The sequence below is a fragment of the Lotus japonicus genome, chromosome 6, assembly GCF_012489685.1.
Source record: "Lotus japonicus ecotype B-129 chromosome 6, LjGifu_v1.2".
Taxonomy (NCBI): Eukaryota; Viridiplantae; Streptophyta; class Magnoliopsida; order Fabales; family Fabaceae; genus Lotus; species Lotus japonicus.
This window is the reverse complement of record NC_080046.1, coordinates 52,657,854-52,777,479: the sequence shown is the minus strand read 5'-3', so window position 1 is coordinate 52,777,479 and position 119,626 is coordinate 52,657,854. Positions and strand designations below refer to the sequence as shown.

The window sequence follows — 119,626 nt, the reverse complement described above, 5'->3', positions numbered from 1 at the left end:
TTTAATCCAACCATGCATAGTTGTCCAAATGAAGCAAGCTTAATATTTAGGTTCTATAGGATAGACCTTTTGGAGAACGAGAACAGGTCCAACAGTTATGTCATTCGCAAATTCACTGTGAGTGAAGGCCTTGCGATGGATGCTAGCATCAACGGTATCCGTAGGGTCCTAAATTATTGCAATCGTGAGAGAAATAAATAGAACGATGTACGGTTAGAGAAGGGGGACAAAAGCAAGGGAGACAAAAGCAAGGACATACCTTGAGGGTAACTTTCGCATCTTCGAAACCGTTGGGAGTGCAAGATTTGATAACAGCAACAACATTCTCCACTCTCTCAACGTTCGTTGTCATTGAGCCCAGCGAAGTGGCAAATCCCCACTCTTGCAGGGATGATAGCTAAACATTTGAATTGAAATCAGGATCGGTTTCGGTTGATCAGTGTTCGAGCACACGCCTCACGATTTCCTGGGTTGGAATTAGTGGTGTGTTAGGGGTGGATCTACGGGCATACATGGCAGCCTGGATGGCGCCAGCCGGGCCAGGAATGAGAGGACGAGAGCTGCCAGAAGTGTTGCCTTGACTATTGCAATGGCGGATGAATGCATTTGGGTCTTGTTCCATTGTGTGTTTTTTTTTTGTCTAGGTTACAAGACAGTAAGAAGAGGATGAAGAGTAAGAAGAAGAGGCAATACACAATAGAGATTTATAGCAGAATGGTCAGAAGATTTATGGTGTATTGGTGGCTGGTAGAAGTGTGGTTGGGGTTGGTGGTTGAGAGTAATGTCAGGTTTCTAGTTTGTCGTGTAGTGAATGGAAATGACAAGACTATAAATGAAATGTCAAATGAGCTTTACTATTCAGCAAATGAACATTACACGCAGTAACCTGTCAATCTGTGGTGATGTCTACATAGTGAACTACTTAACAACCTAAGGATAAAGGCCATCAAATTAATATTACAGAGTGTTTACAAATGAATATTACACAATAGGGAACACTCAATCTGTGATTTTTTTAAGTTATAAGGTTAGATTAAGTTTTTTTTTAAGTTATGAGTTGGAATTAAAAAAAAGATTTGGAATTAATTGTATTAAGAAAACGAAAAAAAACGAAAAAAGCCAAGTGGAAATGCTGAATGGGTTAAAAATCGAGCCACATCACCGGCTGGCACACTTTGGCCTTAATTGAATTAAAAAAAAATTATAAAGACCCAATTTGATGCAAAAATTTTACAGGTCCTGGAACTGATTCCCTTTACAATTTCAGGGGTCTTCTGATGTATTAAACCTTTGTTATATTAATGAAATGCATCCCTAAAACATATAATAATATCACCTGGATCTTGTGACACCCCATGAACTTGGAATGTGGGAACCTTTCATCTTCATAAACCTTTTTGAGAAATAAAGAAAGAGATCTAAAAAATTAACCAATCAACTTCTCAGGCAACATATTGGCACCAGTGTTCAGTATTTGGATATGCGACTGTGATGCCCCTCTGACACCTGTTTAAGGTTGCTATCAGAGATTCAATTTTCACTAATTGTGTTTAGTGTCCCATTTAATTGAGGAGACAAGAAACTGAAAAAAGAAAAACTCATGGTTGGGAAGAGGGATGATAAAAAGACAAAACAAAAAAAACCTACATATCATTAGGCATGCCAAATTTAAGAAAGAAAACATTTTTTTTTTCTTTCTGTGTTTCCCTTTTGCTAAGCCTAATATGTGAAGGTGAATAAGATCCAGCAAATTCATGTATGAAATCCACTTTCCAAGTTGAAATGTTTTGGACGTGGTCAGCATATTCTATTGCTCACTAACTACATACTGGTCTTAGCTCATAGAATCATTTTCTCAGTCAAAGTGTCAAGCTTGGACTTAATAGCAACTTTTTTTTTTTAAGGAAAATGAACAGTTGATAACTATGCTTAAACTTTAAATAGAAGACAGCCAAGGTCCTTTGGCCTTGTTCCCACACTCTTTTTATGTCCGTCCCAGCATCAATTTTCAGGTTGTTCGGTCAAAAGAATGTCAATTTCTTGTTCTCAATAAGATTAAATTTCAATAAGCAAGTTTTTTTTTTCCTTTCATTTCTATTCCCCGCAGCTTTACAAGCATGAAACATGTAAACACTGCTATGTGCAGTTTTTCAATCATATCAAGAATTCAATTTCTAAACCTCTGTCAATATGATTTGAAATGGAGATTGCAATATAATCCAATGGAATAGAAAGAGTTAGAGAGTGACCTTAAAATTAAGACAAGGTCATCATGTCTAAGAAAAGAACCGCACATGCATGACCACTTTTCCATGGATTCCAGAAGTCGAAGCAGTCATACAAAAAGCAAAGAAGATGAACAAACAGAATTAAAACACATTGTCGTCTTCTCATTTTTAGTATTTGAATCAGTTTTATGAAAGAAACAAAGAAATACTTATCTTTCAAGACATTTGCTTTCCCACTTCCTAATTTTGTTGAGCAGCACGTCGTCAACACGAATAAGAGTAGTATAATTTTTTGCTTTCAAATTGTAAGAAATATTAGGAAGATAGCTGCGCCGTGGACGAACCACTGCCTTGAAAGCAAAAATTCCGGCAGACCTCCGGTGCAATCTGTTGCTGTGTTTGCTCCCCAAGGTTAACACAGCCACACGTAAGGTACTGTGCACTCAGAACCTAAACGTGTTGGAGTCTCTACAACAATGCTCAGAATTCTCCGAATGAGAGGAAGATCACTCATTTTCTGTATCACAAGTTCTATGTCATTTTTCTCTTATATACTAACCAAAACCCAAGAGCTCCATTTATATACCACATCACAATCACACTAACATGTTGAAGACAAGGGTAATGTACCCGTCCAAAACTTTGATGCCTCAAATCTATTATTCTATTAAAGAATAATAATTCCAATTCTTAAATGGCATAAACATGTAACGGTGGAAATAAAGTTTATATGAAACTGTAAGAAGCCCAATTAAACCTTTTAACTTTTGTTCGGTAACTGAAAAAGGAGAGTTAAAGATTCAAATCAATTTCTTGAATGTCATTATTCCAACAAGTTATACAAATTTATTTATTTTTTATGGTCTTCTAAGCATATACATTAATTAGTTTGACATTATACTTAAGTTCATGTATTCATGTCGGATTTATTCAATTTGCGGCTATGTTTTCGCCTTTTTTTATCAATCTATATATATATATGTAAAGCACACTTGTGTTTTTGCATGTAATTAATGTATTAAACCATAAAAGCTCACATACCTTTATATTAAATAAATTAAAAACTGAAAAAAAAAAATATTATAAAAAACTATTCAACTACTTATATTAAACAACAACATTCATAGACTTAAAATTGACTTGAGCTTTGCATTTGACAAATTTAAAAAATCAAAATTAAAAAACAAAATAATATTTATTAATAAATAATTTAGATAAAATACTTTTAAAATAAAAAGTTTTCTATCAATATATATCTATCCATATTATACTTGGGGCTCTTATTTCCCAAAGTAATTATATATATATATATATATATATTTGGTTTTTCCAAAAAAAAATATCTATCTTCTATATACATATGTAAAGCACACTTGAAACAATAGCATTAAACAAATAAAAAATAGTAAGTTTCTTTTGAATTAATAATATTAAATAAAAATTGAAAACTAAAATAAAAACTACATCCACTTTATTATTCATTATATTAATTATTAATTTTTAAACTTTTCAATTTCACATATCTAAAAGTAAATATTAAAATTTAAAAATTTTCAATCTATCTTATTTAAAATGAAATATTTAAATTATTTAAATTTTAATTATTCATCACAAATTGAGGTGAATTTTTAAAAAATAATAATAATTGAAATTGACTACCTTTACATTAATGACAATAATAGATTGTTCGTAAGTAGTTTATATTCTTTACTAATTGTTGATAATAATTATAAATCATATTACTTATTAATCATAAGTTGATAAATTTAAAACAAAAATAAAAAATAAAATTTATTACTATTTTTTACTTATAAAAAAATATTTATTGTAAATATTGTCGAAGAAATAGTTGAAAATAAAAAAAATGTCTCTATAAGAAATAATTATTACTATATCGAATGTATATATTATTTGAAAAAAAAATCTTTAAATAAAATTGTTGATACATTTAAAGGAATCCTGGGCACAATCAATGCATATGGAATTTGTTTCAGTTCCTGCCACGATCCTTATTTGTGGTGGAGGTGGATTCTGATGAGAGACAGGAGAAATGTTATCCTTGGGAGGTATGCTGCGGCTTAAAGGGATGATCAAAAGGAGCATGAAAGGCTGTTTTTCCAAGATTTTATTTGAGGACTATAGCTTGCACAGGCACTGAAACGTGATGCCGGTGGGATGGGGTGGGTTTCAAGCTTTTTGGCTTTGTACAAGTTACATTTTTGGGATGTTGTAATGTAGTGTTAGGTATATGGCATATTTGAGACATGAGTACTTTTTTTCCTTCTCTAGGTTTTTCTCATTGGGTTTTCCTAAGAAGGTTTTAATGAGGCTCAGTCTCAAGGTTTCTTTTAGCCATAGGGTGGGTTTTGTTCTCTTTTTTGGCACATCCTTGTACTTTCTTCTTTGCTGTGCTTTTTGTAGCACTTTATCAATAATATCTCTTCAGTTTCAAAAAAAAAATTGTTGATATATTATATAGAAGTAAAAATAACTTCAGGAAGCATGACAGAGAAAAATAATGACAACGAAAGTTGAATAAACTTAAATTTACTAAATAATATTTTACGATACTAAAATTGTAATAAGTTATAATTTTTAAGTTAAAATTATTTCATTGTTGATAAAAGTGTATAAAAAAATATGTTATTATAACTTATATTAAAACCATATTACTTGATTTGAAATATTTCAAGTTCACTTAAGGATTTTCAAATTATTAAATTCGTTTTTAAAGATTAGTTATGATTGAAAAATAGAATAAAACCTGGGGACAATATTTCCCCTAATTGAGTATCAATGTTTACAACCAGATATAAATGATAAATCAGCCCCTCTGCAATTGAAACCAAAATAATAAACCTATAAACACAGAACCCAAATCAATAGAATAGGTTAAAACCAAAGTTTTTAAAAATAATTCAATACTAATACAAAAGAAATTTAATTACACTATAATAATTTTTATATTATATAAAAATAATAATGTAAATAAACCCGTGCAACGCACGGCTATTATTTCTAGTTAAGTATGTATTTGGATACCCGTTGATTACAACTATTCTGATAATAAACATGTATTTATCTTGTGGTGGCAGATATCGTTCTGGAGATATAAATGGGGCTGCTTCTCATGTGCTAACTCTGTTCACTGAACCTGGTAGCTTAAACAACATGGAAATTATGGATCTACTCTTTTGAATGTATGAACCACGCCAAAGAAAGGGGACAAGCTGGACGATGAGTCAGGAAAAATGTTTAGATTTCAAGTCTTTTTGTAGGACACAAATGTTTGAAAGAATAATCTAATTTCTTACAGAATATCTCAAATTGTGGTCATGTCATGTGTGTGATTGTTCTATATATGGCTTGCATGCATTAGTGCCTCACTTGAGACCTAAGAGGTACAAAATGAGAGCCAAGTGGCTTAATGATGATATTGGATCTTAGTCCTTGATTCCCAATATTATCATATCTGTAATTTCCCTGCTTGCATAATTCTCTATCTAGGATCATGCCACTTAATGATTATATTGGATCTTAGTGCTTGATTCCCAATTTTATAACATCTTTAATTTCACTGCTTGAATAATTCTTGATCTAGGATCATGCCACTTGGTGGACATTCCTAAATTCCAGGAAGTAGGGAACAAGAACAATATGTAAAAACACATAAGATTTAAAAGTTTCTACAACCTAAACTAAATTTCTACTTTAAATTCCGCAACCTAAATTGTAGCCCCTAGTTCTAGCATTTAGTCGAGAGGTGCAAAGAGTTTGGAAGAGTTCTGCTCAATTGTGATTTGCTCGATCAGGACGACATCGGAAAACCGTTGGTTCTTTGGTGGGTCGTCATCAATTATTTATGCTGGTCGAGATGGAGGCTTTCGTCGGGTACAACAATGATTGAGACTTCTCAAAATCCAAGTCGCGATGAGACTGAATCCAACAACTAAATTGAGTACACAACTTTTTTTCTTTCAAAAGTATTGAGTTAAATTATAATATTAAAGATTTTCATCTAAAAATAATCTAAATTCTGAGTGGAATAAATCTACATCCAAGTGTCCTAAATTAGAATTCAAATAAAGGGAATAAAAGAAAAAACCTAAAAGATAATAATCCTAATAACCAATTAAGAAATTTAATCAACGATAAATAAAATACATCTAAAATTTGTAAACAAATAATCTAAAAATAAATATGTATCCCTAAATAGAATTCTAATTGAACTACAAAATCCTATGAAGATATAAATCATAATAGTTTAATGGTTGTGCACTGTCAGTATAAAATATGTTTGCAATGAGGTACAATAATTGAATGTCACGTATTCAAAAGCATTAATGCTCTTTTTTATTTTAATTAAATTTAAAGATTATTTTCTTATTTGACGACCGATCATTATGTCTGTGTAAAAAATGTTTACACACGGTGCATTATCATTAAATTCAAATCGTAAACAACAAAATACTAAGTAAAATAGAAGATAAAATAATTGCAATTACTTTACTTGCATGCACAAGAGAACCACGCCCACAACACAAATCGTCACAGTGGAACAACTACAAGTATAACATTCACATTTTAGTGAGATTAATTGTCTCAATAGTTTTTTTCACATACTAATCTCGAAACTAAAATATTGCTTAAGATTTTGTTTTAGGAGATGGAAATTTTTAAGGGGAAATGAAAGGCACAGAAAATGGGTAAAAGAGTAAGCCATTCCCTAATTAAGAGTTTCAAATTCCTAAGAATCCTCGAATTTGATGGAACTAAAAGATATAACTAAAATATGAAATATGAATTTAGAGAGTTTTTAGAAATACCTCAATCTCTTCTTCCTTCTTAAAATCTCCAAAATAAGGAGAGTTTTTAGAAATACCCCTCCACTCTTTTTCCTTTCCTCCAAGCTTCAAGTCACAAATAAATTATAAACATCCACAAGATCAACCAACTAAATTTTGGTTGTGGCTCAACTCTTTTTATCCATTGGCTAAATAAAAGAAAAAGCTTGCTCTAACTTTTAAGAGATTGAGCCAAAAAAAAAATCCAAAAACATATTCTTTCTAGACAAATCAAGTTTTATAATCTAGGGATTGAGATCTACTTTCACATATTGACCCAAAAAAAAAATCTACTTTCACATATGTATATATATATTTTTTTAATATAAAACTTTCATATTTATTTACTCTATTTATTTATTTTGGATACATATATTATATCATATATATATATCCTTTTTCTAAAAAACCAAAAATAGGTGGACAGTGCAGAAAAATCAATCAAATACCCTTCTTCAAACCAAACTTGTCAAGCTCAAAGGCTTTCAGGTCAAACTGGGAGTGAGAGTGCAGCAAAGCTTTGTACTTTTTCACACTGCCACTCTCACTCTCACCCTCTTAACCCAAACAGAGAACAAAGAACCAATCTTTCTTTCACCAAACTCGCCGATCGGAAAAAGGTTCAACCTAACTCCATTAAATTGCGCTTTTCAATCAACCCTTTTTCGAAAATTGAGTGTTATCATCAATTTCTCTATAAAGTTCTTTTCTTTTTTCAATTTCAATCATGGGATTTTAAGAATTGGAACTGATAATGCATGTAGAGGTCACCAATTTTGCAAAGAATTGTTTTTTAGATTGTGGGGTTGGTTGGTGTACTATTGAATTTGAAGGTTGCTTTGGATAACAGTTGGCTGCTTTTTCAGGTGCTGCACAAGAATTGGCTCAATGTCTTGGGCTTCCCCTGATGATGTCTTACTCTCCACCTCTCTTGCTACATACCTTGACAGTAATCTCTCTCTCTCTCTCTCTCTTTCTGCTTTTTTTTTTATGTATTTGTTGTTCAATTAATATCATATGTGATGTTTTCTTATGAGAGTAACATGGTCTTGAATTTTAGTGGCTGTAAGTTTTTGTTGGATGAAGAGAAGTTGAGTAAAGGATTGTTTTCAACAAAGAGGAAAATAAAATACTTTATGCATGAGAGCTAATAATAGACATTATATATCAGGAAAGGATGATGAGCTAAGCTAAGTGGCATAGGGGGGGTTGCACAGGTTGTGAGGATTTGGGTCAATAAGGGTAACAGTCCTTGATTCTGTAGGAATTTCCTAGATGTAAACATTTGGCATGCTGAAAGTATTAAGTGTTTTCATCTTTGGGGGAGATGGTATGTCTAGGGAGAATAATATCACTTATGCAAAGCTTAATGGATGTTAGTCTTTGATTGAAGTACTAGATTCTATGAATAGTGCTTTAGATCACTGCATCTGGGGTTTAAGTATTTGGCTTTGACCTTGCTACAGTCGTGCGAGAGTGTTGGAATTCAGTCACTGTCCTTTTCTCTGTTCTATAGTTTTCATGCACCTTATCCGGCATTTTTGCTGTGACATGATTTGTTCTTATATATTTAATTTCAGTTAAAGTAGAGATTCAAATAATTGGACTGAATGATGAGATATGACAACATATAGTAAAGGTTTTATTCTGAATTATATATGTTTTTCACAGAAAAACTTCTTGTCCTGTTGCGAGATGGTCGAAAACTTTTGGGGTTATTACGCTCCTTTGATCAATTTGGTAATTATCTATCTTACATATATTCTACTTTATGAAGTCCCTGTTATTCTTATAATTATCATCCGCTGTATCTAATACTAACTAGTAATATGATTCAATTACCATGTACAGCTAACGTTGTTCTTGAAGGTGCATGTGAAAGAGTAATTGTCGGCGATCTTTACTGTGATGTCCCTTTAGGTCTTTATGTGATTCGTGGGGAAAATGTTGTCTTAATCGGAGAGCTGGTATGATGTGTTGTTGATCATTTCATATAATTTGACTCGAATTAGTTGCTTTCGAGTCTTAATAATTTTGCAATCTTTCTATCAATGAAATAGGACTCGGGAAAGGAGGAGCTTCCGCAGCATATGACTTGTGTGTCAGAGGTGGATATAAGAAAGGTTAGTCCATCAACCAGTTGATGATTAGGCAATTGGAATATTTATTTCTCCTATTTAGTATAATAATTATAAGGGCCCGTGTATCAGTTAATTATTGCATGCAAATGGCTGTTTGGCATATCAAGACGTCTTGATGTGTCATGTAGCAATGTTTCAAATACTCAAACCGGTTATTGAACTAGTGTTTTCACTAGTTCTGGATTCACTAGTGCAATGATAGGTATCGGGTTAATTAGGAAGGTTAGTGGATTGTTAGTGAGTTAGAGGGTTAGTTAGAGGATTAATGAGGCATGTTGCCTATAAATAAGAGGCAGTTAGAGTGCGTTTGGCTATCATTTATTTCATTTGGGAATTGGGATTAGGAAGAGGGTTGGGACTCTCCTGTATTTCTATGTAATTCCCTAATTGGGAAATAGGGATTTGTGTGAATAATATCAGGGTTCTATCATGCAACTGTGGTTGATCCTAGTCAAAATAAGGGTAATTAAATATATATTTAATATTATATAATAAAATATTAACTAATAAAGTAGCATAAAATTATACGAAATAAAGTTAGGTGAAATTAAAATTAGAATAAAATGACAACTATATATGCCTTGCAAATTAAAGATTGATAATGGGAAGCTAAATATAAAATTCCATTTATGGTCCTTAGTAGCTTGATTTTGAGCCTATTTTTGGCTATATAAATAGAAACAACCAATTAAAACCGCTGGTTCTGGACCAGTTCTCCATGGGTTCTATGGTCAACCAGTTTTTTTGGGTAGAATAGAGTAGACCAGATGTCTTATTGGTTCATTGGTTTTTGGATGATCTGGTTGGTTTGGTCTGGCTTTTTAACCAATGCCTTATAGTATGGCTTGCTGATGATGTGTTGGAAGCTTTTTTTTTTTCTCTCCTTGCATTGAGGGACATGGCTAATTGACCCAAGTAATGATCACTTTGGCTTGTCTTGGAGATTATTGGCCACTCTGGGCACCTTCTTTTTCCAGTGGGAAATTGCCAAGTGAACTTGTTTATGTTATGTGCCAGTTGCTGGTAGCTCAGGGTAGATATTCTCCCCAACTTTTATTTCTAGTTTCTAAGTCTTTGGTAAAGTGTATCTAATACATCTTTCAAATCCACGAGTTGCACTTTCACAGGTTCCTCAGTTGTCATAAGAGTACCATAAACATTATTAGCTGAGGCCACCTGGTTTTCCTTCTTCAAACTACAGTCCTGTGTATTCCCAGGATTCTCTGTAGGAAATTAAGTTTCTAAGTTCAAAATGTTGAGGATCAACGTCACCCCTTGAAAATTGAAATTAAATGCATCTGCTAAATCTTTGTCAATCTTATTTATCTTAGCAGAATTATAAATAGCAGTATCTACCGTTGGCTTAAAAGCAAAATTTGCTGCTAACAATTTCCGAATATGACCATCAGCTATGCTATGAGCATATGACCTTTCTCTGTTAGTTGCTTCCAAAAAATCTTCACTCAAGATGGCTCTTATTAATTGTGTAACCATTAATGGCTCTGAATGAGCTTTATATACCACAACCTCCATTCCCAATTTGAAAACATATGCATACTCTTATCATTATATACTAGAAACCATCTAACAATAGAAAGGTGGAAAACAAGTAAACATGACCTCCCTAACATCATTATAAAATGGAAGGTCTATAAGATTTTTGCTTTTACGGTTTACATTGTATTCAACTACCACTCTTACCCAACACAAACCTTGCCAGTGTCTTTAGTTACCAGGTTTGCTCAATCCTACGAACTGCAAAACCAATTCCCGAGTGGAGCTTGTGTAAAGTTTTTCTGATTTAATGAAGTGATGGACCACATCGCTGTACTCCATAGCACATACCAGAGAGTATTATGAACCTGTTAACTATGGTGCAGTTTTAGTGTGTTTCAAAAATTATTATTTTAATTTGATAAACTTTTTCCAAATAAAACATTATTTGGGTCAAAAGAGATGCAATGTGATGTAGGAGTATTCCCTCCTGTTTCCTTAGCTTTCTTTTGGTTTGCTGTCCATGTTTTTTGAGGCTGTTTCATGTCTAAAGATGCACTGTGATGTAGGAGTATTCCCTCCTGTTTCCTATTATTTTCCAAGAGAAGCCTGGAAGCTATTTAATGTTCTATTTAACAATATCACCTATAGGGTAGAAATGTAAGCTGCTATACATGATTGAGAATTCCTGCTAACAATTTGTTTTTACTAGAAACGTGAATCTGATTTTTGCTCTTTTCTTTGATTGACTATCCGCCTTAAATTCTTGCCCCACCCCTTCTCCAACCCAAAATATAGTCACATCACCAATCCCCAACCAAAAGAAATAGGGACCCTGTGCTCCTATTTGGCAAATAATATGATGACAAGTTTGTTCATGATTGTTCTATGTTGCTCACTAATCAATTTTATTTCATTTGCTTCACTCTTCAGGCTCAAAAAGCAGAACGTGATGCTTCTGATCTAAAGGGCACCATGAGGAAAAGGATGGAGTTCCTTGATTTTGATTAAAACCTCCCACCATCTTAATAATCAAGTTGGTCCCATCTGCAAATTTTAATGCAGCTGTGATTCGAGTTGGATAGTGGATGGAAGAATAGTATTGTAGATGCCTTCTGTGGAAACTAGCTAGATATGAAACAGATTACTTGAAAGCTCATATCTTTTTGTAGCAGAGGTCAAAAATGAATTTGGCTTTTTTTGGCTTCTGTATTCTAGAGAGCAAGCAACAGCTGTTATCCTGCCCCATTTGCTTCATGTGGATTTTGTGCTGATGCATTTGGGGCAGGTTATTCAGCTCTTAAATTATAGTTTGGTTTTTGAAAACCAGATGTAGTGAAGATGATTTCGATGTTTGTGCTCATTTTCAATGGCTTTTTCAGAATATTGTTTTTGGTTTTAGTTTGTGCTTTCTGCCATGATCATTGGCTTTTACTTGTATGCAGGGTTTATCTATCATAATACTTGTATAATTTTTCATACACAAGCGCTTGATCCTGGAAATCTAGAGCTTGCATTCACTAGATTGAGTGGCTATTTAATGCCAAAACAAATTATATTAAAAGAACCTTAAATTTTAGTATTTCATAAATCAAACTTGTATTGCCTAATATAATAAGTTTACATAAGAACATATGAATGGATAGTGAGTAGAAACAGAAGCATTATCCTATTTTGATATACAAAGAGGAAAACTAAAAAATAAAATAAAAAGTCTTTACAAATTTAAGGGATGCTGTCCAAAAATGTTATATTTATGAGAATTGCAGATACTTTCCTAGTGTCAATATGTTGAGACTTAGCTTGCACTTTGATATTATGCTATCTTTCAATAGGACAAACATGAGAAACGTTCCAAGCTTCAGACCTCTTGAAAGTAAACATGGTTTGAGTTTAATAATTTTAGGGCTGAGATAAAGATATGTCAACACTTCACCTGTGGTCCTTCCAAGCCATTGTTTCATCAGGTTTATTATCACCTTTCTTATAAACTGAATTGCTTTGTGAAGCTATCCAATCTTTCTTCCTATCCATCTTTCCCCCCCTTCCTACATTCATTTCATCCCTGTGTGTTACTCTTGTACAAATCACTGCTTAATCATTCATGAAATTGGCACTTTGTAATATTTCCAAGGCCTGCAATTCTCACCTACTGAAGAAACTTTTAACTAAGCTATTGACATAACCTTCAAACCTGTACCTCCTCTATCCTTCTAATAGCTTCCTTCATGTGCAGTCTTCGGTCAGGGTTGCCTTCCGTGCAAGCAGCCCCAATTTGGAGAAGCTGCAGCATCTGGTTGAGCGATTTTGTTTCACTTTGTAGCTCAGGATCAATCAATTCTCCTTCTCTTCTCTCAGAGATCGCAGTGAAAACCCACTGCACAACATCAGTCCCACCCATGCCATTGCTGTGATATTGACAAGGGAATTTTCCGGTAACGACTTCAAGAATGATGATTCCGAAGCAGTAAACATCAGTCTTCTGTGAAACTTTCTGGCCGTGCACGTAATCTGGGGTCTTGTAGGCAAACATTGACTGCACTGCAATGTTGGGGTTGATTAGTGGTTGAAAAGCATAGTCACTCAAGAGAGGCTCGTAATCATCAGTTAGCAGAACATTGTTAGATTTAAGGTTCCCATGGGGAAGGTCGTAGGTAGAATACTCAGTGTAAAGGAAGCCCAATCCCCTTGCTATCCCCTTAACAATCTTCAAACGGGTAGGCCAATTCAGACCAGCATGGATTATTCCTCTATCACCTGACAAAAAATAATCACACATTCATTCTCAACACACATTGCACATATATTGCATTGCATTACAAGAAAACAATAATAACAAAGGGAGGAAGAATCTGAAAGGGACCAAAATGGAATTATATTCATGCCGATTTTTATGATTCCAGAACTGCTAAAGGTGTTTATATAATTGGTTCTTGACACACTCCAATGGAAATGGAAAGATGTGTCATGAACCAATTATTGAACGAGGATCAAGCTCAAGCGTAGAGGCACCGATTATATGTCAATGTTTGGAAATTTTTCATTCAAAAATCAAAATCAATTATGAGAAGAAACTTTTGTGAACAACTTTTGTGTTTTAGAATTGATTATAAAGAAAGATAAGTCAATCCAAACATATTATATATCATAAACTAACTATTCCAAAAGCTTAAACCGTTAGATAAAAGCATCCAAAATCACTTCTCCTTCAAACATAAAAAGCTAAGTGGCATCCAAACACATTTTGTTGTTATGAAACCTAGTTTGAGATTAAACTTGCATTGCAAAATAACTATATCATGAAATAATAGTTTTATGTGAAGACAATCAAATCAATCCTTCTTCAAATTTATTTAAACACAGATTTAGAGTCCATTAAAATAACCGTTAAAAAGTATGAAAAACTGAAAAATAGCATATTCTGATGCACTTTACATTTTACATTGAAGTAACAAGTTGTTAACAAAAACTATCTACGTATTATTTTCTTGTTTTCATAGTTTCTAACCGGTATGCAACCTTTTATCATATGAAACCAGGTTTGAGTTTAAGCAAAGTTGATAAGAATCTGTTACCATGCAAGACATATAACAAGCTTCCTTTGGGCATGTACTCAGTGACAAAGAGCTTCTCCTCTTTCCTATAATGGTAAGCCAATGGAGTCAAGATGTTAGGATGTTTGATCCTCCCAAACTGTCTCATCTCAGCATCAAACACATCTCTACCAATCTTATTCATGTCCCTCATCCTCTTCACCACCACACTCAACCCATTCGCCATGGCGGCCTTATACGCCGACCCCAAACCACCGTTCCCCAGAACCTCCGCCGCCGCCTTCATCAAATCCTGCATTCCAAACGCCACCCCTTGTCCCTCATTCACCATCACAAGATCCCCCACAGCTCCCCCTTTCGTCCCTCCTCCTCCCTTCTTACCATGCGAAGAAGATGACGACTCCTTCCTCCCCGCCGGCCCCGACGTCGACGACATGGACCGAGAGGCGGATAAGCTTCTATTAACAACACCGCCGCTGCTGCTACCGCCCCTGAAGCTGCTACTGCTCTTGAAGCTGGGTACATGCACTTGCACCAGCTCGTCCATGCTGCTACTACTGTTCCTGCTCACCACGCTGAAATCATCATCGTGCCGCCGTCTGGACTTCACGAACAGGAATATCACCGCCGCGATAACCGCCAGAAGGAGGATCACAATCACCTTCGCCGCCCAGCTTGACCCGTAACCGCCGTCGCCGCCTCCGACTCCAGAGCCTGTCGGAATGGAGTAATAAGAAGACGAATCGTCACCGCCGCCGGAACATGGCTTATCCAACGGCTTCCCACAGAGACCTTCGTTGCCGGAGAACGACACCACGCCGTATTTCGACAAGCTTTCCGGGATGGGACCTTCGAGCTGGTTGTGCGACACGTCGAATGATCGGAAGTCTTGTTTCAGGTTAGGGAGTCGGCCGGTGAACTGGTTTCCTTCGAGGTGAAGCTCTTTGAGGAGGTCGGGTTCGGTTAAGGAGACGGGGATTTCGCCGGAGAATTTGTTGCCGGAGAGCCAGAGTTTCTTGAGGGAGGATAACGTGGAGAAGAAGTTTTGTGGGATGGGGCCGGAGAAGTGGTTCTGGGTGAGGAGGAGGGATTTGATGGGTCCGAGCTTGTTGAAGCTTGGGATTGTGCCGGAGAAGGAGTTGTTGACGAAGCTGAGAGTTCGGAGGCCGTGAATCTCGGCGAGAGCTTCGACGTCGATTGTGCCGGAGAGGTTGAGGTCGGAGAGGTGGAGGCCGGTGACGATGTTGTTGAAGCAGATTACGCCGGTCCAGGTGCCGGAGCATGGGGACACGTTGGGGATCCATGAGGCTAAGGACTTGTCGGCGTTGGTGAAGGATTGTTTGAGCTTGAGGAGGGATTGAGTCTCTGAGGCTGAGGAGAGGGAGAGGGAGATGAAGAGGAAGAGGAAGAGACAGAGGAGGAGGTGGTGGGTGTGGTGGTTGTTGTGGTGGTGGAAGGTGCGAACAGCGGCCATTGCTTGGTGGCACGACCGGTGAGAATGGTGGACCGCTGCTCGGAGAGGTTAAGGTGGTGGTGTTTTTTTTTGAGGTTGTTTGGTTGTTGATGTTGTTGTTGTTGTTGTTGGTTTTGGGTGGTCAGAGAGAGGTGTGTCATGATGTTCTTTGAGGTTTGTGCTTGAGCTTGTTGGGGAGGAGGGACTTGGAGAGAGAGGGGATTGGTGATGATGGTGTTTTGCCAGAAATACCATGAGCTTCTAAGAATAGAACTTTTCTTCATCTCTGGTTTGTTCCGATAACTTTGGAGCTGATATAGGACAGGGGATCCAGTTGATGCAACCTTGCTTTGCGTTGACCAAATCAACCACCAAATCCAATGGTTGTCTCCTTCCAAACATATATCATCTATGCCTTTTTTTAACAAGTTGAACGAAGAGAAAACACTTCCCTTCCCGACTATTAGTGGTATGCTGAGGAGATTGACAGAAGCTCACCCTTGGATAAAAGTTCTAGAGGATCTCTATAAGGGTTGCTCCCAACTTAGATTCTTCTTTAAATGCAAAAACAGAGCATTGTGTACGTTATAACTACAAAGCTTTTCTTTACATTTTTTGGGATTGGAAAATCTAATGCCAAATGATCCATATAACATGATGAAATTTTCCTGATTACAATTTACAAGAAAAGAAAGTAAGAAACACAATATTGTCTCCATTTTGTTTGAAAGAATCAAAACCTTGGGTGGGTTGTGTCATCTGTAAACCTCAGATTAGGAAACAACATTAGATGTTTAAAGTAAATAGTGGATCTTGCTGCTGGCTCCGCACTATGCATGTTCTTTATGCAGGAGTAGTATCATTTCTCCAAACCAAAGCACTACCTCGAAGTGAAAGCCTGCACATGAGAAAAAAACTTTTGTCACTACCATCCTCATCATCCAAGTAACTTGTCTAATGTCATGTTTCGATACACGGTGGAAAACCACAGTAAACTAAACAACCGCAAAAGCTAAGAAAAGTTGCTTTTGTTCATGATTTTTCACCGTGTACCTAAACGTGCACTAAGTGAACATTGTTGTGTGTTCACTGTGTTGTACCCGTTGCTATATGAAACAGCACAAATAGCTAGTAGGATGAAGCAATGTGGTGTCTTAAATTGAGTGCTAGCTAGTAGAATGAAGTAACAAAACATTACCGAAAAAATGTTGCAGTGACCAGGATCTGCAAGGTGTGCCATCAAGTTTTCAATGGGGCCTTGTCCAGTATAAATAGCTTGGAACCAGAAGCCAACAAAAGCAAGCATTGCAAGTCTACCATTCTTGATCTCCTTGGTCCTCAACACCATCACTGGCTCTGGTGACCCTCTTCCCCACATCATGGGGTCAAACCACAACCCACCTGGGTAACCAACATCAGGCTTTGGGTTGGGCCTATTTGGGAGCTTGGGCTCAATGTCAACACTCCCTGGGTTAACCAAATCAGCCCATCTTCTACCCTCCACCCAGCCCATTAAGGCTAACTGCACAATGAACAAGGTTGTTGGATCTGCAAAGTACTCTTGAGTACCAGCTTCATACCAGGAATAATTCTCAACATATCCCATTTTTTCAAGCAGTTCTGGAATGAGAATCCCAGACACTCCAAGCATTGCCCATCTTGCATGCATTAGCTCTGCCTGAGCAAGCCATTTAAGCAACTCTGGGTCAGACCCTGAGGAAAAACAACAGCTTGTTTGTGAACTACAACACAATGAACTGAACCATTTTGAAGTGCATAGTAAAAGTAACACATACCTAATCCAATAGGGTCAAAACCAAAATCACCAGGAAGACTGCAATAGGAAGAAAACTAAACAATTATGCCAAAGTGTTTGATGATAAGCTCTTGCAATTGGTTGCAACCAAAGGCCAGTGCCTGGGGGTATATTCAATTTCTTGATTCTTAAAACAATAGATTTACCATGAAGGAATGTATAAGCATGATTTTCAGTAAGCAAATAAACAGAACTAGACTTTTATTTAAAAAAACTTCAAACTACATGTATCCTCGGGGCAATCATGTTTGAGTTCGATGGACCATTATGGACAGCAAAACTCTTTCTACCACCCGAGACATTTGTTTAAGTTTGAACGTGCTTGGTGGTAAACATAAAACTAGTTGAAACTTGAACATTATGATTTGACAAATGTCAAGAAAACTTAAAACTGATTACCTGCCATCAAGCCACTCAGGAGGAGAACTACCAGGGAACCACAATGGCCTATCTGGAGGAAGTGGCTCACATACATCTGAGACTCCTTTTTTAGCATTTGTATGGATTCTTCTGGGCAACCATGTAGCTGTTCTTTCAGGGAAAACCTTGTGACGTTTTTCTCTGCATCCAAACACAAAATATTCATTTTAAGATTCACCAGATGAATGAGCATAATTTAATTAGTGTTAATGGTTGAGCCAAAAGAGAACACAACGTGTTTGGAAAAGTTGACAATGCAGTGGAGGAAATGGATAAAGCCATGAATCAGAGAAAGGGCAGAAACTGTTAGTTGGAAAGGAGGAGCATATTCTGAGGCTGTATCACTTTATCTGTTATATCTGGATGATGGATAACTTGTGATATTCATGTTCTGCTAACAAAAATGTAAGGGCCAATAGTATTTGAATTTGACATGTTTGGATATGCCAGCTTCAGAGCATAGGATCAATTTTTATTTGTTTTGAACCAAAAAAACTAGATTTGGGCTGGGATAACACTAACAGAACTAAGCCCAAAAAAATTCATCCAAAAGCCCAGTGTGAAGTTCATTATGTTTGGTTGGGATATGTTCTGTCCTTCTCCAAAATGAAATCAAGCTAAGGATATTTGGTGAACAAACTCAATAGCTGTGATTGTAATTAGAAAACTGATATTTTAGTCAAGATAAAGGGACTAAAAATTGTTGGTACATGCTGCTGAGGTGCAAATGGTTGCCTTAACGAGATTAGGATTAGGGGACCAATGGAAATGTGTTAGTTGAAAATTTTGAGAGGGATTAATTGTACCTGTGTATTGAAAAGAACCACCCACCAAGTCACCCACTTCATAATCCATTTTATGCTGAGAGATGACACTTCATTTGCAGTTGGTAAGTCAACCTCTAATGAATGGATTATGTCATGTGATGAAAATATGGTAGGGGGGGGGGGGGGGATAGAACAGTGGGGTTTTGAGGGGGAAATGAGAGAAAATAGGTACCTGCAGTTCAGTTATAATTGTTTGATTGAAAATTCAAGTATTAAGATTTTAATAACTTTGTTATTTATATATTTTATATGTACTCCTTTTTTTTAAAGCATTTACTCCTTAATTTCAAGGGAGTTTTAATATTTTCTAAGAAACTTTTTAAAATAGTTTAACTCAATAGCAAATTATCCAAGAGAATTAGAGAATTCAATATCAAGGGCAAAAAAGTAGTCAACACTTTTTTCTTGAAGGAGCAAAATTGACACATTCAAAAGAAGTAGTCCACCTATAATATGTTATTAATTAACAAATATCTTATACAACATTTTACCGATGATTATATGTATTCAGTTAAGCAACATTAACCTATCAACAATATTACTCCCTCCGGTCCTATTTATAAGCAACAAAAAAAAATTCACATAGTTTAAGAAATGTAGTAAAACTAGATAAAATGTATTAAATTTGTCTTGAATCAAAATAAACTTCCAAAATTACCCTTTGTTATTCGTGTTGGAAAGTGGGAAAGAGAGAGAATAATTAATGAGACGCATTCTACAAGTTAGAATTAATAAGGGCATCATTGGAAAAAAATAATTAATATAGCTCAAACTTTCATTTGGTTCTTATAAAAAAGACCAAGATTTTTCTTCTCTTTCATGCTTATAAATAGGACCGGAGGGAGTAATATCAAGGGATGGTTCCAATGATTACATCGCACAAAGCTTATATTTGACTTTCAAAATAAATAAAACATATTTCACTTCTATATAAACAAGATATACATGAATTTGGTGAACTAACCTTAAGGACAAGCTTTGTATGTTGTTTAGATAAACTCTCTCCTATCTCAAACTCCACAAAATAAATTTAGAGGTGTTGAATCTGTATTTGATTAAAAGAACAAAAGAAGATTTTATTCATTAAATTAAATAAAAGATAAAAACTATAGTATATAGTTCATAAATATATATCATCATATATTAGATTTGTTATTTATAGCTCGACAAGAACATGATTTGGAATCTGAACAACATGCGACGTGCGCCATTGTTAACTTCCAATTGCTGCAACCAAAACTCTGAACCTCTTTCTCAGTTCCCATCAACTTCACCTTCCTCTGCTTCACTTTCAATTCACTCAATCGCCAACAACACACTCCTAAACCCACGTTATCATTGGCTGAATCAAGCTCCACTCTGTTGTGATTCCGTTTTTGAAGAATAATGGTAGAGAATCCAGGGCCACTGGCTCGGTTTCAAGCACCCTTTACTTCTCACAGGACCCTTTTTGCGTTTCTGTGTGTTGCTACGTTTGCTTCTGTTTTTCTGTGGCAGGGGAATGAGATTAATGGGTTTTTGGTGTTGGGTGGTGTCGTTTCGGGGTGGACGCCGCCGTTGCTGCGGCCGGTGGCGTTCAATTTGACGGATTTTGGTGGGGTTGGTGATGGGGTTACTTTGAATACTGTGGCCTTTGAGAGGGCTGTTTCTGCTATTTCCAAGTTGAGGGAGAAGGGTGGTGGCCAGTTGAATGTGCCACCTGGTCTTTGGCTTACTGCACCATTTAATCTCACCAGTCATATGACTCTTTTTCTAGCTCAAGATGCTGTCATTCTTGGAATTCAGGTTGGTTTTTCCTCATTCTGTTACTTATTTATGTTGTGTTTGTAAACATTTAGGATGAGTTTGGGTGAATAGCTTGTTTAATTGGGCTTATGTCAATAAGGCATAAGTGTTTATTTATAAGCTGATTTGAGAAAACTTATGGAAATAATCTGGAAATAGCTTATATGTAAGCATAAGCTCTTATTCGTAAGCTAAATTGAACAATTTATAAAAATAAGCTGGAAACAACTTATAGATATGTCATAAGCTGAAGATAAGCTCAAAAAGGCTCTTCCCATGGATTACATGATACCATCATTTCTGTCTTATAAGAAGTTCAAAGATAGAAATTTTACTTCCTAGTCTTTTTTCAATGGATTGAACTCGATTCAATAATAATAATGATAACGGTTATGAGGACTCAGGTCTTAGGGTACACTTGTACTCATTAGATTATGCTTTCTGCTGGATTTTATCATTGATCTCTTTGGTCCTGTATTTCTACTCGAAATCTATCTATCTTGATTTAATTGTAACTAATACTCTCATTATTAAAACTTGTATTTTCTATCTTATGTGATGACTGACAGGATGAAAAGTATTGGCCATTGATGCCTGCATTGCCTTCATATGGGTATGGTAGGGAGCACCCTGGGCCTCGATATGGCAGTTTGATTCACGGTCAAAATCTTAGAGATGTTGTGATAACAGGTGAGGATTTTTCTTCCTTTTTCAGGACAAAGGTCTTTACTTAGTAAGTATCAAATTGTGTCAATGTTTGCTTTTGTTAGTCTTTATCTATTGATATAATCTGATTGCTATTTTAAGGAAAATCAACAGATTGTCTCTTTATTCCTTGATTTTAGAGTCTCAAAAACAAAATAGTGTTATCCAATGTTCTCTTTTAGTTGAGATACACAAATATTTTAAAGACTAAAGCTAGTGGAAACTGGAGAACAATATTTTATAACTTCTGCTTTTGGACAATAGATTCTCCCTCATATATGAATCCTCTTACCTACGAGTAGGTGTTCATTCATTAATGCAAACATTAGCCTACTTCAAGGGTGATATGCTTGAAAAGTATATTTTGTTGGTTAAATTTTCAACTTCGTGTATTTGATTGAATCAATAGTGTTTTGATACCAAATGGGAAACTGATAGAATCAGATTCAGGGCACCTATTAAGTAGTTATATCAGAGAAGGAATAAGATAGTTGTTGGTAATGGGCCTCAGCCCATTAACTGAGGGTTTGAGATTTGTATCACAATTGTAAAGGTAGTTAGTAGTTTTAATTCTGTTAGAAGTTAGTTAAATGATATTCCTATTAGAGGAATCAATAATAGAAGTTCTTCTTCTATCTTTCTCTCTGCATCTGAACTAGTTCTATCCGAAACCAGATTCTTTTGTATTTATTAACTGCCTTATGTACTTCCACCTTACACCTCATTATAGCGAAAAACTTGAGATAACATCAATATTTGTTTATTTTCATCAATAATCTTGAATCTAGCTTTGACTTTTTAGCCAATACTCCAAATTTCATATATTTATTTGCCTCGAGTATGTGAGTATTTCACGTTAGATGAACTAAATAGAGTAGCACAGTGAACTTGTAAGCATGGTGAACTAATTAGGAATGATCCATGATCAGGAATTCAGGATATACAAATTAAGCTACCACAGTACTGGTCTCTTTTACTTTTGTTTGTGCAATAATCTCTGAGTGTCTCTGATTCTGTATATTGTCATAATTGACAGGGCATAACGGTACCATAAATGGACAGGGACAATCATGGTGGACAAAATATCGCGAGAAGCTTCTGAACCACACAAGAGGGCCACTTGTTCAAATCATGTGGTCTAGTGACATTGTGATCGCAAATATTACTTTGCGTGACTCTCCTTTTTGGACACTTCATCCATATGACTGCAAGAATGTTACAATAAAAAATGTCACCATATTGGCTCCTGTATATCATGCTCCAAATACTGATGGCATAGATCCTGGCAAGTATCCTCTGCATAGTACTGTGATTTATTTCATATCTTAATATATGTATGATCTGCTGGTTGCTGAAAGTTACTAAATGATCATGATGGCAAAGAGTGTTCTTGATGGCTTCTAAGAGAACAGTGGGTGAATTTTTATTAAGGTAGAAATGGGCTTAGTGATTTATTTTTTTTCCATAAGCTTGGGTGAGGTCTCAGATGATTGGGAAATGTATCCTGAAGTTTTTTGGAATTGAGGTAGCTGGTTTCCTACATGTGACATGTGTTTGCTTGTTTGTGCACGAATGAGATATTCTTACTGTCATCCGTGTCACTCTCTGTTTATTGGTTATATCTTGTCCAACACATGTTCTTTGTTATCATGTTAAAATGTTATCTGGAACACTAGATAAAATCTGAGAGAATCCCTGTTTGATTGTTTTTTAATAAGATGTTCATCAGTGCTAGTTTTTTGTATGGGGAATTTTAACAATTCACAGTTTCTATGATATGAACAGATTCTTGTGAAGATATGTTGATAGAGGACTGTTACATAAGTGTGGGGGATGATGCAATTGCAATAAAAAGTGGGTGGGATCAGTATGGAATTGCTTATGGAAAGCCTTCCAAGAATATAATAATCCGAAACCTTGTGGTTCGCTCTAATGTCAGGTAAAGTGAATTCCTATCTCAAGCCACTCATTCTTATTATCTTCCTTTTTGGCATCTTATTGTTCTTTGATCATGTGTGGGCACCGGCTGAAGCCGTGTATTGCTGCCTCTTCATGTGTTCGTCAGAAAATCTATTTAGTGACTATGAAACATATCATATGTTGGGCATTGGATTTTCTGAATCTGCATACTGTTATGAATCATGGGCATACATGCATTGTTCTGTCCATCACCATAATTTCTCATAGTTCTCTATTCAGTTCCTTTGTAAATAATATAACTTGATATTTCCTTTATGTGAAATGCAACAGTGCTGGCATCTCAATAGGCAGTGAGATGTCTGGTGGGGTATCCAATGTCACAGTGGAGAACGTTCTTGTATGGGAATCTCGGCGTGCCATAAGGATCAAGACTGCACCTGGAAGAGGTGGATATGTGCGACAAATAACTTACCGGAATCTAACGTTCAACAACGTCCGTGTTGGAATTGTTATCAAGACAAATTACAATGAACACCCTGATGCTGGATATGATCCCCTGGCATTTCCAGTACTTAGTGACATAAGTTTCATCAATGTGCGTGGCCAGGGAGTTCGCGTGCCGGTACGTATTGAAGGTAGTAAAGAAATTTCAGTTAGAAATGTGACTTTCCAGGACATGAATGTTGGCATAACCTACAAGAAGAAGCATATCTTCCAGTGTGCCTTTGTCGAAGGTCGGGTAATAGGTACTATCTTTCCTGCTCCCTGTGGGAACTTTGATCAATACAATGAACAAGGGGAGCTGGTTAAGCATGCTGTGTCACAGAATGTAACAGATATAGATTATGAAATTTGAGGTATCAGATTTCCAAAGTCTAGACCCTGTTCCATTTATCAGGCCTCAATTTATGTCTGATTTTATGGATAACTAGTTTTGTGGAGGGGTTGGATCAGTCAAGTCATGCCTTTTTTCTTTTTGGGTAATTTCATTCCCTTGGTCCATTTTTAGCTTTCTTAGGTGATGAGTTTGTATATAGGAAAAATGTTCAGAGATGCTTATATAAATGTTACAAGATTACACGAATGCATTAGCCGCATGCTCATTTATCATTTGATTTGTTGCGACAGTATGTCTATATTTGTATACACAATAGAAAACCACACTGAAGCCAAAATCATGTTGTACAGACACAAAAGTTAATGGAAGTTACTTTTATCCACTATGGTTTTTCACCATGTAACCAAACATGCACTATATTGAGTCGCTGGATTTAGTCATTTTCTGTTATTTTTTCTGCTGAGGAAGAGAACTTTGTCCACTATGGTTTTTCACCGTGTAACCAAACATGCACTATATTGAGTTGCTGGATTTAGTCATTTTCGGTTGAGAACTCTGTATTCTGTAATAATATCAGCTTAAAAGGAAACTGATTTATTTTATAATCTAAAGTTTCTAAGACACCAGTTAATTTATCTAAATATTGCCAGACAAAAATAATCCAATAGCTTAAGCATACAGGTTTAGCGACTGCTCTCAGCCATGCATATTTATGTACAACAACTTGGTTTTATACTTCATTTATACACAGCTGCATTTTTTATTGAGATAGTTTACTTCATATACTAAGTATAATAAAATAGTTAAATGTAGTGTTATTTGAAATGTATAGAAAAATAAATCGCCTCAAAAGCTTAAACTGTATCGTTTCACATAGGGCTGCATATGGGTTGGGTTGGATGGATTTTCAGGCTAATCAAGATCCAAACCGATCATAATTGTTTGGGTTGGGTTAGGTTGGATTTTGTGAATTGTCACCTACGAATCCGAACCAACCCAATCCAACAATCTTCGGGTTGGTTTGGATGGATTGATTGGATCGCTATATTAAAATAAAAATAAATCTGAAATATTAAAAAATATTAAAAAAACAAGTAATTCAAGTCTTTAACATGCGATTACATCATAAGTTAATAACTACCGTCTACACACATCTATACAACAACACAAAACTAAATAAGTACTTCTAGGTTTTAAATATGACAAGTAATTACAAACAAATTAGTCTCCAAGTCTCCATAAATTACGTACCCTATTAGTAGGTTAGGTAAAAATTAAAATTATTAAAAATATATATTAAATAATATATTATTATTACATGGATGGATTTCGGGTTGGGTTAGATGGATTATTATGGAATCCGATATCCGATCTAAAGATGATTGGATCGTAATAAAATCCATTCGGTGGACCCGTTGGCCCAATCCAACCCGCATTTTTACCATTGGATCGGATAAGGTTGGATGGATTTATTGGGTTGACCCCGCCCATGTGCACCCCTAGTTTCACACTTTCACTCAAGAGCATGGGAAGCAAAATTTTGTTATGTAAACTCAAACGTGGATCAATGTTGATTTTAATGGTTCCTTAAAAAAAATTGAGTTTAATGGAATTCTTTTATATTTTTTGTCAAATGGAAATTCATACAATTTTTTTTGGTCAAAAAATGGAAATTCATACATACTTAGAGCTTCTTTTTTATTTTGGTCAACCTGTTCCTCTTTTTGTTGGCTGCAGGGTTATCATTGGGCTAACCAACCATCACCACACACTAGTTTTGGGCCAACCCATTACCGGATGTGCACTGTCACTGCCAGTGTAAAACAATTTTACACTGACAACCAATTATAACATGTCACGTAAGTGGAATAATAACTTTAACCTTAAACTTTAATTAAAACAAGAATATATTTGTTGATGTGGCGAAATTCAATTGGGTGCACACTAACGGTGCACTCATTAAATTCTTATTTTTTTACCTCTAAAAGATAAATTACATCCTCCAATAATTGATTCATATGCATTATCCCTCAACTATAATGTCTTTCAACTCTTACCAATTGAGCTATTTTTTTAGGCTTAATTGCACTTTTGGTCCCTCCACTTTGGCCTTCCGGCGAAAATCGTCCCCAAACTTCAAAATTAGCAAAGAAAACGACCCTGAAGTTTACACCCGGTTGCAAAATTGGTTTTCCGTTAAATTTCGTCTAAAATCTAATTGAAAATGATGACATTGCATTTTTAAATTAATTTTAACTGAAAATTTTTTTTTTAATTAAATAACATTTAGTCAGTTGCATTTTTAGTCTCACACTCTATAACCACCACTCCTCAACCATCAACACAAATTATGGATGTCGAAATTGAACTCGAGCAGGTTGTTGGAGAGAAAAATAGAAGTGGAAGTTTCAATCATCTCCTCCATCACCTTCTTGTTTTAGGTGCCGGAACCTTGCAATTATGGTGGAACCGCTTCAGATCACTCAAACCCTCACCACAAACCTCATTCTCTGCCTTTTGCCACGGAGCCACCATACCTGGCCAGCAACCACCACAAACGATCCAAGCCCAGAAATACCGGCCTCCACGATCCAAGCCCCAAAACACCGTTGTTTCACCGACAACAACCACAGAAACAACACAAACAAAACCCTCAAAACTCAATCCAAACTCAAGATGAAGAAGATGAACATGTGAGAGGGAGGAGAGCTGAAGAAGAAATTATAACTGAATCGATTCTTTAAACTATAAAGGCATTTATTCCCAGTTTATTCCAATGTCTTTTGGTTGAAGGAAGTCAATAAATATACATAAGAGATATATTACATTACACAGGTTGCTCTGTCTTCCCAATCACAATATAAACATGATACACAATGTATTTTGGTCAAGTGAGTTGCACTTTCACCGCTTGACTTGGTTGAGCCGTGGCTAAAAATGTGCGAGAATATAATGACAAATCTGTTCGGTGATACTGGGCTAGGTCCGTGTGGACCAGCTTCTCCTCACTTGGCGTGAAACCTTCAATCGGTATCCACAATTTTTGCCATTATTTTGACTTGGTTGAGCACTTCTCCGGGTTGAGCCTGCGGATTTTGCCGAAGCTGGCCTCTAACAAGTCCTGATGATGATTCACCCCTAACACAGACTTCACAATCATGTCGTCCACATAAACCTACATGTTCTTCCCAATCTGATTGGTGAAGACTCTATCCATTAGTCTCTGATAGGTTGCCCCGCATTCTTCAGCCCGAACGACATTGTGCGGTAGCAGTAGTTCACTCTGGCGGTCATAAACGTTGTCTTGTCCTTATCTGTCGGATGCATGCAAATTTGGTGGTAGCCTGAGTAGGCATCCATTAAACTAAGCAACTCGTTGCATGACGTGCCATCAACTAACTTGTCGATGCTTGGCAGTGGATAAGAATCCTTCGGACATGCCTTGATCAAATCAGTGTAGTTCACACACATTCACCACTTGCTATTTGCCTTCTTCACCATCACCACATTCGCCAGCCACGTGGGATACATTTCCCTAATAAATTGTCGTCAATAGTTGGTCCACCTCATGTTGTGCCACCTTATCTTCTCTTCGCCCATCCGACGACGAAGTTGTGAGACCAGTTTGACCCCTGGGTTCAGCGCCAACTTATGGCAAACCCAGTTGGGGTCTATCCCCGACATGTCCTTACAACTTCAAGTGAAAAGGTCTAGATTCTCGCCTAGCAGCCTTCCCAAACGCGCCTCCTGCTCCTTAGTGAGTCTAGTTCCAATTTTCAAAACTCGCCAAACTTCAACACCTTGGTTTCCTGCAACAACACTTTTGAGTTTATTCCATTTGACTCAACTTAATCCAATTTCGACTCTGCAAGTTTAAGTTTCAAACTCTAAATTAAGAAGTGACAGAACTCACCAAGATATCGCATTATGAATCCAGTCAAATTCACCGCATGAGAGACAAATGAAATATAAGATAAGTAATGTCATAAAAAAAATAAGAAAGAGATAGAAAGATAAATGAATGAAAATGATGTGTGAATAAATCATAACTTTTATATTCCCTTAGTATAATTTTGAAATCCAATTTAAATATATTTTAAGACATATATAATAGCAAAATAAAACCCACACTAAACTATTCAAATATTTTATCAAACTTTTAATTAAGTATATTTACAATTATTGTGTTCATATAAAAAAATATTTAATAATATACAATTGATTTTTATACTACATAAAAAATTATCTTATCTCAAGAATATATATATATATATAGAGGAGATAAATAATATATTAAAGGGTATTTTTTTTTTGTTATTTAAATATTTCCAAAACTGAAACATAAATGATATATGGATGCTTTTACACGAACTAAGAAAATTATTGAGGATAACTGTAAATTTTGCAATATGGCATCTAATTATAATTATATTGAATTTAATTTATATAAATTGACAATGTAAAAAAATTTATATAGACATCTAATCATATTTTGTTAGGTTGGCCGTAATCCCTCCATGTAAAAAAAAATATTGCTTATATTTTTATTTAATTTTCATGATGTGCTAAAATACTAAAATAGTGAATCATCATAGAATATTTGTGTAAATAAACACACAAAATTTTTTAGGTCTAAAGGAGCATGCATCTAGAGTGACAATGAATATTTACACGTATCAGCCCAAAGAAATTAAAACAAAACAAAAAGTCATGAATATAACGTGGATGAGTAAATTAAAGATGAAGCAAACACTATACGCAATTACGCAGTAGTTTACTTTGTCCTAATCAGGGATAAAATAACAATCAAAGATAAAGGTTAGATCAGCTAGTGTGAAAGCATCTAGTGTGTGAAGATAAAAAGATAGTGATGAAAGTGTATCTTATAAATTAGAAAGAAAAACAATTCATTTGTAAAAATTTATCATGTTAAGAAACAAATAATAAGTAAATGAAACATGTACAGAAAAATTGAATGAAATAAATGGACGAGGAATTAGAAATGACAAGGAAAGTGCTCGTTCTCAATACTGACTCAGTCGACCTCTCAGCTCGCCCGTGAACTCCATGAATAAATATTACTCCTCTGTCCTCCATTATATTATTTGCATACAAAATTCAACGCATCACCCCGCATATCACATGCTCCCACTAACCCTACTCCATAAACTACAAATTAAATAATTTCATTTTTGAATAGCTCCAATATTAAAGTGTGAATTAAATTATAGTCTTATACTACTAGAATATAGATGTAGCGTGCCTCTTAAATAAACAATAATACTATTTGGCTATTTGCTAAAAGTCTAAAATAATTAAAATAAAATTGTGCGCGTTGTGAAAAGAAAAGGCATTTGGTCCTGCTACGCGTTTTGGTGTGAATACTGAGGAAGTTTCCTTGTCTCCCCATGTTCCACACGGAGTTTCAACGTCAACTTTTCACTCAGTTTTATATCGACATCTTTCTTATATAGGTCTTAGTCTTAGCCATATCAAGATGATGCATGTTTTGCTTAATCAAACATGTCTAATTGTGCATGTGTATAAAAGACAAATGAAAGGCGATCAAAATCAACCCACTTGTATTAGTGTACGACTCTAGGACTCTTACATAATGTAATACTCACTCCATTGAAAATAAGATCTTTTGATTATACACTTATTTAATAGAATCAATGAAATTCTCCTCTCTCTATTAAATTTGAATTTTTTTTTTGGGTACATCAGATTATATTTGCACCCGCCAGGAATCGATCACTGGACCTCCCCTACCCAACCCATATGTCCCCCAACTCCTACCACATGAGCTATCATGCAGAGACTAATAAATTTGAATTTAAAAATATGTATATAGAATGTAAATTCTAATATGACATGCATATTGGGGAAAATAATTGGTGGAAGATCTTATCTCTTCCCCATTCTTGTTCACTCGAGTTTTTAAGGTTTTTCTCATGATAATCTTATTGGAACTAAGAGAGACTATCGTTTTAGTTATGCTTAGTATAGAATCCTCCATTACCGATATTTTTTTGAGAAACATAGGTTTATGGAAGATTGGTGATGGTTCTAGGGTTCGCTTTTAGACGGATATAATTGGCTTCTTTAAAAGCTTTTAACGTCAACCAGTCAATGACAATTTTAGTTAATAGGGTTCGCCTTGTTTCAGACCTGACCTCTTAAGCTTCTGGTGGCTGGGATGGGGTTCTAATTTTTTCAATACTAGTATGTTTAAACTCATTAGAAATTTAAAATTAAGCTGTCTATAATCTAATTACAAGGCCACTATTCTTGAAATATTTCAATACTGTAGAATAAAAAATTCTAAATTTCCTGTTTTTTCAGAATTAAATTTTAGTTTATTAAATATAATATTTTGTGAATAGGTATATTCTTAAAAGATTGGTTAACAATGTTTTTTCTTGTTATAGCCTGCAATTGCATCACGTATTTCTGGCACGCCGCATTCTTTTTTTATTGCATTGCATTGTCTGTTTCTTAAAAATCAAAAAAACATGTTAAAATAAATACATAAAAAATGAATATTTTTATTTTATTTTTTAAAAAATGGGACGGTTGATCTGCAACGTGTTAGTTTTCTATTGGTTGAGGAACGCATGCTTGTTTCTTGCTTTTTTTTTTTCCTACAATTAAATACTGCAATGCCAAGAGGCTGGTGAACGGTGACGGTGACGCCAAACGCCGTTATAACATGGCACGTCACGGCGTGAAGGACCACCGTCTTTGTGCATTTACCATACTATCCATTCTCAAATCTAAAATTACACTCTAGATTAGTTTTTACCGCCAACATCAACTACCCAAATCAAATGTCACTTATTTCTATCACCAAATTCGATCCATCATTAAAAAAGGTGCCCACTAGGGTGGTCAAGTTTAAAGTAGGTCCACCGGTGGACCAAAGGGTAATATAGACTTTTACTATTTTCTTTACCTTTACCTTTCTCTTCTCCTCTTTTCAATTTCAAAACCTTTACCGTTCCATGCTCCTCTTTTTAAATTGGAATCTTTGAGAATAGAACCCACTCATTTTTTTTCTCCTCCGGATCCGCAGAGGATTTAAGTGGGGGTTAATAGAATACCACTAATGCAGAATGGGCAAGATTTGTTTTTCCACTTTCAGTCCAATTTGAGATCCTACGAAAAAAAAGGGAAGGAAGAAACAATTTTCACATTAAAGATCTGGTTCTTTGTATTTGCTGCAACAACTCTTCCATGGACTATTGAGAAATCAGTTAATCTAGAATGGTATTTGGGGATGACAGATTTAGATTTAAATTTTCAAAAGGAAGTAATTAAAAGGGGTGTTTTATTAATTTATGTGTTCATTGGTGATGAAAGGAAGAAGAAGGTTGTGGTTTTTGTGGGTTTTCCTGGGTTCATGCTTTCATTCCTTGAGAATTCAGACCCTCCTTTCTTTCTTAAATGCTTTGTACCTCACCCATTACACTCTACAGAAAAACCAAACCAGAGAACCTTCTCCAAACCACCATCATCATTTTCTACCATCTGGATCTCATGGAAACTGCTACAAGGTCTCAAACACTTTCCCCCAACCAGTTCACCTGAATTCGAGTTCTGGATGAAACCCCTCTTTCCCCCAACCCAACATCCTCTCCGCCGATGAACTCTTCGTCGATGGCGTCCTTCTTCCCCTCCACCTCCTACCCACCACAACTAAACCCGACCGGACACCCAAGCCTGACCCAGAAACTCCCACCTCAGCGCCACCCAGAACCCTCCCCTGCAATCACCCACTCTGTAACCACCACCCCATCAAAGCGGTGGAAAGACATATTCTGGAAGAGCGACAAGAAAACCGTAGAAGAGAACAACGACAAACCTGCCCTGTACTGTGCTGGATGGAGAGTGAGGAAAGTTGGAGAAGAAGGAAAGAGAGTATGTTACGTTTTTATCCTTTTAACATTAACTTAATCTTAACCAACCATTTTAAGAATATTCCAAGATTCCTTCATCCAACGGTTCTTAGGCCATGGTCCACCATGGACCAATTTTAAAGTTGCTCACCTTAGTGGGCACCATTAAAAAAATAAAATTTTATAAAACATTGATAAACATGTTTTTGTTGGCACCCAAAAATCGTAACGGTTAGAAAGTAGTAGAAATGTATATTTTGTCAACGTGGCAGAGTAGTCGTATAACAATTAGCCGAAGAGGTGCAGTCTGTTGATTTTGCCGATTTGGTAAAATAGAAAATCGATAAGGATTGAATTTTGACAAAGTTTGGATGAAAAGTACAAAGCCTTAGCCCACGATAAAGATATTTCATAAGGTTCTACTAAAAGGCATGCACATGCAGAAGATCACTCAATGGTTCATCCATTAAAAGTATGCAGGTGATTAACACTTGAAGAACCAGCCGAAACAAAGAAGCTCGGTAAACCAAAGCTTCTGGTGACTAGGGGAAGGAACTTCCAACACCTCCACGAATTATAGTTACTAGGAAACGTGGATAGTAACAGAAGTTGATAATTGTCATATGTTAGCCGAATTTGTCTTTATAAATAGAGGAATTGTCATTTGTAAAAAATACACAATTCATCAATCAATCAAACTACAAATTACTCGCATTTACTCTTTGCCCTTACATTTCAATATCTTTACTTTCCAAAGTTTTCTTTGCAGTCTTTCAGCAATTTATCATTGTTGTACTTTATTTATTTAGCTCTATGTCATTTGTTTTCAACCGATTTAAGCATTTCTTTATCCATTTTTGTCTTCGCCTTGGTTTAGTAGTCATTATTCGATGTAAACTTCCCAATAACAATCTCTAAGAGCTTTTTTTTTGGAGGGACATAATCCCTTCCTCGAATAGTCGCTTGACAAAGAAATCTTTACGTTTGTCTCTCAGCCCACCTACACGACTACCCGATCCCCAAATTTATTTTTGTAAACCAACAATTTTTAATATTTGCTATATAGAGGTGAACTACATTTTATTTTTTTTGAATTTGTGAACTATATTTAAATTGACTATCAAATATAATAGAGTTGTCGGGGTTTCTGGTGAATTATTGTGAATTGATAGCGTTATTAAAGACACTATGATTAGCCAATTAATTTGTGGGTGGGGGTGGGGGAGGGCATTAAGTTGGATTGAGGGGTTATATCCGCTCACACTTTACTGGGGTTAGTATGGGTCGACTCGTGACTCTTAGTGTTACAAATTTTTCCTTGTCCCGTGAGGAGAAGTGTAACTCCTCTAGGTCGGGTTTGAAGGCTTCCAATTGATGGGTACGCGCTCCTCCAAGTCCTAAATGTTAAGCTTAGTGGACTTGATAGTGTAACTCCTTCTCTAGGCCAAGTTTTGAGTTTCCAAACTCAAGGATACAAAACCCTCAAAGTCCTAAGTATTGAGATTATTGGCTTGAAGTGTAACCTCTCTTCTAAGTTGACTTTGGGGCTTCTAAACTCGGTAGGTACACAGCTTCCAAGCACTGAACATTAAGCTTTGTGAATTTGAAATGTAACTTGCCATCTAGTTAAGTTAGGTTTAGAACTTAATTCCATTCCTGGATTACGCATTTCTCCGAGTCCTAATTAAGTGAACTTAAGTATAACTTCTCATCTAAGCCGAGTTTGAGGCTTCCACACTCTGGGGTACTATATTTATTTACTTAGATTTGCAAAACATTTTAAATAGCTAAGTCTATATTTTTATAATTAAATAGATTTTCAAAAAATCATGGTCAGCTTGTTTATTTAACCCAATAAAGATGAAACTACAGCTTCCTATGAGCGATCTGATCTATGAGCCTTTTTTCTTTCTTTTTATAAATGAGAAAATAAAACAGACCTAAGACATCCTTGAGCAAAAGAAAGATCCTATCCAAAATCGCACCAAGACAGACAGGTGAAACCATGCATAATATCAATATGGAAGCACCAATTCCTGTACTGGACAGTCATCTCTTTTTTGAACAAAACAATTTATTGGTATTTGCTCAAGATTTCGTCTCCTCTTTATCGTCCGAATATTTGCCTATAAAAAAAAATGTCCGAATATTTGACTGGTGGCTGTCATATGGTCATGGACTTGTTTTAAACATGTGTTGCTGATAGTTGAATAGTCAAACTTGTACTGATTAATTTAGTTATCGTGACTTTACCAGATATTAGTGTTCCTTATTTTATTTAGCACAAAGAATAGATTTGACTTTTACTACCACACAATATATCTCGAAACTAATTTATTGCTTTAACTTTATACTATACACCCTCCGATCACATATATAAGTAAAAAACTTTTTTAGGTTCATTCATTTAATGAATGTATCTAGTTGTTTTAACAACTAGATATATTCATTAAATGAATGAACTTAAAAAATGTTATTTGCTTATATATGTGACCGGAGGGTGTAAACGTCTATAAATTAACTTTGAATAGACTAATTTTAAATGTTTGTTTGAACTTAATTTGGGGTTATGCATAAATAAACACGAAAGCATCGAGGCAGGTCTTGTTTGAATTTGTCAAAACAAAAGAAAAGTAAGTGATTAATATGAAATTTCTGTATAAACTTTAAACAATGCGAGGCTTCATCTACCATTTTAAAGTATATACTCCATACTACTCCCCATCGTATACAAATTAAGCCGCGCGCCCTGACTGTCTCATATTTATTGACATGCATGTGTTATTCAAATATACTTACTACCACACAATTGGTCACTTTCCTTTTTATAGATGCGTGTAATAGAATTCTAATCTAAGTACTCCCTCCGGTCCTATTTATAAGCATGAAAGAGAAAAAAAATCTTGGTCATTTTTATAAGAACCAAATGAAAGTTTGACCTATATTAATTATTTTTTTCCAATGATGCCCTTATTAATTCTAACTTGTAAAATGTGTCTCATTAATTATTCTCTCTCTTTCTCACTTTCCAACATTAATAACAAAGGGTAATTTTGGAAGTTTATTTTGATTCAAGACATATTTAATGCATTTTACCTAGTTTAACTACATTTCTTAAACTATGTGAATTTTTTTTTTGTTGCTTATAAATAGGACCGGAGGGAGTATCTAAGAATTGGGTCTTATTTAAAAATAGTCCATACATACATACGAATTTCTACACCAATCTAGAAATCAAGTCTCAGAGCCCATAAGACGCCCTAGATGACAAGGGCCTCACCTTCAACACGGGATCACCGTTATGGCGTCTCACAATCAAACGTCTTTAACAACCACGACCACACACACTAGAGGAAAAATAGAAGACAACCACTATGAGCCACCAGATCAGCGGTGGTGAAGTAGCCTGCTTCAAGTCGCGATACAATGTTCTCAACTTTCTCTATATCCTAACACGCAATTATTAAAAAAAGGAATATAGCGATCGAGAAGATTGAAGAACATACCAAAGCGGAAGAGAGGCAAAAATCTTTAGGAGTAGCGATTCACGCGTCTCATAATAAAAAATTAGAATGATCTTTAAAGAGAATACTAATTCGTAAAGATGCGTGAATATATATTGACAATGGTATAATATTGGTTTTTTTTTTCTCCCGCTTAATATTCCACAATTGACCGTTATAAGACTAATCATATCACGACTCTTTAATTATATTAAGCGAATTACCCTTTGACCTAAATAAATTTATTTCAATCACATGAATCAAACCTTAAATTAAATTCTTGTGAAGCTCAGATATCCACCACCTTTGTGTTGAACTTGATGAGGTACTAGGTATTGATGTGAATTGTTTTCCTCAACAAGCAAAATTATAGCCTTCGTATTTATTTAAAATAAAATAAAAAGACAAAAAGTAAAATAATAGTATTTATTGCAGACATAACAATTATTGCATCTTGGCCTGAAGTATATCAACTGTTTTAAAACGTGAAGCGGAAAAACCAAAAACGTGACCGCATTTACGGCTCTGACAAACGCACAGTTTCAAAACCCGGGCTAACCACTGCCGTGTCTGTTAAGTCTCCGTTTAATTAATTAATTAATTTAACCAAACGCAAACAACACGTGGTATAAATTAAAATCACCCAAATGAAGAAAAAAAAACAACAAATGATAATCAACACTACTACTAGTAACCAATAATGGGTAGCACAACTTAGAGATAGTTAGACTCTTCAAGCATCTAGTTTAGGGTTAGATTTCTCAGCAACGCGTCTGAAAAATAATTTGTTGATAAAACCGCAGGAGATTAATCTCATGGTTAACGAGAGCACGGAAAAAGTTAGTAGGAGTTGAATTAATATACTACTCCCTCCGTTCCTATATAACTGATACTTTAAGGTTGTGGCACAAATATTAAGAAGTAGCAATTAATATTCTTGTTTTACTAAAATTACTATCTAACTTCCTATTATACCCTTTATCTCTCTTATCAATTCTAACTTTTCAATTTTCCTACCAACAATAAATGAAGGGCACAATTGATAAAGTAACATTAATGCTCTCTTGAAATTGTAAAAGTATCAGTTAAATAGGAACAAAAAAAAGAACCAAATTAATATCAGTTATTTAGGAACGGAGGGAGTAATAATGTGAGTAAAGTTTGGCCAAAACAAACCAAACAGCAAGACATAGCATGAGACAGCAGCAACAAAAGGAAAAGAAAAAGATAAAGAAAAGAACCTCACATCACATGAACAACAAGTACAACACCCACCCATATATTCCTCGTGCTTAATTCAATTTCCCACCACCTAATAAATAAATAAATAAATTTCCAATAAAAAATTAATTACTATTTTGTTATATAAAGATAAAGCCTGGGAAGGATACAAACCTCATCATTCATTACAACACACTTACAACACACTAGCACTTCTCTCTCTCTCTCTCTCTCTCTCTCTTACACACAACAACACAGTATGTCTAGCTCATCGGAATTCTCTGAATTTTCCGGCAACAAGGCGGCGGCGAAGTCGCCGGAGAAGACCACTTTCTCTCAGACTTGTAGTCTCTTGAGTCAATACATCAAGGAGAAAGGTAGCTTCGGAGATCTTACTCTTGGCATGACATGCAACAACACCGAACAAACTGGTAATTAAGAAATCATCCTTAAACTCTCCGAACTTTTTGTCAATTTCGGATTCTTCTATGTTCTTTGTAGGGAATTCAATTTGTTGAATTCTCATGTTAATTTCTTCCTTTTCAATTTCTTCAATTGCTTGCTTGCTTGCTGTGTTGATCTGTTGAGCTGAATGAGAATTTATCAAATTCATAGATCTAACACATGACCCTAGTTTTGTTTTTGCACCTTTGATTTAGAAAGAGATAAAGGAAAATAAATTGTTGAATTTTAAATATTTGTTCCCTTTAGTTTGGTTTATCTTTGTGTTGTTTTGCTTTTGTTTAGAGGTTTGTTTCTGAACATGGAAATATTTTACAGGGGCACCTGAGACTTCTTGTCAGTCTGCAACAACCATGAACTTGTTTCCTGCCAAGGAAAGCAACATGACACCAAAGAATCTGACTCCTATGAATTTGCTCTCTCCACAAGAGATTCCAACCTTGATCAATAATTCTAGGTGAGTTTTTTTGCTTTCTTTAATTTGTTCTGTAGTCATCAATTGATAGCATCTCATACAACCTTAATTAGCTAGCTGTAGAAGAAAATTAATGAGTAATGATCACATAGCAATTGATCCTAAAAGGGGTTTTAGATATCTAAGTTCAAATTTCTTTTATGGATATTTGGTTAATGAAAATTGTGAATTAGACTAATATAGGATCATTTATTCATGATCTGCAGTGCAATTAAGTCTGTGAGCAAAGGGGCTAAAGCTTCACAGTTGACAATCTTTTATGCTGGCCAAGTAATTGTGCTTGATGACTTCCCTGCTGATAAAGCGAGTGAACTCATGTCCTTGGCAACCAAAAGCACCTCCCAAAGCCAGAACAACTCTGTTCAAGAGAACCAGCCTTCATTTGCTCCTAGTCTGATCAGAACATCTGCTGATTCAAGTGCTCCGGTTATTCCTGGTGTGAATATCATCCCTTGTACCGGCACCAACTCTATTCCCGAACACGCTCAGGTGTCATCGAGACCTATTGTTTGCGGTAAGTTCTTAAGATCATTAAGACTAATATTTGAGATACCTGAATGGAGTTTATTTTTATTTTTTTGTATAATGGATGGTGTTTTTTCTGATCATGAATTTCCTTTCTTTACAGATCTGCCAATTGCTAGGAAAGCTTCACTTCATCGGTTCCTGGAGAAGAGAAAGGATAGGTATGCACTCACCCAGATTAATAAAATTTCTCAAGATGAAATATATTGCTTGGTGTGTCTTGTTTGTGTATGAGCTCGTTTGGATCTGGATGCTAATCAAAGAGCACTTATTGAAGCTTATCCAGTGCTTTTTCTAGTAGATAAACTTCAATAAGTGTTCTTTGGTCCGTATCCAAACGGACTCTAAAGCTTAATTAACAATCAAATAAGTTGATTCTCAACTTGCCTAAATGTTAAGTGTTTCTTTTCCTTGTTTCTTTTTTAAATCTTCCAAAACCAAACCCTTTATGGAAACAAACTAGTGAGTTTATTTGACCTTTCCTGAACTATTTGTAGATCTAGTTTCTTGTTTGTGTCATGAGAAATTGATTTAGACATCAGTGAAAAATGATCTTTTTGACAAAGCTAAAATTAGTATTACAACCTTTTCTTCTAACAGATTAATTAAGTTGGTTATGACAATTTGATACTAATGTTATTTCCTTGTTCTGTATTTACAGAATTGCTGCCAAAGCACCATATGAAGTGACAAATCTGATGGGGCATGCTAATAAGCCAGCTGAGTCCATGTCATGGCTTGGGTTTGGTACCAGATGACCTCAAATCTAAGTTCAAACACTGGCCATCAAACCCTTTTATGTCATTTTGAGGAGAATATTTGTCTTGAAAAAAGAATGCTTGCTAGCTAGCTAGCTAGATCTTTTGTTTGCCAGAACTTAAGACTAAGTTTCTGGTTATTTTTTCCTAACTGGATAGCATTATTACTCTTGTTCATTAATGCTGGTGGTTAAAGATATATTATGGGCATCCTGTTAGCCCTATATGTTTGTTAGAACTTACCATAGATCTAACTCTTATATATGATTCTATATATTCATTGTTATCATTAGTCTTGTATTTTCCTTATCTTGCGCTTTGTGATTCAATTTAGCTGTTTTTGTTTTGTGAAAAAAGAATTGAAGTTGTAATGAAACGAAGCCTAAATTATAGTCTTGCTTTTTTATTTTCTAGTAATTATTACTATGAGATTTATATCAAGAGGGGAAACAGTTTGAAGAAACAAATTAAACTGGTAATAATAAGCAATTGGAATCTAATTAGTTTTGATGCTAAAAATTAGACAATCCTAAAGCTAAGATGGGTAAAAAATGAGACTATCCTCTTCCATAGGAGATTTTTAGTACCTCATTAAAATCCTGTCCATAAGGGTAAGATGCTTCTCTGACCCAATTATTTTTCGTTACAAAAAACCGAATAATGATAAGAGTGCAAAGTGTTAAAGATATTTTTACAAGATAACTAAAGTTTTCCCCCCTTTTATTTATTTACTAAAGCAGTAAAGCAAGTTGCTCCTTTTAATAGATCATCAACTTGTCTAATTATCTATTGTAGTTCTCTATCCTATATTTGTTACTCCTTTCTCACTTTTCTTAAAGAAGATTTCCACATCTAGATATGATTTTTTGTTCATATCATGTTGTGCATGTAAGTGGGGAGCGATGAAAATAATTAACACGTATTTCTGGTGTGGGTGGTATATCATGATATCATATCTTACCTAATTTTAAGCATATATCTTGATTATTTGTTTTTGCAATACTTAATTTATTTTTGTAAAACTAAATTCTCTTAATTAAAACATCTTTACAACGTGTGTTCATGATAAAAAAAAAAAAAATCTTTGAGGTGGTAACCTGCTTTTTCTTTCCTTCATCTCTATCATCCTTTTAATCCCTAAAAACATATAAATTCAAATCCTTGACCCGTTCAACACGTTTGGAAGGTTTGGTGGAAAGATATAGAACCAAATATGACGTTGACCTCACAAAACAAACACACATGTTACCAATATTTCTTTTTGGCCTACATCTAATTTGAAAAATGGTATTAGAGTCCATAGTTATATAAAGTTAGAATGGCATTATTATAAAATATAAACACATGTGAAAAAATAAGGTTGTTTAAATGACTCATGAAAAAGTTTGGGTTAAACAACTCATCATTCAATTACATTGGAGATAAGTGAGTTGGAAATAATTAGTTAATAAATAAAATATAGAAATTCCAACTCACTTATCTTCAATATGATTGAATGATGGATTACTTAACTCAAACTTTACCCATGTGAAATACATATTTTTTTATATGTTTGTGTCACAAGAAATACATTTATGCGCTTTACTGTTCTTTCAAGTTGGTTTGGCATTTCACAAAACTGCTATTTATATTTATTTATTCACCAACACAGAACAATTTGAGTTGCCATTCTTTTTTTTTTTTTTGGTCCAAGAGTTGCCATTCTTTTAAAATAATAATCTTATGAAACCATGTCGCACTTGGGCCTCTTTCTTTCTAGATCAGACAAATTTCCGGAGCCCACGATATCAGGCCCAGCAAATTGTATGGTGTAGACCTTGAGAATTTTTTTTTTTTTTTGAAATATGTCTGAATAACATTAAACTTGGACTGGCACGGAGGCCAAAAGGTCCGCAGAAACAAATGAGTTCGCTTCAGAAGGGACTTCCTCAATCCACACTAGACCTTGAGAATTTCAAGGGAAGCTTTAATATAATTTATTGATACCCTCTCTATGCTGTAGTGATTAAAAAATACAAAATGCATACCACAATTTAAAGTGTTACCCAACTAGTCAAGGAAAACTCAGTGTAAGAGAGGATAATTTGTCACAAACTGTGAGGTCAGTGGATGGGATCCCCCCCCCCCAATGAAGCACTCTCAAAATAAACATGGATGCTAGCTGGGTGGCTAACCTGCCACAGGCCTCCATTGGTGTCTTAATCCGGGACAAATTCTCTACGCTCCTAGCTGGCTCAAGTGCAAAGGTTTTCGCCTCTTCCCCCTTAATAGCAGAAGTGTGTGCTATTAGAGAGAGATTAATTATGGGTCACAATCTGGACTGCCCACAAGTAGTGCTGGAATCAGACAACAAACAATTAGCGGATGCATGCAATTCAGGAATCTTGATTGGTGAGACTAGTGCAATTTTGTAGGACATTTCCTACCTAAGAGGACAATTCCACCGCTGTGAGTTTGTTTGGGCTAACAGAGAGAGAAACAAGTCTGCTCACCAAGTTGCCAAGCTCTGCATGGATGACAAGTTGTTGGATAATTAGATGTTTAATCCCCCTCAGGAGCTTCGAAGAACCTTGGTGGCTTTGAAGAATAGCTTTCCAAATCCTCTTTCCTACTAATGGAGCTTAAACATTGACATCCCCTTGACTTCGTGTCCTTTCCTCAGGTTCACACACAACTTGGTAGCAGCTCTCTTGCCCTTGATCTAGTGGACATAACTGAAGATCTTGCTGCTCTCCATCGGTCTGATTTTTCCATTCCTATTTGGCTGTAGCCTTGGTAGTTGGATGCAAAAGTAGCACAACTCCCTGCATTATTGTTGAGTGGAATTTAGTGAAAGTGGTTGGGGCAATTCATTTCACATGTCGATTGCCATGTGAAACTTCTTGGCTTTTAGAAAAGGAGACCACTTTCTTATGTGAATGGATTCTGATGCAGCGGAAGTCGTACTAGGATTGCAAGCGCAAATCCTAAGGAAAAGGTTTCTGGAATCCACCAGAAAGGAAATTAGCAAGCGCTAAAACCCTAGAAAATACACTGGAATCCACCAGAGAAGAAGAGAAAACTCTTAAATTTTATTATCAATCAAAACTCCCATAGGCTATGCCTTACAAGTGCTTAAATAGGAAAAGAAAATATCCTAATAAAAAAATAAATAATATCCTAAAAGATCCTAATTGAAAATAAAAGATCCTAATTGAAAATAAATAAGTTCCTAACAAAAAAATAATTAAGATCCTAAAAGATCCCAATTACAAATAAGTAAAATTACTAAAATACTAAAATTATCTTAAAAAGCTCCTACATCAGTCTCCTCTTCTTGTAAAGAACTCGACCTCGAGTTCACATCACGATAAAGGACTTCAGTTGCCTCAAAATACCAGGATCAAAAGGCTTCCAAATTAAACCAAGGAGAGTGAGTGTTGAATATCTAATAAAAGCACATGGAAAAGAGTGTGGAGACTCCTGTTTTGAAACACTAGCATCCATCTTGTTGATGCCAGGATCAAATTGTTTTCGCCAAACACCATGAAATTGATGGAGTGTGATTTCTGGATGAACTAGCCGTGATTGAAACAACTTCCAGTGGCATGGAATAAATTGTCTGAATTGCGAGTTAGACAAGTTGGATTGCAGTTCCTTTTTCTCAGGCATATTACCAAACAAATGGGGTGCAAACTTGGGAACAAGGACATATCGAACCTGAGGCACAACCATAAGTGTTAGATTGTAAGGTGTGAACACTGCCTCGATGCCCAAATTGACAGAGGTGTCTGGCTCAGATATAACATGGGGTACAACCTCTAAGATGTCATCAGATCTAGATAAAAGAGAACAGTGTGTTGGTGTTGGTGCGCTCTCGCTGCACAAATCATCCATCAACGTTTTTGCCTCATCTTCCAGGCCAACAACAGAGGATGGCGCAAATGAAATTTGAGAATCAGATTCCGAAGAAGTTGCGTACATAGGTCTTGTAGAGGGACATGAATTTGAAGTAGGTTTTGGTAGGGGTTGTGGTAAGGAAATTGGATCTGCAGTCGGTGATACCTAAAAGATCCCAATTACAAATAAGTAAAATTACTAAAATACTAAAATTATCTTAAAAAGCTCCTACATCAGATTCCCGGGCATTGATCAATTCCCCTTGTTTGATTTTTACTTCCAAAGCTCCACTAGTTCCTAATCCTAGGCCACTAAATTGTACAATGATATGTCTGCTTTGTTGCTTTGGACTCATTGAATTGTACTTTGTTTTGTTGGTTGCTTCTTGCCCAGCCTTGTTTTTCCCCTTTGTGGGCTCGGCCTTTGGGCCTTCTCTTCTTTAATCCAACAATGTTTGACCCCAAAAAAGTGTTATATGCATTTTTTCCATATTGCAATAAAAGTGCAGTTTGCACTTTTTCTGTTTTTAAAAACAAAAAACAGTAAGTTTTCAATAACTGTAATCAAATAGGTTTTTTTTAGTTTTGTTTATTGATTTATAATTGACCTGCTCAAATTTACAATGGTGGGAACACCAAGTTTGCAACACTACAACATACCTCAAGATGATGCCACTCAACCCAGCCATGTATCCTGCAATAGGTTATGTATTGCATTGAAAACCTTTGCTCCTTCTGAAAAGGGGATGCATACAATTTTTTTATAAATGAGGTAAATAATTATTAGAAAAACACTAGTTGACAAGTGTCCATGTGATCGCGATGATTCTCCTAGCCACACTTGTTAAGTTTCTACTTCCGCTTATATACCCCTCGTCCCTAATTATATGCTAAAGTTGTAAAATCACGCTTATTAAGAAAGTTTTAATTGATGCATTAATTTTAAAAAAATGGTACAATCTTCTATAGTTACCCCTATTTAAATGGGTAGACTAGGAGGAAAGAGAGTAAAAGTGAGTCAAATTCAAAATTTTAGAATTGAAAAAGCAGTAAATGTAAGGATAAATATGAAAAAAAAATATTAGTTTTTGCATAGTTAGCTTATATTTAGTGACACCACATATGTCTCGATGTTAGCTTATAATTAGGGACGGAAGAAGTATTTTTTTATGTCATAGGTCCAGTTTTTTATCCTACAAGCCCAACTTTCAAGGTTTACGGAGAAGGGTCTAAAGGTAATTAAATCTTATCACATAACTACTATGACTCTCCACTTTACATAGTAATGCCTTTTTTATACATTCGAAAATTTTATTTTTGTGGATGTTATCTATGATTGAAGGGTTTGATGGCCTGTGTTTCGGATTTTCTTTAAATTTCAATCTCACAGATACTAGAACGGGAGTTTCTTTTCCAATTCTCCGCGCTAGAAAGCTATAATGAATTGGTCGTCCTTGGCTTTTGGATGATCCTGAGGTATAACTATAACAACTATCATGCTTCTTTATAAAATTTGTCATCAAAGTTACAGTTACAGTTACAGAATCTTGATCAAATAATGTTAAGATCATATTATATATTCAATACAAGTTTAATCGAACATATATGGTCCGTTTGATTGCAGTTTTTGCAAATTGTATTCAAAAATTGTTTTTTTCAGAAAAAACTGTTTGAGTTAGATGTTTTCCTCCCACCATAGCAAATTTGCCAATAACAGAGTCATCCGTGTGTAATATCACCAAATCACTCACATCCAAAAATGGGTTTCCCAGCGAAGTTTCCCCCTCTATGTCCAATAAACGAGTTACAATTTGCCTAAAGTTAAAAGAAATATTAGCATTGAATGCATGTACATAATAGAAAGCAGAGGATATAGCTACAATGTACAAGAGGAAAGCAGATGATATAGCTACAATGTACAAGAGATAATTTTTCCATGACACTGTAAAGATTTAGTTGTCTGCCTATTCCCATGTGTGTGTAGGGCAAATAGTTTGGCCAAATACTAGTTGAGTTATCAATTATGTTTGTCATTATGTGGTGTTGTTAGATATGGGTTTTAGTCCTCTACTCTTAATGTGGTTTCAGAGAGATTTTCTAAAAAAAATTGTAATATGAAAACTAAGAACTGAAACAGAAAACATATTTTAGTTGTTATGGTATTTAAGTTTTAAAAACTAAAACTGAGAACTATTTTCTAAAACAAGTTTTGAAAACAAACAGGTTTTAAAAGCAGAAAACTGTTTTCAAAAACAGTATTCAAACAGGCCCATAAATTTGTTGAATTAAATAAACAAAGATGCATACAATTATTTTTAAGTTTATCCAAAAGTTTGTTTTTATCAAATACTGTAGCTAAAGTTGGGGGTGAACAAATTGGATAATAATTGTGAAATCTAGTTGAATGTTAGTAAAATTGTACAAGACATTTTACCTGTTACCATGTTTGCTTGTATCTTTGATGTGGTATTGTGACTTGGGGTGGAGTCGTAGACTTTGGCTACTAATAGTTGTTGATGTGCACTTAGCGCGCTGGAAAAACAATGGGGGGATTTTATAGCTAGTTGTTGTAGTTTCATGCTATGTTTTTCGTTTCTTGTTAGTTATCTAATCTTTTAGTATTCTGGAGGATATAACATTACAATTCTAATTTGTATGACCATGTTATTAGGGCCTTTAAAACATGAGTAGTTTGTATCACTATATCTCACTTAGGAGAGACCGTTCGCAAGTCCTGTTATAAAGAAATCGTAAGCATTCTCATCATTGTTGGATCTCTCTAATTATTCTCAAAAGAATATATTGCAGATAACATTTATCTATTTACACGACAACATTAATGAATGCAATGCAGAGTTAGTTTTTTATTTGATTCAAGCTAGATTAAGGGTCACCTCCCCCTAGTGGTTCTTCTTACTTGAAGTTTATTGACAACACTCAACATGAAGCTAAGGTACTGCACTTGTATAAAACTCCAAGTGTTTATAATTTTCATATGCATGATAAAATAGATTTCAACATCCATCAAGTCATTCCAAACCAATTCAAGTTTTGTCAACACTATCAAAAACAATTTTCCAATAATTATCAAAGTACTTCGAAACAAAAAATTTCAAACAATACTTATCAAATTTTGAGGAGTATAGTTTCATATCCAAGTCTCCCTCAGTTTTCATAATGATTTGCAGACTTGGAATAATATTTATCCCCAATTGTATTTCACAGAATTTTCCCACATCTTTTTCTCAATCAATTCATGCAATTCTCGATTACTTGTCCTTTGACCATTCTTTGAAGTAAGGATGTGATCTATTACTGAATTGACAAAATAACCATCAGAAATATTTTCGGTGTCATTCGTTGTTGATTACAACATCACCCCCACTGTGTTGACCTTTAACCTTCTTCTAGCCATTTTCTCTAATTGTTGAGTGATGTTGTGGCTTTCCATGCGTTAAGAAACATTGTCATTTTCACTCATTCATTTACTTTTTTTAATGTGTCTAGCCAATATTCTTATGTAAATTTAAAATGATTATGTTAGCATGTTATTTAGTTAGAATGCATGTCTGTGAGTCTTTTTCTCGTCAAATGTTCCGATTTGTCTTGGGTTTGCTCATCCGCGAAGGTTGATATACAAGCACAAATTGTCCCCGTTTTTCAGCTTGTTCTATTAGATTTGAAATTTCTTTTATCATGTTTTCCTTGTAGGCGGCGGATGCGCTACTGCGTCAATTAGAACAGGTTGATCATCCACATACTAATTGACATGTATGTTTTTTAAAACGGGGACAATTTGTGCTTGTATATCAACCCTCATGGAGGAGTAAACCCATGACAAATCAGGACATTTGACGAAAAATAATCACATGTATGTTTTTTAACTAAATAACATTATACTATTAGTTTTATCACATGTTAAGAAAATGATTTTAAATTTACAGAAGAATATTCGCTAGACACATTAAAAAAGGAAAAGAAATGAGTGTAATTGACAATGTTTCTTAACGCGTGCAAAGCCACAACATCACTCATTAGTTGGAGAAAATAGGCAAAAGAAGGTCAACACAATGGTGGTGATGTTGTAATAATTACAACAATTGATGGCACCAAAATTATCCCTGGTGATTATTTTGTCAATGCAATAATAGATCGCATCATACTTCAAAGAAGGGTCAAAGTATAAGTAACTGAGAATTGCATGAATTGATTAAGGAAAATATTCGAGAAAATTTTGTGAAATACAATAAGGAAGAAAGATTGATTCAGGTCCGCAAATCATTGTGACAATTGAGGGAGTCCTGGATATGAAGCTATTTGGTTGAGGAACACTTCACTCCTCAACATTTGCTAAGTATTGTTTGAACAATGTTATTTTGAAGTGCTTTGACGAGTATTGGAAAGTTACTTTTTATAATGTTGACAAAACTTGAATTGGTTTGAAATGACTTGATGAATGTTGAAATATTGCACTTGAGACTTTAATATCATTTTTATACGGATTTGAAAGACTGTTTGGGGAATCTATGTCAAAACCCCGTAGCCGTTAGGAGGTAACGACCGAGGTACACCTAGTTTTTTATTAGCAATAGTGGATTAATAATAACACAAGGGGTGCTAGAACCCAAAATAAATTCAAAAAGCACTAGTTAGGAATACAGAAAAATAGAGACAAGTAAAAGAAAAAAGGGAACAAGACATCATAGTGCAGGTCCCAATAACACTCCTCAACTTGACCAGAAGTATGTTGAAACTGGGGAGAGTCTCCTTGAAGATGTCTATTTGGAGCTTGTTGTTGCTAGAACTTTCTGTCAGGGCTCTCTAAGTCTTCGACAGGTTAGTTGGAATGTATTGGTTAATTAGACCTCTCTGTATTTTCATTTGAAAGTTGCATGTTACCCTTATTATCTTAAACCGTGTGAAGAAGGGAGTTAAATTGACCATATTTGCAAACATCAACCATTCTGCAGCAGTGTTCAGACAGGGGTAAACAACAACAAACAAGGAAAAAAAGGGTGAAGATGTGATTATTTTCGCTGCAGGGGATGAAGATTAAGGGTACGAGATGGTTATTATATGATGAAAGTTATTGAACCAATTTTAATTTCGATGATAGATCGTATTTTAATCAACAGAAAATTTCATTAGCATATTGAGGAAGCAATGTTGAAGGATTTTTTGACTACATGTACTATGACGAAAAATACATGTCAAGCCCACAAATAATCGCGTCAAGTGAAAGTTGAAGAAACCTCACCAAAGGAAAATTGAACAAAAGAGAAATGAACATGTAACATAATCAATTTAACTTTCTTTTATTACATTTATGTACTTTGGAATTTATGTTATGTAACATAGTTGATATATGTTCCTTTGTCATTAAAGGGGTACGGAAAGAAAAAAGCTTTGCTTATCGCCACAACAAACTCAAATAGAAAAGACCGAAAGTTTAAGATGTATTCTGTAACACCCCGATTTCGGTGGCGTCACTTTAGTAACCAAAGAAATAACTTAAGCGGAAAAACGTGAATTATTTTTTTTGATAATAAAATGAAAGACTGAAAGAAAATAAACTTCTCGACAAAAGGTAAAAGAAAACTAATATACATCTACATAAATATATACATGTCCACACTAGTACCAGCCACATCGCGAGTAACCTCAAGCGACGGGTGACGGAAGAAAGTAACGCCCGAAGGCAATATGTACAAACCAAGGTAACCTGTGTCCGCAACACTAAACCTCAAAACTGAGAAGGAATTGGCCCAGTGGCCTGAGAAAAGACCCCTAAGTCCAACCAGCTCTCTGTGATCTTCATAAGAAAACCACACAAAAAGCTACCGGCAGGAAAACTACCCTGTCCCAAAACTGAAAGCATGACGGTCAGAGCATCGACACTACTCCTACACTAATCCCCACTCGAGGAGCCCACACTAACACTCGATCCTACATGCTAGCGCGGTCGTCGTCCGAATCTGCATCCAGGACGACTAGGTCGACATACACAACACTACCCTCTCTATCCACCCTGATGCGCTCCTGCACTGGCCTATTGGGCTCGGGGCCCGGAACAAGATCCTCGATGACAGCAGCTACAGACGGACTAGACTCCGTCGAGAACCCACCCACTGGCACCTCCTCAGAGGGGTCCTCATCATCCGAAGATGATGGTGGTGGTGGTCCTCCCAGGCCGGGTCCACAATGCACACCAGGCGGCAGGTTGAAGCTCACTATGTGTCTCCTCATCACCCCCTCCGTCAAGCGTCCGAATCGGTCAACACGGTCCTCCATGATCCGACCGGTGTAGGTCGCACGGTGGCCTATGGGGTCGACCACCCATGCACCTGGGTCGTCCTGATCAAGCATCTCGTACCTGGTCCCCCCCGAGGGGCTGACCATCGTAAACCAATCCGCCATACTCATCTGACAAATGGCGTAGTCCGCCCAAACACACACAGCAGACGCGAGGGTCAACTCCAAAGAATTATATAAATAATAAAACCAGATATAATATAGGATAATAAATATTTGCCTCTCAGGCTTATAATTTTAGGGATGACTTCCTAGGGTTGCAAGTATCATAATGAATATAAGAAATCATAATAACAAATAGCATGCCTCAAATATGATAAACAGGTACCAATCACACTCAGCAACTAAGTCAGCATGTATGTTGCATGAAATGCAATGCTGGGTAACAAAATGCATTCCGGAAGAAGGATGGACATCAACGAGGCGGCCCTAACACCAGCCACGGTGGGTACCTTCCTGCTCGCGTGTCTCTTACACCACACAAAAGTAGTCAGATCAGCAGTGAACCCGTAGGTCTGCCATTCCGTCTGCTACTGAGGACCACCGTAGTGTCCTAAATATGGAAATCCGGGTCTTATGACCATTTTGGAATCCACCGAGGTCCGGTATCACGCCGTGTATTAACCTCAAAATGAGTGCATGAATGCAAGTGATTAGCCAAACAACGTCTCCGACCTCACCCGACACGTCGCCACGTGTTCTAAATAACTTAAAGTCTCTAAAAAAAATACCCTAAGGCAAATGTCGATTCTGCGACAAAATGAATTAATCAAAAGAAGAAGAAGATACTTTGGAACTCATGGTTCCCGGCTAAACTTTAGATAGCCAATCAATAAACTGCTCATCGAGTGAAAAGGTACCGAAGTACTTGGAAACTTATAGTCTCCGGCTAAACTTTAGATAGCCAAACATTAAACTGCTCATCGAGCGAAAGAGTACGATTTGTACTTGGGCTAAACTTTAGATAGCCAAATAATAACCTGCTCATCGAGCAAAAGAGTTTCAACATACTCGAAGACTTGTATATTTCCTCAAAACGTGGACTCGACGACACTTCTCATATTTCCCAAACTAATATTCCGGCTTTAAGCTCTTATCTAAGGGTATTATTATTGTTCAAAGGATTTAGAAATTGATTAATGTCTTATGAGTTTTCCGTGATAAAATAGTTTTCATTTTAATCTTATAATACTTCCTAAGAGTTTTCAGAGATCCCATAATCTCAAATAATTCCCTGAGAAGGTCTCGATCCATTAAAACATAACAAGGTCCGAACTCCGTTCGTCCTTTAAAACTCTCTCAAAATCTCATAAAAATTTGGCATGACCTGCCCGTAATCCTCACTCCTCAGAATCTCAGGTACAAGTGGAATAGCATAAATAAAACAGCTCAGTCAAAAGCATAAACAGCATATTCCAACACATCCTAAGTTAACCATGTAGCACGTAGCATGTGAATCATTTAGCACACAATATCATGGCATCAAATACTCAGCAAGGTCGGCCGAAGCCTCAGAGAACAATTCAGACATTTAGCAATTTAGTGCATAACACATAAATCAAGTCGAATTTGTCGACCCCTAAAGCATTATCTAGTAATTCAGAGAGTAGCCCTCACCGGTGGGTCTTCCAGCTTCCTCCTCCAAGTGTCCTTCACGCTCTTCTCCTTGTTCTCCAGGAATCTCCTCAAAAGAACCTTAAGCAAAAATCACAGAAATCAACACCAAGAGTCAGAAACTCAGCAATCAAAGAGTCCTAGGGTCACACGGTACACTACAACCTCCGTGGTACGACAATCTAACGCGTTAAGACAAGTTTTCGAAAAATCGGATTCTTCCCCCCCCCCCCTTGATATAGCTCTCGGCCACTTCCTTTAATTGGGAGGGTCGATTTTTCTTCGATCAAACTTGGTTCCTAGGTTAACATAAGCCGTAACTAAGACGGTTCTAAGCTCGGAAAAATTTTCGGATCGAAAACTGATATAGGGGTAGTTTGGTCATTATTTTTAGCTCAAAATTTCAAAATTGAATTTTTGAAAAACAAATTGGATGAGGACGTCCACAACGACGTTTATGACGACAAATCCTACTAGCACTAAGCCAGGTCGATAGATTTCAGCCCAAAGGTTGCGACTTTGCCGAAAAATGGGTATTTAAGGTAGAAATTGATCCCGGCGGCATTTCGTCGACATTTGACAAAATCTAATCCGCAGAACACGCTCAGGAGCATGCAGGGAAGAAGTTTAGACACTGAAATCAGCGTATTTGAACAGTTTTTCAAAAACCTCAAAATTTTGAACTCAGAAAGACGTAGGAGAAGTGGACAGAAACGACGATTCGAAGGAGAGTTTAGTTTACCTACCTCGAGGTCTTCGATTAGCGACGATCGGTGAAGCAAACGGGCAAGAAACGATGAAGATCCGGATCTCTCTCTCTCTCTTGATGCTCGCGGGTTTGGGGAGGGAAATGGGTAGTTTTTGGCAAAAAATCTAATTTTTGAGCTATTTATAGGTTTTGGAAAATGCGGAAAAATGATTTTTTTGCGATTCCGATTTTTCCTGCGCGTTCCTCTGCGCATTCTAAGATAGGTTCTGGCGACAGAATTCCAGAACTCAAAACAGGATTCTTGGAATTAAACCAAATGATACCAAATCGGTGTGAGTCGGTTCAAGTCGGTTTATCCCGAAAAACTACTTTTTGCAGTGATCGTCGGATGAGAAAACTTCCTTCTGAAGAAAGATTAGGAATGACGAGAGAAATAGGAGAACGCGGGTGGAATCTTCATTTGCAGCTCCGAATAGAAAAAGTCTTCATCGTCTGTCGATCTTAGGTTTCTCGAACTATCAGGGATTCCGTTTCGGCAAACTTCCGAGAATTGGAATTTGACGTTCGTACTTTCCAGGATTTCGCATCGAAATAATTGTTTAAGGACGGAAAAGAGAAGTTCTAACATTTCTCTGAGGATTTTTGGAATTAGTTTCCATCGTGTCCTAAAGCGTAAATTAACTATTCACTAATACCTTTGACCTAGGATTAAGCGTATGTTAGTCGTGCTATAACTCTTATCGGTTTTTCGATAAATTCTTGGACTTTTCCTGAACCTTTTTCCTTCACAAATTTATCTTAATCAAATAAACTCTTTTATTTTATTCACTTATCCAAAGCGTTAAAACTTGGGCCTTACATATTCTAACCGCTCCCTCTTTGCGATGCGAGACATCTAGAAGGCCAAAGGATTCTTGGAAGAAGATATGAGGATACTAGCTGACCATAAAGACTACCCGAAGCCAACTAAAGCCAATATCATATACCAAGTTTCATACCTTATCAGAAATGTAGTAAACGACGATAACATATGTTTGTACATAAATCTGTATGAAGATAACAACCCACCACTTATTACGGCATTTGAGCTGAGTCAAATTCCAGGTCTTTAATAATTTTCTTATACGCTAATAGTATTAAAAAAAAATTACAGCACAATACTGGACAACCACGTTAAACCGTGTGAAGAAGGGAGTTAAATTGACCATATTTGCAAACATCAACCATTCTGCAGCAGTGTTCAGACCTTGGGGTAAACAACAACAAATAAGGAAAAAAAATGGTGGAGATGTGGTTATTTTCGCTGCAGGATTTGAAGATTACATGGTACGAGATGATTATTATATGATGAGAGATATTGAACCAATTTTAATTTTGATGATGGATCGAATTTTAACCAACATAAAATTTCATAAGCATATTGAGGAAGCAATGTTGAAGGATTTTCTTGACTACATGTACTATGACGAAAAATACATCTCAAGCACACAAATAATCGCGTCAAGTGAAAGTTGAAGAAATCTCACCAAAGGAAAATTGAACAAAAGAGAAATGAACAGGTAACATAATCAATTTAACTTTCTTTTATTACATTTATTTACTTTGGAATTTATGTTATGTAACATAGTTGATATATGTTCATTTGTCATTAAAGGGGTATGGAAAGAAAAAAGCTTTGCTTATCGCCACAACAAACTCAAATAGAAAAGACCGGAAGTTTAAGATGTATTCAAACCGCTCCCTCTTTGCGATGTGAGACATCTAGAAGGCTAAAGGATTCTTGGAAGGAGATATGAGGAAACTAGCAGACCATAAAGACTACCCGAAGCCAACTCAAGCTAATATCATATACCAAGTTTCATACCTTATCGAAAATTTAGTAAACGACGATAGCATGTGTTTGTACATAAATCTGTATGGAGATAACAACCCACCACTTATTACGACATTTGAGCATGGTGAAATTCCAGGTCTTTAATAATTTTCTTATATGCTAATAGTATTATAATTTTTTTACAGCACAATACTGGACAACCACGTAAACCGTGTGAAGAAGGGAGTTAAATTTACCATATTTGCAAACATCAACCATTCTGCAGCTTATACAATACATTATGAACTTATCTAGTGTTTGGTGCTCACATTGTATTGTATAAACTTATACATCAATCTCCTCTTATCCATCAAAATGATTTATTATTTAATTCACCATATAGATGATGATAAAACATGATAGGAGTGCAATGTATAAACTACTCGTATATATTCAATCAACCGCAACCACAATCATCCTCCACCACCACCACCACCGCCTCCACTACTACTACCACCACCACCGACGTTGCCACCACAATCACCCTCCACCACCACCTCTAACACCACTGCCGCCTCCACCACCACCATCGCCGCCACCACCCTCCACCCCTACCACCACCTCCGCCGCCACGACCACGCTCTAGTCATCGTTACCGCCACTACTACCACCGCCACCACCACCACCATCTAGCACCACTGTCGCCGCCACCATCCTCCACCATCACCGCTGCCACAATCGTCACTGTTGCCACCTCCACCACCATGCTCCACCACTACCACCATCGTTGATACTTTCATACCACTATTGTCGCCGCCCCACCATCGCCACCAACACCACCCTCCACCACCACTGTCACCACCATCCTCCACCACTGCCACCATCGCCACTACCGCCACTACTACCACTACCTCCTTCGCCACCACCATCGGCCACCACTGCCACCATTATCACCTTCCAATACCACCACTAACACACCATCAATGTCGCCACCAAATTATACAGTGTATGACCAAACACTTTATAATATTAAAATTTTATCAGGTCTTATCTTATCAGGCCTGATACAATCAGGTTTTATACTATCAGACCTTATACTATACAACGTACCAAATAGACCCTTATTCTTTATATATTAACTTTATATTTGCTTTGAACATTTTTTATGATTTTTTAACATAAGTCAAGTATTTGACCCAATGACCCATTAATTCAGTATCCTCATTGAGTCAATGACCGAGCCAAATTTAAAAACTAAATGGGGCTATTAGGATGTTCAAGCCCATTAATTGATAAGGTCTCAAGTATCTCAAAAAAATATGTTCGCTGCAATTAACATGTCCTTCTCTAATATATAATAAAAAAAATCAAGCCTCATCATAACATTTATATATACAAGTACATACTCAATAAAATATGATTAAATTACTAATACCCGTTCTTATTTTTTAATATAATAATGAGTTAGAACTTGTTTGATATGTTATTTAGTATAAGGTCTGGTAGTATAAAGTTTAATTGTATTAGACCTGTTAAAATTTAATAATATATAGCGTTTAGTTATATACTGTATAATTTGATGGTGACAATAATGGTGGTGGTATTGGGAGGTGATGATGGTGGCAGTGGTGGTGGCGACGGTGGTAACAGTAGTAGCGGTAGCGGCAGCGGCGATGGTGGCAGTGGTGGTGACAATGGTGGTGGTGGTGGCGACGGTGGTGGATGGTTGTGGTGGCGGCGACGGTGGTAAAGGGTAGTGGTGGCGGTGGTGGCAGTGGCGATAACAAAGATGGTACCAACGATGGTGACAGTGGTGGAGGTAGTGGTGGTGGCGACGATAAAGATGATGGTACCAACAATGATGGCAGTGGTGAAGCGTTGGCAGTAGTGGTGGTGGAGAGTGGTTGCAGCAGTGGTGGTGGTGGTAGTGACGATAACGATGATGATATCAACGATGGTGACAGTGATGGAGCGTGATGGTGGTGGAGGCGACGATGGCGAAGGAGACGACGGTCGTGGCAGCCACGAAGATGGTGGCGACAGCAGTGGTGGTAGTGGCGGCGGTGGTGGTGGAGTTGATTAAATATATTCATATTGTTTATATATATCACTCTCTTATCATCTTTATTCATCATCTATAAGGTGAATTAAATAATTCATAATATTAATGTATAAGAGAGATTGATGTATAAGTTTATACATTACAATGGATAAGTCCATAATGTATTTGATTATACTATCATACCTTATACCATTTACCAAACTTATACTATAAAGAGGGGCACTTTTGGAATTTCGAAGTGAAATAAAAACCTAGATGTGAAACTGACTCCGCTTGTAAGAACACCTCTTTCCTCTGTGCCAACGCCCTGTGTCCGCCTCTCTCCGGTGACCACCCCCTCTCTTCGGCTAGCTCGTCCTGTTGCGTTCGGCTGTCAGGTGGGCTTCAGCCACCTAGTTTTACGTTCTATGCCTTTCTCTTCCAATTGCAAATTCAATTGTTCACAATTGAGTTGATTATTAGATGTTTCAATTTATGATTTCTTATATCTAACACATATTGTTTCCGGTTAGAATATTACCATTTACCACCACCACGCCGCTTCTTCTTTCGCATCAGGTTCTGTACCTTGATCTTTCGCCAAGGTGTGGTTTCCTTCCTCTTTCTAATTTGTTCATTTCCTCTCCGCCGTTTACTTACTCGCTTTTTTCACTCTGTGATTCTAGGGTTCGAACTTCGACGTGTTGGTTTTGGGACTGTAATCGAAATCGCCTCATCGTACACCATTTTCCAGGTTCGTTTTTTTTGCAGCAAATCTCTGTTTGTTTGTGTATTAATCTGATGCACGTGGCTCTGGGATTGGTTTTCTTATTGTTGATATAGAAATTCATTGTTCCTAAAAATTTAGAAAATTAGGGTTTAAAATGACTAACACTGATATTAACTAACTCTTGCTTGCGTGCATTCTTCTGCTCTTTCTATTTAAGAATCTGAGTATTGAGTAATTGGGGAGAATGAACTATCAAGATTGATTCATACTGATACAATGCATGTACACTGTATTTAAGAATTTAGTTTCAAATGCTGACTTATGCAAGATCTAATCTCGCCTCAGTTTTGACATAAAAGGGGTTCATTTAGAAGTGTATGATGTATACTCAGCATTATTAGAAGTGTGACCTTTCATATGATGTGTACTGCTTATCTGTGTAGTTTTTAAAATATTTATATATTAGATGTTTTACTTGTATTGTAAAGTAGTAATTGTTGAGATTGGTTGGTTGCTTGACCTTTCTGCCTTGGCAGATGGAATGGCTCAAGTATCTTAAGCCCAAGAATAAGCGTTTGACCAAATTGGTCCAAAGGCGGATACGTAAGATAAGGTTTGAAATTGAACTTCCTTTGCATTTTGTTTGAACTGGTTAAGCAGTATCTGATTTATCTATATGGAGAAGCTTGTGTTATAGATGCTCTAAGTTTCAATCTTTTTCCTACATTTTGGTTCTGAATATTTGAATTGCTAATTTGGTTAAGTGCAATCTTGTATGTTTGCGTGTGTGTTGAAATACAAAGGGTTATATAGAGAAAATGCTATCAGTTTCCATTTTCTTTCATACGTGATTACAAAAATGTAAACTTGTTTGCATTTTGTTTCTTACTTTTAAAGCTTTGTGAAGGAAGAGGGCTTGAAAGTGGATTTTTTGATAGCGGCGCTATAGTTTAATGGTCGGGATATGAGGGCTTGAAAGCAGATTTTTGGCTTTCTGCTATTTTCCAATATGAGGGCTTGAAATAGCGGATTTTGGCTTTCCGCTATTCTGCGTGATCCGCAATCAATGTTGTCAAATAGCGGCGCTATAGCGTAGTACTTTTATGGCTTACCGCTACACCGCTATTACCGGCTATTTGCCACTTATTCCACTATTTTCCGCTTTAAGAGGCTGGAAATAGCGGAATTTTTGCTTACCGCTATAGTCCGCGATTAGCAACACCGGATAAAATTAATTTTTGTGGCAGCTGGTTCGAATAAAAATTGCAATGAGGGGTTTAGTTACTGGACACATTAACTAAATAGAAAAGCTACAGGTCTAAACAATCACATGTTAGAGTGAGATTATTATAAATAGATTCATAATCTAAATATACAGTGTAGTTAGCCTCACACAATGCATAGATTCCAGGTCTAAACAATGGCTTGCATATGCTGTAACAAAGTTTTTTTTCTTGTTTCCTATAAGAAGGGTGGGGCATGGCTCCCCCACCCCTGCAACTTGACCTTATTTAGTTTCTGTATATGTTCCCGACTTCCCGTGTCTAGTCCAGAATTTGAATTGGATTTTATTTCAATGTTGTGTCCTTATCGGTATTCTTCAGATCATTGTTATTCTTACGTTTACGAAGTATTTGAATATGTGGTTGTTTTTGCTGTAGAATCTGTTACAATCTCACATTTTGTTTGTTATGTAAGCTTGCATGTTTTTCCCAGTCAATATTGGTTATGATATTTGGAATTCCTTCATCCAATTTCTGCATATTGTCTATGTTTTATTCCTTTTTTGGTACAGCCTTTTGGATACAATTTTAAATTTGCATTATTATACAATTTCGTCTCCTGAATCTATATTTAAAGCTGTCGTATTTTGTGAAAGTTCGTAGCAGTTTCTATAGCAGTAGCCTGATTTATCATGTTGGTTATTGTGGTTGCTGTTTTGCAGGGAGAGAATAACAGCAGCTCCAAGGATGGAAGCTCCAATAGAAGATAGGAGAAAAAGAATAATTTTGAAAGAAATGGTTATATAGTTAAATCCTTATGTTATGGGTGCTAAATTCTATATTGTCTTGGCTTTTCCTGATTTTTGTTTTTCAATATTGTTTAGTTTTGTCAAAGGGAGCTTCATGAATGCCTGAGAACAGGAGCTTCACCTAGAGGTAGATTCAAATTCCCTACGGACGTGTTATTTTATGGTCATATCTCTGATGACGATGACGATGATGATGAAGAGGTTTGTATTTTCTAATCCATTTCTCTCTTCTGCCAATTGTGTTATTTTAATTTGTTAATGTTTTGCGTATCTTTAATTTCTTAATTTGTTTTTGAAATGAACAGGAATCAGAAGTAGAATCTGATGAATGTCATGGTAAACTTTAAGGTAATATATTTATTAAAATTGGCCTGTTCTGTTAAATGCTGTTGGATTTTGTACTGTGAATTTATTTCTATGAACGACAACTTTGCCACTTCTTTAAGTAGCTTTTAGTGTATTGTTACTCGGTTTAGGTTCTTTGTTTGAAAGTTATAACATAATTATGCCAAATATTTAGCTGTTAATTTAGCTGTTTATATTCTTGCTTTTGAAGAATAGCAAACACCAATTAGTTTTGTTGAATTAGGAGAAATTGAGATACAACATCTGATTGAGTCTGTGTGTTTCAACTACACAACAGAGTCGATTACATAGGTGAAATAATTGTAAATCATTATTACCCTATTTATTAGTATTTACGATTAATGATAAAATATCCTACTTATCTATGTTACAATAAGATGTTGTATTCATCTTAAACATTTTTGTTCTCTCTTTCCCATCATATTTCCAAAAGGGGTGTCTATAAAAATCCTTTTTGTAAATATAAATGCGCAGAGAAATTTTCTTGTTTGACATCTTTGGAGTTTAGAAACGCATTAGTCTATGAGAAAGATACCTTGAATTTCGTTTAGGTTCCGTACTTGATAACTACATTAATTTTCATTGTTTTCAGGTGGATGTGAGGATGCTGGTGAAAGACAAAGGGTTGCATAGTAAGAGGATTTATTAGTGTTGTACATATTATTTCTAGAACATGGAATGAAGAGAACATCGAAGACCAAAACGGTTGAATAATAGTAATGTGACATATCTGCTCTAGAGTTATTGACTTGGGTTTTCTTGTCTTAGACATGGTTGGCCTCCTTGTCTTAAATTCATGCACTCTACCGCTTCATTAGTATCAGTAATTCTGATCTTAGCTTTGGATTGCATTTGGGATTTTATTATTTGTGGCGATAGGTTGGTCTTTTAAATCTGAAAGTTCTCTTTTTATGTTTTTGTGCGTCAATTTGGAATAGAAAAAAGAAGCCCTGCGGAAAGAGTCACAATGACCTCCTGCCAAATGTCAAGTTAATTTTACCTTTTAGTTAATCTAGAATTCCATAGATTTATTACTTATGATTTAATTTCATTTAGTTTTCTGAATTTTTTAATGTTTATTTTACATTCTATCTTTGCAAAATTTTGAGGTCCTCTTGGTCAAGAGAGCAAAGGTTTTGCCCTTGCAGAGAAGCACTTAGCTTTGTCAATTTATTGTTATTTATGTTAAGAATCTAATTATGTGAGGTAACAAAATCTGTAAAATTTGTCTGCATTTCTTGGTGCAGATTTATTATATTTTCTGAATATTTTGTTATATTTTAAAATTAGGGAAAACTATGGAAATGGTCCCTGATGTTTGAGCGAGCGCTGGTTTTGGTCCCTCCCCGGAGTAACTTCCGGAAATGGTTCCTCCGGTGGCCAAAACCACCGCGCCTGAGTTTTGCACCGGCCACCATGCACACATGGCCACGCCACGTCAATTAATGAGATGACGTGGCATTTTTTTTGTTTTAAAATAAAAAAACTAAAAACCCTTAAATTAACTAAATTTAAACCTAATCTAATATAAACAAAATCACTAATCCTAATCCTAATAATTCATCCCTTATCTATTCTGACCCACCCATTATCCATCCCTTACCTTCTTCGAACGAACTGCGACTGAGTGCATGGTTGTGACGGTGGCTGCGACTGGTGCAGGTGAGAGAACGACGAGACTGCTGCGCCTAAAAGGTTGGTCCTTTTCTTCCTTTGTTTTCGAAACCACCGCGCCTAATGAGTGGATTCCATTTCGAAAATACTCCCTTTCTATTTTGGGTTTTCATCTCAAAATGTTGATTCACTGTTTAGGGTTCTTCACTTTAGGGTTTTTCAATGATTCAACATCAGTGGTAGTAAAGACATAATTTATTGAAATTTTTGCTTATGTTGTTGTAGGATATGGCATTCACAGTTGTTGTGCACCATTCTGGGTTGTTTTCTTCGGACCCACACCCTCATTACAGAGAGGGACGAGTGACAACCGTTACTGATGTTGATCTGGACAAGTGGGGTTACCTTGAATGTATTGATATTGTTGAGAAAATGGGGTATAGAGAAGGCAAGTTCAAGCTATGGTGGAGGACACAAGATGATGCCATTGCTCGCAAATTTCGCCCTTTGTTGACCGATAATGATGCTATGGTGCTGGGCACATATGCAGTTGACAATAGAGGGTTAGCCCACATGTTCAAGTGTAGGAGAGAAGATTGTGCTTTCGTCATGCTTTGTAGTAAAGTTGGTGGAAAGGCAACTTTTAGTATCAAAACAATGATAGGACCACATACCTGTCCTAGAGTGTTCAATAACAAGTCTGCATCAAGTAAGTGGGTTGCTAAGAAGTTGACTGAGAAGGTAAGGAATTCAAGGAAGCTCAAGCTGACTGATGTGCAAGATGAGGTCAAGGTGGCATTTTGTGCTGGAATCACAAGATGGAGAGCCTGGAAGGGAAGACAGATGGCCATGGAGATTGTAGAGGGAGATGCTAGTTGACAGTATCATCTTCTATATCGGTTTAGTGCAGAGCTCATTAGTAAGTCCAGAGGAAACACATGTAAGATTGGCATTGAAAGGTTTCCTACAGCCTTACATCCTAGGTTTCAGAGATTTTACATGTGTTTGGAGGGTTGCAAGAAGGGGTTTGTTGAAGGGTGCAGGCCATTTATAGGGTTGGATGGTTGCCATTTGAAGACACAGTTTGGGGGAATCTTACTGTGTGCTGTGGCCAGGGACCCCAATGATCAGTATTTCCCCTTGGCTTTTGCAGTTGTTGAATCAGAATGCAAGGAGAGCTGGAGATGGTTCCTTGAAATTTTATTAGATGACATTGGGGCAGATAGGAGGTGGATATTCATTTCTGATCAACAGAAGGTAAAATGTCAATTTCACTAACTGTCCATTTCACTAATTTCCTTGTTGAACCCATTTATGAAGTGTCCTAAATTTTGCAGGGTTTGCTAACTGTTTTTGATGACCTCATGGGAGGAGTAGAACACAGATTCTGTCTTAGGCATCTGTATGCCAACTTTAAAAAGAAGTTTGGAGGAGGGGTAGTCATAAGGAACCTCATGATGGCTGCTGCAAAGACAACCTATCACCAGCTATGGACTGAAAAGATGATGGAGTTGCAGGCATTGCATCCAGAAGCATACACTTGGCTGATGCAGATTCCTACAAGGGCTTGGTGCAAGCATGCATTCACATTTTATCCAAAATGTGATGTGTTGATGAATAATCTGTCGGAGTCATTTAATGCTACCATATTGTTGGCCAGGGATAAACCAGTTCTGACAATGGTGGATTGGATCAGAAGTTACATTATGGGGAGGTTTGCTACAATGAATGAAAAGTTGGAGAAGTATAAGGGGGAAGTCATGCCAAAGCCATTGAAAAGATTGGAGCATGAGATTGAAATGGTGAGATACTGGGTTGCTACACGTTGTGGTGAAGATAAGTATGAGGTCAAGCACATGGTCAGCCAAGACCAGTTTGTTGTTAATCTGGCTGAGCACACTTGCAGTTGTAACTTCTGGGAATTGGTGGGGATCCCCTGTAGGCACGCAGTTGCTGCCATTTCACACAGTTCACAAAGGCCAGAAGACTTTGTCCATCCATACTACAGGAGGGAAGCCTATATGGCAACTTATGGCCATGTCATCACACCCATTAATGGTCAAAAACTTTGGCCAACAACCAATGATCCTTACATCCTGCCTCCTTTGTACAAGAGAGCCCCAGGGAGACTTAAGAAGCTAAGGAGGAGAGATCCACATGAAGACACAACTGACAATCAGACAAGGTTACGCAGAGGTGTGGCCAGGAATAAATGCAGTAGGTGTGGGCAGTTTGGGCATAATTCAAGAAGCTGCAGGAATCCAGTGGTCTCCCCAGATTCCCATGTCCCTGAAAGTAGCAATCAGGCTGCTGCTAGACCTAGAAGACAATCTGCTGACAGGGTAAAATTACCAACTCTCCTTCTATCTTTTTTACATACAATCATGAAAGGATAAACTAATTCAATCATCTTTGTGTTTTACCTGCATACAGGTCAATGCTAACAGTGAAAATACTGTTGTTGAGGGAGATGCAAGTGGTAGTCAAGTGCTTGATCCTACTCAGATAAATTCCAATGTAAGTAACCTGCACAGATCTATCCATTATCATTGAAGTTCCATTTTTTATTATACAATTAATTGAGTTGTAGCCTTGTGTGCAGGTGAGAAAGAATAAAAGGGGAGCTTCTAAGAAAAATACCCCTGCCCCTGCTGAAGAACAATCTCAGATTGTATAAATCTTGCCCAGATCTAAATTTACATAGACATACCTTTGAGCTGTTGTTATGGAGCTTTGATATTCTTATTCTTGAATGCAGGCAAGTATCACACAGGATCAAGGTACTGATGCTGCTAAAGCTTCTAGACAAGTCAAGAGGACTAAAAGAGCTAGATGACCTTCAAAGAACAAAACCTCAACCCCTGCTCAAGACCAAACTCAAAGGGTAATAATTCTACTCAGATCTATAATGTTTGTTGGGATACATACCTCTCTTCTGAGCTTCTGCATCCTTAAATTTTCATTTTCTTTTATGCAGCTTAGTGTCACAGAACAAGCTTCTGAGCCAGCCTGGGTGGAGGGCCTTGCTGCAAACAATCTTGGAAGTCAAGTCCATGTTGAACGTGTCACACAAGCTGCTGCTGAAGGTTCTGGTCAGAGAGGAAAAAAACACCTCAAGAAAGGAAAATGAGTTGTTGATAGTTAGAGAGTAGGAGTAGATCTAGATTCTTTAAATGGTTGTAATAGTTTAATCCTGCACATGGGGTGCATATTTTGATATACTTTATGTATTGTGGACCACTTAGGCCATGACCATTTCCCTTTCTTTAATGCTTGTTGTTGTTGTTTGATAGTGGCTGGACCACAAGGATCATTGAGATTGTCATTTCCATGGATTATTCATGTGCTTTTGTTGACAATATTAACCAAGTGGACCATTTCCCTTCACTTTTGAATTTTGTCAGTACATGAATAGTTGAGATTCTCAATTTTGTTATATGTCTATTCTATTTTGTCAATGCAAGAATCTTTCACTTTTGTGCTGTCTTTTACTAGAACCAAAAGCAAAGCAAGAAAAAAAGGAGATATGTGAGATAATTGTAAACAAAAGTCTCATACATTAATGAAAACAGAGATACATTTAGGTTGTATCCAACAACCAACTTCAATTCCTTTCAATTTTTCATCATCCTTCAATATTACATCCCTGACTTTCAACTACCTACACAACAACATTAAGTTTTCCTGACATAAACACAAACCAAAACCATGACAGAATAACACAAACAATAGCCATATTCTTCTTCATCATTTCATACTCAAGCTTCCTCTGAACCTTATCATTCTTCCTCCTCAAATCCTCTAAGTTCATCTTACACTCCTCCAAGGTCTTCTTGCTCTCTTCCAGTTTATTCTTCATCACATCCAATTCACGCAATGTTCTGGTCAGTTCAACTACAGCTCTGGTATTTGCTCCTTCAAACGCATATTCATCATCCCACAAAAAAAACCCACACTCAGGTGGTGACTGCAAATGAAATCGAGAAAAGTGTCAACAAGGAACAATACTATGCAAGTGTTAAACGATGATTGATTACATACCTTCCAATTTCTGCACTTCCAGAACTTCCTTCCTGGGTTCGCGTCACTGTGGGAGGTCAAGTAAAGAACCCTTTCTCCACAGTCACAGAATCCACGACGCATAACGGCAGCAGCGGAAGAACGACCACCGGAAGCGGAGGTGGAACCAGAACCAGAAGATGTAGCCTTACCCATCATGTCAGATTCGTGGAGGATGAAGATAAAAGGGTCGAATGTGATGATGATGCACGATTAGCACACACAATGATAAATGTGATGATGAAGATGCTGGGATGATGAAGAGAGAAGCTCGAATTTGGGGAAGAAGCTCGGATTTGGGGAAAACTCAAGAACCCTAAGACATGAATTGGGGATTTGGGAATTCAGATGTTAAGTAGCATGAATTTAGGTTTACATTAGGTGTACTTGGATTAGGATATTAGATTAGGTTTAAATTTAGTTAATTTAAGGGTTTTTAGTTTTTTTTTTTATTTTAAAACAAAAAAAATGCCACGTCATCTCATTAATTGACGTGGCGTGGCCATGTGTGCATGGTGGCCGGTGCAAAACTCAGGCGCGGTGGTTTTGGCCACCGGAGGGACCATTTCTGGAAGTTACTCCGGGGAGGGACCAAAACCAGCGCTCGCTCAAACATCAGGGACATTTCCATTGTTTTCCCTTAAAATTATCTTTTAAACGTATTTGATTCAATCAGTTATACTTTTTGAAATTTTATAATATGATTAATATTTTGGGTAAGTGATTGGTAAGTGATTTTGGGTTTCCATGGATTTTAATCTTTTAAAGTTATTATAAAAAGTAAGAGGTCAAATTCAGGCCACATTGAGGCAAATTGAGGCCACTTTGAGCACAAATAAATATTTTAAAAAGTAAATTAGCAAGGCTACACTAGATAAGAGCGCAGTATTCAGGCAAGTGGGAAGGATAGAGATGTGGAGAATTGTCACATGTATTTATTCTATTGGTTGTTAAAATGATTTTCCAAATGTCTTATTCTGATTGGTCCATATTGATGATTTTTTATTGTTCCAAACTGATGACTCAATAAATCAATAAATTTAAATTTTAAATCATTCACTTGATAAATTATGAAATTCAAAATTTAAATCATGTTTAATTAGGAATATACCAAACTGTATTTAATTCAATAAATTATGATTCCTTTCCTTTTTTCTCATTTTTCTTTTCATGAAACTTAACAAAGAAAACACTACTTGCTGGAAGCAACCTTTAGGATGTGTTATTGGAAGCAACTTCCACGACAACAACAATGACAACGGTACCAAAATTCCAAATGGAAAAACTTACAGACATGATGGATTAGATTCAATGGAAAATTCCATCATGTTTCTGCCACAAGGGCCACAAATAATAGGGGATTGGATCCAAAACGGCTTAAGATTTTAAATAGGATTTTTTATGGAGATTTTAATTAGGATTTGAATCATAGCAACGATAACGAAAGAGGTGAGGGTTTTTATATTTTCAGATTGGGGGTTAAAAATAGGTTTATGTTTTTGCAGAAAGGAAGAAAAAGAAGAACGAGAAAACAGGGAGAGGGGTCATGTGAGGGTTTTTTTGAGTTTTAATCACAACCTTTAGTTTTTAATAAATCAAGGGTCAAGATTTGGAGTAGTTTTTTAACTTACTTCTGGAGTCAATGAATCTCTCATCTAGTTCAATTGATATAATCAAAAGATTAAATAAAGCTAGCAATCCGGATTGGAATTTACGTTTGTGAAATTATGTTACCAAATTAAGTAACAAAATGAGATATCACCGGATCAATTGATTAAAAAAATGTTAGAAATCAGGACTACGATGAAGCAAACCTTGAAAAATCATATTATAACCATATATTTTAACATGAGATTTTGCCGATTTGTAGTCTTTCAAAATGAGACTTCTCCTGAAAAATAATAGCCAGTTTTATCTTTTTGAAAACAAATTAAAATTTTCAAAAATTGCGCGCCATTTTCATACACTCAGTATTATAAGACTCAACAACATCATAACAGTTCAAGCACGGAAAAAAACTCTTCCATACTATTGATTTCATCTTTTTCCTGTAATTATATATCTTTTGATTCATGGCTTTGCAAAACTTTGTTGTTCTATACGATATGGGGAATGTTTATGCAATGGTCAAATCTCATTTGTATTGACTCAGATATTGCAGGACTCCATCCTAACTGTCTATGAGCAAGATTTTTTGGTGCTTGCAAGTCTAATCACTTTTGAATTATTCTACTTTTCGTCTACATCTAAGAAGAAGAATATGATTGTAATTTGTACTAAACTAAAGATCATGTGCAGTTGTTAGAGAAACTTTTTCAATCATTAATATGTTCTTTTAGATATGTATACAATGAAATTCCATAAAAGAGGACTTCCTCACGCGCACATACTGATTTGGTTGCAATGAGAGTATGAGTTGAAGACTGGGGATGACATTGACAAAGTCACGCCTGCAGAGCTTCCTGATCCAGTTTTATATCTCAAGTTGCACGTTATAGTTTTTAGCTTCATGATACATGGATCGTGTGGTAGTGCAAACAAAAAATACCATGCATGGACAAGGGTAGGTGCACTAAATACTTTCCAAAGAAATTTTAAAACACCATCACTATTGATGAAGAAGGCTACCCGCAATATAGAACATTGTGAATAATAACATGTATGTTATTTATTACAGTTTTAATATGCATTGCGAATACAGTAAATTGATACCAATTTGAAAAAACATAACTTCGTGAAAAAATGAAAGATAACTCGGATATGTTATTTATTACAATTGGAATCTCCATGCGACATGTACTACATTGCAGGTATGTTGTGTCTTACAATCTCGCTCTCCTTATGAGGTATCAAGCTCACATTAATGTGGAGTATTGTAACAAGTCCAATGCTATAAAATATGTGTTCAAATATATCAACAAAGGCGCAGAACGAACAATGCTTGAAACTTCAAATAAGAACAACGATGCTCAAGCGAAATAGCCAGTGGATAAGGTAAAGCAATACTATGACTGTCGTTATCTTTCTACGTGTGAGACAGCTTGGATAACACATCTGACTTTACCATACAGAAACGATGACCGTCGGTGCAAAAACTAAATTTTCATCTACCAAATGAATATTTGGTATATTATAATGATGATGAAGACGTTAGAGATGTTCTTGAAAAGAGTGGTTAAAAATTCACAGTGTTTATGGCTTGGTTTGCAGCTAATGGAAAATATCGGGAAGGGCGGAATCTAACATATGCTGAATTTTCCAGTAGATTTGTTTATCATAAAAAAATAAAATTTGGAAACCAAGAGAAAGAGATTTTAAAATTGGTAGACTACATTATATATCTCCAGGCATGAGGGAGTTATATTACATGAGAATCCTACTAACTATGCAAAAGAGTTGTACATCATATAGAAGTATCAAAACTGTGAAGGGAATAACATATGATACTTTTAAGGAAGCACGCGATCAATTGAGGTTGTTAACAAATGACAAAGAATATTAAGATGCAATTAAAGAAGTCTCTGATTTAGCTTATGGAGAACAGATGCGGAAAATCTTTGTAAGAATCTTAATGATGAATTCAATCTCAAAACCTAATGATATTTGGGACGCATGCTGGCTGGCTTCTCTTATCAGAAGACATTTTATGCCACAGAAGAAAACAATTTCATAATTTAGGTATGTAAGTTTCAAGTTATATTATTAAGATTTGAAATGTTTATATAATAATATAATTTTGCTTGGATTTAATTTAAATGAAATTCAAAAATTTAGAAAATACGTTGCGCATGATAATTATGCAAAGTGTGTGAACAACATTAGTTATATTCGATGCAGTTAAAAATCATTAGTTAATATTCTTTCTCTATTGCAGGACTACGAATCGAAGATGTTAATTTGAAAAATTTAAGTATCATTAAATTTGAGAATTTGCTTCAAAGAAATGATAGGCCATTAAATAATTACTCATATTTGTCATCTCCATAATATGATGATGTCCTGCAATTTGACAATATATTTACTGTCAATTAACTAAAATATGACAAAGATGCATTAAAGGTATAATATGAAGAGTTGCTTAGTATGCTTACACCTGAGCAAAATGAGAGAGTTGTCACATCTATGTTGTCAAACTCAAGAGGCATCTACTTTTATATGGCTATGGTGGAACCGGAAAAGCTTTTGTTTGAAACACATTATCCGCGTCACTTAGATCTAGAGGACTAATTAATATTTCTTCCAGTGGCATAACATTATTACTCTTTCCGGGAGACAAAACAACTCATTCTAAATTTTGCATTCCATTAGATGCTACAGAGACCTCAAGATGTAATATAAAGTAGGGAAGTTTACGAGCAATGCTTCTACTTGAAACAAACATTATTATATGGGATGAAGCTCCAATGTGGAAAAAGTTTTGTTTCGAAGCTCTAGACGTTACACTCTGAGATTTAATGAGGTTGAAAATGAAGACAACGTACATAAACCTTTTGGATGAAAAGTAGTAATACTTGGAGGTGATTTTAGATAAATATTACATGTAATAACTAGAGGAATCGGACATGAAGTTGTGGAAGCTATTGTAAGCATAATTCGAAGCAAAATGAAAATGACGTTCCTAATTCCTGAGCAAGAGAGTATGATGTTCAAATCCTGACAGATCTTCTCATCTCAATTAGTCCTGATCCATTAATGGAATTGATTAAATACATGTATCCTGGTCTTCTGCACAAAACGAAAGACTCACAATTCTCTCAAGATAGAGCAATATTGACCCCATACACTGGAGGCTCCTGATCATTGTGGAAGCATTGCAAGGTTATGAAATTGTCTAAAAACATGCGGGCTAACTGCAACTGAGACGGTTGATGAAGTAAAAGAAATCAAAGAGTTTCCATATTGAATTCTTAAAATTGGAAATGAAGATCATCCTAATTCCGGAGCAAGAGAGTATGATGTTCAAATCCCGTCAGATCTGCCCATCTCAATTAGTCCTGACCCATTAATGAAATTGATTAAATACACGTATCATGGCCTTCTAAACAAAATAAAAGACTCACAATTCTTTCAAGATAGAGCAATATTGGACCCATACACTGGAGGCTCTTGAAATGATAAACACTTACATGCTTGGCATGATAGCTGCACCAGAACGTGAATATCTGAGCTCCGACTCTGCCTTGCGACCAGATGAGGATTTTGAAATCCGAGGTGAGTCGTTTACTACTTTTTGAACGACACTAAAAGTTCAGGAATCCCTAACCACAAACTATTATTGAAAGTTGGTACTCCAATCATGCTTTTGAGAAATATAGAAGAAACAACAAGTTTATGAAATGGAACCAAGTTAATTGTGGATGAACTTGGTGAACGTTTTATCGGTGCAACTATTATCACGGGAACAAATACTAATGACAAAGTGCACACTTCAATAATGTACTTGGTTCCTTCTGATTCCAAATTTCGAATTTAAATTCAAAAGAAGACAGTTTCCAATTGCAGTATGCTTTGCGATGACCATAAACAAAAGCTAAAGACAAACACTATCTCAGGTTGGGCTCTTCCTTCCGAAGTTCGTCTTCACTCATGACCAACTCTCTCTAGAGTACACTTAGGAAAGGGTCTTAAACTTTGTATACTGGATGAGTCGGGCAAATAACATACCAATACTGTAAATGTAGTGTTTACGGAAGGTTTTGGAAATGTTTGATGTATACGACATAATTTCAATTATTTATTCCATTTTTCTCTTCATATATTATTACACGGTTGACTTATACACAATTGACTTATTTATAATTTAAAAATTACATATAAATAAAAACTAATTTATTTATTAACAAATTCCAACATAAAATTCCGTGCAGCGCACATGTTATTGCACTAGTATGTTAAGGTGTTACATATTCTTTTAATGATTTTCATCAGGTTGTGATGGTTTTTATGTTCGTATTTTATATAAGTATTGGGCAAGAAATATGAGCATTGACAATTAGGAGATTTGATATTATTAATTTATAATATTATGGTTGAAAACGTTTTATTTCTATTTATAAATATAACTGGGGTACCCGTACCCTGACTTTTCAAAAAGTGTCGTACCCAGTATCGATACCGTACCCGTATCCGTGCAGCTCATTACTCCTCCTTCTGTATAGCATTCCATGAAATGCTTAATGGCTCGAAATAGATTTTTACGAATTCTATGAATGACCGGTCACTAAATTAAAATAAACAATAAATAAGGATAGATAAAAACTAAAATAATATCAATCAATTATTTTAGAATATATAAAATTAAAACATATATCAATTGAAAATTATATCTTCTAAAATAATATCAATTAATTAGGTTAGAATATATAAAATTAAAACATATATCAATTGAAAATTATATCCTCTAACAAATTGACACGTGGAATAATTTTTATGAGAATTAATCTGGTGCTGACACGTCACTATGATAGTTCTTCTTTTCTAATATATATATATATATATATATATATATATATATTGATATTGATATTGATATTGATATTGATATTGATATTGATATTGATATTGATATTGATATTGATATTGATATTGATTGATGATTGATTGATATTGATATTGATATTGATATTGATTGATTTGAATAAGTCATAATTCTATTAGGATGATTTGTTAGACTATCTTTAAATTTGTTTAGAGTATCTTCTATTAGTATTTCAAATCTAGCAGATTTATAATTAGTTTATTAGTTACTCTTTGTCTTTAACAGAATGTTTGGTTGGAGGATAATGGAGGGGAGGGGAGGGGAGGGGAGGGATTTTAAAAATCTGATTTTGTTTGGTTCAAATTTTAGGAGGGGAGGGGAGGGAAATGGGGGGGAGCAAATTCCCTCCAACCTCAACTTTTTGTTCCCCCCAAAAGTGGGGGAATTTGGAGGGGAAATAAATTTCAGACAAAAATAACCCTGCACAAATTAAAAAATTCCAATTTATCCTATAGGGTTTCATGTGTATATCCCCTTCTTCATTTCACGTATAGGTCAGCTTCTTCATACCAACCACCTCTGGCCCCTTCTCTGGTCTCTCTCCGCCGGTGCCCCCCACTCCGCCGCCGCCTCTTCTCGGCTGCGCCGGCCCCTGCATTCGCACCCCAACTGCAGCCCTTTCTTTGTCACCAATTGAATCAATCAGGTATGTGTTAGTAGCCCTCTTTCTGTTATGTTTATTCATGCTATCAATGTTATATTGTTTGGTTCAACATGTATATATTGTTTGGTTCATCATGGTGATGTTTATTCATGCTGTCATTGTTTGTACGGCACTGTATCATCTGCAATTCCATTTCCAATTGCCCCAAATGTTCTTGCCCCAAATAATACATACTAATTAGGCACCATAAGATTTGGGAAGTAGAAAGAAAGAAACCGTGTCTTAGTGGAATTGCAGAATGCATCAAAATGTTATGCAGCTAACACAGTAATTGACTTTGGAAAATGAAACAGCTTAGATCAATCAGTGCCAAATCTCTATACTTAATTTAATAAGACAAAACAAAAACTGAATGAACTTGTACTTGACTAATCTTTCTCATGAACTCATACTCCATTTTCTCACTAACTGCAACAAAGCTGGTCTAAACCAAATTTATTCAGCCACTTCCAGAAAAGCTGCCATTAGTGCTACTATATGTTGTGCATATATATTGCAGTACAGGATTGGTTTGCTTTTGCCAGCTAATTCAATCCTTGCTTGTTTCGAGGCTTCTGTTGTGGGTGGGTGGCATGAAGGATTTTGTTTATAGTGCTACTGGAGAAGGGTCTTGAATGTTACTAGTGGTCTTGACTATTTTGCTCTTTCCCTGGAAGTGTTCTCTAGTCTTTATAACTTGTGTATTAATTTTTGAGGCACTGTTTCAGGGATTTTTCCAGTTTTCTTTCTTATTTGGATTTTGCTTTTGCTCCGACTTGAATATTTTGTTGGAAGTGCAGATCCTGAAAAATTATGCAGAATATTTTGTTGTGGTGAAGGTTTAAAATTATGCAGAATAATTGTTGATGAAGAAGGATGTTATATTGTGTTGTTTAATTCAAGTAAATATATAAAAGGGTATAAAAGTAATTTTAATTATAAAATCACTCCATTCCCCTAATGAACCAAATAAAAATAAGTTATTTTCCCTCCCCTCCCCTCCTATGAACCAAACGTAATAAGTATTAAAATCCCTCCCCTCCCTCCCCTCCCCTCCCCTCCCCTCCATTAAAATCCCTCCCCTCCCCTCCTTTGAACCAAACAGTATGTAAAAGAACAAAGTTCTGATTAATAAAAAATAGTCTTCCATCATAAATATTTTCTTCTCTACACGGTAAAAAAACCAACACTAAGGGCTCGTTTGGCACGCCGTATTAGGCATGATAGTATAAGCTTATACAATACATTATGAGTTTATCCATTGTTTGGTGATGACATTGTATTGTATAAGCTTATCCATCAAAGTCCTCTTATACGTTAAAATGACGTATTATTTAATCCATCATGTGAGTGATGGATAAGGCATGATAAGGTTGTGACGTATAAGTCACCATCACCACCACCCTCAATTGCTGCCAAATTACACCACCATTGGCACCACCACCGCCACCGGTGTTGCCGCCACCACCCGATCACCATCGCCGCCACCACCACCACCGCCCTACCGCCACCACCACCATAATCGTCGCCACCACAACCCTATCGCCACCACCATCATAATCGCCGCCACCACTCTATTGCCACCACCGCCACCACCGACACCACAACTACCACCCCACCACCACCACCATTGCCTCCACCCTCCACCGTCGCCGCCACCGCCTTACCACCACCACCACCACCACCCTATCGTCGCCAACACCACAACCACCATCGCTGCCACCACCGCCACCACCACCGCCACTACCGGTGTTGCCGCCACCGCCACCACCACCACCGCCGCCACCACCGACACCACAACCACCACCATATCACCACCACCACCATAATCGTCGTCACCACTCTATTGCCACCACCGACACCACAACCACCACCCTATCTCCACCACTACCACCATTGCCTCCACCCTCCACCGTAGCCACCACCGCCTTACCACCACCACCACCACCCTATCATCGCCACCACCACAACCACCATCGCTGCCACCACCACCACCAACCTATCTCCACTGTCACCACCACCGCCACCAACACCAACCTACCACCATTGCCACCACCACCACTAACCTACCACAACTTCCATCACGACCGCCACCACCGTTATAATCACCTCCATATTTGATTTTTATTATATATCTTTATTCAATACTTCATTAAACATAAAGTTGCATTAATTTAAACGATATGGTAAATTATACAGAATATGGCCAAACGCTGGATAGTATAAGAAAGTTATCAGGGCTTATACTATCAGGCCTAATACTATCAGGTCTTATACTATCAGGCCTTATACTATACGTCGCACCAAACGGGCCCTAACATTGTTTCCAGCCTCAATTCGCTCACCGTCTCAACCCTAGCCGAGCTCTAGCGTCTGTCTTCACGCACGCCGCTTCTTGTTCCGCCGGGTTCCTGCAGCGCCGCCGCCAAGGTGTGGTTTCCTTCCTCTTTTATTTCCTCTCCCTTTCTAATCTCCGTCGTTTATTTACTCGTTTTTTTCACCCTGTGATTCTAGGGTTCGAACTTCGACGTCTTGGTTTTGGGACTGATCGATCGAAATCGCCTCGCACACCATTTTTCAGGTTCGTTCTTTTGCATCAAATTTCTGTTTGTGTATTTATTATTCTGATTCGCGTGGATCTGGGATTGGTTTTCTTATTGTTGATCAAAATTCTATAGAAAATTAGGGTTTCAAATGAATAACACTGATTGATATTAACTATTGCTTGCGTGAATTCAAGAATTTGAGTATTGAGTAATTGGGGAGAATGAACTATCAAGATTGATTGATTGATACTGATACTGATTGACACCATATGTGATCTTCATATCATGTGTACTGCTTATCTGTGTAGTTTTTACAATATTTATATATTACATGTTTTACTTGTATTGTAAAGTAATTGCTGATATCGGTTGGTTGCTTGACCTTTCTGCATTGGCAGATGGAATGGCTCAAGTATCTTAAGCCCAAGAATAAGCGTTTGACCAAATTGGTCCAAAGGCGGATACGTAAGATAAGGTTTGAAATTGAATTTCCTTTGCATTTTGTTTTAACTGGTTAAGCAGTATCTGATTTATCTTATTCCCCCACCCCTGCAACTTGACCTTATTTAGTTTCTGTATATGTTCCCGACTTCCCGTGTCTAGTCCAGAATTTGAATTGGATTTTATTTCAATGTTGTGTCCTTATCGGTATTCTTCAGATCATTGTTATTCTTACGTTTACGAAGTATTTGAATATGTGGTTGTTTTTGCTGTAGGATCTGTTACAATCTCACATTTTGTTTGTTATGTAAGCTTGCATGTTTTTCCCAGTCAATATTGGTTATGATATTTGGAATTCCTTCATCCAATATTGTCTATGTTTTATTCCTTTTTTGGTACAGCCTTTTGGATACAATTTTAAATTTGCATTATTATACAATTTCGTCTCCTGAATCTATATTTAAAGCTGTCGTATTTTGTGAAAGTTCGTAGCAGTTTCTATAGCAGTAGCCTGATTTATCATGTTGGTTATTGTGGTTGCTGTTTTGCAGGGAGAGAATAACAGCAGCTCCAAGGATGGAAGCTCCAATAGAAGAGAGGAGAAAAAGAATAATTTTGAAAGAAATGGTTATATAGTTAAATCCTTATGTTATGGGTGCTAAATTCTATGTTGTCTTGGCTTTTCCTGATTTTTGTTTATCAATATTGTTTAGTTTTGTCAAAGGGAGCTTCATGAATGCCTGAGAACAGGAGCTTCACCTAGAGGTAGATTCAAATTCCCTACGGACGTGTTATTTTATGGTCATATCTCTGATGACGATGACGATGATGATGAAGAGGTTTGTATTTTCTAATCCATTTCTCTCTGCTGCCAATTGTGTTATTTTAATTTGTTAATGTTTTGCGTATCTTTAATTTCTTAATTTGTTTTTGAAATGAACAGGAATCAGAAGTAGAATCTGATGAATGTCATGGTAAACTTGAAGGTAATATATTTATTAAAATTGGCCTGTTCTTTTAAATGCTGTTGGATTTTGTACTGTGAATTTATTTCTATGAACGACAACTTTGCCACTTCTTTAAGTAGCTTTTAGTGTATTGTTACTCGGTTTAGGTTCTTTGTTTGAAAGTTATAACATAATTATGCCAAATATTTAGCTGTTAATTTAGCTGTTTATATTCTTGCTTTTGAAGAATAGCAAACACCAATTAGTTTTGTTGAATTATGAGAAATTGAGATACAACATTAGATTGAGTCTGTGTTTCAACTACACAACAGAGTCAATTACATAGGTGAAATAATTGTACAATATCATTATTACCCTATTTAGTAACAAGTTCCTTCCTTACTTCTAGTAGTAACTTTGAAAAGAGGAAGAATACCTAGGTCTGTGTGATCTGTGGTGTCGATTAAACATTTTTGCTCTCTCTTTCCCATCATATTACCAAAGGTGTGTTGAAAAAAAAACCTTTTTGTAAATCTACATGCATTCTGTAGAGTAATTTTCTTGTTTGACATCTTTGTAGTTTAGAAATGCATGAGTATATGAGAAAGATGCCTTGAATTGTGTTTAGGTTCCGTACTGATATTACTACATTAATTTTCATCCTTTTCAGGTGGAGCGTGAGGATGCTAGTGAAAGATGAAGGGTGGCATAGTAAGAGAGGATTTATTAGTGTTGTACATATTATTTCTAGTTCATGGAATGTAGAGAACATCTAAGACCAAAACGGTTGAATGTGATATAGTCGATTAAACATCTAGAGTTACTGACTTAGGTTTTCTTGTCTTAGACATGGGTTGGTCTCCTTGTACTTTGGGCAAATATTGACCTCACCATAAGGGTTGATTTCCCTATCACAATAACGTTGATTTGGAGATGATTTAATAGAGGATGGATCGCTGAAGACAAAGAGCAACTTCAAAGCCAGGGGAAAATGATCTTTGCACATATGCTCCAAGATTATTCACATAAGTTTTTTTTTTATCTTAAACCTAGGACGTTCTTCTTATAGTTTGTGTAAATACGAAGAAAAAAATGAAAAAAGAAGAAGTTAAATCCCTCTCTCCAATTAGTTTATTGGGTAAAAATTGGGGAAAGAGTAAAGAAGTATTTTTTTTCTGTTCGAACAACAAAATGTCTTCAATAATTAATAATAGGTATTATGAGGCATAGTGGCAAATAATAGGTATGATGAGCAAGCATAGAATAGAATCTGACAAAGTCTATGGAAAAAAAATAAATGTAATGAGAGTTCTTTTTCTCCTTTTTTAAAAAGAGAAGTAAAAGATGTGGGATCCACAAGTTTTTCTTTCTCTTCCACTATTTTATCCTCTCAATCAAACTACCACCAAATCTAAAAAATCTACCCAAACTCTTTTCTTTTTCCACTTCAAATTCTCAAGTAACAAATAATGGAGAAAGGGAAAAGCAGTAGAAGCAACAAACCACATGAACAGAAAAACTGAATTCAGGAACAATCTCTAATTGATTGAACATTTTAACTAGTTCTTGTTTTAAACAGAACTCAGGAACAAAACAAACAAAATCTGTGCAATTGAGATCTCAAGTTCGTAATTCTCTATAACAACAAGGATCAAAAAATGAAGCCATTTTAGTCTTCACTACACCAAAATCTCTATTTTTTGTATCAAAATTTTCCTTTTGGCTACTACAACCAAGATTTGGCACATATACATCAAATTATGAATCTTCCACTGATAGATATAGATACCAAATGCTAAAGGGCCACAATCCCAGTTGAAAACATTTGATCCCTTGAATTTTGAGAGCTTGACAACTCCACAGACCTTGAAGCTTTTGATCTACACCGCTCTTTGCGCTCGTCCATCGTTATCTGACTTGAACGACACTCTGTACTGCAAAATGCTTTCTCTCCTCTGCACATTAAAAATAAATTTGACTCATAAATCCAAGTCCCACAATCCAAATTCAAATGAAGTTATCAAATTTATACTAGTAATAGTAGTAGTAGTACCTGTACATGTATATGTCTTTTCCATGTAGTTTCTTTCTGCATAGATGACATGAACTTAGAAAATCCGAGGTGGGAAATAATGATTCAGCTTTCACTGAAGTTTGCGTTGGTGGGGTTTTTCTGAAAACACCAACCTTGTTCTTGTTTTTAATATCATATTCATAACCATGTCTGAAAATTCTACCTTCACCACCATCATAGTAAACCACCTTTGTGGCGGTTTTGTTGGGTTCATGGTAAGTCACATAGGTGTAATCCTCTGGGCTTCCAACAACAATCTTTGGAAACTGATTATCACGTTTCACGGTTTGAACTGGGATTGGTCCAGAACAAACAGCAGGTTTGGGCAGAAGAACCTCATGGTGCTGCTGGGATTTGTCAAGAGCCGCCACAATTCCCAGTCCAACACCGCCAGAATCGTAGCTTTTTTTCATACCTCTAGGTGAGTTCAGCTCAAACGGGCTTCTTGGGCTTTCCATGGTGTCCAGAAGCGCGGCGGCACCGCCGTCACCGAAAACTAATAATTCTGAAACTTTTCGGATTAGTAGCTGGGATCTCTTGCCCAACATGACAAGAATTTGTGGAGAGAATTGAGGGAGGAGATAGGAGTTTGTGCTAGACTAAGGGTGAGATATGGGAGTGTATTTTATAAGACCAAATAGCTAGGAAGGTTTCTTAGGGGTTCTAATATAATTGATGGAGTTGTTAGCCTAAGCCCACTGTTTCATTTGGAATTATGCTGATGAGTGATTATGATTGCTGGAGATGTGTACAACAAATAATATTTTATTTATTTAGTAAGTCATTTAATATTCTGTTACAGCTTTGAGCTGATGCAAATGTTGAGTTTCTTGAAAATGTCATTTTCAATGATTGAGAGTTTGAGAGTCCAATATAAAATATTGGGTGTAGGGATATTAATAGGTACAGGTGGGCATAGGTAGTATATACCCACCACCCGTTCTGTAGGTAAAAAATTATGCCCGTATTCGCTCCATACCCGCATGAGTATCCATTTAGTGAGTTTTAACCGGATTTTAAAATATCGGTAGGTATTTATGGACCATGGGTACCTTACACCCATGAACATATATGGATTTGCATATATTTGTTCAATTGAAAATAATATTAAAAACAAAATTTAAGATTTGACTTTACATTCAATCAATCAATGTGTAAAAGGAAAATACTTCTTCTCTATCATTTTTTTGTCTAAGAGTTTCTTTTTACCATTATCATTGCATAGGTTTACTTGAAGGCACAAATTCATTAGATATATATTACACTTAATATATATCTCTTCCTAGATTATACATATATATATATATATATATGTGTATAATCTAGGAAGAGATATATATTAAGTATATATATATATATATAATCATAGTATTTTATACATCGGGTGGGTTTTCATGGATATGGATACATCAATATTCATACCCGCTCCATTAATAAATGGATAGTGGAAATATCCATTAAATAAATTTGTGGATACCCGTGGGTGCGGGTAATTACCCATATCGGATTTTTATCCGCGGGTATGGATAATTTTGACATTCCTAATTGGGTGTGTAACGTAGCGGTTAGCTCACTTCATTCTTTAATTATAATTAGCTCACTTCATTCTTTAATTATAAGTTTGGAAATTGAATTCTGAAATGAAATACATTTTGAAATCAATTATGAAGAAATTAGTCACTAATGTACTCTATCTTAAAAAAAATTAGGCATATTCAATTATTCACCCTTACTTTATCTTCAATTCTATTTTAAATGTAATTGAACATAGGATATCAATATATTTTTTTTGGAACGTGATATCAATATAATAAGGGCCAATACAAATTAAAATTTTATAGCTTATGTTTAATAAAGGTAAGTACACAATTGGGTAGTTGGATGTATAAATATATTGCAGGGGCATGCATGCACCGGGAGTAGCTCAATTCTTTATGATCCAAAATAAGATTAAGTAGCTTTCAAAATAAAATAAATTAAGTAATCGTTTAATACTTAATGCTTAAGTAATATCTGCGAACTTGTTTCATAAACTATTGTAAATGGTAATAAAAAACAACTCTTTAGTCAACTCCTACACTAAGCACATCTATCGTGAGTGACAAGTTAGTGTCACAACTACCGACCGTAAACTTTATACAACAACTTTTGATGGTCTCATGTTCTAATTTACCTATTCCTTTTGATGACAGTTTCTTTTATACTCTAGTGTCAAAAAATGTATTACTTAAAACGAATCATCTATGACAACATCATGAACAAACTGATTCTTAACACACATTTACGCAACTCTTTTGCTCGTTGTATATATTTGTGTTGGTAAAAGTAAAAAAATGGTATAATGGTTTATATGTAAATATTGTGGTAATTTTTCATTGATGCATGTGGGTTTTGACTTTTGAGGTAGACAATTTCTCATCCTCTCTAATTAAGATAATTAATTAGGACGCCTTTTAATATTTAAAATAATCAAGTTGAATTAAATAATCAATTTCATAGATTACTCTAGTAGTTTTTAACAAAAAATTATAAATGTAAAACACGTGACTTGAATTGGTGATGGGTAATATAAAATGGACAAAACGTACAAAGTCTAGACAAAATTGTTTTCTATATTTCCAAAATTATTTAACTAGTGCATTTTAATTACTAAAAATGTTCAAGTAAATGTTACGAATGGACATTATAGAGAACAAAGCAACAACCCATAAGGTGCTTCATTTTGAGGATTCCTAATACCTCCCTGAAGCCATAATAACCAGAACCCAAGCTCCAATATCATCCGAACAACGTCTCTGAACCAACCCGTCTCGATTCCTGAAAAAACTACCATATATGTTCAAGACCATGCGACCTTCAGGTGGAGCCTGCCAAGAGACCCAATGTAGACATAGAGACCCATGCATAACCATAACCACAAGAAAAGAACATGGATCACAACGGTCACAGACGAGCTGGATCAACATCTGAGCAGTTTTGTGACGAGGAACTGAACCCATCTAGCTAGCTAAAGAGGTCGATGAAGCATTTTCATAGCTCATCAAATTCAACGCATCTCACACATGTATCGCCCCCTGCAATCCCTCAAACATTGAAGTTGCGTCTCAACATGATCACCATAAATTATTGTATAAATGCTTATGTTATTAAAATTAAATTAAACTAGTCAGTAAAAATTGAAAAAAAAAATATCATTTCCTAAATACAACCAGGATTGTTTCTCAACAATTTAAATTCTTTAGCTATATATTGAAAAAAAAAAATCATTTCTTAAATAACCTACATTAAATTTCCATCCCCCAATATCATTTCTTAGCCTTTATCGGAAAAACAAAAACAAAGATAGGTCATGCTCGGGATTTATTATTGTAGGTCCTTGTTTTTAAGAGTTGTCATCTTAACTGTTGGATAAAGGAGGAGGTGTTTTATGTTTATTGTTTAAGTGATGAGCAAGAACAATGATTGATAACAGAACCACTGAACAAACATCAGAAACAGGAATAATATTTATTTAAACACATTTATTAGGAATACTTAAACTACTTTACATGTATCATCTATAATAATTAAGTATCTTAAAAATGACATAATAAATCCTTCTTCACTAAGAAAAAAAACTGCTTTGCATAGCCCCCTGAATTGGAGATTGTACAACCCTGGTTTTTCTATGAATGAAAGTGACCTGGTGTAGCCCCACTCCACAACTATTTGTCGCTACTCCACCAAATGATTAATATCTCCTTTACTTTTTTTCTCTTATTTGTAAAACAATAATTAAGTTTGGCTCACACTTCACATTTAGTGAGAGATAAAAAGAAAAAAGAAATAAATGAAAGATATAATAAATGTTAAAATATTAAAAAAAAAAGAGAAAATCAATAGTATGAAAATGAAAGAAATATAAATTGAATGTGAATGTATGATAACTAAAAAAACAAAATGTTTCCTTTTTTCCTCGCTTACTGTCTATTCATTATGAGTTGTTTCCCATCTACATTTCTATTAAGTAGTCAATTGTCTTATCACCACTTTTATTTATAAAAAAAAAAAAATAGAGTGGGATCCTTAGGAGGAAATTTTCAAATCAAGCAAGAACCTTAGAGAGTTAGAGATTTAACCATGAAAGCTAAGAAAAGAAAATAACAAATCAAAGTGATCAAGAACACTGCTCAAATTTCTAACTTTTAAGTGCCTGTTTGGGTGGGCGTTGGAGGCCCCAAACGTACGTTGCCAACGCTGAAAACAGGACGCTCTAAGTTATAGCTTCTCCCCCAACGCACGTTTCCACTGCTCCTCACAGCTGTCCCAAACATGCCCTAAGTAACACTCAACAACACATATTATAATTTATAATTAAATCTAGCTCCCTAAAATCAGGGGATAAGCATTAAGTGGCATTGTGGCAACATACTATTACATTAAATATTATAGAGCATGAAACTCAGTAACATACTGGAATTAATAAACTAATATTAATAAAGAAAAATAAAGAAAAATAGTAATATCTGGCTCAATAACCATAGAAGTGAAATTTCTACACAAGGGATATGGTTTCAAGTTTCAACTAGCATGAACTACAAGTTTGGAGATACTACACATATGACACTCATTTGCGATAATCAAGCAGTCCCATAAGTTGTATCACAACCGTGTTTCATGAAATGACCAAACACATTTTGATAATTTGTCATTTTATTAGACAGAAGATTATATTAGGGGACATCACTACAAACTTCGTAAGTTCGTAATTTGGATTCATTTTAGTTGCTACCTCATATTATCCTTGAGTTCAGTTAACAAATAAATTGATATAGGATAGACTCCGATACTATATTAGAATTAGATGTGTCAAACTCAACCCAAAAGCTAGCTCCCTTATAAAGGTTTTTTCTTAAAATTTTCCTTGTAAATGTTATCTATGTCATATCTCTATCCAATATGAGACATCTAACATAATTGTCTTTTAAACACACTTCAATATTAATGCATGATAATTATGTCAATTTTGTTGATAATTAATCATGGGCCACACTATGATAAATGGCAGCACGGTCTTGTTGGGCCTATTTGAGGTGATTGGTAGAAAAGGTGAGACGAGACCATAATTAAAGATCGATCCCATCACAACTGGATCTACAAAGTTGGGTTGGGATAGCAAGCTGTTCGATGTTCAGTGAAGAATCACTCTTTACTTCAACTTTCAAATGGGAATCTCAGCCACCTAATAGTAGGATGCTCACTTGGTACAAGGTAAGTCTTGTATCAATTACTAATTTATTTTTTGGACATAGTGCAATATGAGTTGATTTTCAAATGGCTTATAAGAAAAGTATATTTATTTTTTATTTTAAAGTAAGTGTTAATATTTATTTACACTAATATCAACTAATATCAAAATATAACCTAAAAATTAAGTAATGTTCTTCAATTTGGTTAAACTAAATGTGTTTATTATTGGTAGACCCGTTTCAAAAATTGTCGTGGATAGGGGTGGAAATAGGTCAGGCTATGCTAGACTTTACTTAAACATGTGTGATCTATTTTAAAAATTCAAGGTCTTAACTTGGCATGTTATCTTCATATGCTTTTTTCCGGCCTGAGCCTTGATCTGTTGAAAGCCTAGCCTGGCCTGATAGTCTATTTAAAGACCTGGTTTATCATATGACATTCAATTATACCAACAAATCTATTTGTAAACATGTTATAACAAAGTTATAGCTAACGAGAAAAAGTTATAATAATATCATTATATTGTCTGAGTCAAAGTACATAGGTCATCAATATTTATCTATAGAGGTTAACATGGAATAATTATATAATCTAACCTGATTAAACATATAAATAAGTCAATAAGTATACAATTTTTTGATATTATGATAGACATTCAATGTAGAAATATTAAAATAATAAAATAAATTTATATTTTTAAATAGGACGGCCTGTTATGCTTACACAGCTTTTTGAGTGACCTAAGTCCGACCTTTTTAATTAAAAAGGATTTTCAAAAAACCTTAACCTTATCTATTTATTAATTTGGCATGACCTGACCTAAGCTTGATGTAGGCTAAGTCGTTGGCCGCTGTCGGTGGCCTGATCTACTTCCATCTCTAGTCGGTGTATTTACAAGAGGATGGTTGTGAGAGTAATTAGTAGGTAGATAAATAAATTAGGAATAATTACAATATCTTAAAACAGCTTTACAGTGATGAGTCACAATGAATATAACAATTAAATGGTGTGTATAATTCTTATCAGCAAGGTTGACTTTAACTCTTTATTTTGATTAGTACCAAATTAGCAGAGGACTTGGTCCTATAAATTTTGACCCATGGCCAAACCCGACTTGGCCCAGATCGGTCGTGGATCCAGGATCCAAGGTTAGGGTTCAAATTTTTCAAATGAACACATCAATAAAAATATATAGGGGGTAAGTGCAATTTTTTTAGTGAGAGAAGTAAGTGATTGTGGGTCTTTGGTGCAAATAGGTGCAAAACTTGTCTATTAGTATAATTTAAAATTTTCAGGGGGTTCAGAAAAAAATTATATAGGGGGGTAAGTGCAATATTTTTTCAGGGGTTTCATCTGAACCCCTCATTTAAGGTTGGGTCCGCCACTGGTCCGAATATGATAAAACTATCTGCAATACTGACTCGCCTTTTCTAGAAATTCCACAAGAACGAATCCTGAAATATCAACCCCTCAGTGTTCTCTTCTGTGTAGTCAAAACTTGGCAGCTCCGGCATGTAAAAATCCCCATTAAAATCATCAAAACCCAGAAAAGCATAGTAATCCGAGTCGTAATTAACCGACTCAGCTACGGAAAACAAATCATGGAACGACGAACCGCTGGATGTGGCGTCACTATCAGTTGCAATTGTCACTTCAGAGAGAGGAGGAGATAGTGACTCCATCGGCAGCAAACTGATCTCCTCCGATTCCACAGGGGCTCTAACGGCCCGACCTGAATTATCCATCTGGGGCTCCGAATTGGCGAAACGGGTTGCGACGACTCTAATATGAGAGGGGGTCATGCACCTCTCGCCGGCAATGTCCGGTAGGTCGTCGGGGAAGTTAAAGCACCCGTCAGTGCCACGTAAGCAGAACATGGCTGCGTCGAATGCACGCGCTGCCTTCTGAGCAGTGTCATAGGAACCCAACCATATCCTCTGGCGGCTGTTGGGCAACCTGATTTCCGTCACGAATTTTCCCCACTTCCTCTTCCGCACTCCTCGGTACGAGGAATCACGTTGTTGTTCCCTGGCAGGTTTTTCCACATTATTTGGCTTCACCATTTCTCTTAATTTCCGACACACACACTTAAAATGTGTCACGGTTTTTGTTCTTTTTGTGATCCTAGCTAAAATCGAAATCGTTGTTGTGATGAAGAATCTATGTCGTTTGCAGTTTTGGCTGCATTTGAGTGTGGAGTTTCTGGTATATATAGCATAAGCTAGAGGTGTTGAATCCGGAGTGAGATGAAGCGAGTGAAGAAGTTTGACTCTCTGCGAGGGTCAACGCTTGCAAGACGTGTCCGTGGAAAGAAGATTGAAAAGTGCATGTTGATTGTACATGTGGACAAGAGCAGTGATGATGATGGCTACGCGTTTGTGAATCGTCCCAGGATATAAAGTTGGACTACCATCGCCATTTAATCCACGTGAATATTTACAAGGATGATATAATGATACAATAATTATTTATTCACACCTCAAAATGAGGTGGAGGAAGAGAGATAGAGAGAAAAGAAAAAGTAAGAGTAATAAAGTATAAGATGTGATAGATAATAAGAGGAGAGAGATAGAAATAAAAATATGTGGAAATGAAGTGTATAAAAAAAGAGGTGTGTATATATCATTACCCTATAATGATATGCATGATGTATGTACATTCTCCGCATGTAAAAAGGATTAAAAAATAATAGTTAGGTGAGATGCCACATACACTTGAATCCACTCATCGAGCTATTTTAAGTTGTATCTAACAACACAAAACACATAACATATATATAGAATCGATTTGAATACCGATTAAAAAGTATAAAATGAGAATAATAATGTTTTTATGCATTTTAGGTAGTATCCAATTAATAGACTTTTTTTTGAAAGTCCAATTAATAGACTTATAGACTCATGATCAATTTTATATATGTTGCTTGAACGTTAAATTTTTTTTTTTTTAATGTTGCATTGCTTGAAGAAAATAAGCAACCATTGCTGCACTTAGTGGGTTTGAAGTTTTATGCGAGGCATGTCAATTTTGTCGAGTTGTAGCCATAAATGAAACATTAAGAACAATATTTTTTTTCTTTTAGGCAATTGGAAATAAAAAAGTAGACTTCATTAATTGTATTATTTGCTACTCTCTTATCTCTTATATTATCTATCTATATATATGTAAAACATTAAATATATGAGCAAAATACAATGTTGCATTGTATTAAAATATTGTTCCAAACAATCAAATTTTCTTTCTAATAAATATATCAAACAATAAAAGTAAAAACTGAAAAAAGTTGTTTTGTCAAAAACTATTAAACTACTTACATTAAATAACAACATTTATAAAATTTTAAAATTTTAAAATTTACTTGAGTTTTTCGTTTCAAAAATATTAAAAATTAAAGTAAATAAAATAAGGGTTGTCTAAAATATTTATTAGCAAATAATTTATATAAAATAGTTTTAAAATTAAAAAAATCTATCTATATATATAATATTTATTCACACTAGGTTTTTATCGCAAATGGAGTTTTCCTTGTAAGGTTTAAATGAGGCTCATACAGTAGGCTCAAGAGCGGGAGACACCCGGGGCCGATGAGGACGTGGAGTGATCGCCAGTGCAGTGAGGCACGGACAAGAAGTGACTTCTAGGCGGAGGGACACATGAATGAACCGATCTCGCACTCGAACAAGAGGTATTATGAGATTGTATAGGTATAGGTCTATACAGTTGAGAGGGCATAAAAGATTTGATTGATACTACTCATAAAAACAAGATGCGTCTTCTTTTTAGGAGCCCAACTCATAAAAACTCCATAATTACGTGTGCTTGCCTTGGAGCAATATTGAGATGGGTCTCCTGGGAATTTTTCATGGGAATCGCGTAAGTGAGGACAAAGCGCGCTGAAAAGACTTGTGTTGTTAGCGTGAGGTCAGTCGTCAGATCGGAATGTTACAAATGGTATCAGAGCTGACCTCTCACAGTACGGTGTGGTTCGAGCACGAACCAAGCGGAAATTGGTGGGCCTGTGACACCCGGGGCCGACGAGAGCGAGGAGTGATAGCCGGTGCATTGAGAAACGGACAAGGAACGACTCTTGGCAGACTTCTAGGCAAAGAGACACATGAATGAACCGATCTAGCACCCGAACAAGAGGTATTCTGACACTGTATAGGTATGAGACTATATAGTTGAGGAGAGCATAAAATATTTTATTTGTACTACTCATAAAAACAAGATACATCTTCTTTTCGGGAGCCCAACTCATAAAAACTTCATGCTTAAGTGTGTTTACCTTGGAGCAATATTGAGATGAGTGACCTCCTGATAAGTTTTCCCGGGAAGCGCGTAAGTAAGGACAAAGCGCGCTGAAAATACTCGTTTTGTTAGCGTGAGACCAATTGTCAGATCGAGATGTTAAAATATTCGCTGTGAGTGATTGCAAGAATGCTAGAATTGCAGATTTTGGAAATTTCTCTAATGGAAAATGGGAGTGGTCTCTTCAATTTTGCAGGACATTCTTCGCTTGGGAAATTGAAATTTATGTTGAGTTCTGTAAGTTAATCAATTATATTATCCTTGCGGTGGGGGAGAGTGATGCTGTGGTATGGTGACTTAATCAAAATGGGCAGTTTTCGGTGAAAGACTTGTGTTGATGGGCAGAAAGACAATAGGTTGATACTGTGGGATGGCAAGTCCTCCTAAGGTGGGTATGCCGTATGTTCCTATGGCAGGCAATAAGGAACAAAATTGCTTCCAAGGCTAACCTTCGTGTTAGAGGAATTGAGCTGAATGGTGATGATAAATTTCCACTCTGCAATGAGGTTAGTGAATCAACTTCTCATCTTTTACTGCACTGTAAGTTCATTTGGCCTCTCTGGGGAGCTGTGATAGATCGTGAAGGCCTTCAGTGGGTAATCCCCTCTTCTTTGAATGGTTTGATTCTAGAATGGGATGGTTTGTGCAGAATTTTTGACAAACTTCTCTGGAATTAATACCCTATGCCTTAATCTGGTCTATTTGGCTTGATGGGAACAATGTTTGTTTCAATCAAAAGTCTTTTGCTGCTATGAACATATGAGATTCTCATTTGTCACGCATCTGTTGGTGGGTAAAATTGGTGAGGCAAGGTTGTTCTTACAACATTGATCAATTTAGCAGAGATTTCGTGAATATAAAGCTCCCTTTAGGGAGAAAGATCCAAAGACATGTAAATTGGAGCTCGCCAGAACATCGGTGTTGGGTTTGCTTTCAAGGCAAAGGTGTATGCAATCCATGAGGCTTTGAAATTTTGTATGCAGCACATGATGTGCAATATCGTTATAGAAAGTGATTCGTCCCTAACCGTTGGATGGGCCAACTGTTAACGAAACAGACCATGGAAACTGCTGAATGCTTTGAATCAAACTGATTTTTGGGTTCAAGAGGTAAATATTTTCAGATCAAGCATATATTTCGTGAAGCGAACTCTTCTGTTGACTTACTTGCCAAGAGAGGTTCAAACCATGTGAGAGATTTAGTCAATCACAATAGTTTAATCCATTTTAAAGGCTGAGTAATTTGCTGGTTTGATATTTTTGTTGTAAGATCCTTTGCTATTAGTCATGGAATCTCACTGGAGTAATAAAGAGGTTGGGAAGGCTTGCTGGCTGATAAGCAAAGACGTGATAATGTTGTTAGCTGACAGAGGTTTTGAATCTCCTGGCTAATTGGAAACAAGAGCTATTGCTGTTTGGGTTACTGTCATATGTTGCACTTTTTTATCTGAAGTTATTGGTTAATTTCTTGTGGGGTAATAGATCTAGTTATTGGTTATTCACTATTTTTGGTTGTTGGCGTGTGATTGAGTGCCTTTTTTTCCCACTGAGTTTTTTCTAGGGAGGTTTTAATGAGGCTTGTTTTAGACACCAAAATAGTACAAGGGTTGGTTTGGCGTTGAGGGGTTTCGCCTTTGGCTCTATGAGCTCTTATATTGTCTTGACTTATCCCCTTCTTACATGAGAGGGTTGTTTTCATGTAATACTTTCTCTTATTAATACATCCATTTTGTTCTAAAAAAATAATAATTAAAAATAAAAACAATTGTATTGTCAAAAACTATTCAACTACTTACATTAAATAACTACATTCATCAACTTAAAATTGACTTTAAAAAAATGAAATTTTCTTAGGCTGTGCATTCGATAAATATTAAAAATTAAAATTAGTTAATAATAAAATAATATTTTTAATAAATAATTTTAAAAAATTATTTTAAAATTAAAAATGACGTTAAAATGTATTTAATATTAACTGTAACATATATGTGCATTATCGAAAAAAAAAATATCCACTCATTATCTACTCTTGCCATATTACATATAACTTTGACACCTTCCATCCATCTCATTCCATTCTACCCCCTACCACCAATCTGAATATGCCCTAAAAGACTAAATTATTCAAAGGCTTTATGACCATTTTATCATGTAATTTGATAATATTTTTAATGCATTCATTTTATGAATTTAATAAGAGTATCCAAAACCAACTGAAAAATGAAACAGAGGAGTATCTGATACCGCTGTGGCACTGGCAAAATAATACCCAAGGATGTATGCCTTCTCGCAGGTGTTTTTTAAGGAATATGATGCAGTAGGTTCTTATCTGTTAACGTTCACAAGTTCCATAGTTACTGTGTGTTTGTCTTGTTCTCGTAAACATACGTAAGATTGGATCCACTAAAGAGAAGTGAAATGCTCGGTGGTAATTAGGCATTGATGAAAATTTTAAGGGTGTGGCTTCTCATTCATCCATGAATTGTTATATTTGTTCTTATATTTTTCAGAAAATTAATTTATTTTATTTTATTCATCAATACTTTTAAACTTTGCGTTGTGTAACATAACATGTCTGATCATTACATTTTGTCACCAAAACATAGTTCTCATATGTTGACAATAAGGACCATGGTTGCTTAGTCTTGAGTCTTGATGCTTTTCGATGTATATCTTCTATCATATCATTAGATGATTTCTACACCATAAAGTTTAGTTTATTATTCTTCTACTTGTCTCCAGCATCCAGTGTACATCCTCTGCACCTTGAGTACTTCAACTTCTTCGGTCGTATTATTGCTTTAGCTTTGATGAATAAGGTGCAAGTGGGTATTGTTTTTGATCGTGTGTTTTTTCAAGCAATTGGATGGATATTGTATTACTTTAGAAGATATACGGGATGCAAATTCTTACCTGTATAGAGGCTGCAAGCAAATATTAGAGATGGATGTCGATTTGGTTGATTCAGATGCATTAAGTCTGGCATTCCTTAGAGAGGTGGAGGAATTAGGACACAGGAAAGTTATTGAGCTTTTCCCTGGTGGGGAAAGACTTGTAGTGAATAGTAAGAACAGGGAGAAGTTTGTTAATCTTATTATATATAATCAATTTGTAACATCCATATCTAAGCAGGAGTATATTGATCTTCTTATACATAATCAATTTGTAACATCCATCTTTGAGTAGGTCTCGCATTCTTCTGAGGGCTTTGGTGAGATCCTTACCTGTACTAAGGGTTTTGAATCGAAAAATGATATCACCAAAGCCCTCGGAAGAATGCGAGACCTACTCAGAGATGGATATTACAAATTGATTATGTATAAGAAGATCAATATACTCCTGCTTAGATATGGATGTTACAAATTGATTATATATAAGAAGATTAACAAACTTCTCATTGTTCTTACTATTCACTACAAGGCTTTCCCTGCCAGGGAATAACTCAATCACTTTCTTGTGTCCTAACTCATCCACCTCCCTAATAAATGTAAGTCCTAATGCATCTAAATCAACAAAATCTGCATCCATCTCTAATATTTTCTTGCAGCTTCTATACAGGTAAGGATCTGCTTCCTGTATATCTTCCAAAGTAATATGTTCTCCATCCAATTACTTGAAAAACACACGATTGAAAGCAATTTTCACTTGCACATCATTCATCAACGTTAAAGAAATAATGCGACCAGAGAAGGTGAAGTATTAAAGGTGCAAAGGATTAACTTTGTATGTTGCAAACAAGTAGATGAATATTAAGTTAAACTTCATTGTGCATAAGTTATCTGATGATACAAGATATAAATCAAAACACATCAAAACTCAAGACTAACTAAGAACCATAAACATTAACGTTAACAAATGAGAACTCAGGTTTAGTGACAAATGCTAATAATGATGATACATGTTACACAATGTAGAGTTTATAAATATCGATGAATAAAATCAACAATTTAGTTTTTCTTGACAAAACTACAAGAACAAGCATAACAAGTCATGGGTGTATGAGAAGCCTACACCCTCAAAATTTTCACCAATGTTTACCACTGCATTTCACACCAGTTTAGTGGTGGATCCAATCATACATATGTGTACAAGAACAAGAAAAAGAATAAGAACAAGACAAACACACATTAACAGTAGAACCTATAAACAATAACATATAAGAAACCACTGCATCATTCCTTAAAGATGACCATAGTACTTATATTGAATACACATGCAGAAGCATTATTTTTTTCATTAAATTAGACAATAAATATTAACTTCTATATTATATAACTATGCTCTAACATGTTACTTTACCCTTGCCAAACCTATACACTAGTAACAATATTAATTAATTATTAATCACATTTCATGCCATTTATTATATTAATTATTAATTGTAAAAAACCAATTTCTCATATTTAAGATATATTATTATTTAAATTTAATTTAATGAGTAAATTTGACTTGACTTATACTTAATTAATATTAATAAATATCAATCAATCAAATACATATAAGAAAAATTGACTTAACCTATGCATTAATTACAATATTAATTAGTTAATAATAAAATTTTATGTTATTCATAACATTAATAATTAATTATAAAAATATTCAGTTTCTCATATTTTAAAATTGTCATTATTATTCAAATTTTAATTAATAATTAAATTTGACTTGACCTATACATTAGTAATAGTACTAATTATTAGGTATTAATTATAATATAACTTTCATTAATTATATTATATTTTATTCATTATATTAATTGTTAATCGTAAAAAAACAGTTTCTCATATTTAATTTTTTATTATTATTTGAATTATAATTATTAATGACAAAGTAAAATAGACTTGAAAAAATATTAAATTCTGTATTTATTATATAAATATTATAAATAAATAATATATATATATATATATATAATTTGACTTGAAATTTTATTAAATGTTATATTTAATATACGAATCTATCTATCTATATCTTATAGAAAGAAGAATTTGTTAGTAAGAGGGTAACACGATAATTAAATAAATCAGTACATGAGTAATAAATTTTGCATGGTCATATCGGTAAATTTGCAAATAATTTAATATGAAATCATTCTTGGTCGTTTATTGTTTTAATCATCACTGTTAATTTTTTTTGTTTAGAGTCCATGCATTGGTTGTTTTTCCCACTTTCTTGCAGAGTTTTAGTCGCTCGATTGACATTGGCATGTAGAAAAGAACTGAAGAGAATAATAATTGTTTTCTCTTTCATTCTCTAATGCAGGAGAATGATGACAAGGAGAAATCACCATTACAATGGAAGACAACAATATTTAGATGGTATGGCCTAATTGCCTAAACACAGATTCATCGTTCGATCTAGAACTTCGTTATTACGTAAATCCTGATGTAACAGGAAGTTTGGCACTATTGTCTTATATACTAAATCAATTCTTTATTATAAGAGTAAATCTCCAACTAATCTTGAGTGAACTGCAACTTAATTCTTTTGGTAAATAGTTAAATTAGTTTATGAGTCTGTAAGCGAATTTGATTTTAGTCTCTAAGGAAAAAATGACGTTTAGTGGTGGTAAAAAACCTCCGGTAATTGTGAAAATGACCTTCACTAAACGTCATTTTTCCTCAGAATGATTAAAATCAAACTTGCTTATAAACTTAGAAACTAATTTGACCATTAACCCTAATTAATTTTTACTTTAAGATCACTTAATGGTTCTTATAATGGACATTTTAATTTGTATATGCTCAGGTTTTTCTAGCTGCTACTAATTCTCTTCAACTTAGTACCTTTGCTTGCTTAGTTTTAATTTGATTTTACATTACTTGAACTTCTTTCTATCAGCTACTTCATGCCGTCTCTATATCCTGATGGAAAGCATATAAAATAGTTGGGCTATGAGCTGGGTTAGGAGGATGATGCAGTTTTGAGCTGGCTCAGCATATTACCCTGTGACATGATGAAGCAATTGATTGTTTTGCAATGAGAGGTTGTCTAAAACCTTTATGGCATCAGAAGGTTGTATAAACTCCCCACACTTTCACAATGATCTCTCTGTAGATCTCATCGAAGATGATGATTGTCATGGAAAAACCAATACTTTTTTAAAAAGTGATTATTATATTTAACAATAAAATTTGACAGATAAACATGCATTTGATGCGGAATTGTTAGATCTACTCTAATATAAATTAAACTTATGTACCTGGTTCATAAATCATCATAAGAGATGAAAAATATTTTGAGTTAGAGTGAGAGGAAACAAACTATTTGAATCAAGTGTTAAGGTCAAGTCCCACATCGGGAAGTCAGGGTAAGAGAGAGTGTTTATAAGGAGATAGACTCATAAACCTAATGCCTTAAAGTTTTTGGTTAAGATGTGGTGTCTAAAATCTCATTGGTGTCTCCAACATAAGATAATATAAAATGTAATCAGTTCATAATAGTGTGATCTACTTTGAGATAAATTAAACTTTTGCACTAAACACATAAGAGCCGAAAAAAGATGTTGAGCTAGAGTGAGTAGAAACAAACATTGGATGAACTTTGCGAGATTTTAGAGTATATATTATTGGTTCTCCCTTTCTTCAAACTTTCAACGGCTTTTATAAGGAAAAATGGGTAGGTTTTTCCACTCAACAATTTGCAGGCAACATGGCGAATGGAAATGGTTGTGTCATGAGCTTCAAACCATGGTTGAAGCGAAATATGCATAAGTTACTTATGAGTTGCTTAAACCTATGTGAATGTGACAGTTTTGACCCACAAGAATAGTGTTTAAGCAACCCAACTAGCAACCCATAGTTGGAGATGCTCTAACTAGAAAACAAAACCATCAAAAAATCTGGAACCTCCTTCTGCAAGAGCTAAAGAAGCTTTCTAGCCAAGATTTGAGTCGCGATCTCACCATCGGCAATAAAGTCTGGACAGTCGTACGTCAACCCAAGGCGTTGTTAAATATAATGTTATTTTTGTGATCTACTAGTGTAATAAAAATATGAAAAAGATATATTTTATGATAAAAATTTCAAAAAAAAAAAAAAATTTAAAACCATAATTATTTTAACAGTAGTGCTATTAAGCACGAGACACACGACCATGACCAAAATTCATTTAAAAAATAAAAAAAAATGAAAAAAAGGAGAGATCCACACTATGTTCTTCAAACTCATCACTGCCAACCAAAAAGATATGCATCCTTCTTCCTCTTGCAGTTGCACCCACCAAACCCAAGGAACCCTAGCTTTCTCTCCTTCTCTTAGTCCTTCTTCTACCTCCATTAGTCGCGGCCTTCGTCGCTCCACCCACCACAAGAACCACCATCAGAATCACTTCCACCAACCAACCACCAAACCACCCCATCTCACCTCCTTCATTCCGTAACTAAAAAAATGGAGGAAAGAGAGTTTCAAAAAGTTGACACATGTAACTAAGTTATTGGTTTGTGCCCATTCATGACATACAACTTTCGTACCTTTTAGCATTTCCCTTATTTTAAACTTTTTTTTTGAACTACCCTTATTTTAAACTTAATATCATATAGTTATAGTTATTGAATTGTAAATAAAATATATTAAATATAAAAATATTCATATATATATATATATATAAATAAATAAGTATGTCTATGTTATTTTATAATTTCAATTTTTATAATTATTAGTTTCGATGAACATTTTGTTGTTGCAATCAAATAACTTTCCAACTTTCAACTAACTTTTCAACGTTCGGTTAACTTATCAACTATATATTATCATAGCCTTAATCCAAAACAACCTTTTAAAAAATACTCTACGGTAGATGTAACAATATTTCATAGGATTTATACTTGACCAATACTACAAACACTACCAAGAAGATGTTGGTAGGTAAGGAAGATAGACCCCATAAGAATGAAACGACTTCCGTAAAAAATTACTACCAACTCCATATTTCTATTTTATTATTTTACTAACTCATTTTTTTTCCTTTTTATCTCCATGACATCACGCTTCATATTCCATATTTCTCAGTTCTCACCCATCTTACAATTACATACAAAAAAAGTTGTGCAGAGTGAAGTATGAGTATATATATATATATATATATATATATATATATATATATATATATATATCCCTTTTATACCATTAATTTCTTGTAACGAATTCTTGAGCACTTCAAACGACCTCAACGACTTGTTTGAAACCAACTGCTTGTTCCCGCCTTGAACGTTCTTCGCAAACGCACAGTCTTGAGCGAGAAGAAGACGAAGAGTTCTTCCTCTACTTCTGGTAATTTTGCTCTGCCACTCTGTCTTTCTTCTTCATTACCTTCTTGTTCAATCCATAGTCTTTTGTAAAGATGATGAAAAATGCTAATGGAATTGGCATTCTGATGGAAATTTCTTCAAGTTAATTCTTATTTCTTTGTTGGGTTGCATCTCATGTGTTACGTGATTTTCTGTAATGGGACTAAATGTTTCACCTGAACAATGCTAATGGAATTGACATTCTAATGGAGAATCTTGCAATTTCTTGAAGTTTTTCTTAATTCTTTGTGATCATATGTAACGTGATTTTGAAGAAGTGTCACATTGATTAATTTGTTGATGTTGGCAGGTGAAGTGGTGCATGTGAAATGGAAGAAGGTAGCAGCTCACGCAGTAAGAAAAGACATGCAGAGGATGAGGCAGATAGCAGCTCAGGCGGTAAGAAAAGACCTGCAGAGGAGGAGGCAGAGGAGGTTCCATTTGATCCACGGCGGAGGTATGTGACGCTGCAAGAAATAGTTCAACATTCGCCGTCAAAGAAAGATGGAATTGAGTGGTGGAAGGAGGCGCATTGCCGGATGACATCTAACTTCTTCATTAGGCAATTAGGCATAGCACTTAAACGGTGAGTTCTCTTGAACTTTTTCACTTTTTTAATTTTGATTTTATTATGCTATGATCTGATGAAATTAATGCTGAAACTTAATTCTATATCTGTATACAATTTATTGAAATTCAATTATTAAACTCAATCTTATTAATCTGTGATGGAGAAGTTAAGTTTTAGATTTTGGTGGTGGGGGTTTAGATTTGATTCAATTATTAAACTCAATCTAGTGAAATGCTTGAATTGAAATCAATGTTGTCATCAGTTTCAAAACCAATTCAACTGGAGATGTAATTTCTGTTTCTAACTTTGCCTCATTGCAGGTCTCCAAAAATTATAGCGACGGCCTCATACTACTTTCACAAGTTTTTTCTGCTACAATCGTTTGCACAGAACGATCCAAAGGTGAGTTCTTGGCTCTTGCACTTCATTACTGATATTCAAGGTTTTAATTAGTTATATATTTTAGCATGGGAAAACAGTTGGTACACATCCGCATAGTGCATAACACCTAGAGTGGAAAAATGAAGAAATGAGAGAAGTAATGAATGCATTATATGATGAGTGAGTATGATAAATGGAGAGAAATTAGGTGTTTGAGTAGTGTCTAAATATCATCAGTGTTTTGCATTAGAGAGGTCAATGGGCATACACATGGAAGATGATGTTAGTTAATATACAGATACTGTAGTTTTGGTCCAATTTTATGTTAAAGAATGGTAGATGTAAAGATGATGTGAACTTTAAGTATGACCTAATTGGAATCTCATGCTTCATTTGGTGAACATCTTTTGCAGACTATTGGAACTGCTTGTGTGTTCCTTGCTAGTAAGATTGAAGAGCATCGTTGTAGCCTACGGAGGGTTGTTGTTTATTCCTATTGGATCATTCACCAGTGCGCTCCTGCAGCTATGAGGCTCATAAATGAGAATAAGGTGTTCCTGCAGCTATACATCCTAATTCTTTTGGATTTTTCTGAAACTATATTGCTGCTAGGTTCCAATAAGTGCTGAAGCATGAAATAACTAGCTGCTTTGTACAAGGTTTTCTGTTACTAATGGTGCTTTCACCTATTTAACTTACTCCATTAAATGCATATTTGGAAACTCTTTTACAATTGATTCTGAAAACATAATCAATTACCTAGAGATAGAGAAGTTGATCCAAACATCCTATAACTTTCTCTATGTCTCTTTATATTTTAGTTCTTTATCTTTTTCGTATACTTACAATTTGTTCAATATTTGAATATGATGCAGGAAATGTTTAACTTACGGAAAGAGTTAATCATTCTTGCAGAGAGGGTTGTACTTACTACTTTAAATTTTAATTTGGAAATTCAACATCCCCATGACTTCCTCAGAGACTACGTGAGGAACTTAGCTATCGAGTCTGTCGAAAGTAAGAAGAAACTTGGTCAAGTTGCCTGGGACTTTGCCAATGATGGGTATGAATATAATGATTATGTTTTAATCAAATTTGACATTGTTGATTTCATTTTACTAATATGTGTTGGTGGCTTTTAGGATGTTGGCAACGCTTTGCTTGCAATTCTCGCCGCAACAAATTGCAGGAGGTTACATTTTCCTTGCTCTCAAGTTCCTAAAGCTGAAGCTTCAGAATAGTAGTGTGAGCTTTTGGCGGAATACGTTTGATGTCACCACACAACAATTGGAAGGTTGGTGTCCTATGTCGTTTCTTAAATTGATTTGTATACATATAATTTGTTTCTTGACTTGGTGTGATAAATTCTGTCACATGTGTTTCCTGGTTTTTCAAAAACAATTGCAAGTATTGCTTGTTTCTCAATTTTCATGTTCATGATGTTACTCTTTATTAAGCTATTTTGCCAATGGAAAAACTGGTCAATCTGCCAAGAGTTTAATATCAGGGATGGTTACCCTTTCCAAACCGAATTAGAGAAAGCAAAGCCAGGTTATGCCATAAGTAGCATGATGCTAGTAACCAATTGCTGTGTTTCACGCTTTTTATGTGATTGGTTCTGGATATTATTCCATCTGAGTCCTTGTATTTTCTGCAGCGATTAGCATTCAGTTATTAAGAATCTATGAGATCTTTAGAGCGCCGATACAACTGAGAGGAAATGCAGGTGATGGAGGGGGAGCAAGAGCTGATGCAGAGGCTCCTGCTCCGAATGAGGCGCAAGCACGTGAGCCGAATACATCATCTAAAGGAAAAGAAGTTGTAGGAAGTGCAAGTGGTGCTGGAGATGGAGATGGAACAAGTTCTGCTGGAGATGGAGATGGAGCAAGTCCTGCTGCAGAGACTCTGGTCCTGCTACTACAGCGGACGCAAGCAGACAAGCCTAATTCATCGTCGTCTAAAGGAAAAGAAAAAGGGGAAGGAAGTTCAACACCAGCTGCTGGAAATGGTCTGGACCAGCTAGGTGTAACCCCTAAGCACTCATAATCTTCAGAAGAATGACACACAAACGTTGGGCGAAATTGATCACTTCACTGCGTAAATAGTCATAACTCATAAGCATGAATACATTGGTACCTGGAGTTAAGGAACAGAAAGCTAAAGATATGATGAGTTTTATGTGCCTTGCAGCGCAAGTTTTGTACAATAGTTTGCTGCAGTAAAAAAACCATTAGTATGTATAGCTTAAGATTGAAATTGTCTTGTAAATGTTGGCCTCAGAATTCTAGTTCTTTTTTTACTTAGATACTGATAATAAACTTGGGAAAGATTCCACTTGCTATAATAAAACAAGTTGCATTCTTTTGATAGGTTGCTGTCACAAGAGGTTACTCCCTTTTGTCAGTGTTAAAGGCTTGGTTAGTTTTGTTTCAGAAGCCTTTTAAATATGCCCAAAGACCTACCTTCTGTTTGTGTGTGTTTCAGGATGAATCAATTGATAAAAGTAAAAACAAGCATGATTGTTAAGTAAAGTGGTTTTTTATGAAATTCTAGTGATTCTGTAAATTGGGTTCTTATGTTTTAAAATGAGTGGCATTGAAGATTCGACCCTGAAGTTTTTTATTGTTTGAAGTATTGGTCTTATCATCTCTATTTTGACAAAAAAAGACCAACATTTTCACTTGTGTGGAGATATTTCAGTGTTTTGGCAAATGAGTTGGACCCTTACATTGATGCTTAGTTTATATCTTTAGTGACTTGGATCTCGCATGTGAGTTGCAATGCCCTACCCCATTCTCCCACTCTCACCATCGTGTCCATTAGAGAACCTAGGTCACAATCGCGAACTCTAAAAATGGGTGACTACAACAAAGCTTCAAAGACAAAACTCTCTTCTTAACTGCCTAACAATCACTTTCTTACCCCTTGCATTGACCTCATTATCATACCATTCAAAGAAGTTGCAACCTCTCTTTCACTTCCCCTAAAAAAAGAGAATCCAAATCACATAAAAGAAAAACGGCTAAACAACAACAAATGAGAGCCAAAATCACCGGTCTAACAATCCCCAACCATTAGACCTCATTCCAAGATTGTTCTTTGTTTATGCTTTAATCGTGGGAGCCTCAACACCACAAAAAGACATTTTTCTATCTTTTATTTCTCTCATCATAAAAAGAAGAATCAGAAGATAGTCTGCTTCTCCAACATAAAATTTAAAATAACTATTATTCATTCATGTTTGAATTTTCGTTGAACTCAACATAGATTCACGTTGAAGTCAACATGTCAAAATTTCGTTTTGACGATTCACATTAAGCTCACTGTGACAGATTCTAGCTTCTTTATATTTATGTTGGTTATAACTCCAAACCAAACACGCACTAATTAGTTGTTGATGAAGTTAGATGTTGAAATTTTTTTCAGTAATATATTAAACATATAACTACTACCTACCTACTAACTATTAAGCAGTATTTTCACTAAAAAAACTACATGGATGTTTTTCAAAATTTTAAAAATACAAAAATAAAATTTAAAACCATACAAAATTTGTATATAATAAAATAAGCAAATTAATAATGTGACAAGTTCAAGCACTAGTTAGTTCTAGAAGGATCCATTATCACATAAAACACTGAATCTAAGGTTTTAGGGTTTTGTCTGTCTTCGCTGTTTCAACTTTGAATCCAATCTCTCTACCTACTTGGTCTTCTGAGGTAACCAGAACCTTCTCTCAATCTCATCTCTACTTTCAGATAACACCAACAACACTCAACACTTGTTTGTTTCTTCGTTTTTGCAGTGTAAATCCCAATCAATGGCCACCACTCAGCTCACAGCATCATCGATTTCCACGAGGAATGTTGCATCATTCGAAGGGCTTCGACCAATTCAGTTCCCTTGTGCTGGACTTGTCAGAATCGCCAACCCCACACGGAGGTCGTTCCGGGGTTTGCTTGTTAAGGCTGCCACTGTTGTTGCCCCCAAGGTGTTTGACCTTTTTCCTCAAAGAGATTTTTGTTCATATAGATAATATGAATTGAAAATGATGCTTCCAATGTGATATAGCCCCCAAAATTTGCATTTCAATGCCACTGTTCTATCTCACAGCTTGATGCTATTTTCATTGAAGAACATGCTACACTTCCTTATATTTTGGTGTTTTCAGCTTAATTCTTTGTTTTATTGAGTCTCACTTTTTAATGAATATACTAGAATAGTGAATAAGAGATGAATTTTGGGTATGCTGTATTTGGATTGATGTAAGGGGATCGAGGGGAGTGGAATGGAATGTAGTTATTAAAGGTGTTATTCTTTGTATTGTTTAAAATGGGATAGAATGGAATGCAATATGATGGAATAAATTTTGTTGCAATTGGTTCAATGCTTCACTTTCTCTTCCTCTCTCAAATTTGGTTAGAATAGGATGGAAAGTTCCTTTTTTTCCCCTCCACTCCATCTTTGAAATATCCAAACAATGGAATGTTTAGTTTATTCTGCTTCATTTTTATTTTACTTCATTCAATATCATTTCATTTTGCTTCATTGTGTATTAGATTCTGTGATAATCTAATTTAGTATATATTCTCATGGTTGGCCTTTGTGATTGAATTTTATTGAACCAAACTGCTACTTGCAGAGTCCTTGATTGTTGATTTAGAAGTCCTAATGTTCTCCCTGATTATTTGTATCTTATATAGTTCAATGTTACTTGTACTTGAGTGCTGAGTCTTAGTTTTACCATGCAGTTCACTGCTATTAAGCCTCTGGGTGACAGGGTACTGGTAAAAATTAAGGAATCAGAAGAGAAGTCTCAAGGTGGTATTTTGCTTCCCACAACTGCTCAAACTAAACCTCAAGGGGGTGAGGTGGTTGCTGTCGGAGAAGGAAAGACAATTGGGAAGAGCCAAGTGGAAATTAGTGTGACGGTAATTTGCTTTGTTAGGAAGTCATTAAAGCTTCAGTGGGTTTTCTGTAATTTTCTGGGGAAGGTGGGGATGTTCTCTCTTATTTTAGCTTATTTGATACTTTTTTTTGTACAGACAGGTGCACAAGTTGTGTATTCAAAGTATGCAGGTACTGAGGTGGAATTCAATGGTACAAAGCATCTTATTTTGAAGGATGATGACATTGTTGGCATCCTTGAAACTGAAGACATCAAGGATCTTAAACCATTGAATGATAGAGTTCTCATAAAGGTACTTCTTGTTCGGAGCTTTGTTTATTTCAATGTTGGATCAAAGGAGGAGAATGGCGCAGGGTCATTTTGAATCCTACTTGTAAATTGTCTAATCCTTAAGGTGTATTTAGGTTCTGCCGGTCTGCCCATGTCATTATTCAGTGTTAACTTTATTTTCATACAGGAGATCTATTGAATGATACCTTGGTCTCTTCTATTTAAGATGCCCGTGATAATTAAGGTAGCTACTGATTGATTGCAGGTTGCAGTAGCTGAAGAAAAAACTGCAGGCGGTTTGTTACTTACAGAGGCAACCAAGGAGAAACCTTCCATCGGAACAGTAAGTTCTCCTATTACAGTCATCGTTTGTTTGAAAAGATACCGTAGTTTAGTATAGCCGACATCGCCCATTAAGAGAATCGCTTCGGTAGCAGGAATAATATGGGTTATGACTCAGACACTTCCTATTATAGTTATTTTTTGTTTGAAAAGATGTTATAGTTTTGCCCACATTACCTATTAAGAAAATCACTTGGTTAGATGGAATAATATGCCCAGACATTTTAATGGTTTTAGTTCATGATCGTTGAGATTTAAATAATGTATATGTATGTATGTATGTACATTATCTATGTATAATCTCAATTGTTGATTTTTTTATTAATGGTTATAATTCTAAACTTTCTCCCTGAAGAATCTCTTAAAGTCAAATCTTATTTTGGTTGACATGCTTGTTTTGTTGTGGAGCAAATTCTGACTGAATAATGTTGTGTTGATACGTATGTGATAGGTGATAGCAGTTGGTCCTGGACCTCTTGGCGAGGAAGGCAAGAGAAAACCTCTGGCCATTGCTCCTGGAAACACAGTTTTGTACTCCAAATATGCAGGGAATGACTTTAAGGGCAAAGATGGTTCTGATTACATTACCTTGAGAAGCTCAGATGTGATGGCTATTCTCTCCTAGGAACTGCTTGTATGGGTTTTGTAACTTAAAATTTTTACGTTTGTCTAGAGGAGAGTGGATTTTTCATTGTAATGACAATTGAAATATAGTTCATCTCAATCATTCATAAGACAATCTCCATTACCTATGGACTTGGTAAACCATTAGTGTTTTATTGAGTTCTGCTATATCTCATAATCTTAAATGAAGCATTTCAAAATGTGATAAAGAATATGAAAAAAAAATGCATTTAAAATTTGATACTACCTTTATGTTTCAAAATTTTCTTAATGGGAACAAGCTTTTCAAATTTCAATCATTATGAGGAAATCAGTATAACTAAAAAAACGAATAAGGTTAGGGCTCTGCACCTCCCAATAACCAAAAAAAGAAGTAAGATTATGTGTTTGTTGCCACCTCCCTACAACACTTGACATTATTTAAGAGAACCACTGAGCCGTATCAAAGTTCCCTCGAAGATATCTTGTATATGCAAAAAATTAGTAAGCATGCTGAAACAGACGACAACCGGAAGTAAACTGAGCTTTCTTCATTTATAATAACAGCACCATGATTGCCACAATGGAAACAGCTTAGGCACTGTGTACAACAGTTAAAATTGACATATCACTTGGTTGCCTAACTCACCTAACTTAGTGGACACATTTAAAGAGGTGTAAGCAATACACATTCTTTACATATATAAGAACAATTATCGATCACATAATTATACACCAGCTGGCCCATAAGGCTTGCCAAAAAGGAGAAAAAGAAAAGAAATGTCACCAAGAACTAGCAGCTACAAGAAAATAGAATCTAAATTAGGATCTAACATTTGTAGCAGAGGAATCTTGGTCTTTGGTACATCTAAGGATCTAAACTTCTCTCACCATTAAAAGCAGTGTGTTGTTGACATAGAACCAGATGCAGTAACCTCTTCTACAATCCACCATCGACTGCATCTTTTGCAATGAATGTGCTTCCTTTCAATTTTGTGATACAAAGAAGCAGCAATAAGAAATCTCAAGGGTTAAGTTAGTACTTCATCTCCCAAAATAATGTACAAGTTGACTGTTCAAAAATGTCAACTACTTGAAGTTATCATCATACTGTCCCCTCCAAGCATTGCCATTTTCCGTCTCGCTACAAGCCTGATTGGGGATTGGAACATGGCCTAAATCCCCATCCAAGCTCATTTGCTGCACCTCAGCAGATGACAGTATCTTTATGCTCTGGACACAGCTCACAAATTCTCTGCAAGGAATTGTAAGTTCAAGATTAAGAAGAAAAACCAGAATGGCAGAAATATTAGGCACTGTGAACTACAAGGAATTAATTACTTACTCCCAAGGGTCATCACCGACAAGAAGAATGTCGTTTTCATGATCTACATATACCAGTTTCCATTCAGTTCTTTGAGGATCTTCTAGCTGCCCTTCAATCCCAAACATTCGAGCCAAATCCTGCCGGAGTTCATCATATCCACTATAGCGGGTGACATCAATACATCTTCCAACAGAGCCACATTTTTGCACCTGCGCAATAAGCAATCAGTATCAAGCATTTAAACACCATTCAAACAAGATGTTAAAAATAGGTAGTTAATGCACTCAGTCAATATACTAAATTTGAATAGATTCACAAATTTGTCAAAGAATGAGTGATGGCAAACCTTGGTATATGTTCGCATTCGTTGAGTTTGATTGGCCCACAAGCCATTATTCAAAACCCCAGTATCATTCATGGCAATATCATTTGAGCATCCGGGCTTAAAAGGCATGTTTGGCATCCCAAACAGCTCTGAGCTAATAGCAGCAGTGGACAGCTCAGTTTCAATGTCTCTTGGAGCAGCACCATAATTAGACAGCAAGTTCTGAAGATCTTTTTGAGAGTCATACCCCCTTGAGAGAAAAGTATCTGGTGTTAATCCATCAAGATGAGATGCAAATGGTAGATTATTTCTTGGGTGTGATTGGACATCCCCATCCATGCAGAAGTTGGGAAGTTGGAAGTTCTGGTGGATATTACCAGTATCAATACAGTAAGATGTTCCGGAAGAAGTCTCCATCTGTTCAGCAATTGTTCCTTTATATTTTAGCTTGTCAGGCCCTTTAGCACTGTGCAGTTCATGTTTGATCTGCATGTCAGACTTAGTCTGCAGCTCCATCAGATTATTGGTGGGTTCAACAACTGAAGTCACCCCTAATGTGACAGTTATTTGTTGATTTCTTCTCAGAAGATTTGGAGGAGATATCTGACAGGTATTAGTAGATGGAGAAGTTGAGCATGATGGTGCATCTCCATCTGAAAGAGTAGAGGGTGCTCTAGACAGTGATTTCGGTGTGTTCTGGGATTGGTTCCCAGGAAGTTGCTGTGATTGCATCGGAGCTGAAGAGAAGTTGTTGTTAAGAAACTTATCCATTGAGAATGCATTGTTACCGAGCTGTTGAGGCTGGTGCTGTGACAGAGGCAGTTGTGGTAGTTGCTGGTTTTGTTGGTGAGCATTTTGTTGCTGCAGGAGCTGAGACTGCATATTTGGGCTAGATGTAGAAAGGAGTTGTTGATGCTGCTGCTGCTGTTGTTGTTGTTGCAATTTTTGTAGTAACTGTAACTGTGGTTGTTGCTCTGAGGCGTTTTGCAGTGACATTTGAGTCATTTGTGACTGCTGTGGTGCCCTGTGCAACAGGCTTTGTTGTAATAACTGCATTGGAGATTGTTGCAACTGTGTCTGTTGCTGTTGCTGCTGCTGCTGCTGCTGCCTCTGTAAGAGAGTAGATTGCTGGTCTATGTGTTGCTGAAATTGTGACTCTTGTGGTAAGGATGTCATTAGCAATGTATTCTTACCGGATGATTGGAAACCTTGTTGGGGTGGTACACTTCCTGAGAGTAATTGCTGTTGCTGAAGCTGAGAATAGGTTACTGGTTGCTGTACACCTTGATTTGGAATCTGGCTAGAAGCAACTGCCCCATTATTCATAACCGTATGTTGAAACGGCTGTTGCTGTTGTTGTTGTGTTTGTTGTGCTCTCTGTTGAGGCAGATGCGGTTGCTGTTGTTGTTGCGGTGGCTGTGGCAGGTTTTGTGGCCCAGGCTGCTGTTGTTGCCTCTGCTGCTGCTGGACCTGGTTTAATGGTGTTTGCAACAATGACTGCAGCTTCTGCTGCTGCTGAGGCCAAGAAGTTGGGGACTGTTGCAATTGATTGACTTGGTTTGGTAAATTAGGTTTGCTAAATTGAAGACTTGTTGGAGTAGAGAGAGCAGGGGCTTGAAAGCTTAATAGCTTGGATGGATCATCAGTGTTAAGGTTACCATGCAGTGTATTTGATGACAACATAGATGGAGGTAAAAATCCTGATTGTGTGGTAGAAAACTGATTATTCTGCTGCATGCTCATCCATTGTACTAAACTCAAACCAGGAAAGATTGAACTCGAGGCGTCCTTCATGCCAAGTTCATCCCCAAGCCAAGGCATAGCCCTCTTGCAAGCATTTTCTATATCAGACTCATCTTCTGCAAAATAAATAGGAATGATCATCTATCACCTATCTAAACACAACATCCAAAGGATGAGAAGAGGAGAGACAAATGACATATGGACTTTCTGAATGTTACTCTTTCAAAATTCTATTAAATATGAGAATGTACTTCAAAGTTGAGATCATTTCAAAAAAATCTTTTGAACACACCAATTAAATGGATCTAAACTAGATTTTCATGAACACAAGCTTCTTGACTCAAAATCATGTATGTACAAGCAAATTCGTCAGTTTAATCACTGTATGCATACAACCAACATCCAGTATTGAACTTCCGCAGACCTGTTAACAGTGCTTAAGTATAAATCTTCTTTTAGACAGATTTTTAACAAATTGAATATAATCCTTGCAAATTTTAAATTAAAGTAAATCAATCAAAATTTGAATAAGTTAAGGGGACTCTGGCTACCTGGCATTCCTGGTTGCTTGGAGTACTTGGGCCTAAAAAAAGGAGGTGGACAAATGTAGAAAGGAGTCACAACTGGTTCAATATCCCAAATAGAAACTCTGCTTGGGCGCTCACCAGCTGTTGATTCATCCCATCCAACCTGAAGATTTCGCCACTGTGAACTTTTCCAGCGGGCAGGATCCAAGTCACTGATCCCAGTGACTGTACCCATATATCTGCGCACTCCTGACTCCTCAGTCTCAAACATCATTCTGAATCTCATTCCAAGAGAAACTTGAGAGTACATGGACTTATTATACTTGGCCAATGGAATTACAAATTCAGAGGGGCTGGTCCTGTTAAATTGAAAGATGTTTATAAGAGGCTGTCACAAATAAATAATGGATGCCATTCTATGTTATCATAGCAATGATTCAATCCAATTAGTACCTTGGATTATAAAATATAGTAAAAGGGCTGTTATTTGAAGCAGCATGAGCTGCAGCAGCAAGAATGCCAATATGCATGCTGTCACTGGATATTACTGATGAAGATAGAGCTGTTTGCTGTCTATTAGCTCGCTTTATGCCTAAAAGAAGTTGCTGTTTTTCATCTCTAAAAATAATCAAAGTTAACTGGCTCAGCGACAGGTATCGAATTATTCCTGGAGTTTCCAATAAAAAAAATAAAAAATTACTCTTTACCTTACAAAAAGAACAGAATCTCCGGCAAACAGCCTTTTCGTGCTAATGAAGACACTCCAACCGGTAGTCAATAGATGCCTTTTTGGTTGTCCTGTAACCGATGTTCTAGCAGTTTTAGTACTCAACCATGTAAAACATCAAATAAGAAACTTCTATATTCATTGATTAGTCAAACGTATAATATGAATTCAAAAACAAAGAGTATCATTAAATTGATAATTATAGATATTTCCTAGGATATGATTACTTCAACCAAAATGAGGTTGCATCACAAACAAGATAACATATGACAGTGGTTTAGATCACAATGAAACCAATGATAAAATAAAGTAAAGGATGAAGGCAATGAAAGAAAGGTAAGAGTTAGTATACCGCGATAAATATGTCTAAATGTCCATGTATTGTCATGCAAATCTTTGGCAACAATCTCTTGAGCCGGAGGTTGCATTGAAAAATCCTGTCAAAGAAACTTCTGGTTAGCGGTTAGCATAGAAAAATCACATAAGAGTGATAAGACTTTCCCGATTCTTACTAGAGTAAATGAAAACGTTGTATACGTACCAGAGGTGGAAATATTTTCTCAGCTGCTCTACGAGGCACAGAGAATCCACCATGAGTGCTAGTGTCACTAGCTGTAAGAGTTTTGCAAAAGAATTCAGTAGGTTGGTTGTTTTGTTTGAGCCCCATGTCTGATGCCAACATTGCTTCCTTGTCATACTGCAGAACATGAACATCAAACAACCTTCGACAAGTTATACATCATCGGCTTGGGTCATTGGCAAACAGATCCCAGATATATATATATATATCAACAAATTATCAGATTAAACAGCTGACCTACTTTATTTACTGGTTGAAGGGTCATCTGTGCATAGACCTCGTCAGTTTCAGGATCAGCCTGATCCAAAATAGAAAAACATATCAATTTATGTATTGTGTAATAAAGTATTGGCACTCAGAAAAATAGAAAACCAGAAGAAGGATCATATCAAATGCTTGTTGAAGCAATACTCTTGCAATAAAAATTTGAAGAAATCTTGTTCAAAAGTTTTCATTATTGTAGCACAGCCAGGTGACATGAGGAAAGTGCACCTACATGCAAGGCAACATTGTGAAGCATGCAAATCAACTTGGAGGGAAGGTTAGGGTAACTGGGTATAAAATCAGCCTCCTTTTGCATGGAAGCTGCAACCTGAAAGTCATAATAGTCAAAAGAAACTCCATCAGAATCCAAAAGGGGCAAACCTGGTGCTATAAAACTCTCACTATGCGAGGTCCAGAGAGGGGCCGGACCTACTTTATGGATCTAATGTGGGCAGCCTTACATTTTTGTAGTAGGCTGATTCCACTACTCTAACCTATGACCACAAAGTCACATGACAGAAGCAACTTTACCGTTGCACCGAGGCTCTCCCTATCCACCAGAACCCAAAATGAAAAAAAATCATGTTTGAAGAATCAAAGGGATTGGAAGCATACTTGCTCACTATGTCCTTGAGGGAAGTAAACCACAAGACTTCCAACCGGAGGTAAAGAAACCAATGGTCCAGCACAAGCATGCCATAACTCTGAATTGATGCTCTTCCTTTCTCCTGTTATAATGTTAAATTGTATTAAGAGATAAAAAAAAATATGAAGCAGTAAATGTTCAACTCTTCAATTCTGTTTATGCTTATTTATGATTAAGGGCCAAAGTAAAGAAGGAAGAGGCTGAAATATGTAGAATCCAAGTTTAGAGAGACCAAATACAACAGCTTTAAGAGCTCCAAAAAACACACAACTTCATATTAGGCATGTTCCATTCCAATTGAAGGTCACAGACAAATCCAAACAGAAAAACACTAAGAGAGAGAGAGAGAGAGAGAGAGATAGATATAGAGAGAGAGAGAGAGAGAACATAATGAGGCTGCAAGCAAACCTTGAGAAAACACACACCTTCACCAGAATTAGGCAAGTAGCCATTGGGAGGAGCCTTCATTACGATCTAAAACAGTGATAGCCCCAAAAAAGTTCAACTCTTTTGGTCTTTTTCTAGCAACAAGATTTAACCTTGTTCCCCAAGTCTTCCACAATAACAAATTCCAATAACATTGAGAGCAGAGTCAACAAAAAAGTTCACCCTTTTCTCCCAGAAATGCAACAATTTTTCTCTTCAACCTCACACAAAATCCAAACTCAACACAAAGCCTCCACTTTCTGCAATTTACTCCACCAGCATCCAAGAACTCAAGCTCACATCTCAGTGCTGAATCTCAAACACCAGAAAATGGAACTTCCAAATCTAAAAAACAGAACTTTGCAGCTGAAAAACCAGAATCACCATAGCAAACCATGTCAACAGTGACACCAAACAACAATTAGTAAAAAACAAAAAAACAGAAGCAAACAAAAGCTTGAAGAAAACTCATCCCCAACATAAAAACAAGACAAAAGGAATCACCTTCAAGGCAGCATGTTGTTGATGAGCATCATGAACTCCAGGAACAGAACACAGACAAGCAAAAAAGAAATGGAAAAGCAGAAAATGGGGAAGTAAAACTTCGTGAGGATTAAGGTAGCAGTGTATGTGTGTGATGTCTCCGGGGACCAAAGTTGAGGAAACTGACTTGTCGCCGGGAAATCAGAAGGGCAGAACAAAAGCAAGACAGCTTTTTTATTATATATAATTTCCTTTATGTGAACAAGCCGACATGAAATAGAGGCTGAAGCAATCAATCACAGACAGGCATGGTTAAAAAGAACTCATTAACTATCATTGTTAAGCAAATTTAAACAAGATTAGTGTAGCTTAATTACATGACATGATAGTGTTTTAGACAATAATAATATTCCTTCCAGTGATTAAACATTTGGGCCCCAAAACCCACCTTACATCCACTCAAATTTGCATTCGGTGCTGCTTTTCTTATATCAATAACCGCACATGAATTTTTACGCGATGTGTGTGAGGTGTATGGAGAAATATTTGTTGTGAGGAACCTATCACTTAATGTGATCTCAGAGCTTCGAAGGATTAGTCTCGTGACTGTTGGCGGCGGCGAGAATACCTTAGGGGAAACAAAAATAACCGCACATGAACAGTTGCATAAAGTATCTCACCGTCAATAATCATAAAATTAATTTTCTCGAGAGATTATATTAAATAGGTAAGCTTCCGGAAATAAATCATTTTTCATAACTACCTATTTAGTTGTGTTAAACATTGCTGTTTTAATCACTTAATTTATGTTAAATAGATTATGCTAGAGCACTTTAAAATCAGTGCAAAATGCAAACTCATAAAATATTAGTACAAATTATGTACAAAGTTTTCATGTGGTTCCAAATTCACTGACACAAGTGATTAATTATTAGTAGATGATATTGATGTTCCTGATTTAATAAATTTAAGAAGATGTGCTGATAAATTTCAAAACAAAACTATTTCTATATATGTCAAAAACCTAGGCGAATAAATATATGTGATAGGGGAACATTTCATTGTTATCCGGGTGGAGGTGGTGGGTAAAATATAGAAAAGAAACTTTCATGTTTATGTGAGAAGGCATGCTTCATCATGATTGTTGCTTTTTCTTATAATAATCTCTCTTTTTATTTGTGTAATTCATGTGGGATCTGGTCTCATTTAAATGTTGATTATTTTAGATTCAATATTTAATTATAGTTAAGATTTTTCATTACTCATTTAAGAGTATTGTACAGGAATCGAACCCAAAAACTTTGACCTACTCTTCGCTTAAGCTACCTTTTGTGGATTTTCTCAAAATTAAGTACCAAATAACTTTTTAGTATAATGAATATCATACTAAAACAAATATAATTAGTTTTAAGATTAATCTTTAAGTGATTAACAAAAAGGTAAGATCATAACTCTCTAAATTAGAGACACATGAGAGACTTTGGGGGTATCATGTTAAGGTGCTCTCTTCTCTTTTGACGCTTGATATGGTGCTCTTTAATTAACATTAAGCCGCTGGATTGGATACATGAACTTACCTTTTCTGGTGAAAATGTTAATAGATTCGCTATATGAAATTAATAGACTAGTTTTGCTAAAGTTAATTTATTTGTTATATCTTTTATAATGCTTGGTGGGGTGGCCATCCACAATATGTTTGAACTTTGAAATGAATGTGGAGATTACTGGGGTCATTATATTTTTTTTTATCAAATTCTTATCTTTATGGAGTTCTTTACGAACTTTGAAATGATGTGTTACCATTTTTTTGGGATTCTTCCTAGATGCTTGGACCCACAAAACCGCAAAAGCCATTTGTGAAACATGATATCAATTATTCTCTAGGCCCTAAACAGTACTAATTAAGAATCTCATAAGCATATAAAAATTCTTGTAATAATGATAGTAGTTGCCCTAAAAAAAACTTTGATGTATGGGATGATTTTTTTTTGGCATAGTACTTTTTTTATGTGATAATGCGGCAATTTTTTTTAAAAAAAGCACAACTATTATCTATTAAAACAATTTTATTCAAATTATGTAAATGAGTTGAGTTTATGAATACAAAATTTTCTTTACCAAATAATTTTTTTTTATGTAATAATGTGTCTTTCTTATTCGATGATAGATGTCCTCGAAATTTATTTGTACTTATTTACTCAAAAGAAGATTTTATTTTTTACAATTAATATTTATTTTCATTTCGGCATAAAAGAGTACTTACAAATCATTAATATAATTACACTTATTATTATTTTTTAACATTTTATGATAATTTTCCTTCTAGCTAGTAAAATAAATGTCTACGATCGAGTTAATTAAATCAATATTCTCTTAATTTGTGCTTTTACTTGGCAATGTTGAGTAATTGTTAAGTTAGAGCATTGATCTTGTATTGATTTGTACTTGGATTGGGGCACTCCTTATGCTCCTTATTTTATTTTATTCTTGACTTTTCAAAAAAAAAATTGTATTGCTAGCCTTCCTCATATTTATACACATCTAAAATATCCATACAATGAACTGAATATTTATTAATTTTTTATACAAAAAATATCAATTATTCTTCCCTTGTAGATTGATTAGGACTTCCTCTATTTTTTTATTGCTCCTTTACTCACATCATACAATATCAAACCCTTCCCCCAAAATTAAGTTCCACCTCGATTCATTTCATCTTTAAATAAAATAAAGTAAAACCCACCGGTTCCACTTTTCATCATGTCATTAATAATTAGTATTTGATTCATGACCTATAAAAAATATGAAAATAATAAAAATAAAAACAGAGAACTTTTTATATGCACGCTAGGACAGCCACTACTAGCCGCAAAAGCAGGATCGGAGTTCTTCACATATCAAAGGTTTGGCTCCTCTTTGACTGATCATTGCACCTTAATTAAGCTTAAACCTTCAAAATTAGTTGAAGTCTAGGGGTGGACTGATATGGGCGGACCGAATGGGCTAATCAGTATCATGTAATTAATGGGCCGGGCAACCCATGGTCCAGCCGGACCAAAACCCAAGCTATAAATAAAAGAGGACCGCCCAAGCGGTGGGGACCTATCATTTCACGCATTTTTACTCACTTTGTTACTTTCGTTTGCTCTCTCTAAACTGGTTAGCCTTTAGTCTGTGGTTCCATACCGGAACATTGGCGCCCACCGTGGGGCCCTGGATACTTTCCTAGGCTTCAATTTTCACCGCAATGGTAACTCGATCCGGGGCGAACGGAGAGAGGAATCATGTTCAACAAAATGATGTTCCTCCTGATGTTCTTCAGCGGATCATGGACGATCTCAATGAACTTCGTCAACATAATCAACAGTTACAGAATCAACTTACTGACATCAATCAGACTCAGGGTTTACGAGAGGGCGATCGAAGAATGGCTGAGACGGTGGTGGACTTTCAACCTTTTACAGAGGAAATAGCGAACACTGCCGTCCCAGACAATTTAAAGACATTGAAACTTGACTCGTACTATGGCGATTCAGACCCAAAAGACCATTTAGTGTATTTCAACACGAAAATGGTCATTGTAGGCGCATCAGACGCGTTGAAGTGCAAAATGTTGCCATCAACTTTTAAAAAATCAGCGATGATTTGGTTTACCACTCTACCGTCAAGGTCAATTGTCAATTTTACTGAATTGTCTACAAAGTTCTTGTCTCAGTTTTCTACCAGTCGTGCACAAAAAGTAACTCCGGCGACATTATTTAATGTTCGTCAAGGACCAAATGAGACTTTGCAGTCTTACATGGGGCGTTTCAATCAATTATCTGTTCATTTGGAGGATAAAATGCCAGAAATTTGCATTGCAGCTTTTGAATTGGGCTTGAAGCCGGGTGGTTTGAACAGTAATTTGAGTAGAAAACCTGTGGAGACAATGGTGCATTTGCGCGAAAGGGTACAAGGGTACATTAGGGAGGAGCAGAGTGATCGGATCAAGAACAACCGCCCGAATGCAGCGGTTCCAGGGCAGAAACAGCAGTTTGAGACGAAGAAGGGAGCGGTTGCAGATCAATATTCGAAGGGATGGACCGAGAGTAGCAGCGCAGGGTATAACAATCGTAACCGTTATGACGGCCGATTTGCTAACCGTTCTAATTTCAAAAATCGTGCTCAACCGTATGGAGTGCGTGGGCCAGGACATTCGATGACGTGGACTCGGAACCAAAATGACCGTGCAGTACCTTTGGCGGTTAATTTGACTGAAGCTTTGCACACGTGTTTGGAGGCGAATGTTATTCGTTTTCCACGGCAGCCAAAGCCGTCAACGGGTTACGTGGATAAGAAGAAGTGGTGCGAGTATCATAGGATTTCAGAGCATAATACTGATGACTATTTTACTTTGAAGAAGGAGATTGACAAATTGATAAAGGCTGGGTATATGAAGCAGCTTGAAGGGCGAAGCAATTCAGATGAAGCAGGAACTTCAGTAAGACGAACTGAAGATGGAAAAGAGATTGAGGGCGATGGTCAAGATAGACAGTCAGATGGAAAAGCAAAGGGGCGAATTCATTCTATTTTTGGTGGATTTCGTGGCGGAGGGATGACTAATTCAGCTCGTAAAAGGTACGTTCACTCCATTAATGCTGTTTACTCTAATGATTGGGGAAGTTGGGCAACCAATCAACCCGATATAACGTTTACTGTGCGAGATTTTGAGGGAATACAGCCTCACGAAGACGATCCAATTGTTGTAATGCTGAGGATTGCTGATTATGAAATTGAGAGGGTACTTCTGGATCAAGGAAGCTCGGCAGATTTGATTTATGGTGACGCTTTTGAAAAGTTGGGGCTAAATGAATCTGATTTGTTGCCTTATGATGGTTCTTTAGTGGGTTTTTCTGGAGAAAAAGTATTTGTTCGAGGATATGTGGAATTGAAAACTGTCTTTGGAGAAGGGAAGAATGCGGAGGCATTTGCTATTAAGTTTTTAGTAGTAAAATGTACTTCACCGTACAATATACTTATTGGGAGGCCATCACTAAACAGATTGGGGGCGATCATTTCCACAAGACATTTAACGGCGAAGTATCCATTGAGCAAAGGAGGAGTTGGAATTTTAAAGGCTGATCAAATGGTAGCTCGAAAGTGTTATTCAGAAAGCTTCAAGCAGTATGGGCACATGGGTAAGAAGGCGGTGAAAGAGGGGCATCGGGTCTATGAGGTGGATTTAGAACAGTCAGAAATCATTTTGGATCCTCGAGAGGGATTTAGTGAGCACAAGATGAAATCAGAAGAGGAAACTAAGGCGATCCGGATTGGGGAGCGAAACTTGAAAGTTGGTGTCAATTTGACTACAAGTCAGGAAAGCAGGTTAGTGAAGTTATTGTCTGAGAATATGGATTTGTTCGCATGGAGTGCAAAGGATTTACCGGGAATCGATCCGGAATTTATATGTCACAAATTGGCTTTAAATCCCGGGGCGAAACCTATTGTTCAGTTTAAAAGAAAGATGGGCGAAGAAAAGGCAGAGGCTGTGAAGGTGGAAACAAATAAGTTACTCGAAGCTGGATTTATTAGGGAGGTAAAGTACCCAACATGGTTGGCGAATGTTGTTATGGTGAAGAAGGCTAATGGAAAGTGGCGAATGTGCACGGATTATACAGATTTGAACAAACATTGTCCTAAGGATTCTTATCCTTTACCAAATATTGATAAGCTTGTTGATAGGGCATCAGGGTTCGGAATGCTTAGCCTCATGGATGCATATTCAGGGTATCACCAGATAAGAATGTACCAGCCCGATGAGGAGAAGACAGCTTTTATGACAAATCAGGCGAACTATTGTTATCAGACTATGCCGTTTGGGTTGAAGAATGCGGGAGCAACATATCAAAGGTTGATGGATAAGGTGTTTGACAAGCAGGTGGGGCGGAACATGGAGATTTATGTAGACGACATGGTGGTCAAGTCAGAGGAAATGATGGCACATTGTTCTGATCTAGAAGAAGCTTTTGGCGAATTAAGAAAGCATAACATGAGACTTAATCCAGAGAAGTGTTCGTTTGGAATTCAAAGTGGAAAGTTTTTGGGTTTCATGATCACTAGAAGAGGAATTGAGGCGAATCCTGATAAGTGCAAGGCGATACTTGATATGCAGAGTCCAGCTTCAGTTAAAGATGTGCAGAAATTAACAGGAAGAATAGCGGCTTTGTCCAGGTTTCTTCCGTGTTCTGGGGAAAAGTCAGCACCATTTTTTCAATGCTTAAGGAATAACAAAACTTTTCATTGGACTGAAGAATGTGAGAAGGCGTTCCAAAGTTTGAAGGATCATTTATCCAGGCCACCAATTTTAGCCAAACCAGTTCCAGGTATTCCATTATCAATGTTTATTTCCATTTCTGATAATGCAGTTAGTTCGGTTTTGTTGCAAGAAAGTAAAGATGATATGAGGATCATATATTTTGTGAGTCATGCTCTTCAAGGAGCTGAAATTAGATACCAAAAAATTGAAAAGGCTGCATTAGCTCTAATCATATCCGCCAGGAAATTAAGACCTTATTTCCAAGGCTTTCCAATTGTGGTAAAAACAGATTTGCCACTTCGCCAAGTTTTGCAAAAGCCTGATCTGGCTGGACGAATGGTTTCCTGGGCTGTTGAATTGTAAGAGTTTGAAATCACTTTTGACAGGAAAGGTCTGGTTAAAGCACAGGTATTGGTGGATTTTGTTAATGAAATGTCTTCCAGTGAGAAAAATATGGAAGTTGGCGAATGGAGTTTGTCTGTAGATGGCTCGTCTAATGTCAAGGGAAGTGGAGCTGGAATAATCTTAGAAGGGCCAGGTGGCGTGACAGTTGAGCAGTCACTCAAGTTTGACTTTAAAGCAAGCAATAATCAGGCAGAGTATGAAGCTATAATTGCAGGTTTGAAGTTGGCGATCGAGATGGGGGTCAAGAGCATAATGATTAAAACAGATTCTCAGATAGTTTCCAGACAAATTCAGGGTGAATATCAGGCGAGGGACGCACAGCTGGCTAAGTATTTATTAAAAGCTCAGGGATTGATAAAGCAGATAGGCACAGTGCAGGTCAATTATGTTCCGCGGGAGGAGAATACAAGGGCGGATATTCTATCAAAGTTAGCAAGCACCAAGAAGCCGGGAAACAATAAGTCAGTTATTCAGGAAGTCTTAAGTAGCCCAAGTATTGAAGAAGATGAGACGATGATGGTGTTAAATTTAGCGAGTTCAGATTGGATGGGGCGTATCAAACAGTGTTTGGAGGCAGAAGACTCTGATGTGTTGACATTCTCTAAGGATCAAATTCGCGAGGCGAGTCGTTACACATTGTTGGGCGATCAATTGTACAGAAGAGGGATTGGAGTTCCTTTATTGAGATGTGTCTCTAAGGATGAGGCGGAAAGAATCATGTTTGAAGTTCACGAAGGTGTGTGTGCAAGTCATGTAGGGGGAAGATCTTTGGCGGCGAAAGTGTTCAGGGCAGGGTTCTATTGGCCAACTTTACGAGGGGATTGTATGGAATATGTGAAGAAGTGTGGTAAATGTCAAATTTATACAGATTTACATAAGGCACCGCCTGAGACTCTTAGCTCAATGAGTTCATCGTGGCCATTTGCAATGTGGGGAGTAGATATTCTGGGACCGTTCACTCCAGCAGGTTCTCAGATCAGATTTATTTTGGTTGCGATAGACTATTTTACTAAGTGGATTGAGGCGGAATCAATGGCGAAAATAACAGCAGAAAAAGTCAAAAAGTTTTATTGGAGAAAATTGGTTTGCAGATTTGGTGTTCCAGCAACTATCGTCTCAGACAATGGAACGCAGTTTACAAGCAGGACTGTGAAGGATTTTTGTGCAGGAATGGGAATTGAGATGCGTTTCGCCTCAGTTGAACACCCTCAGACAAATGGACAGGTGGACTCAGCGAATAAAGTCATTCTCAATGGAATTAGAAAGCGTCTAGGCGAAGCTAAAGGATTATGGGCTGAAGAGTTGATCACGGTCATTTGGGCGTACAATACTACTCCTCAGTCAACTACTGGCGAATCACCTTTTAAGTTGACTTACGGGGTAGATGCTATGATACCAGCAGAATTGCAGGATGTAACTTTCAGGGTGGCGACTTATAGTGAAGAGCAGAATGACATGAATAGATTGGTTGATCTCAATTTAGCAGAGGAAACGCAAGCAGAAGTTCGTTTGAGGCAGGCAATGGTAAAACAGAGGTCGGAAAGGCGATACAATTCTAGAGTGGTTCCGAGGCAAATGAAAGTTGGTGATTTGGTTCTGCGCAGGAAGGCAAAAGGACCTGATGATTCGAAGTTATCACCTAATTGGGAAGGACCTTACAGGATTCTGCGTGAGCTTAGTCAAGGGGCGTATCATTTGGAGGAGTTATCAGGGCGAAGGGTCCCAAGGGCTTGGAATGCACAGCATCTCCGTTATTATTATAGTTGAAGTGCAGGGTGGTTCGTTCGGTTTGTTTGGTTTTGTACAGTTTGTTTCAGTGTATGTTTGTCCAAGACTATGTTTCGTTGTTTCAGTTTGTGTGTGTTGAAGTCTACGTTTGTTGGTGTATTGTTTAAGACTATGTTTGTTGTGTAAGACTAAATTCGATGCACTCTTTTCTCTACCCCAGGCGGGAGAGTTTTTAACGAGGCATCAATTATTAATGAATAACAGGTATGCACTCTTTTCTCTACCCCAGGCGGGAGAGTTTTTAACGAGGCATAACCTTTTTAAAATGATCAAGGGAGTATCATTTTACTTATTTCTTTTACCCATAGCGGAAACTTATCAACTAAGGTCTATCAATTGGGCGACGTCAGACAATTGAGAAAAAAGTAAGTCTCTTAAAACAAGAGCATTCGACCACGAATTCATAAGCACAGTCTTAAATTGGATTTAAGCTTGTCCAAACTAAGCACAAGTCTCCACGCGAGCATATTAATGAAATCAAATATTTTGACTTTGATTTCCATGAATAACTATGTCAAAAATGCAAAATTTGACTAAGTTATGTACACAAAGGCCTTATGATTCCAAAGTAGTTGATTAAGTTTAAAATTCACAACATTTGACGAGATTCATTTAAGCATATTTCATTTTGTACTGCAAAATGTGGGAATAAGGTATTCAACTAAACGACGAAGGCGGATCAAATTTGGTGAAAGGTTAGTAAAAGTTATTCATGTTAAGTTATACTTTGAACTTACTAATTGAAAGGTTAGTAAAGCGCAGTGTTATTAATTATTTTGATTGTCTAATTGATATAGTTGTTATTACAGGGATCATGTTCTTAAGTTAGAAGGAATAACATAGTAATTTTTGTATTAAGTTAAGATCTGATGTCTTCATTGAGAATGGATAGTGACAACAATAATTTAAGGGTAGAAATTATAAATTTAAGTATTACAGTTATCTAAGTGTGATGCAGAGCCATCAGGATTAACCAATTTGCAGACAATGATATATAGAAAACATATTACCTTAATAGTACTTAATAAAACATTACATAATATTTTAAGACAAACTGTGGAGCTACTTGCTCAACACTTACAAATACAAAAGACAAACTATAAACGAGTTTAAACTAACTTAGGAAATAAAAGAGAGCTAAAAGATGAATTAGTACGGTAGTCATTCTTAAACAGAGACAGAACTAATGGTTTTCCCCTTCGCCTTCTTTGTCGTTGACATTTTCATCTTCTTCATTTTTATCTTCTTCTCCTTCGTCTTCCTCATCACCAGTGTCAGGGCTGATCAACTTGCCATCGACAATCCTAGCATAAGGATCGGAACCGGCAAGGTTGATGGAAACTTGAGGATTTAGGAAAAGAATCTGTTCTTTGGCTTTTGCAAATCCGGCTTCAAATTGATCAAGGACAGAATTCTTCAGTTCAGAAACTTCTGAATGCAATTTTGAATTTTCATTCTTCAATTCAGCATTGGAGGAATTGAGATGAGTGATTTCCGCTTTGGATTTCACAAGTTCTTCCTCTTTAGCTTTCTGAGTGATGTTTAAGTCTTCAGCATGCTTCTTTAAGCGTTCATTTTCTAGGGTTAAATCTGCGGCTTTCTTCTCATGCACTTTGTTGGCAGAATCCAACAATTTCATGGTAGCTTTCATCTTCAGAATCTCTCTCTCTTTCTCTTCTAACTGTTTGGCGGAGTTGATCCCATCAAAGTCAGCGGTCTCCAGGTCAATCATCTTGGAAATCGCCGCAATTTCAAGTCCTTTCGTCATGATGGCTTGACAAGCTTCCTTTAATCCGATCTTCTTAACCTTTTCCCGATCCGCCTCAAACACCAAATTTGTTTCCACCATCGAATTAAAGTCAATTTTGGAGTCCCATAGCGAGGTCACTTCTTCAGAAGTGAGCTCTTCAAATTCTTTCAGCAGGCTTTTCCATGAAGGGGGCGCAGCACTTGAAGACCCAGCTTTGTGT

The 119,626-nt window shown here is 36.0% G+C and overlaps 14 protein-coding genes and 2 long non-coding RNA genes across 19 annotated transcripts; 8 read left to right on the top strand and 8 right to left on the bottom strand.

The window, feature by feature from the left end:
* Positions 1-7,506: 7,506 nt before the first annotated feature.
* On the top strand, positions 7,507-12,147 carry LOC130722580 (sm-like protein LSM1B). The gene is made up of 6 exons (XM_057573346.1): positions 7,507-7,692; positions 7,939-8,021; positions 8,744-8,812; positions 8,924-9,039; positions 9,133-9,195; positions 11,641-12,147. The coding sequence occupies exons 2-6, from the start codon at positions 7,961-7,963 to the stop codon at positions 11,716-11,718; spliced, it is 387 nt and encodes a 128-aa protein (XP_057429329.1). The 5' UTR covers positions 7,507-7,692; positions 7,939-7,960; the 3' UTR covers positions 11,719-12,147.
* Positions 12,148-12,288: 141 nt separating this feature from the next.
* On the bottom strand, positions 12,289-16,065 carry LOC130722578 (pollen receptor-like kinase 3). Its single transcript, XM_057573344.1, has 2 exons — positions 14,283-16,065; positions 12,289-13,464 (listed from the first exon to the last, which is right to left on the bottom strand). The coding sequence occupies exons 1-2, from the start codon at positions 15,733-15,735 to the stop codon at positions 12,896-12,898; spliced, it is 2,022 nt and encodes a 673-aa protein (XP_057429327.1). The 5' UTR covers positions 15,736-16,065; the 3' UTR covers positions 12,289-12,895.
* A 304-nt stretch (positions 16,066-16,369) lies between these two features.
* On the bottom strand, positions 16,370-18,345 carry LOC130722579 (photosystem I chlorophyll a/b-binding protein 6, chloroplastic). The gene is made up of 5 exons (XM_057573345.1): positions 18,186-18,345; positions 17,930-18,091; positions 17,511-17,548; positions 16,913-17,427; positions 16,370-16,612 (listed from the first exon to the last, which is right to left on the bottom strand). Exons 1-5 carry the CDS (start codon positions 18,230-18,232, stop codon positions 16,595-16,597), a joined length of 780 nt encoding a protein of 259 aa, XP_057429328.1. The 5' UTR covers positions 18,233-18,345; the 3' UTR covers positions 16,370-16,594.
* A 1,592-nt stretch (positions 18,346-19,937) lies between these two features.
* LOC130724228 (probable polygalacturonase) lies at positions 19,938-24,317 on the top strand. The gene is made up of 5 exons (XM_057575415.1): positions 19,938-20,562; positions 21,132-21,252; positions 22,304-22,552; positions 23,053-23,206; positions 23,518-24,317. Exons 1-5 carry the CDS (start codon positions 20,164-20,166, stop codon positions 24,041-24,043), a joined length of 1,449 nt encoding a protein of 482 aa, XP_057431398.1. The 5' UTR covers positions 19,938-20,163; the 3' UTR covers positions 24,044-24,317.
* A 12,498-nt stretch (positions 24,318-36,815) lies between these two features.
* LOC130723305 (protein TIFY 10A-like) lies at positions 36,816-39,167 on the top strand. The gene is made up of 5 exons (XM_057574302.1): positions 36,816-37,078; positions 37,428-37,566; positions 37,791-38,098; positions 38,213-38,270; positions 38,771-39,167. Exons 1-5 carry the CDS (start codon positions 36,907-36,909, stop codon positions 38,865-38,867), a joined length of 774 nt encoding a protein of 257 aa, XP_057430285.1. The 5' UTR covers positions 36,816-36,906; the 3' UTR covers positions 38,868-39,167.
* Positions 39,168-41,702: 2,535 nt separating this feature from the next.
* LOC130723306 (uncharacterized) lies at positions 41,703-42,904 on the bottom strand. The gene has a single exon (XM_057574303.1). The coding sequence runs from the start codon at positions 42,828-42,830 to the stop codon at positions 42,207-42,209; it is 624 nt and encodes a 207-aa protein (XP_057430286.1). The 5' UTR covers positions 42,831-42,904; the 3' UTR covers positions 41,703-42,206.
* Positions 42,905-48,333: 5,429 nt separating this feature from the next.
* Positions 48,334-63,036, bottom strand: LOC130723053 (uncharacterized). Its single transcript, XM_057573977.1, has 5 exons — positions 62,905-63,036; positions 62,687-62,813; positions 62,400-62,502; positions 50,675-50,752; positions 48,334-49,168 (listed from the first exon to the last, which is right to left on the bottom strand). The coding sequence occupies exons 3-5, from the start codon at positions 62,403-62,405 to the stop codon at positions 48,692-48,694; spliced, it is 561 nt and encodes a 186-aa protein (XP_057429960.1). The 5' UTR covers positions 62,406-62,502; positions 62,687-62,813; positions 62,905-63,036; the 3' UTR covers positions 48,334-48,691.
* LOC130723054 (uncharacterized) lies at positions 55,487-57,970 on the top strand. The gene is made up of 5 exons (XR_009014148.1): positions 55,487-55,632; positions 55,768-55,839; positions 55,921-55,988; positions 56,501-56,577; positions 57,910-57,970. It is a non-coding gene; the product is annotated as an uncharacterized LOC130723054 (long non-coding RNA).
* LOC130723055 (uncharacterized) lies at positions 62,173-63,073 on the top strand. The gene is made up of 5 exons (XR_009014149.1): positions 62,173-62,318; positions 62,410-62,493; positions 62,579-62,647; positions 62,735-62,860; positions 62,954-63,073. It is a non-coding gene; the product is annotated as an uncharacterized LOC130723055 (long non-coding RNA).
* A 460-nt stretch (positions 63,074-63,533) lies between these two features.
* Positions 63,534-64,744, bottom strand: LOC130725998 (uncharacterized protein At4g04775-like). The gene is made up of 2 exons (XM_057577197.1): positions 64,018-64,744; positions 63,534-63,943 (listed from the first exon to the last, which is right to left on the bottom strand). Exons 1-2 carry the CDS (start codon positions 64,192-64,194, stop codon positions 63,638-63,640), a joined length of 483 nt encoding a protein of 160 aa, XP_057433180.1. The 5' UTR covers positions 64,195-64,744; the 3' UTR covers positions 63,534-63,637.
* Positions 64,745-74,140: 9,396 nt separating this feature from the next.
* Positions 74,141-76,156, top strand: LOC130724509 (uncharacterized). Its single transcript, XM_057575751.1, has 5 exons — positions 74,141-74,237; positions 74,755-74,830; positions 74,917-75,042; positions 75,147-75,189; positions 75,821-76,156. The coding sequence occupies exons 1-5, from the start codon at positions 74,161-74,163 to the stop codon at positions 75,829-75,831; spliced, it is 333 nt and encodes a 110-aa protein (XP_057431734.1). The 5' UTR covers positions 74,141-74,160; the 3' UTR covers positions 75,832-76,156.
* A 503-nt stretch (positions 76,157-76,659) lies between these two features.
* Positions 76,660-77,881, bottom strand: LOC130726381 (FCS-Like Zinc finger 13-like). Its single transcript, XM_057577641.1, has 2 exons — positions 77,204-77,881; positions 76,660-77,105 (listed from the first exon to the last, which is right to left on the bottom strand). The coding sequence occupies exons 1-2, from the start codon at positions 77,770-77,772 to the stop codon at positions 76,946-76,948; spliced, it is 729 nt and encodes a 242-aa protein (XP_057433624.1). The 5' UTR covers positions 77,773-77,881; the 3' UTR covers positions 76,660-76,945.
* A 5,565-nt stretch (positions 77,882-83,446) lies between these two features.
* LOC130724092 (ethylene-responsive transcription factor ERF017-like) lies at positions 83,447-84,621 on the bottom strand. The gene has a single exon (XM_057575264.1). The coding sequence runs from the start codon at positions 84,514-84,516 to the stop codon at positions 83,884-83,886; it is 633 nt and encodes a 210-aa protein (XP_057431247.1). The 5' UTR covers positions 84,517-84,621; the 3' UTR covers positions 83,447-83,883.
* A 10,752-nt stretch (positions 84,622-95,373) lies between these two features.
* On the top strand, positions 95,374-98,042 carry LOC130725547 (cyclin-T1-3-like). Its single transcript, XM_057576765.1, has 6 exons — positions 95,374-95,630; positions 95,936-96,017; positions 96,410-96,547; positions 96,872-97,059; positions 97,139-97,290; positions 97,654-98,042. The coding sequence occupies exons 1-6, from the start codon at positions 95,374-95,376 to the stop codon at positions 98,040-98,042; spliced, it is 1,206 nt and encodes a 401-aa protein (XP_057432748.1).
* Positions 98,043-99,581: 1,539 nt separating this feature from the next.
* LOC130724493 (20 kDa chaperonin, chloroplastic-like) lies at positions 99,582-102,309 on the top strand. The gene is made up of 6 exons (XM_057575726.1): positions 99,582-99,715; positions 99,802-99,987; positions 100,748-100,927; positions 101,042-101,197; positions 101,441-101,518; positions 101,969-102,309. The coding sequence occupies exons 2-6, from the start codon at positions 99,817-99,819 to the stop codon at positions 102,140-102,142; spliced, it is 759 nt and encodes a 252-aa protein (XP_057431709.1). The 5' UTR covers positions 99,582-99,715; positions 99,802-99,816; the 3' UTR covers positions 102,143-102,309.
* Positions 102,310-102,651: 342 nt separating this feature from the next.
* On the bottom strand, positions 102,652-109,476 carry LOC130724492 (auxin response factor 19-like). Of its 4 annotated transcripts, none has more exons than XM_057575722.1 (13): positions 109,190-109,476; positions 108,685-109,051; positions 108,229-108,341; positions 107,846-107,941; positions 107,591-107,647; positions 107,311-107,466; positions 107,122-107,206; positions 106,750-106,840; positions 106,496-106,660; positions 106,067-106,401; positions 103,794-105,631; positions 103,466-103,656; positions 102,652-103,375 (listed from the first exon to the last, which is right to left on the bottom strand). In XM_057575722.1, the coding sequence occupies exons 2-13, from the start codon at positions 108,725-108,727 to the stop codon at positions 103,210-103,212; spliced, it is 3,336 nt and encodes a 1,111-aa protein (XP_057431705.1). In that variant the 5' UTR covers positions 108,728-109,051; positions 109,190-109,476; the 3' UTR covers positions 102,652-103,209. The 4 variants fall into 4 exon arrangements, with proteins under 4 accessions (XP_057431705.1, XP_057431706.1, XP_057431708.1 ...); XM_057575723.1 differs by having other exon boundaries at positions 108,668-109,051; positions 109,190-109,475; XM_057575725.1 differs by lacking the exons at positions 107,846-107,941; positions 108,229-108,341; positions 108,685-109,051; positions 109,190-109,476 and having other exon boundaries at positions 107,311-107,491; positions 107,591-107,643.
* Positions 109,477-119,626: the final 10,150 nt, after the last annotated feature.

What these genes read in the sequence shown, in the direction of transcription:
- LOC130722580 (XM_057573346.1), top strand. Translation starts at nt 7,961, where the DNA reads ATGTCTTGGGCTTCCCCTGATGATGTCTTACTCTCCACCTCTCTTGCT. An exon ending in ACGCTCCTTTGATCAATTTG is followed by an intron (nt 8,813 to 8,923) that starts GTAATTATCTAT and finishes TACCATGTACAG; the next exon opens with CTAACGTTGTTCTTGAAGGT. An exon ending in CAGAGGTGGATATAAGAAAG is followed by an intron (nt 9,196 to 11,640) that starts GTTAGTCCATCA and finishes TTCACTCTTCAG; the next exon opens with GCTCAAAAAGCAGAACGTGA.
- LOC130722578 (XM_057573344.1), bottom strand. Translation starts at nt 15,735, where the DNA reads ATGGCCGCTGTTCGCACCTTCCACCACCACAACAACCACCACACCCAC. An exon ending in CTTGTTATATGTCTTGCATG is followed by an intron (nt 13,465 to 14,282) that starts GTAACAGATTCT and finishes ATTTTTTGTCAG; the next exon opens with GTGATAGAGGAATAATCCAT.
- LOC130722579 (XM_057573345.1), bottom strand. Translation starts at nt 18,232, where the DNA reads ATGGCTTTATCCATTTCCTCCACTGCATTGTCAACTTTTCCAAACAC. An exon ending in TTGTCAACTTTTCCAAACAC is followed by an intron (nt 18,092 to 18,185) that starts GTTGTGTTCTCT and finishes GTTTGGATGCAG; the next exon opens with AGAAAAACGTCACAAGGTTT. An exon ending in TTTTGACCCTATTGGATTAG is followed by an intron (nt 17,428 to 17,510) that starts GTATGTGTTACT and finishes GTTTTTCCTCAG; the next exon opens with GGTCTGACCCAGAGTTGCTT.
- LOC130724228 (XM_057575415.1), top strand. Translation starts at nt 20,164, where the DNA reads ATGGTAGAGAATCCAGGGCCACTGGCTCGGTTTCAAGCACCCTTTACT. An exon ending in TAGAGATGTTGTGATAACAG is followed by an intron (nt 21,253 to 22,303) that starts GTGAGGATTTTT and finishes CATAATTGACAG; the next exon opens with GGCATAACGGTACCATAAAT. An exon ending in TACTGATGGCATAGATCCTG is followed by an intron (nt 22,553 to 23,052) that starts GCAAGTATCCTC and finishes TGATATGAACAG; the next exon opens with ATTCTTGTGAAGATATGTTG.
- LOC130723305 (XM_057574302.1), top strand. Translation starts at nt 36,907, where the DNA reads ATGTCTAGCTCATCGGAATTCTCTGAATTTTCCGGCAACAAGGCGGCG. An exon ending in ATCGAGACCTATTGTTTGCG is followed by an intron (nt 38,099 to 38,212) that starts GTAAGTTCTTAA and finishes CTTTCTTTACAG; the next exon opens with ATCTGCCAATTGCTAGGAAA. An exon ending in CTGGAGAAGAGAAAGGATAG is followed by an intron (nt 38,271 to 38,770) that starts GTATGCACTCAC and finishes CTGTATTTACAG; the next exon opens with AATTGCTGCCAAAGCACCAT.
- LOC130723306 (XM_057574303.1), bottom strand. Translation starts at nt 42,830, where the DNA reads ATGTACGCAACTTCTTCGGAATCTGATTCTCAAATTTCATTTGCGCCA.
- LOC130723053 (XM_057573977.1), bottom strand. An exon ending in GGAAGCTGGAAGACCCACCG is followed by an intron (nt 49,169 to 50,674) that starts GTGAGGGCTACT and finishes GCCATTTGTCAG; the next exon opens with ATGAGTATGGCGGATTGGTT.
- LOC130725998 (XM_057577197.1), bottom strand. Translation starts at nt 64,194, where the DNA reads ATGATGGGTAAGGCTACATCTTCTGGTTCTGGTTCCACCTCCGCTTCC. An exon ending in GGAAGTGCAGAAATTGGAAG is followed by an intron (nt 63,944 to 64,017) that starts GTATGTAATCAA and finishes TTTCATTTGCAG; the next exon opens with TCACCACCTGAGTGTGGGTT.
- LOC130724509 (XM_057575751.1), top strand. Translation starts at nt 74,161, where the DNA reads ATGGAATGGCTCAAGTATCTTAAGCCCAAGAATAAGCGTTTGACCAAA. An exon ending in AGGCGGATACGTAAGATAAG is followed by an intron (nt 74,238 to 74,754) that starts GTTTGAAATTGA and finishes GCTGTTTTGCAG; the next exon opens with GGAGAGAATAACAGCAGCTC. An exon ending in ATGACGATGATGATGAAGAG is followed by an intron (nt 75,043 to 75,146) that starts GTTTGTATTTTC and finishes TGAAATGAACAG; the next exon opens with GAATCAGAAGTAGAATCTGA.
- LOC130726381 (XM_057577641.1), bottom strand. Translation starts at nt 77,772, where the DNA reads ATGTTGGGCAAGAGATCCCAGCTACTAATCCGAAAAGTTTCAGAATTA. An exon ending in AAAGACATATACATGTACAG is followed by an intron (nt 77,106 to 77,203) that starts GTACTACTACTA and finishes TTTAATGTGCAG; the next exon opens with AGGAGAGAAAGCATTTTGCA.
- LOC130724092 (XM_057575264.1), bottom strand. Translation starts at nt 84,516, where the DNA reads ATGGTGAAGCCAAATAATGTGGAAAAACCTGCCAGGGAACAACAACGT.
- LOC130725547 (XM_057576765.1), top strand. Translation starts at nt 95,374, where the DNA reads ATGGAAGAAGGTAGCAGCTCACGCAGTAAGAAAAGACATGCAGAGGAT. An exon ending in TTAGGCATAGCACTTAAACG is followed by an intron (nt 95,631 to 95,935) that starts GTGAGTTCTCTT and finishes GCCTCATTGCAG; the next exon opens with GTCTCCAAAAATTATAGCGA. An exon ending in TTGCACAGAACGATCCAAAG is followed by an intron (nt 96,018 to 96,409) that starts GTGAGTTCTTGG and finishes CATCTTTTGCAG; the next exon opens with ACTATTGGAACTGCTTGTGT.
- LOC130724493 (XM_057575726.1), top strand. Translation starts at nt 99,817, where the DNA reads ATGGCCACCACTCAGCTCACAGCATCATCGATTTCCACGAGGAATGTT. An exon ending in AAGTGGAAATTAGTGTGACG is followed by an intron (nt 100,928 to 101,041) that starts GTAATTTGCTTT and finishes TTTTTTGTACAG; the next exon opens with ACAGGTGCACAAGTTGTGTA. An exon ending in ATGATAGAGTTCTCATAAAG is followed by an intron (nt 101,198 to 101,440) that starts GTACTTCTTGTT and finishes GATTGATTGCAG; the next exon opens with GTTGCAGTAGCTGAAGAAAA.
- LOC130724492 (XM_057575722.1), bottom strand. Translation starts at nt 108,727, where the DNA reads ATGAAGGCTCCTCCCAATGGCTACTTGCCTAATTCTGGTGAAG. An exon ending in AGAAAATATTTCCACCTCTG is followed by an intron (nt 107,207 to 107,310) that starts GTACGTATACAA and finishes TTTCTTTGACAG; the next exon opens with GATTTTTCAATGCAACCTCC. An exon ending in GATTCTGTTCTTTTTGTAAG is followed by an intron (nt 106,661 to 106,749) that starts GTAAAGAGTAAT and finishes GATTATTTTTAG; the next exon opens with AGATGAAAAACAGCAACTTC.